We start from the raw sequence: 121,896 nt of genomic DNA, 5'->3' as shown, positions 1-121,896 counted from the left end.
GAGTCCTTAGAACAGAGAATGTCAGAGCTGGGAAGGTCCTTAGAACAAAGAATGTCAGAGCTGGGAGAGACCTTAGAACAGGGAATGTCAGAGCTGGGAAGGTCCTTAGAACAAAGAATGTCAGAGCTGGGAGAGACCTTAGAACAGGGAATGTCAGAGCTGGGAGAGCCCTTAGGACAGAGAATGTCAGAGCTGGGAGAGACCTTAGAATAGAGAATGTCAGAACTGGGAGAGTCCTTAGAACAAGGAATGTCAGAGCTGGGAGAGACCTTAGAACAGGGAATGTCAGAGCTGGGAGAGACCTTAGAATAGAGAATGTCAGAACTGGGAGAATCCTTAGAACAGGGAATGTCAGAGCTGGGAGAGTCCTTAGAACAAGGAATGTCAGAGCTGGGAGAGACCTTAGAACAGGGAATGTCAGAGCTGGGAGGACCCTTAGAACAGAGAATGTCAGAGCTGGGAGAGTCCTTAGAACAAGGAATGTCAGAGCTGGGAGAGACCTTAGAACAGGGAATGTCAGAGCTGGGAGAATCCTTAGAACAGGGAATGTCAGAGCTGGGAGAGACCTTAGAACAGAGAATGTCAGAGCTGGGAGAGACCTTAGAACAGAGAATGTCAGAGCTGGGAGGGAGCTTAGAACAGAGAATGTCAGAGCTGGGAGGGAGCTTAGAACAGAGAATGTCAGAGCTGGGAGGGAGCTTAGAACAGAGAATGTCAGAGCTGGGAGAGACCTTAGAACAGGGAATGTCAGAGCTGGGAGAATCCTTAGAACAGGGAATGTCAGAGCTGGGAGAGTCCTTAGAACAGGGAATGTCAGAGCTGGGAGAGTCCTTAGAACAGAGAATGTCAGAGCTGGGAGGGAGCTTAGAACAGAGAATGTCAGAGCTGGGAGAGTCCTTAGAACAGGGAATGTCAGAGCTGGGAGAGTCCTTAGAAGAGGGAATGTCAGATATCAGAGTAAGGAGAGACCTTAGGATACAATGTCAGGGCTAGGAAGGTCCATCCAGAATGTCAGAGCCAGAGAGATCCACTAAAGAGAACATAGAGCAATTGACTTGGAAGTCAGAGGTCTCTGGGTCTGACCGCCATTCATCCTCATGTGACCTAGGGGCAAGCCCCCTTCTGTCCCTGGGCCTTTCTTCCTCCGCAGAACAGGAGGGCCTCGTGGTCTCCAAAGTCCATCCTTCAGATTTGGGATTCTGAATACCCTGGAGGCCCCGCCCCATGAGGGGCAGAGGAAGACTGGCGCATGCTCAGCAGAGAAGGTGGAGGTCAGCACGCGGGGGTCACGTGAACTAGTTACACCCAACGGCCCCCATCCCCCACTGCTGTCGACGCTGTGTCCCCAGTGTCCCGAGGGTCTCCTAAGAGGCTGGATCTTCCTCGCTGCCCGGCCTTTGGGGAACTTTCCCAACTTGAGGGTGAGTCTGGCCCCGAGGGTAGAAACCAAAGCCTGGCCACTCCTCTCTAACTTCCCTAAGGGTAACCCCTCAGCTGACATGGCCCCCAAGGCAAGTTTCAGGGCCTCCCCCCCCTCTTCTGGGAAGCCGCCCTACCCCCCCCTCACCCCTTCTAGTATCAGGGAACCTCCGGACCCTGCCTCCAGGAAGCCTTCCTTGATTTATTCCCAGTATTCCAGGCTCTATCCTGCAGCTGTGGTGGGAGGACCCTGCCGAAGGAGAATAGCCTTAGGAGAATAGCCTTAGGCCAGTAACTTCGTCTCTTCCAGTCTAATTCCCTCATCTGTATAACAAACAAATGAGGGTCGGGAGAAAGCCCCACCGGCCTCCTGCTAGGTTCTGAGAATGCCCTCGGGGAAGGGGGAGAGGGCTAGTACTTGGAGATGGCTTACGCCAATCCGTGCCAGCTCTGACTTTTGGGAGCTGTGTTTGACAGAAGTCACTTCATGTCTCGAAGCCCCAGTTTTCCCCTTGTGAAATGAGAATAATAAGCCTTGCACCACCCACTGTCCTGGATAAACCTTTGGTTGTGATTCAGTCGTTTGAGCAGTGGCCCCATTTGGGTTTTTCTTGGCAAAGATACCAGACTAGGGGAAGTAAACTCCTGATCACGGTCCCTTAGTGGGGAAAAGAGAGACCCAAGCCCCATACCCGAGACCCCTTTCCCACCAGTTGCCAGTTTCCTATATAGGAAATGGAGAGCAAACCAGAAGTCCGAGTAAATAGATACATGAGACTGTGTAGCAGACCATACAGATTGAAGAAGCTCTCACTGAGAGCAAGATAGCTGGACTCCACCGGTGCTCCCTCAAAGGGGCATTCCACCAAAGTCTAAAGTAGCTAGCTGAGGATAGGGAGATGAATAACTACCGTCGATTCTCCTATAGGGCTGCCTCCCAGATTTTCTCTTTCTCTTCAATAGGAGAAACGTTAGAATGAGTGGCCATTTCCCCTCTTAAGACTGAAAGCCAGACGAATCCCAGAACACCCAAGGAGTGTGGGGCATTGGGTAATCATCAATCTCCACCATTGAGGGAGAGTCCTATTCCAATGGACAATGATTACAAATAAAATGAAGAGGTGGACTGCAGCAAGGGTTCTTAGCTAAGGGGCCCATGGGTAAGATTGGGCAGGAAAAAATTAATTTTAATTTTTTCTAACCTCTAAGAGAAGTTTACCTTTGTTCAATTATGAATGTAGGTAGATGGACTCAGGATACATAATGAAACATATTTTTTCAGACATGGCCCTTAGCAGAATTTGTTTGGCTACATTATATCTTGGTCTTGGTTTTTCATTTTTTCCACATTGGTGGGAGAGGAGAGAGAAAATCAATTTTGTTCATTGAAAAATGTAATTTAAGAAAGAAAATTATAGAAGAAACATGCATATAGTCAATAAATCTCAACAGTATTACTAATACCTGTGACTTTGTTACCAGTAGAAATCAGATATTTTCCTATCACATTAAAGTTATTGCACATGTATTGTTTATGCTTCTTATGATTATTAATAGACCCAGTGCTGGATATAGATCATATATTTTGAAAAATATTCTGATAATTGTATAGCAGTTAATTTTAGATTTTTCAACTTAATTTCCTTTGTAATTCTATGTATTTCATTTTATACAAAAACATTCTGAGAATGAATGAATCCATAGGCATCACTGGATTTTCCAGAGGGATCCAGGACACAATAAAGGTTAATAAGGACTCCTGGGCTCAGGATCTCCAATGTCCTTAACAATTCTAGTTTTATTATGCCAACCCCTGCTCTGACTTCTTCACTGAGCTGCTGCAAACACTCCGTAAAACACTATATGTAAATAGGAAATACTGTTTTAGATTAAAATCCAGGTGAAAGATTTTTTTGCTCCTTTTTATGCACAAAGAAATGGTTATCTGCCCCTTCCATGATTATAATTGGCAGAGATAGGTATCCTCACTGTTGTACTGTTTTTTCGGTTTCCCATAAAAACAATGCCTGCAAATTTTGATGTGCTCTTCTGAGAGATTAGTCCATTTGTAATGAACTGGCCATGTGAAAAGGAGCAAATGACCCTTTAGGGAAAACTCTGGCTTGGCAAAGCAGTTCTTGTCCTTAATATCAACCTAGTTTTTCTTTGGCTTAAGTCTCAAGAGTAACCAAAGGGCAAGTTTATTAATCAAAGATTTACTGACAGGTTTTCAAGCAAGATGCAAAACTTGAGCCTAATTAAATGAAACATACATGAATTCACTCACATACACAACACATATTCTTGTTTCTCAAGTATATATTAATGCTTAATTCAGCATTTCACTGAAGATACACTTGGTTATTATAAGGAAGCTCTTTATCATATATTCACTCCCAAATAAAATTTTTAAAAAAGGTTATCCCCAGCATATACACACACAGCATGACAATATAGCAATGAAGAGAATTGTCATTAATCACAAAAGAAAATGATTCTTGTTACTTTATTGAACATGTAATTGTTTAAAAATTAAAATCTTAAGTGTTAGAGCTAGAAAGGACGTTAGAGATCATCTAGCAAAACCATCACAATTGACAGATGAGGAAACTAAGGTACAGAGAAAGGAATTGATTTGTTTAAGGTCACATGATTTAAGGACAAGTACAGTATTGAAATCCAGAGCTCTTGATTCAGATCAAGGGGCCCTTTCCACTGTCTTGGCTACATTATTAGCTTTTTGCTTTCATGAATAAATTTACTCAACAAATACTTATTGAATATCTTCTCTACGTTGGGGACAAGAAGATTTTTTTAAATTTTACCTTAAAAAGATTTTTTTTATTTTTACATTTTTCCCCATGGTTACATGATTCTTCTTGTCACCCTTCCTTTTTCCCTCTCCCCTCCCAGAGTTGACAAGCAATTCTATTGGGTATACATATATTATCACCCAAAACCCATTTCCATATTATTCATTTTTGTAATAGAGCAATCTTTTAAAACCAAAACCCCAAATCATACACCCATATAAACAAGTGATAAATCATGTTTTCCTCTGGATTTCTGCTCCCGAGGTTCTTTTTCTAACTGTGGATAAGATTCTTTTTCATAAGTCCCTAAGAATTGTCCTGAATCATTACATTGTTTTTAGTAACAGTCAATCACATTTGATCATCCCACAATGTTTCAGTTACTGTACATAACATCTGATTCTGCTTATTTCACTCTGACTCAGTTCATGTAGATCATCCAGTTCTTACAGAAATCCATCAATTCATCATTCTTTATAGCATAATAGTACTCCATTACCACATCATATACCACAATTTGTTCAGCCATTCCCCCATCAATGGACATCCCCATATTTTCCCATTTTTTTGCCACCACAAAAAGTACAGCTATAAATATTTTTGTACAAACAGATCTTTTCCCTTTTTAAAAATCTCTTTGGAATACAAACCTAGAAGTGGTATTGCTGGATCAAAGGACATGTACTCTTTTAAAGCCTTTTGGACATTTTGCCTTCCGGAATTTTTTTGCCTCCAGGCATGGTTACCGGAATTGCCTTCCAGAATGGTTGGATCGATTTAAACCTCCACCAGAAATCCATTAGAGGGACTAGAAGATTTAGAAGAGCACCTGACCTGGAGCTTTGAATGTAATTAAGAGGAGGAATTCATAATGACATCCCTTAGTATCTCCCCTCACCAACCTATTCTTTATTCAACTTCCACAATAATCTCCTCCTGTAAGACTAATTCCTAAGCAATTTTACCCCCAAGGAGATGTGTGCTCCTTGAAGTCAGGGACTTCTCAGTCTTGCTGAGTCCCTAGAACTATTAGCAATAACTAACATTTTTATGGTACCTTCTGTGTACTAAAAGCTTTTACAAATATCCTACTTGATTCTCACAACAACCCTGGGAGGGAGGTGCTATTAATACCCCCATTTTACAAATGAAGAAATTGGGGCTGGGAGTTTGAGTGATTTGCCCAGGATCACTCAGCTTGTGTCTGAGGCTGGATTTGAATTCAGGTTTGACTTCAGGCCCAGAATTCTATCCATTGTGTCCCCCTAGCTGCCCTGTGCTTTAGACTTGGTAGGCACTTGAGAAACATGTTTTGAATTGCATTGAATTATAACATACCCAGAGCTGTAAAAGGTGCTATGTTCATTCAGAAAGGCAGTAAGTAGTATCAGGGAAGGCTCAATTTAGAAGGTAGCATCTTAGTTAGGCCTGGAGACCAACATGATGGGCAGTAGACAGGGAGAGGGGGTTTTCAGCAGTTTTGTTTGACCCAGGCAGAAAGTATATAAAGGTAAATGGTGGTGATGAGGCTAAACAGATAGCTAGTCATGTTTGGACCTTTGTAGGAGGACTTGAATCCCTAGGTGTGAAGATGTTAGGGTCTTTCTTTCTAGCCATTGTTTCATCCTCATTGTGTCAGAGAAAAAGCACCCCCAGTCTGGTTCTTACCTACCTTTTCAGTGTGATTTCACATTACTTCTGGGACACAACATTCTAATCTCCTGCCTCTTTGCCTTTGCATGTGATACTCCTCTATCCCTCCCTCCCAACATCTGAAATATATCACCCTGTTGCCTCTTGCCCTTGACTCTGAGCTCTTGCCTTTCTTCAAAGCAGAGCTCAGGTGCGACCTCCTTTCCCACTCGCCTCCAGTTTTTAGCACTCTTTTTCTTTTGAAATTACTTTGTGTATACTACCTTAAAACCCCCATAAACTTCTGTACTAGCAGCAATGCAATGACCCAGGACAATTCTGAGGGACTTATGAGAAAGAACACTATCCACATCCAGAGAAAGAACCGTGGGAGTAGAAACACAGAAGAAAAATAACTGCTTGATCACATAGGTCAATGGGGCTATAACTGGGGATGTAGACTCTAAACAATCACCCTGGTGCAAATATCAATAATATGGAAATTGGTCTTGATCAATGACACATGTAATGCAATGACCCAGTGGAATTGCTTGTTGGCTATGGGAGGGAAAGAATATGATTCATGTAACTGTGGAAAATATTCTAAATTAAATAAATAAACTTTTAAAAACCCCATAAATTTCCAGGAGGCAGGGATTATTGCGTCTTTATTTTTGTATCCCCAGTCCCTAGCACATAGGCGCTTACTCAGTGCTTGTTGTAGTCAATTTAATTTGATCTTCATTATAGTCATATAGTGTAGATAGTTGGGCCAATTTCATGAACAGGCCCCACTCAGTATAAGACGGATTCTGACAATAGGCTGCTCAGTGTTTTGCCAAAAGATACCATTTCTAGACAAAAAGAAATGCTCCGCAGCAAGATAGCTGTTTTGATGATGAGGTCCAAGCACTCTGCCTCTGCCAGAGAGAAATGTGAAATTCTTAATTGCTCAGGTTGAAGCCTTTGTCAGAGGTTTTGTGTAACAAGGCCATTGTTTAAAACTACTTTCAGTTTTTAGGGCACATCTGACTGATGTTGCTAAAAGCAATTATTTTCAGAGGAAATGGGAGCAAGCTCCCAACTTTATAGAGAAATCATTAAAATTGCCACATGTCTGCTTTTGAGATTTTGACAGGATTGTCACGGTCTAAGAACAGAGTCTGAGAAAGTTTTATTGGAGCTGGATACTTGAAAATGAACATTTGGGCTGCTCTCCTTGCCTTTGCTTTTTGTGAATTAATCCAACAGATGGAAGCATCTCTTCTCAGCTGCATTCCTAGAAAAACCATAAACTATCAAAGTAAGTGACCTACTTGGAACTCCTAACTGGCTTTATTGTAGAGTAATTGTTACTGAACTCAGGTAGGCAGGTGTCCTGCCTCCGGTTTATCCCAGCACTGTCCACTGGAGAAGGAAGACACCTCCAGCCATTGCCATTCATTGACTGCTCCTGTTGGAGATAAAGAATGTGGAACTTAATATGCAGACAACTTAGACCTTGAATCCAAAGACTTGTCCTTCACTCTGATGTTTACTAGGTGGTAGAATAGTAGAAAGAACTCTGAACTTGGAGTTAAACAACCTGTATCATTGGGTCCTGCCTTTCACGTGTTCCATGACCTCAAGCCCAACACTTCATCTCTCTGGACCTCAAAAATCTCAAAAAGCCAAGGATGAAGATGATGAAACACACTTCACTTGTTCAGATAGAAAGGTAGACAAAAAGCACTCTTGGGTGTAGTCATTGTGCCAGGAGGATTTGTTTTGGCTGGGGTTTTTTTGTTACCAAAAATTAGATTCATTTTATGTGGTAGAGGTTGAGGAATGGGATTGGGGGACATGGACACTAATATAAAAAGCAAAAAGCAGCAATAAAACTTTTTTAATGTTTATTTTTTGATAGCATTGAATTAAATGATCTCCAAGGTCAGTTTTGAAATCCTACGATCTTCTGAGTTTTGACATATCTTTCCATCTCAGTTTCCTTGAATGTAAAATTAAGGGCATTTGACTAAGTTGGTATCTTAAAATCTCTTCCATATCTCAAATCCTGTGATCTTAGTAGGCAAAGTAATCATTTTGATTCTTTGGACCTTAGTTCTTCTCATCTTTAAAATGGGGGCTTTGGATTTGATGTTCTATAATTTTGTACTGTTAAACAAGATATAAGGGAGTATATTTAAACTATTGAACAGATTTGAAGGATTATAACTATATTCAAGTGGCAATGCTAATCACAGATTAATCTCTTTTAATTAAAGTAAACCTGACAAAATGTCTTATTTAGAAATATTTTGTTAAGAATTAAAGTCAGTCTTCTTATGTAAAGATATAAAAACTCCTCTTCAAAAAACAATTCTGTAGGGGCAACCAGGTGGCTCAGTGGGCAGAGGTGGCCTAGAGATGGGAGATCTGGGGTTCAGATCTGGCTTCAGGCACTTCCTAGCTGTGTGATACTAAGCAAGTTAACTTAACCCCAGTTGCCTAGCCCTTACTGTTCTTCTGCCTTGTCAATTCTAAGACAGAAGATAAGGATTTTTTTTTAAATTCTGTTCTTAAAAATTTTCATTTTCCCCTACCTAGTTAATTCAAATTAGTAAAAGGAGGTATGTGTGTGTACATATGTATATGTATATATGTGTGTATAAATACACATATATACTTGCTTTACCTACAAATAGTGAAATTTGGTAAAGAATATTAGCCTTATTGTTGTAGCACTTCAACCTTACGAAGTGCTCTACTCACAGCAGCCTTGTGAGGTGGAGCGTGCAGGGATTGTGTTCATTTTCCAAAGGAAACTGAGCAATTTGCCCACTGTTATACAGAGAGTAAGACAAGCCAGACTTAAACCTGGTTCTCTCAACTTCTCACTCCAAGTCACATCTTTTAATAAAATAGGGAAGTTTAAATTTTCCTAGTGCTGCATTCTGTAATGATAATTGTAATGTAGGTATAATTATCTTAATTAAGAATAGAGTGTAAAATTAGATGTGAGGGTTATAAAAGTTTATGAAATTATCATTACAATTCTTTGGCAAAGTGAGTTATCCTCTAATATTTTTGTTTTATAAGTTTCAGTTTTTATATATGAGGTTTTCTTCAAAAGGATACACCTCTGTATCCCCTCCCTTTTCTAATCATCATACCTGTTGCTCAAGTAAACTGGCTTCAGAAGTGAGGGACGATTGGCCTTATACCAGTTTGCCTTACTTTGTATTGTAAAACTGTTCCTGATATAAAATGTGAATCAGATTTTTACAATTTGAATTCACCTTTTTCAGTGATATCTGTTTGACTTCTCTTGGCCTTAATTTCCCTGTCTGTCAAATGAAGAATTTGGATTAGATGATGTGGGGCCTAGAAGTAGATACGTAGCAAACTAAATGGAATGATGGCTTTGGAGTCAGAAAGTCCTGAGTTTAGAGGTGGTTTTGAACACTTACCATGTGGCACTGGTCACATAATCACTTAACCTCTAACTGCCTGTTTTCTTAATTATAAAATAAGGGTAAAAATAGACTCATCCTCACGTGGGTTGTTTTAAGGATCAGATGAGAGCTTAACACAGTACCAGGCACATAGTAGGTCCTTAATAAATGCTTGATCCCTTCCTTCCTACAGTTCTTTCAGCTATGATGTTCTGTGTTTTGTCGCCCTCCTATCACTAATTTGCTTTTTCTTTGTTTTATTAGATCCTGTCCAGCCCTGTTCATCCTTATTCTAAGGTCTTTCCTGCTCTGACATCCTTGGGATTTTTACATAATAAATTTGGGGATTATCTCGTTTCAAATTTATTTTCAATTGGTAGTAATAGCAGTTAATGTTTGTATAATGACACATGATTATACCCTGTAACAACACTGTGAGATATACAGCAGGTATTACTATCCCTGATTTATAGATTAAAAAACAAAACTGAGAAGCTAACCAAACCTTCTATTAGTCACCCAACTGGTAGGAGTCAAAAGCGGGATTTAGAACCAGGTCTTTCTAACTACAAGGGTAGTACTCTTTCCACTGGATTGAGTTGTCTTCTCTTACTAATGCCTTACACTTTGATATTAAATTGCTTTAACTTTCTCCCTCTTTGGGTCAAGTTATTTATAATTTTAAAACATGTTTAATTTCAGCAGAATAACTACTTAAGAAACTTATTTAGTAAGAAAAATAATTTTAAGACCATAATATAATTTGTTTTATATTTTCATATCAGTTTTCTTTAAATCAAAACATATCTATATTCATCAAGAAGAGAAAATCTTGAAAAGACAAAAAGTATATTTTAAAATGAGACTGATCCAGTAACAAAATATAGAAAATAGTAAAGACATGGCTAGAAATTGAAAAATGACGGCAGTCTATTTTTTTCAAATGACCAAATGCAATAAAAAGCTGAGGATGATATTTTCATTTTGAATTCATATTTCTTTTTTGGACTAAATTCATCACACACAGTCTTTCAAAATGTTACTATAGGGAAAGCATATTTGAGGTCTTCATGTCCATTTTTTACAACTCTGTTCTGCTTTGCTCTATAGTAATTTATCATGTTTTGGCAGGAATTTATTTTAAAAGTGAAGCTATCTACTATCAGTAATGATTTTCAGTTGCTGTCTGCAGACCTGGCAATAGAAGGCTCTGCCTTCCATCAGAAATGGATTTCCTAAGTGAATACTGATTTAGGAGAAAAAAATAACTCATTTTTTAAAATTTTCATCTCATTGGGGAATTTTTAAATGGAAACACCCTTTGAATTTTATTGTTTTAGATGGCAGCAAAGAATTTGGAAAATCAGGATTCTCCAATTTTTCAACATTCTTAGTGAATAAAGAAACTGAAACCTTATTTATCGGCGCCAGGGATGCTGTCTTTGCCGTTGACATGAATGACATCACTAGAGAAGTGGACCGTGTAAGTTAGTTATTTTTAACCTTATTTTTTTTCTAGGTGTTTCCACTTAGACTCCCTTTGTCTGAATTAAGTTGAACTTGTTTGGGGTGGGAGTAGGTTATACATTGGGTACAACAAAACCCTTTTAAAATACAACATATTACTAAACATTCAGATATATAAAACATTTCTGTACTACAAAAAGCTAAGCCTTTGTCAGTATGGGTATTCCCTCCAATAATGCAAATATTCTTCTTATACATATTAGTAGATAGTATTCTTGAGTTGCTTTAACCCCCAAAATCCCCTAAAGGCCAAGTGTCTGGTGACGATACTTTCTGAACTTAGCTAGGCTGGCTGTCTTCAGATGATAGGTGTACAGTCTGTTGTTCGGTCTAAACTTGATGCCTTTCTAGTATAATAGAACATTCTAGAGTTGATGTTGAACTGACAAGTATTCAAGCATATAGGTTCACACACAAAGAGCACAAGGAGGTACCCGAGGAGGTCTTTAGTGGATATCAGCTGGTCTTCATCAAAGGTCTCTGTTCACTGTTAACTGGAGTTAGCGCCCTCCTTATTCCCCCACTGTTTAGTAGTATTTTATTGTATTGAGCAGTTTACTCTTTCACTGTATGATTTTGGTCATGCCTCCTATCCTTCCTTTCCTTAACTCAAAACCAAAAAGATTTGAGGAGAAAGTTATCCAGGTCCTCTCCAGCTTTAAAGTTTGGCCCCCAGGGCTAGGCTGTTCCCATTTATGATAGTGTGGCCTTCATGAATGAGCCTTGAGTAAATGCTCATGGTGCTGGTACCTTGCACTATCTAAAGTACCAGTCATTCAAGTTAGCCAGATGCCCTTTGCACTTTCTGAGGCCATCCACCTCAGATTCATGTATGGAGCAGGCTGCAGTAGCTCTCTGATGAGCAGAAAGAGCTCAGAAAATTTTATCTGGTTGCTGATACCTCCTCTTTTGTATGACTGTGAGCCAACTGCATCATCTCCTTAGTTTCACCTTCCTCCTCATAACATGAAGAGGTTATGGATTTGAATGCTTACTTGTTGTCTCCCCCCATTAGAATATGAGCTTCTTGAGGGACCAGGGCCTTCTTTTTGCCTTTTTTTTTTAACTCCCCATTACTTAGCACAGGGTCCAGCATGGAGTAAGCATCTAATTAATGCTTGTTGATTGCACCAGGCAATCACAATAGTGATAATAATCCCCTACCAGAGACTTTCTTAGATGCACCACTGGGGTGTACTATTGCAAACTTCTTAGGATAAAAATGGCTTTATAAATGGAACATAAACTGTGGTAGGCCTTACCCAGTTGGAAAAACTTTAAATACACTTAGAGTGGTAAACTGACTTCTGTCAGAATACCAGCAGAGCCAAGTACAGTGAGGCTCATCCCTATAATGTTGACTACCAGTTGATTTTTTTCAGTTGCAGAAACTCACTAGGATTGAGGCATGGAAGAGGCTGCATTTGTGAAAAGAATTCTGATCACATCACTAAGTAATAATAATAGCTGTCATTTATATTGCATATTTAATCCTCAGTGATCTGGGAAAGTAGTTGCATAGATAATTTTTTTTCAGATGAGGAAACCAAGACACAGCAAGGTAAAGTGTTTTGTTAAGGCATCCTAGACAGTAAATAGTATAGCTAGGAAGGACAGGAAGAATATTTATACAGTGCCTACTGTATGTCAGGCAATGTGTTTAATACTTTACAAATATTATCTTATTTGATCCTCATAACAGCCCTGCCAGGTATATGCTATAATTGACCTATTTTACATTTGGGGAACCTGAAGTAAACAAAGATTTTTTTAAGTGACTTACCCAGAGTTACTTAGCTATTTAAGTGTGTGAGACAAGATTTGAACTCAGTTGTTTCTGTCTCCAAGCCCAGTGATCTTCCATTGCACTAACTTAGCTGAGATTCAAGTAGAGTCCTGGGACCATTTGAACAGTCAAATTTCTGACTACAAATCTAGTATTTCTACTGCTCTATCTCTAAGGGCCACTTTCACCATTATAGTTCATAATACTAATGACCAGAATCATAGTCCATTCTGAGTTATCCATGCCAAGGCAAGAAAATAGTGATAGGACATAACTAAATAGAAAGTAAATAAATTCTCAGAAATATATTATTTTTCCCACTACATTTATGCTTTACTTCACCTAGATCAGATGTTTGTGGTCCCTGTGTACACATACAAGATGAGAATTAGGTAAATTGGGTCAACGACTCAGGAGAATCAGGAATTCATGTGTGCTTTGAATTGGGCCTCTTCTGTAAATTTTTGTGGATGCCCAATCTCAAGGACTATGGGTTCTTGAAGGCCATTCCAAGGAGACACAAATTGTAAAGACTTCAGGAAGAGTTCTGGTGATAGATGGCATCTACTTCAAGAATCAGTCTAGCTTAAGTACAGAGTGAATCGGCCTCTCTAGACTGACCACTGCTTGAAGTGGTAGCCTGAAGACCCTGCTCCTGGCAATGGTGGTGGTAGCTTGAGTTTGAAGAGCTGAGTTCAAAAGGACTAAATCCAATTAGGTGTCCCTACTAAATCTGGCAATAATATAATGAGACTCCAGGAGTAGAGCCACAAATGCCTAAAGAGGGGCAAACCAGCCCTTCCTAAAAGGAGAATTAAAGCTTTCATGCTACTTAGAAATGGGATCTTGCCAGTGTTTATTTACTGTATTTCCACCCTGAACTAGATTGGGTGACTAAGGAATGGGATAGAGAACTGGTTAGGAATAAAGGACTTCCCTTATAGTGGTGAGAACCTAGTTATGATTAGATAACGTATCCTTGTTTATATTTGTTTTAGCTAGCTTTTTATTTGCCAATGCTTCCTGTGTCTTCAGGGACCTTCTTCGTAACTAAGGTGTTTCTGGTGTCAGAATTTCTGCTTTTATGTGTAAGATTAAGTGATGAAGACTATGGTACTTCTTGGTAAATTGGTTATTGTTTGTTATTGATATTGTACATATGTTGAATTCGCCACTATAGCCTCCATTTTGGGAGATTATCATCCTGTATAAAAGAACCAGCGATTAAATAGATGGTGTATATGACCCTTGTTTATAAACCATGGCATATAAAAGTAACTCTTTTTGTTTGTACTTTGAGTTAATTCCCATAACTACTTATAACCTCTAACTTTCCTATAAAAGTCTGACAACAATTTTTGTAACTTCTGCCCCTACTGTGCAGGACCCTCACCCCATTTCTTTTCCCACTTTAATATAACAGTAAGAAAGAAATCTTCAAGGTCATTCTCAGTATAATTATTAGCACTTGCACTGGGCTAGTTATTGACTAAGAAAAAACAGGATGAGATAATGTTTCATCTTTAAACTAATTGGTAGAAAGTATCAAGTACAAGCCCACATAACCCAGATAACAGCCTCTTGTGTCTGAAGCTGCTGAGGATTTGAATGTATGCCAAGGCTGAGATGTCCAAAAGAACAGTTATGAGCTAAGAAAGACTGTCCGTGAGTTCAGCCACCATAGGTTTGCATACAAGAGTTGCCAAAACGCTCCCTGATGAATCTGTAAAATTGGTATTTTGTGCCTCATTTTAAAAGATTGTATTTTAAGTAAAGTTTATAGTTAATTTAATAAGTTAACCTTAGTTTAGTTTTAGTTTCTTTATTTTATGAATAATAGTCCCCTTTATGACAGTGTTCAATAAATTCTTGCCTTTAAAAATAAATTAAAGTCCCTTGGTAAACACTAATGAAATATGCTGTTTATACCTATGTCAACTACATATACCTTACAGAGTCCACATTCTCCAAACCTTCAAAGACATCTCTAAGGTGAGACTCCACAGATAAACTCTGTCAGAATGGAAGCTTTTTCTCATTCTGAGATGGACTCACTCTCCGGACTTCTTCACCTCCTTACCAGTAGGTTTACCCTTCTTCTCTACAGCCCTTCTAACTCCTTTTTAGAGATTGCCTTCCCCAGGCCAAATGTAAGCTCTTTGGGGGTAGCAGCTATATTGTTTGCTCACATTTATATTCCCAGCTCATAGCATAATGCCCAAAAGATAAAAGTACTTACTTTTAAAGTAATAAATACTTTATCTATGCAACAAAAGCAGTCTAAGCCTCAAATTATACTGTTCACAAGAGAACGGTGACTTAATAAGATCATTACTGCTGAAGATTTATGACTTCTTACCCTCCAAACATATAAAGCTGCTGAGACAAGAGACTTTCTCTGGGGAGAGATTGTATCTTAGTACCTTTCTCTATCATCTTAGGGCCCAGGCAGCTGTATTACATCCCTCAGTAAACCCCATAAATCAATAATGCATTTGGTTCTTCTTTACCTTTTTAAAGAGTAGTTCAAGGGTAATATTTACTACACAACTGCCTTTTTAGAGACTGTTGACAAATGTTGAGAAATGATCAGGAGAGTCTTATCACCTCTTCAGTTTCTGAAATTAGCTTCTCAACTTAAGCCAAGAAACAAAATTAACCCATAAGTGCAAAAGCCAAGATCAATACGAAGTTAGAAGAAATTATAAAAATGAGACATGGAATACAGTTGAGATAGTTCCAACCCATCCTATTCAAATGAGCTGTGGATAGAGAGAAATGGATAAAGGAAAAGACATGTCATCATATCATATAAGAAAACTGCCACAAGGAACTGGACAGTAGAATCTATATTGCCTCCTCCAGCAAATGCATGACACCCTCAAAAGGTATTCAGGAACAACTTGTTTAGAACACAGATAAATTTGTGAAACAGTATGAATGAGGGTGGTGGGAGATTATGAGTAGAGAAGAAAACAAGGTTGCAGAAAGGTTAGTAGTAGACCAAGTTTGATCAGATCATCCCAATAGCATATGCAGTTGAAATGACTAGGAAGCTAATAAACCAGAAATGGAATTGAGGCAGCTTGGTTTAATAGATAAGAGGGTGGAAGGGAATAAGCAGTCATTAAATGCCTACTGTGGGCCAGACATCTTGCTGAGCACTTTACAATTATTATCTCATGCAATCCTCATGACAACCTTGGGAGGAAGGGGCTTATTATCCCCCATTTAATAGTTGAGAAAACCGAGACAGAAGTGAAGTGACTTCTCCAGGACCATACATCTAGAAAGCATCTGAATCTGGATTTGAATTCAGTTCTTCCTGATTATAGACCTAGTATTTTATCTATTGTGTCACCTAGCTGCCTCATAAGTAGAATGTGAGACTTGGTATCAGGAAGATCTGAATTTGAATTCTGCACCAGACTTAATGATTATGTGGCTTGGGTCCTCACTTCATTTGTATCTACTAACTATAATTTTTCTAAGATTTCATTCACTTCTCTTCTTATTTATTTTTTGGTTCAATTTATCTACTTCGGATAGAGAAAGGTTCAGGTCTCCCACTAGTATAGTTTTTCTATCTATTTCATCATTGAACTCCACTAGTTTCTCCTTTAAAAATTTGGATGCTCTGCCATTTGGTGCATACATGTTGAGTACTGATATTTCCTCATTGTCTATACTGCCTTTTATCAGGATGTAATTACCTTCCCTATCTCTTTTAACTAGATCTATTTTTACTTTGGCTTTGTCAGATATCATGATTGCAACTCCTGCCTTCTTTTTCTCAGTTGATGCCCAATAGATTTTGCGCCATTCACTTACTATTACCCTATGCGTATCTACCTACCTTTCTTGTAGACAACATATGGTAGTATTTTGGTTTCTAATCCATTCTGCTATTTGCTTCCACTTTATGGGTGAGTTCATCCCATTCACATTCAAAGTTATGATTACTATCAGTGTATTCCCCATCATTTTGATTTTCTCTCCTTGTCCTGCCCTTTCCTCTTTCATTATTTCCGTCTACACCAGTATTCTATTTTTAATCAGGCCCCCTAATCCCCACCATTATTTTACTTTCCTTTCTCCCCCTCCCTTCTTATTCCTCTCTTAATTTTCTTTTGGGGTATTTTTAAACTACCCCCCAGCCTCTCCCCCCTTGTATTGCTTCCCTCCCCACTCTCCCTTTCTGCCCCCTCCCTTTTTATTCCCCTTTTATCTTTTTAGAGTCTATTAAATTCACTTTCCCCTCTCTTTCCCTCCCCCCTTTTTTAAACTCTCCTTCCTACTCTCCCCCCCCCTTAGTTTTCCCCTTTCAGCTTCCCTGTAGGGTAAGATAGAGTTAAATACCCCAATAGATCTAGATACTCTTTCCTCTCGGAATTGATTCCACTGAGAATAAGGTTTGAGTATTACCTTTTAGCACTCTCTTCCTCTCCTTCTTATAGTTGTATTCTTCCCCTCCCACTCATATTTATATTCTTCCCCTCCCATTCCTGTGTGCCTTTTTGTGCAGTATGGATTATCCTAATTTTCTTATTCTTTCAAGTTTCTCTTGGTGCCCTTTTCTTCCCCCCCCCCCCGCTTTCTTCTTCTTTTTTAATATATGATTTTAAACCACTTAGTACCCCAATCTCTACCTATGGATAATTCTTCTAACTACTATAATAGTAAATATAATTTTTAACAGTTACAAATAACATTTTCCCATATAGGAATATAAACAATTTGGCCTTATTTGAGGCTCTTAGAGAACAGAAAATAAGATCCCTCTCTTTCTTATTTGCCTTTTCATGTTTCTCCTGTTTTTTTTATTTCAATGTCAAATTTTCTGTTTAGTTCTGGTCTTTTCTTTACAAATATTTGGAAGTCTTCTAGTTTGTTAAAGGCCCATACTCTCCCCTAGAAGTATAAAGTCAGTTTTGATGGGTAGGTGATCTTTGGTTATAGACCCAATTCTCTTGCCTTTCTGAATATCCTATTCCAAGCCTTGTGGTCTTTTAGTGTGGAGGCTGCCAGATCCTGTGTAATCCTGATTGATGCTCCTTGATATCTGAATTGTTTCTTTCTGGCTTCTTGTAATATTTTCTCCTTAGCTTAAAAGCTCTTGAATTTGGCAGTTACATTGCTGGCGGTTATCTTTTGAGGATTTAGTGTAGTGGGTGATCTATGGACTTTTTCAGTTTCAATTTTGCCTTCTTGTTGCAGAACCTCAGGGCAGTTTTCTTGGATAATTTATTGTAGAATTGTGTCAAGGTTTCTGTTTGTTTCCAGGTTTTCAGGTAGACCTATGATTCTCAAATTGTCTCTCCAAAATCTATTTTCAAGGTCAACCACCCTCTCAATGAGATATTTTGTGTTGCCTTCTAATCTGTCATTTTTTTGGCTTTGCTTTATTAATTCTTGCTGTCTTGTGAGATCGTTTGTCTTGTGAGATTGTTGACTTCTACTTGACCAATTTTAGTTTTTAATGACTGATTTTCAGCTAAGATCTTTTGATTTTCCTTTTCGGTTTGATCTATCATGATTTTCATGGCTTCCAGCAGGTCATTTCTGGTCTTCAATTTGCTTATTATTTCATTTTGTTTCTGGGCTTCAGTTTCCAAGTGGGAGATCCTGTCTTTTAAATTGTTATTTTCTTTTTGGACTGTTTCCCACTTTTCTTGCCACATCTCTTCCATTTTTCTGACAATCCCGGATTTAAAGTCTTCAAAAACTTGTGACCAATTTCCTTTTTTACTGAAGGTTTGAGTGTGTTTAATTGCTTGTCATCTTCTGCTGTTTCTTCTTTAGTCTGGGTTTTTTTCTGCATAAAAATTATCAAGGGTCAAAATTTTCTTCTTTTTTTTTTTGGTGTTTGTGGATTTTAATTCCTGGGAGTTGGTGGCCATTGCCATGTTCCTTCCCAGTCAGATGTCTAAATGAGGAATGTGGGTGATCTTTGTATTGGACTCTGAAGAGGTTTTTGCCCTGAGGATATTTTTCCCAGTCCTCAGCAGTGTCCAGCTGCTCTTAGTGACAGGTCTAGCCCCTAAGAACTTAAAGATTACTTGGAAGAGGTCTGGGTGTGGGATGTAGGGAGGTCTCTGTATTGAGCACTGGAGAGGTTTTGGTCAGAGGGCTTTTTAAGGTTCTCTGTAGCATTTTTCTGTGAGCACCCCCTCTCCCCAAGCTCTGCTGCACCTTATCTCCACATTTCCTCAGCCACCCAATGTTCTGTGTCTGTGGTAATTAAGTCTGTGTTGATCTTAGTCAGCCTCCTTTCTAGAACATATAAGTTTGTCCTGTGCTCACTCAGACTCTGGAAAGGTAGGTGAAGTGGGGGAGGGGTGATGAGCTCACCCCTTAGTGGGGGAAATTTCACTCTCTTTTAGCATGGAAATGCCCTAACTTTGCCTACCTTCTGTTCTGTGTCCTACTATGGAACTCCTTCACTTTGGAGCCATCTTGACCTGGGTCCCTCACTTCATTTATAAAAATAGGGGGATTGAACTTGATGATCTAGAAGTTCCCTTTCCAACATTAAGGCTGTAATCCTATTTATTTATAAATCTGTTAGCACTTCTACAAGAAACTTTTCAATGATAATGATGCCATATTTGAATTCTAACATGAATTCCTGTGATATTATATGAAGAAGTAGAAATGGCCAAGGAGACAGGGTTAGGTTAACTGGATCAGACAAAGTATATGCAAGACAAATTCATATTAAAGGCAACAAAATTTTGAAAGCACTAAGGGATAAATTTTTAATATATCTGAAAGTAAAAAAGATAACAGAATGATTAGAAAAATAGTCTTTCTGTTAAAAAATTGTTCAAGAGAGTATTGATAACTACCAACCCATATCCCTACTTTCTAGTTTCTACAAAATCTCTATAAGTATAATCTATTCATTGAAAATATTCTGTGTGAAATATGAGAAAAGAACAGAAAGATTTTTAGTAGATGATTTATTATAACATACTAACTTCAAATACAGTGTTCTCTTAACTTGAAGTATTTATCTTTAGTCAGCACATCATATCCTCATAGTCACATAGTTGACTGAGATAACAATACAAAAGCTTGCTATGTTCACTGTTTCTTTAATCCCCCCCCCAAAAAAAACAACTTTGATGCAGGAAAGCAAAGGAACCTTTAATGGTTCTCCCAGGTACCTCTTTCTTCTAAGTTTTTAGGACACCACTCTTTCCTGTTTTTCTTCCTAATATCTGACCCTTCTCCTTTACTGGATCCTCTTTTAGATCACACCTTCTAACCATAGGTGTTCTTTAGGATTTTGTCCTAGGCCCCCTTCTCTTTCCCTCTATACTTGTTGATCTCATTGTGAAGATTAAATTAACTCACCTGCCCATTTTTAGATTTAGTCACCAAAAATGTCAACATCCCACTTAATCATTGAGTGGGGGAGGTCTGTGACCCACATGTTCAATAGTGGGTGATGAATCAGAATCAAACTGAATGCCCCCTGGGCAGTCCTAAGCAAAACTTCAACTATAATTGGTAGACGTGAAAGTGGAGGAAGGCACAGGGAGTGATGCAAAAGAAAATGTCTTTAGAAGAGAGTTACAACTTCCTGGGAGAACTGGGACTTCTGGAGTTCTGAGTTTGAGTTTGAGGGTAGTGAAGAATCTGCTGACTAGATCTGAAACCCTGTACCTGGTGAGACTGTTCTTAAATCTCTCTCTTTGGACTGACATGCCCCTAACAGGAGGTAAGGTCCATTTTAGTAGTTGAAGTAAAATAAAAATTTAATCCCCCCCTCCCACATTTATAAAAATGTGAACGGATGGGACATCACAGTCTCATACCAAAGGAGCTGGGAAGTTAATCCCAGGGCATTGTACCCCTCTGGATGACTCTCCAAAGAGGAGCATCTCTCATTTATAACTCTTCAGCTCACTTTACCCAACATCAACAATACAGGGGTTTGAGTTTTTCCTAGACTCCTCTGCCATACTTTTGTAATGATATCTAGATTTCTTGATGATGTTCTAGACCCAAATGAGTTTTACTTTGCTTAAATATGTTTGCCAAGGTTGAAAGATTTTCTACACTTGAAAAACTTGTGACAAGTATCCATTTTTTTAAAATTGCCATACAGCAATTTATGTGAAATATGATAGTGGGTTTGTTTGCTATTGTAATTAACTGGGATATTGAGAATTTTGGGGATATTGATACCTATATATTTGTACTACTCTTCTTTATAAAAAAAAAACTGTTAACTTGTGAAATTCATTTGCTCATACTCACAGTGGATCATGGCCAGGTATGAAGAGGAAATGGACCTCATTTTTAGTGAGAAAGCCTTGTATTCTATATTTCCTTAGCTGACACGGTGTGTCAATGATTATAAGCTATATTTTTGAATTTTAAAACTCTTTTATTATATTTTTCTTGCATGTGCAATATACTATTTCAGTTTTTTATTTTTTCTCTCCTTTTTATATTTGAAGCACATGTCACCAGTATTAAGATTTTCTTTATTTTTTTATTTAGCAGTAATATAAGTTTAAAATATATTTGCTATAATGTCAATGCATGCCTCAAAAGCTTGAGACTATAAAAATGATGCCACTAATTGTTTAAAAAAATTATGGAACTTTGCTTAATGATTCTGTCTGATTCCAGGGCCAAAGAAGCACAAAGCTAAACCTGAATAGTGCCAAAAAGAGCACACAGGAAATATTAATGTGGACTCAAGGTTGCAACGCTTGACTTGTTAAGTCGAAGGCCTTCCTTGTATCCACACTCTGTGAAAATACTTACAGATGAGTATCTCAAATTTGGCTCCTACCTGGCTCCTATAATCTAGTCCCTTTTCTGTCTTTCATAGTGTGGCAACTTTCTGTAGTCCTGGCTACTGACTGGGTAAATGCTTACTTGCTTATATAATTTTAATTGGGCCATGATTCAAGGACATGTTATAGATTTATTTTTCCTTTACTTGGAATTTTTATACATAAGACTTTGATAGTCTATATTTCATCCAGAAATTATCTTTTTTATTTGGATTTTTAATGGTTTTTTAAATTTCTCTTACCAATTGATTCATATATCTCATAACTCAGTCATGCATCCCTAAGTGATCCCTGTGTTTTTCAATCACCTTCTTTGGGGGAAGGGGGGAATGTATAATTATTATTATCTTAAATTGCAAAGTTTAAATTCCTTGAGAGAGAAATTTTGGGTTAAGAAACATGATACCTCTCCAAATCCAGAAACTGAACTGTGTTACAGTTAAAAGAGTGGTTGTCATAAACTGTTACCGCAAAAATATGGTTTCAAATAAAAAATATAGTGGTTGCCATGGGAAAATTCCCAAATATTAAATATACCCAAGTCAGCTGGGTTTTATAGAGATTTTAATTAATATAAATTAAGGAATTAATGAAATGGAGAGAGAGAGAGTAAGAGTAAACAATGAGAAAAGGGCTAGGCTAGCCTAGGCCAGCCTAGGTTTAAGCCTTAAGAGAGAGATCAGTCAGTCTTTAATCCACTCACCACAAGGTTTGTCCCAAGCAAGATTGTAATGTTCAGAGACCCACCAGTTCAGCTCCTCAGCTCAACTAAGTTCAACCACCGAGCCCTCCAATTCAGCTTTGGCAAGCTGAACTCCTCAGAGGCCTTTCTGACCTCCTTTTAAAGAGAATTTTCTCCTATGTCACCTCCCCTAAGTTCTCACATCTACCAATCACAGTAGATGTTTTCACAGGACTGACCATTCTTAATTCACACCTGAGTAGACTAAACTTTTGAGTAATTCACACCTGAGTAGACTAAAACTTCACACCTCTTTTGTTAAGCTTGTCTCTTGCAAGTTTGCAAGTTGCCTGACTTTTTAGTGATTACTTTGACCTTTTATAGGTACTAAGCACCTTTTTGTATTAGATCTAAAAATAGACTTAGCTTAAGGGCTTTTGCCTCACTATAAGTATGAGTTAAGTACTTTTCCATTGTTCAGTAAGGAGTTCACAACTTTATCTTCCCCTAAAGTATGCCTAAGTATGGGTGGAGTAATTTTAGAGTTCTCACATTCCTGACCAAAGTCCCTTCATTGTTTTAAAATGGGGAATGGTCTTAACCAAATGTTCTAAGGTAGAGTCTGAGAATCTTTAACATTCACAAGTGTGAGAAATTTTAAGCTTCACAACTGTTTGGAGAAGACACCATAAAGATGCCTCCGCAGACCACAAGCTGCATGAGAAAGATCAAGAATGAACTTTGGGTGTGATTGATTGAACATTTAATTTGTATGTATACTCTTATGCCAAAGGCTCTTATGCTCCCTAACTGGCTTTTTGTCAATGCGCCTAGCAATCATTGGTTTTGTTCTCTTTTCCTCCTATCCTCAAACTATTGTAATCTTTAAGTTGATTATGTTTCCATTATCCTTTTGGGGAAACTGGTTTCCCAATGTGATCACAGGGGGGGTTATGTAAAATGGAGATTTGAACCCTGGACTTCAATCCCCAGAAGTCCTTGGTACTTCCCAGAATTCCTTATAATCTCACCTGACTGTGATAACACAATTTAGAATTTAAAGGGCTCTCTCTGCCTCCCAAGCTCTCTCTTCTTCCTCTTCTAAGCACATGCGTCTCTCTACTTGGCATGCAAGATGTAATAAGTGAATTGTGAATGGGCTAATCAGCCCTAGGCATGTGCTTTTCTTATTTTGTATTTTCTTATTTCTTTGATTTCTAATAATCTTTAATAAATCTCATAAAATATAATATTTTTATCAGTAGAGACTAATTTTTACACCATGAAATCATTAGTCTCTTCTTGTTTTTCTTTGTTGCCTTTTGAAACATGAACAGCAGTTTTTTTCAACTCAATGAGATCCATCTCAAGCCATATTGGGCAACGCATTTTTAAATGATTTCTGATCACTTTGAAAGAATTATGGACAAAGTGTCTTCTAATTTGTCTTATGCTTCAGGGTGGTGCTATCTTGGTCAAGGTGAGCTATCTTGGTCAAGAAGGTGCTAAGAGGCAATCAGAGATAGCAGAGATAGCAAGAGCAGGCAGCAGGAGCAGAGCTGATCAAGAGGTTTTTATGAAAATCCTTGGAGGAATGTGACTTAAAAAAAAATCTAGGCAGTAGCTATTAAAAGCTGAACTTAGTCATAGTAGAGAAAAGATTTAGGAAAGTTAAGAAGATTGAGGGTATTTCATCACAACCGACGTGGTCAGCCAAACTGTAAACATTAAATTAGTCTCAACCGATAAAAGTATTATATTTTATGAGGTTTATTAAAAATTATTAGAAATCAAGGAAATAAGAAAATACAAAATAAGAAAAGCATGTGCCTAGGACTGATTAGCCCATTCACAATTCACTTACTACATCTTGCATGCCGAGTAGAGAGATGCGTGTGCTTAGAAGGGGAAGAAGAGAGAACTTGGGAGGCAGAGAGCCCTTTAAATACTAAATGGTGTTCTCACACTCGGGTGAGGACTCAGGTGAGATTATAGGGAATTCTGGGAAGTATCAAGGACTTCTAGGGATTGAAGTCCAGGGTTCAAATCTCCATTTTACAATGGAAACAATTAGGAAGGAATTGAAATGTTTAAGAGATAGGATTGATAAACAAGAAAAAGGGCATGATACTCAACCAATGGCACTTGCCCCTCTCTGAGAATCTATCGATCCATTATCTGCCACTTCTCTGAGAAAGAAGACCACAAAATGATAAACTGTAGAAATTTATCCAAGGCAATAAAAAATAATATGCAGTTGAATGATAACTACAGAAATAATAACTATAGAAATAACTATAATAATGATTATAGGAATCACAATTTTAGGAATGATAACAAATCTAGGAATAGAAATTGGGAAAATGATAACTCAAACCAACTAACCCCTCAACAGTATAACTTATGTGGAACTCATCCACAAACTACTCAGGGTGCTACTGCCCCTCCATGTGGGGCAGGTGTTGCCCCTTAGACTCTTGTTTTTGTTGATTTAACCCTTTTCAGTTTTGTCTCCCCTCCAAATAGTATTAAAGAAGAAGAAATGGATTTTTTGAATACAATACCTCTATGATTGTGAAACATACACGTTTTTAACATTCTTGTTTTTCTTCCTACATGTGCCATACAGTATTTGAATTTTTCTCTCATTTTTTGCATTTGAAGCACCCATCACCAGTATTGAGATTTTCTTTTAACTATTTTTTTATTTTTTGCAATAGAATAAGCTAAGATGTCTATTTACCTAGCATATAAATGCATACCCAAAAGCTTTAGACTATGAAAACCTGCCATTTATTGATAAATGTTATGGGACTGTGATTAATGTTTGTTTCTGATTCTTTTTTAATCTTCACATCATCAACTTGCATGTATTTAATTATCATCTCTAAGCTAATGATTCACAAACTTACTTGTCCAGCCTTAACCTCTGTCCTGACTTTAGGCTTCTATCTCCAACTACCAAGTAAATATTACGAACTAGATGTCCAGGAGATATCTTAAATGCAAAATGTCCAAAGCTAAACTCATTCTCTTTTTCCTCCAAACTCTCTCCTTTTCCTAAATTCCCAGTAACTACTGAGGGCACCACTATCTCCTCAGTTCCCTTGGCTCACAACCTATGTGTTATCCTCAACTTCTCACTCACATCTCATATCTATTGTTCTGCCAAATCTTTGCTTTTACCTTCACAACATCTCTTGTATATGCCCCCTTTTCTCCTCTAAAACTGCCACACCCTGATACAAAACCTCATTGTATTATGCCTGGACCATTATATTTTGCTGGTGGGTCTGCCTGTTCCAGATCTCATTCCACTCCAGTTCATTTTCAACTCAGTTATCCAAGTTATCTTCCCAAGTTCAGGTCTGAACATGTCTCTTTCACACACAACCCTTCTTACCCCTCAACCCAGTAAATTAATTGACTATCAGCTCCAAGGTAAAATGTCATCTTCTGTTTGCCAAAAAAAATGCCTTTAGAACCTTCTACTCTCAAACCTGCCTACACTCCTTATATCTTATACCTCTGTCCTCCAATTAGGTTGCACAGTATTGGACCTAGAGTCAGAAAGTCTTGAATTCAGATATGATGTCAGACACTAGTTGTATGACTCCTACCATATTATTTGACCTCCATCTGCCTCAATTTCCAAAACTATAAAATTAATATAATGGTACTATCTACTAGGGTTATTGTGAGGATTGAGTGAGATGATGTTTTTGTAAACCCTTTACCTTCTCTTAGAATACACAGTATTGATTCTAAGGCAGAAGAGCAGGAAGGGTTAAGACACAGGAGTTAAAGGTCACACGACTAGGAAGCAGATGAAGTCACATTTGAACCCAGGACCTCTTATCTCCAGACTTGGTTCTCTATCCACTGAGTAATCTAGCTACCCACAATAATATTTGTAAAGTACTTAGCATAGTGCCTGGTAAATAGTAGGTGCTTAATAAATGTTTGTTGACTAACAATGTAAGATTATATGTGATTCATATTAAGATAATTTAAGAAACATAGATTTAGCCATAGAAACATTTTAAAATCTTCAGCAATCGAGGCAAAAAACAAGAAAACTATATTCTTTAAAATGAATGAGAAGAAAAGGAGATCAAGACTGATCATGTAGTGAGAATCAGTGATACCAGATTGAAAGAATATTGTTGTAGTGATGACTCATGAAATATTAAAAGACTTTCAGCATAGATTTGTGTAGCTGCATCACAGTCTGCACCTTTGAAAGTAGATTTAGAATTAGAAGGGATCTTGTAAGTCATCTAGTCCAATTCCCTCGTTTGACAGATAGGGAAATGGAACTTATTTTTTCCCCTTTTTTCTTTTTCATTTTTCTTTCCCCATGGTTACATGATTCTTGTTTTCTCCCTCCCCTCTTTCTTCCCCTCTCCTTGAGTTGACAAGCAATTCCACTGGGTTATAAATATATTATCACTCAAATCCTATTTCCTTTTTATTCATTTTTGTAATAATCTTTTAAAACCCAAACCCCAAATCATATACCCATATAAAAAGTGTTAAATCACATGTTTTCTTCTGGATTTCTACTCCCACAGTTCTTTCTAATCAGTTCCTCAGAGTTGTCCTGGATCACTGCATTACTTTTAGTGGCAATTTAGTAGCAAAGTCGATTACATTTGATCATCCTACAGTGTTTCAGTTACTGTGTACAATGTTCTCCTAATTCTGTTTATTTCACTCTGCCTCAGTTCATGGAGATCTTTCCAGTTCTTATAGGAATCAAGCAGTTCATCATTCCTTATAACACAATAGCATTCCATCATCATCATATACCACAATTTGTTTAGCCATTACCCAATCAAGAGGTTTCCCTTTATTTTCCAATTTTTTGACACCACAAAAAGCACAGCTATAAATATTTTCTTACAAACAGATCCTTTACTATTTTTTATCTCTTTGGGGTACAAACCTGGTAGTGGTATAGCTTGATCAAAGGGCAGGCATTCTTTTAAAGCCCTTTGGGCATAATTCCAAATTGCCTTCCAGAATGGTTGGATCAGTTCACAACTCTGCCAGCAACACATTAGTGACCCAATTTTGCCACATCCCCTCCAACCTTTATTATTTTCCTTTACTCTCATATTGGCCACTTTGCTAGGTATAAAGTGGTACCTCAGAGTTGTTTTGATTTGCAGGAAATGGGACTTATAACAAAGAATCCTATCTACCTCCAGAGAAAGAACTGTTGGAATCAGAATGCAGGCAAAAACATATGATATTTCAGTTGTTTATTTGGATATATGTTTTGAGATTATGGTTTTATAAGATTATTACTTATAAAAATGAACAATGTAGAAATATATTTAACATAATACATATATAACTCAGATCAAATTGCCTGCCAGCACTAGGAAGTGGAAGGAAAGGAAAGGAGAGAGATAAGTTCAGTCTTATAACTTAGGAAAACTTGTATGAAAATTTGTTATAATATGTAATTGGTAATAAGTAAATTTTAAAAAGATAATTACTAATGTAAAAGAATAAGAAACCTGGGCCAAAATCTGGGCTGAAAATTCAACTTTACTGTGGGCACAAAATAAGTTGGAGGCCTCACCATACCCAGATGTGTTAATACCCCATATAGATATTCAAAAGTATGTTTATAGGGTTTTTGATAGCTAATTAGAATAAGTTATTAACACAGAAGAAAGTACAGAGGCTGTTAAGAAATATGCAATGGTAATTGATAACAAGGGTTTGGAACATTTGCTACAAAGTCCTAAAAGTTCAGTACAGGATTGACTATCATACTATTATTTAGATCCAAGTAGCCTTTCTTGGCCACCATATTCTGGGAAGCCTATAGTGCTGTGGTGGGGAACCTGTGGCACATGTGCCAAAGATGACACACAGAGGCCTCTCCTTAGGCATGTGCAGGCCCCTGGCTTGGTTGGCTGGGAGGTTGGCCCTACCCCCAAATGCAGGGGGTGGGACATTCTAACCCCTCTCCACTGTTTCAAGGGCTGAGCAAGGTGAGGTTGAGCCCCAAGTGTGGCCGCTCCCCTCTAGCCCACTCCCAACCCTACCCTAAGGCTCCTGAGAGCTTTAGTAGAGGCTCCTCACTCCCCTCATATTGGCACTCATCATCCTGCAAAAGGTACAAAGTCCTTTTAGTCTTTGTGGACACCCTTACTGGGTGAATAGAACTGGTAACAGTCCTGCTTTTGTAAGCAAAGAATTGATTGGGTCCAGGCCCTTTGGATTGCACTGGCCCTAATTAAAATAACCCCCTGGGCAAATCTACAGCTGAGCCTCATTCACCAAGCCCTAAAGGAATTCCCCTGTCAGATCTCCCTAATCCTTCAAAGGAGGATGGAGACAAAATCACACACCCAGCCCAAATGGAGGGATCCAACCAGCTAATACCTCTAACACCTCAGTGGGAGGGTCCCCATTAAACCATCCTATCCACCCCCACCGTTTTAAAACTGGGAGGGCAGAATATATGGACTAATGTCTCTTGCATTAAACCCTTTATCCCCCAGAAAAAGGTGGCAGGTCTGCTCTGTCTTGGTGCCTTAAAGACCTACCAAATGCCTGAGGCTTCCAGGAAATTCACATCCATTTTGGTTCTAGCATCTGCCTTTCACTTTCACCAGGCCCACTGGTATAAGTGCTTTGATACTGGTTGGGTCACTGATCCTTTTCCTTTTTTTTTTAACCCTTACCTTCCTTGTTGGAGTCAATACTGTGTATTGGCTCCGTGTTGGAGTTAATACTGTGTATTCACGCCGAGGCAGAAGAGTGGTAAGGGCTAGGCAATGGGGGTCAAGTGACTTGCCCAAGGTCATACAGCTGGGAAGTGTGTGAGGTCCAATTTGAACCTAGGACCTCCCCTCTCTAGGCCTGGCTCTCCATCCACTGAGCTACCCAGCTGCCCCCTCCCTTTTCGTTTTAATATGACTCATGCAATGTGTAGAAATTGCATTGGGAACCCTGTCACTTCCAGGAAGAGAATGATGATATATTCCTCTGATGGCACATACTGGTATCCTTGGTGGCCATGTTCCTGCACACAGTCATGCAATTGGGGATGAGGCATGGCACACAATGGGGGGCAGGCACTGGTGTTAAAGAGATTTTCTTAATCTCTCCCTCGATCTCTTTAAGAGGAAAGAGTGAAGGATTTCTAAGTAAGAGAAGAGCTGACAGGAATTTGTGGGCCAGAGATTCCTTTACCCAAGAGATGAGGAAGTTAAGGAAGGGACAGCTGGCAGTTAGAGGTCTTTTGCCTCTGGACCTTGAGGGAGCAGGAAGTTGGTCTATCTTTGTCTCAAAACTTGACAGTTTTGACTACTGACAGTTGGGATAGAGAAACAGATTTAAGGAATTAGTGGGTGATGAATATCTGTTTAATTAGGATGATAAGTAGTTAGTGAATCAATTTTAGGTAGCATAGGTTAGATAGGCCTGGCCTGGCCAGGCAAGAAGCACCTGTTCTTGAAGACAGAGTAGGGTTTTTAGAAATTTTAGATAGTACTAGGAATTTAGGTATAGTCATAGGGTATTAGAATAATAATCTCTCTTTCCTCCTGTCTATTTTCTATGTAAGGGTAAGAATTGTAAGGGGCAAAAATAAAAGGGTTGGACTAAATTTATAAGAGTATGGTTGCCAAGAATTATTACTCAGTTCCAAATGATTTTTTATGACAGTTTATTTACAAAAGGAGAAAGAGCGAAAGTAAGAAAATCAGAGAGAATAGATATTTACTCTGGTTTGTGGGAACCAGGCAGGGTTAAGAGACCTGCAAAGGGGACCCAAAGGTAAATTAAATAAGGGTTTTAGCCATGAGGCCTCCTCTAAGACTAGGGGCCTCTCCAGAGGCTAGTACCTCCAGAACAAACCAGGTAAGGGAGTAGGTCTTTTTCACTCATCCACATGGTAGTTCTAAGGGAAAATAGGAAGGCAGTCCAAGGTCCTCAGCCAGAGCTCCTCCAGGGTCAAGTTGAAGGCAAAAGCCCTAGTCACAGGAAATTCTTGCCACTTTTAAAGACCATTCCTTTCATCACTTCCTGTGCCTTCCTTCCACTTTTACGTGGACCATTTACTGCTAAAACTTTGCTTAGGACTACCCAGGGGGCAGTCAGTGGGTTCTGATTCATCACCCACTTTCACACACATGAGTCACAGACCTCCCCCACTTAAGGAAAAGTGGGGTGTAAATAGGCTTCTGGTGATTAAAATGTAAAAATTGGGAGGGGAGAGTTAATTCCCTCTTCATTTCTATCTGTACTTCTTAAATTAAACTCAGTGTTTTATCAAACTGTTCTCACTTTTGTCAGACTCCTACCATTTAACCCTAATACTGGCATATAGTAGGGGGATGAGGCAGGAATAGCACAGGGTCCCCAAAAAGTCTCAAAAGGTTGTCTGTCACTGCTATAGTCTGCTTTAGTGGCATAAATCTTTAAAGGATAAAACAACACCTGAGCAGATCAAAGTTGTTTTCATATTAGCTTATCAGGCCAACTGTACACTCGCTACTCCCAGTGAACCCAGCTCTTCTGCATGGGTTTCAGCTTTCCTAGATAACTAAACAGACCTAAAGAATTATTCTTTAATATTATTCATTGCTATAATATTCTAATACATCAAGCTATATATTTTCTAATACTGTAATTAATATTGTATTACAAAAATTTATATATATAGTGTTAATAACTGAATCTAATTTTCCAAAAATTATAATTATAGTTACTTATTGAAAGGATTATATGTGATCATTTTGTTCATAATCAGTAATATAAAGGAAATAGAACAATTTTCCTTTCACCAATGGTCTTGGTTACCAATCTAATGGCCTCTTCTTAGTCCTCATCCTTCTTGAAATCCACAGCCTTTGATATTGTTGATCGTTTTCTTTTCAAATGAGATAACATTTGTAAAATATTTAGCACAGTTCCTGGCACATAGTAGACATTTAATAAATATTTTTTTTTTCTCCTTGATACTCCCTTGCTTCTAGGTTTCTGTGATACTACTCTCTCCTAGTTCTCTTCCTACTTAGTGGATAGCTCCTTCTCAATCTCCTTTGTAGGATCTTTTTCTAGGTCATTCCCATTAACTGTGGGTGTTCTCTTGGGCTCTATCCAGGACTCTATTCTCCCTCTAGACTATCTCATCTGGTCATTTCATCAGCTCCCATGGATTCAATTATCTCTATGCTGATGATTATCAAATATGCATATATGTGTGTATATATATATATATGTATGTATATATCTCCCCCTAATCTCTTTCCCAGCCTCCAATATCACATCTCCATCTGCCTATTATACATCTCAGATTGGATATCCTATAGATAACTTAAACTCAACATATCCAAAATTGAACTCTTCTTTCTGCCCCCAAACCTCCGTCCTTCCAAATTACCCTATCCCTGGGAGATTATAACTCTCCTCCCAGTCTTACAAACTTACAACATAGGTGTCATCCTCAACTCCTTACTCTCAATCCTCCATGTATAAGCTATTACTAAGTCCTGTCAATTTTAGTTTTATGACATCTCTTGAATACACTCTCTTCTCTCCTTTGACACTGCCACCACTCTGAACTATTGAAATATCCTGCTGGTGTGGCTGCCTGCTTCTTCTCACCCCATCCCAATCTATCCTTCATTCAGTCATCAAAGTGATTTTCCTAAAGTGTCATCCCCTACCAGACTCCTCTGGCTCCCTATCATATGTCAGAATCAAATATAAAATCCTCTATTTGGTGTACAAAGCCCTTTATAACCTCCCCTCTCCAGGCTCCTAAACGCCTTAAATTCCCTCTAACCTCTCCTATTCTTTGTATAGTGGCATTTGCCCCTTTGTTGTTCCTCACACAAGAAATTCTAGGTCCAGGAAACCTTCTTTGGTTTCCCCCACAATTCTGGAGTCAGTGAATGAAGCTAGTAATTGATACGTCTTGGGGCAACTAGATTCTCAGTGGTTAGAGAGCCAGGCCTAGAGACAGAAAGTCCTAGGTTCAAATCTGGTCTCACATACTTTTCTTTCTTTTTTTTTTTTTAATATATTTTATTTGATCATTTCCAAGCATTATTCGTTAAAGACATAGATCATTTTCTTTTCCTCCCCGCCCCATCCCCCATAGCCAACGCGTAAGTCCACTGGGCATTAGATCACATACTTTTTAATTGTATAATCTTAGGCAAGTCATTTAACCTCCTTAGCCCTTACTGTTTTTCTAACCTGCCTAGCCCTTACTGTTTTTCTGATTTGGAATCAGTACTTAATACTTACTTTGAAGGATTGTTGTGAAGATGAAACGAGGTAATATTATAAAGCACTTTGCAAACCTTAAAGAGTCATATAAGTCCTAGCTGTTATTTATCAACAACTGCTTATAAAGCTCTCTGCTAAGGAGAAAGAAAGGTTGGGAAGGAAGGACTAGTAGTGTACTTTGATGGAGGAAGAACTGCACTGTTAAGACATGGAACCTCAGTACTAAGTTATAAGTGCTCCTTAGTGAGTCACTTCTTGGTTTTGTGTTTAGAGATGGGAGCCTAAAAGTGTAATTGAGTATATTTTTGGATTTCAGGTGTATTGGTTTGCTACTGAAAATAGGCAGCTGGAGTGCATCCACAGGGGGAAAAACAAAGTAAGTTATTAGTATAAAAACTGAAATTAGTCATTTCCACATTGAACAGGCTTTTAAACTGCTTTAAAATTTTACTTAAACTTCTTAAGATATTTTTATTTCAATTCAAGCGTCTAGCACTGTTACACAATTCTTTCACACTAATCATTATCCTCTAAATTTTCAGAAACATACTTTTATACACTTAATTCACACTTTTATATGGTGCAGCTCTGCTAGATGGTATACTAAATATTTGTTTTTAAATTATTTTCTCCTCTGCTTTTGCTCACATTGTTTTCCATACCTGGAATGCTCTTTGCTCTTCTCTTCTTTATGGTTTTCTTAATCCTGTCCACCCTTTGAGATTTATCTTGAATTTCTTATCTATAGAGCCTTCCTAGCCATCTCTGGCCCACACTGATCCTCCTCTAAACTGTAGGACACGGCATTATAGATAGAACCCTGTAGCCAAGAGTCCAGTAGTAGCTCTGCCTCTAAGGTGGTTGTAGGACCTGGAACAACTGGTTTAACCCCTCTGGGTTGGTCTCCCTCTCTCCTTCCTTCCTTCCTTCCTTCCTTCCTTCCTTCCTTCCTTCCTTGCTTCCTTCCTTCCTTGTTTCCTTCCTTCCTTGCTTCCTTCCTTCCTTGCTTCCTTCCTTGCTTCCTTCCTTCCTTCCTTCCTTCCTTCCTTCCTTCCTTCCTTCCTTCCTTCCTTCCTTCCTTCCCTTCTTCCTTCCCTTCTTCCTCCCTCCCTTACCTTTTGACTTAGAATCAATACTAAGTATTGGTTCCAGGGCAGAAATGTGGTAAGGACTAGGCAATGGAGATTAAGTGACTTGCCCAAAGTCACACAGCTAGATGTATATGCGGCCACATTTGAATCCAGGACCTCCTGTCCCTAGGTCCATAGGTCTGATAGGCTCTCTATCCACTGAGCCACTTAGCCATCCTTTTTGTCTACTTTAAAATGAGGGAGCTGGACTTGTTCATCTATGAGGTCCCTCCTAGCTCTGATATCTTGTAATTCTATATTACCTTGGGTTACTTACTAGCTGTATTCTAATTTGCTTATAGTTTTGAGGCCTCTTGAAGACAGTGCTAGATTTGAGAGTCTAGTAAAGTATTTTACAAAGTTCAGATCATTCTCTACATGATAATTATTTATCTCATGGCTCTCTCCTTCAGCTTTTTTGGGATTTGTCAGTGTGGATATCCTTTCTACCACCAAAGAACATGGAATTTCTATAGTGGACAGCTCCCAAGAGTTGCTGTGGCTGAAAAATATGTCACCTGATGTCACCCTAGAACAAGATTTTCTAGACTTAGCTCAACAGGCCTGCAGAAAACTCCAGGACTATCTCAAAAGCCTAAAACTTCAATGTCACATCTTGGCATACAGGTTTTGGGGGCATGCGGAAGAGAGCAGAAGGAAATAGTATAATCTTAGAATATTCTTTAACATTTTGAGCAGTTTAGGCCTCATCTTTTCAGCTCAAATGTAAACTCCTCAAGAACAAAAACCCTGTTACACCATTGTGTTCTAGAGTACCTGTGCATAGGGAGCATTCGGTATTTATTAATCTCATCTGTTCTTAGTGAGCATAGGGTATATAACTCAGAGCACATAAAAACATCTCTAATTAGCTATATGGTTTGCCAGGTGAAATGAGTGAATTCATAAGAGGGTTAGTCCACAGTGGTAAAATGGCTCTAAATGGCATCATGAGAATTAGTTGGATAAGCATATAAATATTTTAGACAAGAATAGACTTTTTAAAGACTTAATAATCATCTTCAAATATTTGAAAGTCTATGCTATGAAAGAAAAATTACATTTACTCAGAGGCAGCAGCGAGGTGGTTCAGTGGATAGAGAGCCAGGCCGGGGTTCAAGTGTGGCCTCTAGCTTTGTAACACTGGGCAAGTTATTTGACATCCACTGTCTAGCCCTTACAGCTGCCTTGGAATCACTACTTGGTAGACAGAAGGTAAGGTTTTTTTTAAAAATTGAACTCACCCAGTTTGGCCCTAGAAGAGATTGTGAGGAAGTTGTACAGAATTAGATTTTGGCTCAATATAATGAAAAATCCCTTCTCGTGGAGAGCTGTTCAAAAGTAGAATGGGCTGTCTGATGAATTCTCCATAACTGTCAATCTGCAAGCAGAGAATCAGAGAGCCTTAGAACAGAAAGAAATCTTAGGGATCATCTAGTCCAACCCCCTCATTTTGAAGATGAAGAAATAGGCCGAGATTGAAAGTAATTTGCCTGTGGCCACAGTGACACAACTTTGATTTGAATTCAGGCCCTCTGACAGTAAATCCAATGTTCTTTCAATGATAGAAACTAGTCAACTCCTTGTTTGGGATGTTTTAGGAGAGATTCCTGTTCAGGTATGAATTGTACACAGTACATGGGGGGGGGGGGGAGGGCAGACGGGGAAGGTGCTGATATCCTTTCCATTACTGTGATTCTATGATTTTAAAAGATTTGAAAATATTGTGGATGTTCATTTTTTTTCTTCCCTGTTTTAGGTACAATGTCGAAATTATATCCTCCTTCTCCACAAGATAAATGAAACAACTTTTTATGTTTGTGGGACTAATGCATTTCATCCAATTTGTGACTCCATGGTAAGCATTTATATGAGCCAACTGTTGGTTGCTTGTTTAAGTTTCAGAAAGTGTTCATGCAGTTCATGACTTTTTGACATTACAATTAAATGTATATTGTCCTCATTTTAGTCTCTTACACCAAAGCCCCCAACTTCTCTTCCTATCTCATCAAAAGCAACTCCCCCTAGGGGGCAGCTGGGTAGCTCAGTGGATTGAGAGTCAGGCCTAGAGATGGGAGGTCCTGGGTTCAAATTTGACCTCAGACACTTCCCACCTGTGTGACCCTGGGCAAGTCACTTAACTAACCCCCATTGCCTAGCCCTTATCACTCTTCTGCCTTGGAACCAATACCTAGTATTGACTCCAAGACAGAAGATGAGGGTGTTTAAAAAAAAAAAAAGGAACTCCCCCGCTTCCCTTTATCTGCCCCTAGCGCCACCATTATCCCCAACACCCATACTAGAACACTTGGTCTCATCCTTGATTCATCCCAATCCTACATATCTTCACAGTTAACAAGTCCAGCTCATTGGTTCCTAGCATTGTTTCTTAGTTCAGTCCCTTTTACTTCTCATTACATCAAACCCATGTAACTGCAGTTTTCTTCTTCCAACTAGTTTCTGTGCCTCCAGGCTCTCTTCCTCCAGTCCAACCATTTCTACAAATTTAGCAAACAAGGAAGAACTTATAGTGTTGGCTGCTAAAGCAGATACAAAATCCTGGTATATCAATTATAGTCTACTAGTGGGGCAGAATATACAATTTTCAGGGACTTCCTGTTCCTGTTCCATGACTAGTTCTCTAAAATAAAATGCAAGGTCCTCAGTGTGGTTTTTTAGACTTTTACAATTTGACTCCCACCTTTCCAGTGTCATTTCATATTACATCCCTTTACATACTCTGTTTCAGTAAAACCGAATTGTTAGTTATTTTCTTTGTACAACATTGTATCTCCTGTCTCCATGCCTTTGTACAGAGGGTTCCCCATGTCAAGAATGTACTTCCTCCTCACCCCAACCTCAAAGACCCCCTCACTTCCCAGACATCTCAGTTGCTACCTGAGACACTGAGGACATTCTAGGTGTAGGGAACAATAAAAGCAAAGATTATCAAAGCTGGAAAGTGTGGGTCATGTTTGGTAATAAATATTTCTTGTAGAGTAGTCCACTTTGGCTGCAGCATAGATTGTGTGGAAGGGAGACATGATATAAGGCCCAAAAAGTATGGAGCAGCCAGTTGTGGAGTCCTTCAAATGTCAAGCTAAGGAGTTTGAACTTTATTTGGTAGGCATTGGGAAGTTACTCAGTCTCTTAATAAGTGCTTTATTTAGTTCTATATATCTTCTCTATGAGCTTTGCACTTGGTCATAGGAATACAGTTACAGGGAATGAAACAATTCCCCCAAAGAATGAAACACAAGGAGCTTATGTTCAAATGGAAGAGACAAGTACATATGGGGATTTAAAGTGAATAAATGCAATCAAATGCAAAATACAAGGCTGAGAGAGAGGGCACACTAGCAATTGAAAAGAGCAGGAAAGACTTCATGAAGATAGTGCTTGAGCTACATCTTGAAGAGAGTTACTCTCTGAGGTGGAGGTTATAGAGGGAGGGAATTCCAGGCCTGGGATATAGCTAGTGCAAAGTCCCAGAGATAGAAGATGGAATATCACGGAGTCTCACAGAGAACTCTAGTGTAATTGGATTGCAGAATGTTCTATGGGGAGTTGTGTACAATGAGATCAGAAAAATAGGTTGGAACTAGGTTGTAAAGGCCTTTTAAAAACTAAACAGAGGTTTTATTTTATCCTAAAGATTGATACAGAACCACTGAAATCGATTAAGTATAGAGGTGACATAGTCAGATTTTAAAGCTTCAGTGTACAATAGACCAAAGTAGGAAGAACCTTGAAATCAGTGTGACCTAATTAGGAAGTTGTCACAATAATCTAGGTGAGAGGTGAGAAGGGCCTAAATTAAGGTGCTAGCTATAGAGAGAAGGAATTGGGTTCAATATTGTAGAACTAGAAATAACAAGTTTTATCAACATTAGAATAACCTTTCTTAGATACTTTTCAGTAGATTTATTCATTGGGAAATGCTCTTGGGGCAGAGAGGTAGTACAGTCAATAGACTGCCAGGCCAGGAGTTAGAAGGACTGGGGTTCAAATCTGGCTTCAGATACTTCCTAGCTATGTGATCCTAAGCAAGTTACTTAACTCTGATAGCCCTGCTGCTCTTCTGTTGAATTGATCTACATGGTTTTCAGACCCCATTATGTCTCATCAATCTCACTACTTCCATCCAGTTAACGCAGTTCACAGTCATAGATTCATTCATGCCTTTGCTCATGATCTTCTACCCTCTTAGAATGCCTTCCCTCCCTGTAAAATATACTTTAACTGAACCCAGTTAGTCTTTTCTCTCTAAGAATCTTCCCTAGCTATGCTGGCTTCTGTTGTTCTCTTCCTTTCTAAATTTCTCTATACTTGCTGTGTCCACGATTTCATGTTGGCACTTCTGGGTAGAAAACACTACCATTCTTCTAATTTTCCTCATACCTCAGGTTTATCTTCAAGTCCTCATTCTTCCTCCTCCACATATCCAGTGAGATGTCAGATCCTGCCCTTTCTCTCTGCACATCTCTCACTTCTGATCCCTTCTCTACCCTCACACAGCTACCACTTAGATTCAGGCCCTCATCCCTTCTTGCATCCATTATTATATGTCTAATGATTGATTTCTGTACCTTAAATCTCTACCCACTCTGATCCATTATCAGCCCTGCTGCCAGAGTGATTTTCCTTAAACACAGGTCTGACCATGTTATTCCTTGACTCAGTCTACTTGAGTCGACTCCCTGTCAACTCCAGCCAGGCCCCTTCCTATCTCTTCAGCTTCATACCTTACTCTCCCTCCCACACTGCAGTCCAGCCAAACCTATATTGTGTCTGATCTTTACACAGGATACTCTATCACCCATCTGCATGACTTTTTCCTGGCTGTCATCTGTGCCTGGAAGGCCCTCTTCAATTTTGCCTCAGAGAATTCCTCTCTCCCTCAAGGTGGAGCTCAGACATTACCTTCTCCAGGAAATCTTCCCTGATTTCTTCAACTACTAGTGCCCACCCTGTCAAACTCCCCTCTTTAAACTATTGAGTATTTATTTGTAATTTGCTTTCTTTTTGTTTATTCTCTCTGTATTTATCAATGTAATTCTGTCCCTTTTAGAATGTACTTGTTCATCTCCACAGAATTTTAACACAGAGCCTGGCAACTTTGGTGTTTAATAAATATTTGTTTGGGGTTTTTTAAACCCTTACCTTCTGTCTTAGAATTGATACTAAATATTTATTTCAAGGCAGAAGTCTTTGGGCTAAGCAATTGAGGTTAAGTGACTTGCTCAGGTTACACAGTGTCAGAGGCCAGATTCAAACCTAGGACCTCCCATGTCTGGCTCTCTATGCATTGAGCCACCAACTTCCTCAGAAATATTTGTTGTTTGGTTGGTTATAATGTATGTGCCTTGTTTCCCCAGCTAAATTATAAACTTGTTATTTGTTTTTTCTTTCTTTTTTTAAAATTAAGTTTATTTAATTAATTAAGAATATTTTTCCATGGTTACATGATTCATGTTCTTTCCCTCCCCTCCTCCCAACCCCCCTCCCCAAGCCAATGAGCATTTCCACTGGGTTTTACATGTATCATTGATCAAGACCTATTTCCATATTATTAATATTTGTACTAGAATGATTGTTTCGAGTCTACATCTCCAATCATGTCCCCATCAACCCATGTGATCAAGCAGTTGTTTTTCTTCTGCGTTTCTGCTCCCACAATTCTTCCTCTGAATGTGGATAGTGTTCTTTCTCATAGATCCCTCTGAATTGTCCTGGGTCGTTGCATTGCTGCTAGTAGAAAAGTCCATTACATTCAATTGTGCCGCAGTGTACCAGCCTCTGTGTACAGTGTTCTCCTGGTTCTGCTCCTTTCACTCTGCATCAATTCCTGGAGGTCATTCTAGTTCACATGGAATTCCTCCAGTTTATTATTACTTTGTGCAGAATAGTATTCCATCACCAACATGTACCACAATTTGTTCAGCCATTCCCCAATCTAAAGGCATCCCCTCATTTTCCAATTTTTGGCCACCACAAAGAGCACAGCTATGAATATTCTTGTACAAGTCTTTTTCCTTATTATCTCTTTGGGGTATAAACCCAGCAGTGCTATGGCAGGGTCAAAAGGCAGACAGTCTTTTATCACCCTTTGGGCATAGTTCCAAATTGCCCTCCAGAATGGTTGGATCAATTCACAACTCCACCAGCAATGAATTAGTGTCCCTACTTTGCCACATCCCCTCCAGCATTCATTACTTTCCTTTGCTATCAAGTTAGCCAATCTGCTAGGTGTGAGGTGATACCTCAGAGTTGCTTTGATTTGCATTTCTCTGATTATAAGAGATTTAGAGCACTTCTTCATGTGCTTATTAATAGTTTTGATTTCTTTATCTGAAAATTGCCTATTTATGTCTCTTGCCCATTTATCAATTGGGGAATGGCTATAAGCTTTTTTTAGAGTAAGGACCTTATTATGTATTTCTGTTGTAGCCTTTCCCCCTGAAGAGTTGCTGAATGTTTACCATATAGGATTGAATTCAATGACCCCTCTGCTGTAAATCTAGGTTGGTTGCTTCCTACAGCTGTGTGGTTTAGTGGAAAGAATGTTAGATCTGCATCAGAATCTGTTTTGACATTTGACATTTATTATCTTTGTGACTTGGGGCAAGTCTCAGTCTTTTGAAGCCTCAGTTTTCTCATCTGTATAATGAAGAGGTAGAATTAAATTTACTCTAAAAGCCCTTCCTGGCCTAAATCTTATATTCTTGAGCCTTAATTACCTTATCTATAGAAAGGGGATGACTGCCCTTGCACTACCTCCTCCCTTAAGTTGCCAGGACCAAATGAGTGTATGTGAGGGGCCATGTACCTGTAAAGTTCTGTGGATATATCATTTGTATTTCAGACAGTGCCATAGTCCATTTCTGATGTTTAACCCAGGTTATCAACAATACAGAGATGCATCTAGAGGGAAAGGAAAAGGAGAGCAGAGGGGAATGTCCATTTGATCCCACTCTCAAGTATAGCTCCGTGTTTGTTGGTAGGTACTGTCCCAGAAACTAGAATCTCCAGTCTTAAATCCTTCTCTACTACTTTATTGTGACATAAATGTTGACTTCTGTAGAGAGCAGGCTCACACAAGTAACACCACTGCTCATCCAATTAATCAGAACTCTAAGGTATATAAGCCCAAATAAGGTTGATAATTAATGGCCAAATCAGGTTTCTTCTCTGAAATGTGGTTTTTATTATAGTAGAGGCTTAAAATATCAAAGTATTTCTAAAAGTAATAAAATAGTAAGATCTTAAATTAAATTATATGAGGCATTTAGGATATGTTGCAGCCTGCTCACTTATGCAGAATTCTCTTAATTCTGACTCTCACTTAAATCTCATGTTTATGAAGCTCCTACTAAATTTTCAGAAATTATCCCTGCTGTCCCTCTACCCTGCTTCAGAAAGTCTTACTATTGACATAGCTTAGAAATGTCTTATTTTAAAATGTTAAATTCATCCCTAGGCACTCCTTAAATGAATCTAATTGTTATCATAAGGCAAAGTTACAACTAAGAGTGAAAAAAGTTTCATAAGGGATGAGGAAATTGGAAAAATAAGTAGGAGAGAGAGAGTGAGTTCAGGGAAAGGGAAAGGAAATGGACATTTGATAGTAGAAAAGAATCCAATTTTTTATTCTTAAATTTAATAATTTAAATTATAATTTGATGCTTCTTTATTGCCTATAGGATAGTCTTAGGAAGGATATAATAGCTGTCTCCAAATATTGAAGTATTATCACCTAGGAGACAGGGATTATACTTACTCTATTTAAACTCAGAAAGAAGAATTAAGAATAATTGAGTGAGAAAAGAGTTGTTTGTGAGAGTAAGGTGGGAGGGGGATTATAGAAAGATAGATTTTGATGCTATTTATATAATGAAAAGCTTCATACATCCAGAAGTTTCATAAAATTAAATTTAATGCTAAATAAATTTAACTAATTAAATTTCATAAAATTAAAAGATTAAATTTAAATTAAATTACTTTCCAAAAAAAAAGTAAGTTACCTGTCTTTAGAGAGCTCCAGGAAAAGACTGGATGACCACTGTTTAGATATATGTTGAGGGAATTCCCATTTAGGTAGGGCTTGGGCTAAATAACTTCAAAGGTCCCTTCCTGTGCCAACTCTCTAGTATTAAAATCCAAACTCCTCAGCTTCCTAGATTTCATAGAAAGTTCTTCTGCCTCTGTAGTCTAGTTCTTTTGTCCCTCCCATTTCTGTTCCATGATTTATATTCTAAGGTTCTTTTTAGTGCCTACATTTGATGTTCTGGGTTTTAAGATCTTTCCTAATCTAATATATTATGACTTCTTTTCCTTGGAATTTTCCCTATTGAGTGTAGTTACTCGACTTACTTTTCTGGGGAATTTTGGCTATTTTTCTAATCATTTTAATAAATATTGTCTATACCTGTTTTTCTTCTGGTTTATTCACAGATGGTGCACTTTACTCTGCTACCTACAACAACTTTTTGGGTACTGAGCCTATTATATTTCGAGGATTAGAAAATCGTTTAAGGACAGAATTCAAAACATCTTGGTTGAATGGTAAAAGACATTTATTCAACTTAAATTCAACACTTAAAGTAATTCTATTCAAGGAAAGTAGAACTAAAGACAGAATTCAAGTCAGTTGAATATATATTTGTTTAAAAAAGCAATGCCTTAATTATTTTCACTTACTATGAGTTTTAGAATCTAATTATACTAGATAATCTTGAAGATCCCTTCCAAGTTCATCTTCTCTGTTCTGTGTTCTCAAGTCCCTAACTGAAATTTTTTATTCTGTCTAATGTTCCTTCCTGTTTTGATCTTCTGTGATCTAAGGTTGTTTCCAAGTCAATAAGTCAAATCAACAAGCGTTAATTAAGTTTTTACTATGTGCCTGGCTGCGTTAAATGCTGGGAATACAAAGGAAAGCCTCTCCCCTCAAGGAGCTAACATTCTGATCTTGGAGACAACTATGTACTTATAACTTTTACACAGTATAAATTGGAAATAATCTCAGCAGGAAGGTACCAGCATTTAGGAAAACCAGAATAGGCCTTGTTCAGAGGATGGTCTTTGAGGTGAGATGTGAACAAAGCCAAGAGGTGGGTTCAAAGAGGAAGAGCATTCCAGGCATTGCGTCTACCACAAATGAAAAGGCATAGAATCAGGAGATGAATATCCTCTGTGAAAAATAGCAAGAAGGCCATTATAACTTGGGAGTAAGGTATAAGAAGACTGGAAGGTAAGAAAGGGAACAGGTTATAAAAGGCTTAAAAAGAAAATAGGATTTTCTATTTGAATTCAAAGGTAATAGGTAGCCATTGGTGTTTATTGAGTTGGAGTTGAGGGGTGGCATGATCAGATCTCTTAGGAAGATTACTAGCGGCAGACTAGAAGATAGACTGAAGTGGAAAAATACTTAAGGGAAACAAATCAGAAAGCTATAACAGCTATCCATTCCACCTCTTGGGAGTTAAGAATGTAGGCCTCCTATGATCTAGAAAATCTATATAAAATTTTATGGCCCTCTCTTTATACCAAATGAAAATAATCTGATTTTTTTTCTTTTACAGAGTGTTTGCCTTATTACAAAATTAGGATTAGGTATTTGATCATAGACTCTTTAGTTTCTAAATTTTGTGTCATTTTATGGCTTTTATGTGTCATCTGTTGCTTCTGCAAAACTCCCTCTGAAATTCACATTTAGTTTCTTATGCCCACTCATGATATATCAAAACTGCAATGGGAAAAGTCATGATGTGGAAAGTATGCCTATACTGTAGTCTAGGCATGAGATGATAAGAGCCTACCCTAGAGTGACAGCTGTGTCAGAGGAAAGGAGGGAGTATATAGAAGAGATATGTCTTTGTTAAATTCAACAGTAGTTAACAACACATTGGATATGGGAGAATGAGAGAGAGAGAGCTAAGTTGTGAGCTAAAATGACTGTGAGAATGGTGATGTCCTCATAGTCAAAAAACAAAAAACTTTAGATGAGGGGAATTTAGAAATTTAGAAATGAGGAGGAGAGTAGCCAAGATGGAACAAGGTAGGCAACAACTCAGCTGACTCTTCATCAACTAAAATATTGCTTTAAATTGAATTTCAGAGTGACAGAGCAAAAAAAAAAAGAGGTTGGGGTAAGACATTTTTCCTTCACAAGAGAACTTGGGAGGTCAACGGGAAATATCTGTGACACCAGGGTGATGGTGGTTTTTGTGGAGTGCTAGTTCTAGTTGTAGATCCAGTGGCATTGTCTAGGTGTGTCAATTGTCAGAGTGAAAAGGAATATTAGTGCTTGAAGCCACAAGAATTCAGGGACCCTGGTCACAGTTCTAGGCAAGTGTTTGTGATTATTCACAAAGGAGTAGTGGCCCTGGTCTCAGTTCTGTGACAGAAAGGAACAGATAGCACTTGTGGCCACAGGAGAGCAGGGGACCATTTATTTTTAGGCCAAGAAGAACATTACCACTTGCAGCTATAGGAGGAAAAAGTCCCATCATAAACTAGGAAAGCAGTGACCACAACTTTCCTTGGATCATACCACCTTAGAAGCACAAACATTCAGATACCCAGAATTAGCTCTGAAAATAACAGTCTGAAAAACCCGAAGCTTGGGACAATGCCACCTGTTCCTCCAAAGCAGATGCTAACTTTAACATAAACTTGAAAGTCAAGAAATAGTCTAGGGAAATGGACAAGTGGCAAGAAAAAAGAAACAAAAAAAAAACAAAAACAAAAAAAACCCTGACCATAAAAATCTCCTATAGTGATAAACTCAAGACACAAACTCAGAAGAAGAAAATTGTCAAAAAAGCTATAGGCAAAGCCTCAAAGAATCAAAGAATAAATGTGAATTGGACATAAGCTCAGTTCATCTAGGAATTCCTAAAAGTGCTCAAAAAAGAGTTTTAAAATTAAATAAGAAGCAGAGAAAAAATTGAGAAGAGAAATGATACAAGAAATTTGTAAAAAGAAATTCCACAACTTGGTAAAAGAGGCACAAAAAATACTTTAGAAAATAGCATCTTTAAAAATAGAATTGGCCAAATGGTAAAAGAGGCACAAAAATCCTTTGAAGAGAAAAGTTTTTTAAAAACCAGAAATGGCCATATGGAAAGAGGTATAATAATTCACTGAAAAAAATAACATCTCAAAAAGTAGAATTGTTTGGGGCAGCTAGGTGCCTCAGTGGATTGAGAGCCAGATCTAGACAAAGGGTCCCGGGTCCAAATCTGGCCTTGAAATACTTCCTAGCTGTGTAACCCTGGGCAACACACTTAATCTCCATTGACTTGCTTTTACCACTCTTCTGCCTTGGAATCAATACCCAATATTGACTCTTAAGACCAGAGATAAGGGTTTTAAAAGAAAAGTAGAATTGTTCAAATGATACAAAAGCTACCTGAAGAAAATAATTCCTTGAAAATTTGTATTGGGCAAGTGGACACTAATTCAATATCAAGAAACTATAAAGGAAAGTCAAAAGAATAGGAGGGGGGAAATAGAAGAAAATGTGGAATATCTCATTGGAGGAAAAAACTGACCTGGAAAATGGATCAAGGAGAGATAATTTGAGAATTATTGAACTTCCTGAAGGCCATTATCAAAAAAAGAGGCTAGACAGCATATTTTTAAAAATTATCAAGAAAAACGCTCTGATCTCCTAGAACCAGCAAATAAAATATAAATTGAGAGAATCCATTGATGACTTCTGAAAGAGATACTAAAATGAAAACTCCTAGAAACATTATAGCCAAATTCCAGAGCTCCTACATTAAAGGCAAAAATATTGCAAGTAGCCAGAAAAAAACAATGTCTAGGAGCCATAGTTAGAAGCACACAAGATTTAGTGGCTTTCACATTAAAAGAGCAGAGGGTGTGGAATATGATATTCTAATTGCAACTAAGAATCACCTATGAGTATACACTCCTTCAGGGGAGAAAAATAGATATTTAATGAAAGAACTTTAAAGAATTTCTGATCAGGAGACCAGAGCTTAATAGAATATTTGACTTTAAAATACAAGATTCAAGAGAAGCATAAAAAGGTAAATAGAAAAGAGAAATCATAAGGGATTCAATAAAGTTAAACAGTTTACTTTCTTATATGGGAAAGATGATACTTCTAACTCCTGAGAACTTTATCATTAGTAAAGCAGTTAAGAGTATGTGTTGACAGAGGCATGGGTATGAGTTGATTAGGAAGGTAGGCTAGCAGTACAGATCATAAAAATCTCAAACGGTATAACAAAGCAGTAATCATCAAAACAATTGATAATGTCTAACAAATAGAATGGTGGTTCAGTGGCATTGTTTAGGTATGCAATACATAGTAGTAAATGACCATAGTAAAATCTAGTGTTTGATTAAACCCCAAAATCGAAACTTTTGGGTCAAAGAACTCATTATCTGACAAAAATTGCTGAGAAAACTGGCAAGCAGTTTGGCAGAAACTAGGTATTCACTATTTCACACTATATGCCAAGATAAGGTCAAAATGGATATATGATTTAAATATTAACAGTAATATCATAAGCAAATTAGAGGAACATGAAACATTTTGCCTATCATGTATAGATGAGAAAAGAATTTATGATCAAGCAAGAGATAGGATCTAGAGATGTAAAGTGGATGATTTTGATTATATTAAGTTAAAAGGTTTTTGCCCAAACAAAACCAACACAAGTTGTTAAATTTATTTGTGGTTGAACTCTAAATATATAATAAGTGGTTGCCAGGGATTTAAATTTCTAAATCCCAAATGAATTACTAAAGTAAAATGAATTTATTGTAGTTTATTTACAATAGAGGGAAGATATTAAGGAATGAGAAAGAGAAAACTCTGACTTCCTCTGAGCCAGTTAGAAAATTTAGCAGATTTCTTTTCCTGAAATTCTTCTCAAACAAAATTTTAAATATTGGATTTTTATTTATAAAAATACAATAGTCCCCCCTGAAGAGGGTGTTTATCAACAAGATCAGCTCAAAATGGTTGAGTTATGGGTGTATGAGTTAATTGTCAAAAGAAAAAATCAAAAACATAAAAGAAAAATAAATAAATAAATGGAAGAAAAAATTTAACTTTGAGAGAAAAACATCAAAAACTATATAAAATTTCTAAATAAAAAGAATAAATTCATAACAGGCCCTTGTATTAGGGTCCAATTAAAGTAATTTTTATCTCCTACAAATCTGTAGAAATGTTGTAGAAATGTTGTATTTACCCATTATGAGTCAGATCTACAGGAAGTTGCCATATCTTAAGAGAGAAACTAGATTTTCTTGTAAAAATGGAAGTGTCATTCCTTAGTCTGATCTTTTGTCATTTTTCAGGGATAGGGGAGCCAGAACAGTCAATTGTTAGGTACTTTCATAGAAAGTATTTTACGAGTGGAGTTCAATGAGTCCTGTGTCTTAACATGTCAAGTGCCACAACCTTGAGTCTCACACTAGGTTCAAGACCTTTCATATTGGTGTAGAAGTTCATCAGTCCCACATGGATTGGTTTCCTTTTGACCTGTGTGCTCTTTTGGCACTTTTCAGTTTAAATCTGTGCTTCTATGGCACTATGTAGATAAAATCTGTGCTCCATTTTTTTATCCCAATTTCTAGAATGAGACACAATCATAAATGACAGTCCCATAACATTTATCAATAAATGGAAAGTTTCCATGATCTAAAGCTTTTTGGGTATGAAATTTTATGCTAAACAAATGGTTATCTTAGCTTATTGCAAAAATCAAAAATAGTTAAAAGAAAATCTTTTCAATACAATTACATGTGCTTCAAATGCAAAAATTGAGAGAAAGAAAAGGAATAAAATACTGTATGGCACAAATAAAGTGCAATAAAATAGTATAGATCCATCAATAGGAAGTCTTATCATAATCAGTAGTTAAATACTATCAACCTAGTCAATTATTCATTATAAACAGAGGGTACTCATTTTATATGGCTACAATGAATCCATGAGTCCCTTTCCCCAATTTTAATAGTGTCGGTGTGAGTTAATAGGTCTTGGAATGATCCATCATAAGCAGGTTCAGTTGACCCAGTACATTTGAAATTCTTTATATACACCCTATCACCTGGGTTTAAATCATGAAGTGAGAAGTTTTATGGGGCCTGCTTGAACAGCAGCTCCAGAGTCATGGAGTTCTCGCAATTTTGTTTGTAATTGTCTGATATATGTAGCAATGGTTGTATTCCCTCCTAACAATGAGGTATAGGCAGGGGTAAATGGTTGTGCCTGAATAGGTGGATGTCCAAATAGCTTCTCAAATGGTGAGATGTGTAAATCACCTCTGAGTCTGCTTCTGAAATAAAATAGGGCCAGAGGTAGAATTTCAGGCCATTTTAAATGAGTCTCCATGCATAATTTTCCAATCATAGTTTTAAGTTCTTTATGCATTCGTTCAACATGGCCAGAGCTCTGAGGATGATATGGTGTATGAAATGTAGGAGTTAACCCCAAACATGAATAAATTTGTGATAAGACTAAATCAGTAAAATGTGTTCCTCTATCCAAGTCAATATGTGCTGGTAGGCCAAAACATGGAATAATTTCTTTTAAAAGGTCTTTGGCAACAAAAGCAGATGTGGGCCAAGCAGTAGGGAATGCTTCAGTCCACCTGGTCAGCTGATCAACTATGACCATACAAAATTTATACTGTCCAGCTTTTGACATAGAGATAAAATCAATTTGTAAATGTTCAAATGGTGTGTAGGTGAGAGGACATCCACCAAAGGCTTTTCCATGAAAGGCATGTTGATTAAAGGCCTGGCAGGTAGGTTAGGCTATACATACTTTAGAGGCTATAGTAGTTATACCAGGGGCTATCCATACTCTTTTAACAGAGTCCATGATGCCCTGGGTGCCAAAATGACCATTTTTATGAATAGATTGGCAAATTTTTTGATAAAAACCTTTAGGAAACAAGGGTTTTCTTTCAGATGACATCCATAATCCATTAATCTGTTTTGCTTTAAATTTTTGTTTCCATTTTTCCACTTCTTTTCATTATAGGAAAGTGATAAATTTAAGTCATCAGTGGTTGTTAATGTTAAAATTAATTCAGGCCCTTCTACAGCCGCTAGCTTTGCAGCAGTATCTGCCTGGTCATTTCTCCTAGAGACAGGGTCACTGCCACCTGTATGTGCAGAGCAATGAACTACAGCTATGGCTTCAGGGAGCTGGAGAGCAGAAAGAATTTCATTAATAATTTCTGCATTAGCTATAGATTCTCCAGCTGAGGTTAAAAGTCCTCTTTGGAGCCATAACATTCCAACAACATTACATATGCCAAAGGAGTCTGTATAAATTGTGACTCTTATCCTTTGCAATGATACAAGCATGTTCTAATGCTGTGAGTTCTGTACCTTGCACACTTACATTTGAGGGTAAAATACAGAGTTTCAAATTCATTAACTACTGCAGCTCCTGTATAGCTCACGCCATCTCTCATAAATGAAGACCCATCTGTAAATAATATTCAATCCAAATTATCCATTGGGGTGTCCAGTAAATCATTATGAGGTTTATCAACAATGGACACTAAAGATGTACAATCATGTAAAGGTTCTCCAGAAGTTGGCAAATCAGGAAGTAAGGTTGCAGGATTAAGTGCTTCACAGCATTTTAGTGTGATATGTTCATTGTTTAGTAGTGTTATTTCATACCTAGTAATCCTTTGGTCAGTAAATGCTTGTGTCTTATGTCTTAAAAACAATGCCTCAAACTCGTGTGCACACATTATGGTCAGAGGGCATCCCAATACCAGATCAGCTGATTTAGTTATTATTAAAGCTGTGGCAGCTACTCCTCTAAGGCATGATGGTGCTCTGGCAGCTACTGGATGTAGCTTGGCTGAATAATAGGCTACTGGGCATTTAGCAGGTCCCAAAAGTTGAGTTAGAACACCTAAAGCTACCCCTTTTTGTTCATGTATATATAGGGTAAATGGTTTATCATAATTTGGGATGCCTAGAGCAGGGGTAGACAAGATAGCCTGTTTTAAATTTGAAAGAGCTGTTAGGTGTTCCTTTTCTAATTTAAGTGGTTCAGGGACTGAGTTTTTTGTAAGTGAGACAACGGGCTTAGTGATTTCCCCATGGCAAGGGATCCACTGCGAACAAAATCCTGTTGCTCCAAGAATTGCCCTTAGTTGATTTTTAGTGGTAGGAGCACTTAATTTTTGAATGTTTTCTATGTGCTTAGGAGAAATTGCGCAGGCACCAGCAGTTAGAATAAATCCCAAGTATTCTACTTTTGGGAAACACCACTGAACCTTTTCCTTCAAAATCTTGTGTCCTCTTTTTTGTAGTTCTAGGAGGAGGTGCTTACTATCCTCTTGGCATGCTTCAGCATCTGTTGAAGCCAAGAGTAGATCATCTACATATTTTATTAATTTGCTTTTTTTTAATCTTATATTGTCAGTGTCGACTTAAAATTTGTGCAAAAATTCCTGGACTTTCCATGTAACCTTGAGGCAGACAAGTCTAAGTCCATTGAGAGCCCTTCCATGTGAAGGCAAAAATATGCCTGGAATTTTTTATTTATGCCTGGTATGGAAAAGAAGGCAGAGTACAAGTCTACTACTGAAAAGTATATAGCTGTGCTAGGAATGGAAGAAATAATAGTATTTGTGTTAGAAACTATAGGGTGTCTCTTTATAACATGATTGTTCACTGCTCTCAGGTCTTGTACAAATCTATAGAGGTGTTTGTCATCGGGCCCCAATTTTGTTTTTTTAACAGGCAAGATGGGCATATTGTATTCAGATTTACAGGGTATGCCCTGGTCAATTAATGAGTTTATTACTGGGGTAATACCCTCAATTGCCTCTTTTGAGAGGGGGTACTGAGGAATGGAAGGAGGTGAGCTAGATTTAGTTTTTATTTGGACAGGGATAGCTGATTTAAGTAAGCCTACATCAGAAGATGTGGCCCAAAGAGACTCTGGTATATCTGTAGGCATTGCAAAGGTGGGAGCCTTTTTCACCTCCTGGCTCGGTGAGAGAAGTAGAGGGAGTGAATTTAAAGATTCCTCAGGTATTTCCAATGATAAAGAGCTGTCTGGAGCACAGATTATTGTTGCCTGTAATTTGTATAGTAAATTCCTCCCCAGCAAGTTTGTGGGGCATCCAGGCATTAAAAGAAAAGAGTGCTCAATGGTTAGGAGTCCCACGCTATGAACCTTAAAAATTCTCAGACCCTACTTCATAAGGTTAGGATTGTAAACCTTAAAAAATTCCCAGACCCTACTTCATAAGGTTGGGTTAAGACCATTCCCCACTTTAAACAATGAAGTAACTTAGATCAGGAATGTGAGAACTCTACTTAGATCAGGAATGTGAGAACTCTACTTCACGATACTTAAGCATGCCTTAGGGGAAGATAAAGTTGTAAACTCTTTTCTGAACAATGAAAAGTACTTAAACCCATACTTATAGTAAGACAAAAAGCTTTTAAGCTATGCCTATTTTAGGACTAGTACAAAAGGATACTAAGCACCTATAAAGGTCAGGCAACTTGTGAACTTACAAGGAGCAAAGAGGTGAAAACTTACTCAGAGATTCTAGTCTACTCAGGTGTGAATTACTCAAAAGATTAGTCTACTCAGGTGTGAATTAAGAATGGTCTGTCCTTTGAAAAATGTCTACTGTGATTGGTAGATGTAAGAACTTAGGGGAGGTGACATAGGAGAAAAATTCCCTTTAAAAGGAGATGAAAAACTCTCTCTTGGGACAGTCAGCTGGGAAAGGCTGAATTGAAGGAGGCAGCTGGCCAAGGCTGCCTTGAAGGGTCTCTCTCAGGGACATTGAGATTCAGATTCAGGCATTGAGCTGGTGGAGGCAGCTGAGATGAAGTTGGCCTGGTGTCACTAGAATCCTTGCTTGGACAGATCTTGTGGTGAGTGATTAAGGACTGACTGATCTTTCTTTTAGGGCTTAGGCCTAGATTGGCCAGGGCTGCCCTGGGCCTGCCTATCCTTTTCTCATTATTTCCTTTTTCTCTCATCTCTCTTTCTTTAATTCCTCATTATATTAATTAATTAAAATTCTCTATAAAACCCAGTTGACTTGGGTATATTAATAATTGGGAATATTTCACTGGTAACCACCTTATATTTGATTTGAAACAAGACACTGCAGTGAAAACATATTTTCTGCGGTCACAATTTACTCATCCACTCTTTTATCTACAACAATTTAAGTCTTCCAACTATTTTAATCATCACAGTTTATGGCCTCAAACTATTTTAACTATTACAACGCATACCATGCAAGGAGAAAGTTTTGCAACCTTTTGAGGTGTTCCTGATACACCTACCGCATTTATAGAGCTAATAGACTCACATTTTGCATCTGGTTTGATTACCCAAAACCAACCTACAGGCTCCAGTGTCCAAAAGACAATCATAGTATGAATTCCCCACCTTTAAGGTGACATAAGGTTCCTTACTATGTGGGGGGAAATATACAGAAATAATTGGCATTAAAATATCAGGGTCTGTAAAATCAAAGGTTTCATTCTTTGATTCCAAGGCCCTTTCCCCCCCACACCCCATCACACCGTCAGAAAGATGCTTGGGCAGTTCTTTGGGATTCTCCACGCTGATGGGGATTTTCACCCTGGATATAGCATGGACGAGCTCCATTTTTTATATATTGTTTGGTATTTTATTGTGTATATTCTTTTGTCTCAGTTTGAGCGTTGTCATTTCCCCAATTTCTATTTCTATAATTTTGATTTCTAAAATTTTGATTCCTATAGTCATTATAGTTATTTCTATTGGTTCTAAAGTTGTGATTTCTATGATCATTATCATAGTCATTTCTATAGTTATTATTTTTAAAGTTGTTATTATTTCTTTTTTCCCATAGCCACTTCCTACAGACTATCATTACATGGCCTCTTTTTCCATAGTAAAGGCATGTTATTGATTTATCTGTGGATTCCTGAAAAGGCGTTATAATCTCTCCCTGATTTTTCTGTTATCTTTTTAACATTCCAATTTCTTTCTGTAAGTCTTCCACTGATTTACTATTTTCCTCACATCTTTTTGTAGGGCCCTTATAAACATAGATTGCTACTCTCCTCAATTCTTCAAGGTCCATAGAGTTCCAATTTGGACAACTAATTTTTTGGTTTTTTTTAAACCCTTACCTTCTGTCTTGGAGTCAATACTGTGTATTGGCTCCAAGGCAGAAGAGTGGTAAGGGCTAGGCAATGGGGGTGTGAGAATTAAAATGGTTGACGCCATAAACTGTAGTGATTAAAATAGTGGAAGATATAAATTGTGATAGATATAAGAGTGGATGAGTAAGTTGTGACCGCAGGAAATATGTTTTCACTACAGTGTTTTGTTTTTAAATCAAATATAAGGTGGTCACCATGGAAATATTCCCAATTACTCAAATATACCCAAGTCAGCTGGGTTTTATAGAGATTTTAATTCATACAAATGAGGAATTAAAGAAAAGAAGAGAAAGAGAGAAAAAGGGGAATAATGAGAAAAGGATAAGCTGGCCCTGGCCAGTCCTGGCCAACCCAGGCCTAAGCCCTAAGAGAAAAGATCAGTCAGTCTTTAATCACTCACCACAAGATCTGTCCAAGCAAGGATTCTAGTGACACCAGGCCAGCTCCATCTCAGCTGACTTCCACTAGCTCAATCTCCATCTGAATGTTTCAGAAAGTCCCTTGAGCTCCTATCTGAGCTCCTATTTAAAGGGCATTTTCTCCTATGTCACCTCCCCTAAGTCCTTACATCTACCAATCACAGTAGACATTTTTCAAAGGACAGAACATTCTTAGTTCACACCTGAGTAGACTAATCTTTTGAATAATTCACACCTGAGTAGACTAGGATCTCTGAGTAAGTTTTTTCCTCTTTGTTCCTTGAATGTTCACAAGTTGCCTGACCTTTATAGGTACTTAGCACCCCTTTGTATTAGTTCTAAAAATAGGCATGGCTTAAGAACTTTTTTGTCTTACTATAAGTATGGGTTTAAGTACTTTTCATTGTTCAGAAAAGAGTTTACAACTTTATCTTCCCCTAGGGCAGACTTAAGTAGGTGAAGTAGAGTTCTCACATTCCTGATCTAAGTAGAGTTCATTGCCCAAATGGGGAATGGTCTTAATCCAATTTTATGAAGTAGGGTCTGGGAATTTTTAAGGTTCACAGGGGTCAAGTGACTTACCCAGGGTCACACAGGACAACTAGTTTTAAAGTATTCTTTTACCACTGAACAACAATTCTTAACAAATTATCTACTTATTTGTCTAATGTCTCTTTTTCTGGATAGATCAAAGTCCATATGTATGTTCCCCACATCAATAAGTCTGTCCATAAACTGAGATGGAGTCTCTTCTATTTCTTGTTTGGTGCTTTCAAATTTAGATCATGAATCTGGTCTATCAGAGCACACTCCCATGGCTGTCAATAATGCTTCTCTGGTCTGGTTTAGTTTTGTATAATCTGATTCAACATTGGGGTTCCAATGTGGATTTTCAGTTGGCCAATAATTTCCTCTTTTTCCTTGCTTCTGATTAGCCAAAGAGATGACTTTATTTTTTCTGTTTGTCAGAAATTTTTCTAATAAATTTTCAACATCTATCCAAGTGGAGTCAAAAGTAGTAAGTTGGGTGTGGGAGGGGATGGTTTGTGAACTAGGAACCATATTGTCTAGAGCAGGGTGAGATAGAGATTCTGATAATGAGGAAGTATGGAGAGATAAGTCATTCCTATTTTTGGGATGTTATTGAGTCCCTTTTAATGCTTTTCATAAAAGCTATGAGCTCCCCCAAATTTTTCTCTATAAACTCAAGCTGAGTATTTAGTTCCGCATTTTGTTGAGTCGTAGAAGGAGCAATTGGTCGGTTTAACCAGGAAATGGGTTTTTCAAGGGGAGACTGATTCTCTAGATTATGTATGGCATTTTCCAGTTTTCTCTTAGAGAAAAATAGATACAATATTACAGCTCCAACAATTAAAATCCCAACCAGGAGCATTGCGGAGTATAGCCATTTCCATGCATTCTCTGGGATTATGAAATAGACAAAGAACAATGTTTGTCCAATTTTGGTTATTTTACTGAAAAGCGAGTTGTTAATTTGGCCGTATACTGGCTCTAACCACATGTTTTAAGGTGTTTGAGTGTGGACCTTTTTAAAAATGTTTAATCCAATTAACTTTTTTGTGTGAAAAGGTCAGAACAAGACAAGGCTAAAACTTAATACAATCACTCTCTCTAGCAGGGCTACTTTTCTAGGTTTTTCTAACAGATAATTAACACTTCAGTCAGTAAGTATTGTCAGTGAGAATTAGCTAATTGGGTTGTTTGTTCCCAGGCAAGGGAGATTTAGTAACAGCTCTCCCAGCTAGGACCTTAAAGCCCTATTGCTTAGATTAAAACAGCTGTGTTCTATCTAATTTAAGGAGAGAGAAGAAAAAAAAAACAAATTTACTTACCTCTACAGCTGATCAAAATAGGCTATTAAAAGCTGACTTAGAGATAGTCACAGTAAAGAAAAAGTTTAGGAAAGTTAAAAAGATTGAGGGTATTTTATCACAACCAACGTGGTCAGCCAAATAATGTTTAAGTTATGGTTGGAATCTGAATATATAATAGGTGGTCACCAGGTATTTAAGTTTCTAAATCCCAAATGAATTACTAAGTTAAAATGAATTTATGGTAGTTTATTTACAATAGAGGGAAGATATTAAGGAATAAAAGAGAGAGAAAATCTCTGGCTTCCTCTGAGCCAGTTAGATATTTCTAAGCCCCAGCCAGGAAAAGAGAGTCTCAAGAAGATGGACCTTTCCTGGAGGCTTCACACCTCCAGAAAGGCGAGGTCACTAAGTCAGCCTTTCACTCACCAACGATGACCATCTAAATGAAAAGAAGTCTGGGTGTCTATTTTCTGGTCACTCCTCAAGTGTCTGTCTCCAGTCTCTCCTCTGAGTCCAACTCTGAGTCAGAGATCCTTCATCCAACTTGAAACTTGAATCAAATATATCTCCTCTTCTGGCCTTTTGTTCTCTTTTTAAAGAATCTTTTTCTCTTGTGTTACCTCCCCTAAATTTAACGTCTACCAATCACAGCAGATGCTTTTCTCCAGGACTGCCCAGTATTTAGTTCTCACCTTCTTTGGTTAGATTACTTTGGGGTTACTAAACACCTTTTTTGGTAAGTTCACCTTTTGTAGTTAAGTAACACCTTTTTGTGGTTAAAATGGGTAGATGTACTTAAAATACTGAGTTATCACCTTTTTGTAGATTAAAATCTAAAAATAGATTATGGATTACAATTCTAGCTTCACTAGAAAAGGAAGAACTATAAGTACCTTCATTGTTACAATCAGGAGATGGCTAAATCCAATCGTCACAAAGTCAAGGTAAGAAGAAGCAGAAAGTGAGGAAGAAAAAAATTTATAGCATGTTTCTCTGATAAAGGCCTCATTTCTTAAATATGTAGAGAACTGGGCCAAATTTATAAGAATCATTCCTCAGTTGGTCAAAGGATATAAACAGGCAGTTTTCAGGAGAAGAAATCAAAGCTATCATCCTATGAAAAAATGCTCTAATCACTATTGACTAGAGAAATGCAAAATTTAAAATTAATATCCTATAACTCCAAGTATTATGTTTTATAAAGTTTATTAATAATCACTTGAAGTAGAAGAAATACAAGAACAAAAGTAAAAGCCTGCTTAAAGCCACATGAGAAAAATTCTCCTGCCTGGCACTCACCCCACTGCCACTGCTATGTTCCTAGAGAAGAGAGGGAGGGCAGAGCTACACAAAACTTATATCTTCCCTATGTTAGTTACATAACGTAGATACATAAATGGGATGCTGGGAGAGTGAGTCCTGGGGAGCAAACTTCTAATTACACAATCCCCCATGATTCCATTGGAAAATTAGCACATAGAAATCTCCCAGATTTACATGCCTAATTTCCCCCAATGATGCAGTGAGTGATTTCTGCAGGCTTCTCCATGGAGCCTTCTCCAAATAGTTCAAGGAGGCAGCAAGTTTCTTATCCTAAAAGTACTCTCAAAAGAATTTAAACTTTATATTATATGATAATAATACAATCCATCTTGCAGAGGGTGTTGACCAATACCTGGGACACCCCTGAATACATGGCTGGGTTATGAGCTATATGAATCAATTGTAAAAAGAAAATGAAAAACAAAAAAACAAAAGAGAAAAAAGTAACTTCTAGATGAAACATAAAATATCAAAGTCTCATGTGTAAAAATTCTAAGTAAGGAAAAATAAACCCATAACAGGGCCTTGAATCAGGACTCAATTAAAGTGATTTATGTCCCACAAGCCTATAGTAGCAATAATTATGCACTTACCCAATCAGCATCCAGGACTTCAGCAAATTGCCATACTATGGAAAAAAAGAAAAGGGACTAGATTTTGAAGCAAAAGGGAAATATCGTTTCCTGGTCTGATGTTTCCTTTTGCTCTCAGGATAGAAGAGCCAAAATGGCAGCCAAACTGAGGTACTTGGTAGAAGTCTGGACTTGGTAAGAGGGAATCCTGCATCTGACATTGTCAAACAGCCACTTCCTTGAACCCAAAAATAAGTTCAAATCCCCTGTTGTGAATCTTAAAATTTCTCAGACTTGTCAATGTTAAAAATTCTCAGACTCTACCTTAGAACATTTGGTTAAGACCATTCCCCATTTTAAACAATGCAGGTACTTGATCAGGAATATGAGAACTTTACATTACTCCACCCATACTTAGGCATACTTTAGGGAAAGATAAAGTTGTAAACTCCTTACTGAACAATGAAAAAGTACTTAACCCATACTTATAAGTGAGGCAAAAGCCCTTAAGCTAGGTCTGTTTTTAGATCTAATACAAAAGGGTGCCAACTACCTATAAAGGTCAAAATAATCAAAATAAAGGTCAGGCAACTTGCAAACTTGCAAGGGGCAAAGAGGTGTGAACTTACTCAGAAGTTTTAGTCTACCCAGAGAAGTTGAGAACTAAAGAAGATGTGAATTAAGAATGGTCAGTCCTGTGAAAACGTCTACTGTGATTGATAGATGTGAGAACTTAGGGGAGGTGACATAGGAGAAAATTCTCTTTAAAAGGAGGTCAGAAAGGCCTCTGAGGAGTTCAGCTTGCCAAAGCTGAATTGGAGGTCAGGAGTCAGAGGAGGCTGCTGGATCTCTCTCTCTCTCTCTCTCTCTCTCTCAACTTAGTTCAGCTCAGAAGCTAAACTGGAGGGTCTCTTTGAACACTAGAGTTTTTCTTGGAAAAGATCTTGTGGTGAGTGGATTAAAGACTGACTGGTTTCTCTTAGGGCTTAGGCCCAGGCCATGTTGGCCTAGGCCATTCATACTATATTTCTCTCTCTCTCTCTCTCTCTCTCTCTCTCTCTCTCTCTCTCTCTCTCTCTCTCTCTCTCTCTCTCTCTCTCTCTCTCTCTCTCTCTCTCCTTTTTCTTAATTCCTTTATTTGTATTAATTAAATCTCCATAAAACCCATGTGACTTGGGTATTTCATTTGGGAATTTTTCCCATGGCAACCACTTTATTTTTAATATAAAATCAAGACACTAAAAATTATCTTTATGCTTTTGGCTATTCAAAGTCTTGAAACCATATTTTCGTGGTCATAGTTTAAGGCAACCACTCTTTTAACAGTAACACTGTCTTGATGTAGAATGTTATCAATTGCTCTGCAATTGGTTGGTCTCTTTGACCTTGTGCTCCTTGGCACTGTACAGTGACTCTTTTGTGATCCCATCTCCTGGAATCAGACACAATCATTAATCAAAGTCCCATAATACTTAACAATCAATGGCTGGTTTTCATAGTCTAAAGCTTTTGGGTATGCATTGACATTAGGGCTAATGGACAATTTAAACTTATCCTAGTGCAAAATCAAAAAACCATTAATACAGGTAACATGCTTCAAGTACAAAAATGAGAGAAAAAACCCTCAAATTCCCTATTGCACATACAAGGAAAAACAACAATAAATTTTTTAATCAAAAATATATAGTTCATATTCCATGACAAGGAGTCAGCCAAGTAGAGGCACAATACAAAAGTTTCTAATCCAAAAATGAGATCTTTTTCTTTTTTAACTTGGCTATGATCCATAGTGTGAGTGCACATGTTTTCCTCGCCCAGGAACAGCTTTGTAAAACAATAGTACAGCAGCTAATGCACATTCAAAGAAGTACCAAAATCCCCAAAATCACAAGAGCCCATTTAATGACAAAGCAAACAAACCCACTATCATTTGAATTTAGGATTTACATGAGTTGCTATGTGACATTTAAAAAACATTTGAAGCTCATGAAAACTTGTCACAAGTTCTCCAGAATCTAGCCAATCTGTAAACCTTGGTGAAGATATTTCTAACAAAGTCTATTACTGCCATCATTCTAAAATGTAGTAGGAGAAACCCGAAAATGGCAAATGATCAGTCAGAGGTAGTGGTGCTACTGAATATCTAAAAATCACTTCTGAAGAACCCTTAAAATCAATTGATATTTTTTAGCTCATTAAATTCTCCAAAGGTTGTTTACAGGTTGTAACCAGTTTGATGGAGTCCATCCATCATCATCATCTATGTGACAATTAACAAAGGCAAAAAAGGAACAAAAGGCCATTAAAGCAATATGTGACCTCAGTTGATCTGGTGGCAAACCCAGAATCCATAAGGACCTATGATTTTGCCATGGAAAAGGGTTTGTCCAAGTTGTTTATGATCTTTTATAATGGTATTTTCTCCAGTCCAGTCATAGGGGGAGGGTACAAATAAAGAAAATGTTACAGAACATATAGCTAATGGCCAAAAAACAGTAGCTGAAATTGAAACCGTTAACATCAATAAGGCAAATGCAGTCTGAAAAGGCTTAAAATTCATCTGTAGACTCATTGAGATTCCTTCCCCTTTGGAGGATCAACATCCATCTAGATTCCTTTGGTTACACTTCTGGAGTTCCCCAGTGTGAGAGAGATTCCCACACTGAGCATAGTGTGGATGAACCCCATATTGGATGTGTTGCAGAGACTGGGCATACTTAGATAGTAAGGGGGATGATTCTCCCTTCTGAATCTTGAGATTACTCAAGCTAACAGCAAGGACAAGTACAACCAGGAATGGCAGAAAGAAAAGACATCCTAAAACTTTGAGCTGTGTGAGCTCAGTAATGCTCTCCAGGAGTAGGAGCTATTTGAGACAGACAGGAAACTGGGCCATACTTGCAATTCTACTTCCTGTCCATAAGTAGCACTACCCTAGTATGCACTGGCTAAAGTTAAGAGGTTTGGAAGAGTAACCTTCCTTCCCTTCCCCCCAGGTATAAAACCAGTGGCCCCATGACACCTCAGTCCCCACCCCCACAGCCAGGAGCATGGAAGCCCCCTGGGTTAGCCAGGCTGGTTTGGGGGTGGATAGTGTGGAAAGGTTGTTCGACTCTTTGTTCCCCTACTGAAAAGTGGCTGGCACAGGCTTGAGACCCATGTTGATTGTAGGGAGCGGTAGCCCAAGGGGATTTGGATCTCACCCTTCTGTCAGGAAAAAGAAAGTGCTTCCAAACAGCTCTCAAACCTTTGGGCAAACAGCAGTGTTAGGGAGGCTGTGGCGAGAGCTAGGGGTGTGATAAAGTGAATTGCAGTAGCTTGTGGACAGCAGAAATAGTGATTGGAAGAGAAAGAGCAGTGAGGGCAGCAGAGGCTTTTGAAACGAATATATCTTTTTGTCTATTAAAAAAATTGCTCTACCAACTTAGAGAGGAGCAAGGGCCCTAAATTCCAGACTTCTGGTTGCCAACAACATAAAATTTAAATTAACATCCAATAACTCAAAGTATTATATTTTATAAAGTTTATTAATAATCACTTGAAGTAGAAGAAATACAAGAACAAAAGTAAAAGTCTGCATAAAGTCATGTGAGAAAAATTCTCCTGCCTGGCACTCACCCCACTGCCACTGCCACATTCCTAGAGAAGAGAAAGAGGGCAGAGCTACACAAAACTTTTATCTTCCCTATGTTAGTTATGTAACATAGATACATAAATGGGATGCTGGGAGAATGAGTGCTAGGGAACAAAATTCTAATTATACAAAATTAAAACAACTACAATATACTACCCCATACCCATCAGATTGGCTAATATGACATTAAAGGAAGATGGCAGATGCTGGAGGGGATGTGGGAAAATTAGGACACTAATGTACTGTCGGTGGAGTTGTGAAATGATCCAGCCATTCTAGAGAGCAATTTAGAACTATGTCCAAAAAGGAGGCTATAAGATTGTGCATACCCTTTAACCCAAAAATACCACTACTAGATCTATATCCCGGAGAGATCAAAGAAAAAGGACCTGTGTGTACAAAAAATATTCATAATAACTCATGTAATGGCAAACAATTTGAAATTAAGGAGATGCCCATCAATTGGAGAATGACTGAAAAAATTGTGATATAAGATTGTGATGGAATCTATTGTGCTATAAGAAATAAGCAGGATGCTTTCCAAAAAACCTGGAAAGACTTATTCAAACTCATGAAAAGTGAAAGGAGTAGAACCAGGAGAACATTGTACATAGTAATAGCAATACTGTACAATGATCAATTGTGAATGACTTTTCTGTTCTTAATCAATATAATTATCCAAGATGTTTCTGAAAGATAATGAAATATACTATCCACTTCCAGAGAAAATAGAGATTGAAATTGAATGCAGACTGAAGCATAATTTGTTAACTTTATTTTTATTTTTCTTGTTTTTTAAATATTTTTATCAATTTACAAAATTTTACCAATTTACCAATTACATGTAATAACAAATTTCCACACAAGTTTTCCTAAGTTATATGATTTAACTTATCTCCCTCCCTTCCTTTACTCCTCCCAATGCTAGAAGGCAATTTGATTTGGATTATACATGCATTATCATATAAAACATTTCCATATTGTTCATTTTTGTGAGTGATCTTATAAAAATGAACACCCAAAAACATAAGCCCAAATAAACAATTGAAAAATTGTATGTTTTCATCTGCATTCTGACTCTTAACAATTTTTTCTCTGGAGGTGAATAGCATTCTTTGTCTTAAGTCCCTCAAAATTGTTCCAGATCATTGAATTGCCAATAATAGCTAAGTCTGTCACATTTGATCATTCCACAATATTACTGTTACTATGTACAATATTTCCTGATTTTGCTTATTTCATCCTACATCAGTCCATGAAGGTCTTCTAGGCTTTCTGAAATCATCCTGTTCATCATTCCTTACAGCACAATAGTATTTGATTCCCCAATTGATGGACATCCTTTCAATTTCCAATACTTTGCCATCACAAAAAGAGTAGCTACAAATATTTTTGTACCAGTAGGTCCTTTCTCCCCTTTTTTTTGTCTCTCTGGGATACAGACCTGGTGTGCATTGTTTTATAGCCCTTTGGTTGGGTCAGTTCACAACTCCATTACTATTGCATTAGCGTCTCCATTTTGCCATATCCCCTTCTACACTTATCATTTTCCTTTACTAGTCAATCTGAGAGGTGTGAGGTGGTACCTTAGGGTCATTCTAATTTGCATTTCTCTAATCAAGAGGGATCTAGGACATTTTTTCATATGATTACTGATAGGTTTGATTTCTTCATCTGAAAACTGTTTATTTATATCCTTTGACCATTTGTCAATTGGGTAATGGCTTATATTCTTATAAATTTGATTTAGTTCCTTATATATTTGAGAAATGAGAGCTTAATCAGAGAAATTTGTTATAAAATTTTCCCCCAGTTTGTTGTTTCCCTTCTAATCTTGGTTGCATTGGTTTTGTTTGTACAAAACCTTTTAAATTTAATGTAATCAAAATTATTCATTTTTATATCTTGTAATGTTCTCTAGCTCTTTTTTGGTCATAAATTCTACCCTTCTCTATTTTTGTTGCTTTTGTTGTTGCTTTTGGAACACAGATAATGTGGAAGTATATTTTGTATGATTTCACTTGTACAGTTGATATCACATTTTTTGCCTTTACAATAGGTTGGGGAGGAGGGAAGAAGAATTTGGAGAGAATTTGGAAGTTGTAAAGGTTAAAATTATGGTTGAGACTGAATGTAATAATTATTTTGGTCTCCAAGGATTTTATTTATAAAATCCTAATGAAACACCCAGGTCTGCTGGAAAGTTTATGTTGATTTAATTGATAGTGGAGGAGATTAAGGAGAAGGAAGAAGGAAAGGAGTAGGTTTTCTTCCCCCCGCCTGGCTAATATCAAGCAGGGAGATTAGGAGATAAGATTTTGGAGTATGAAGGAGGAAGGAGTCAGCTTGAACTCCAAAAAGGAAAGGGCTAAGCCAAGATGCCCGAACCTGAAATCAGCTCCAGGGCAAACTCACCGCCAAACCCAGACAAAATAACTGCCACCACTCCAAGATTGTTGGAACACCTAGCAAGCTGCCATCCAGAGTTGCCTCTCCAGGGAAAGAGGAAGAGAGAGGAAGTGACATGACTTATATAGACAGTTTTATGTCACTTTCCTGTGTCTATCTGTACCAGTGGTAGCTTAGCTTGACTTAGGACAGCCCAGGGATCTGCCTGCTTTTTCTGCACATGTCTGTTGAAGGCTATTTCCTCAGATAATTAAATCTTGAGTTTGGTGCAGACCTTCCTAATCTTGTTAAACTAAGGAGGGTGAAGAAATACAGGGTTCCCAAACCTGATTCTGTTAGTCCAAGTATCTCTATTGTTATTGAATAGGAAATAGCTAAATCAGATCTTCTAAAGTATGATCTGATTAGGATGGAATAGTTTTAAAATTCACAAAGTAGACATCTTAAAAATATGGATGTTAAAAATAAATAATAAATTTAAAAAGACTAATTTGTACCATTTTGGACATTTTAACTTTAAGATGTCTACAGGACATCCAGTTCAAACTATCCAATAAGCTGGATGTGTGACACTGAAGTTTGGGAGAGAGATTATGGCTGAATAAGTAGATTGAGAAACATTAGCACAGAGATGATAATTTAATCCATGGGAATTTATGAGATCATGAAGTGAAATAGCATAAGGGGAGAAGAAAAGGATGCATACAGAGCCCTGTGGAATATCTATGGTTATTGGACAATACCTGGATGAAGAGCCAAAAGGGACTTTAGGAGCAGTCAGGTAAGAGAACCAGGAAAGAACAGTGTTGTGAAAACCTAAAGAAGAGAGTATCAAAGAGGCCAAAGTGACAGTGTGAGGAGCTACAGAGAATTCAGTGAGGTTGAAGATTGAGAAAAATCAACTAGGTCTGGCAATTAAGAAATCTTTGGTAATGTTGAAAAGAGTAGTTATGGTTGAATGATGTCAGAAGATGGACTTTAGAGTTAAAAGAAGAGAAGAGGAAGAGAAAAGGAGGCAATGCTTATAGACAGTCTCTTCAAGGAGTGTAGCCATGAAAGGAAAGAGCCATAGGACAAAGTAAGGATGGGTGAAGCAAGTGAGGGATTTTTAAGTATGGAGGACATGAATGTTTATAGGCAGGAGGGAAGTAGCAAGTATATAGGGAGAGACTAAAGATTAGTAAAGAATAGAGATGCTAGGAGCAGTCTGCTGCAGAAGACTCAATAGATTTTACTTACTTGCATTTGCATAAGGGTTTACACTGATGAGAAGTTCCATCTCTTCATCTAAGGTGGGGTGGAGGAGGAAATAGGGACAGAAGGTATATCTGAATGATTTAAAATGAGGAGGAGGAAAGAAGCAGCTCTTTGCAAATGGTCTCAGTTTTCTTGATGAAGTATGAGGAAAAGGCCTAAGCTGAAAAGGTATAAAGGGGTGTTGTGGGAGGTTTGAGGAGGAATGGAAAGGTTTGGAAGAGTCTCTTTGATAACAAGGGAAGAGTCAATTCAGCATGATCCAGTTCTAGCATTTGATGTTCTGATCTTTAAATTTCCTTTTAGTTTTGATATCCTCTGCCCTAGAGTTACTCTTAATTCTAACATTTTACAGTTCAAGAGTTGTAAAATTTTCCATAGTTGTAAAATTTTAAAATTAGGGGAAGAGAAATCACTTATGCTCTTTGTTCCTGAAACAAAGGAAAAGACTTTGGGGCAAAGCAAAGCTCATTTTCAAGGAAAATGATGACCTTGTGATAGAGTGTATTTGTTAGGCAAGGGAGAACTACCTGATCATAATGAAAGAATGGTAATTGGAAAATGGGGTTTTTCTGGATCTCCTAATAAGTATAATCTCTCTCCAGAACTTAGTCCTTATCCAGAAGTGAGAGAACCAGGACAGAATACATGTGAAGACAAGTTTTTAATTGCTGCTAAATCTAGGCTAGGTAGATTTTTTCTCCCACAAACCATCTCCATAGTGCTCTCATTCTTCATCAGATTTTAGCCCATTTTTATAGGGTGGAGGGTAGGGTTCCTGTTGAAGTCAATTCCCACTTAATTCTGGATTAAATTGGTATGAGGAGGAAAAAAAAAACTTCAGGAACCTTGAAATCTCAGCATCAGTCTCTTTCATCCATGCATTTTCCTTTGAAGAAGAAAAGGGATGAAACTCAAGTATTATGTATTATATCCATCACACTCTCTTCAGACTAGCAAGGATTTTAGAAATTAATTTTCTGTCCAGATGATTTTTATCTTCAACAATGGGTGGGAGGAAGAGAAAATCAGTAAACAACGGAAAAAGAAGATAACAATTGAAAGCTTCTACAGGGATAAGGACCAAAAAACAGAACCAACAGGGAATGACGGGATCCTAGGAACATCAAGCAAAACCTCAAAACTAGAAATTGGACTTGGTCTCTGGAAGAGCTCAAAAAGGAATTCAAAAATCAAATAAGAGAGGTTGAAGAAAAATGGAAAAAAGAAAACAACAGCTTAAAAAGAAAAATAGGTCATCTGGAACAGGAGGCACATGAATCAAAGGAAGAAAACAGTATCTAAAAAGCTAGAATTGACTTACTAGAAAAAGAGTCAAAAAAAGTCAAATGAAGGAAAGAATGACTTGAAAAGAAGAATGGACCAAATGGAAAAGGAGAATCAAAAGGTCATGTAAGAAATTCAGCTTTTAAAAGTTAGAAGGAAAAATAGAAACTAATAACTTCATAAGACATCAAGAAACATTAAAACAAAATCAAAAGAGTGAAAAAATAGAAGAAAATATGAAATATCTCATTAAAAAACAACTGGACTGGAAAAATCAGAATCCTACCATACAATGTTTACAAGAAACACATTTGAGGAAGGGAGATACACCTTGAGTAAAGGTAAGGGGCTGGAGCAGAATTGATTGTGCACCATCTGAAATAAAAAAAAAAGCAGGAGTGGCAATCATGTTCACAGACAGCTAAAGCAAAAAAAAATCTAATTAAAAGAGATAAAGGAGGAAATTACATCTTGCTAAAAGGTATCATAGATATATATAAGCAATATCAATACTAAACATATATGTACCAAAGAGTATAGCCTCCATGTTTTTAAAGGAAAAATTAAATGAGCTTCAGGAGGAAATATACAGTAAAGCTTTACTAGTGGGGAACCTCAACCTCCCCCTTTCAGATCTAGATAAATTGAACCAAAAAAATAAACAAGAAATTAGAAAAGTTAAAACTAGTAGATCTCTAGAGAAAATTTAATGGAATAGAAAGGATGATAGCTTCTTCTCAGGAGCACATGACACATACACATAAATTGACCATGTATTATGGCATAAAAACTTCACAACCAAATGTAGTAAAGCAGAAATAATAGATGCATTCTTTTCGGATCATAACAATAAAAATTATAAGGATCCATGGAAAGACAAATTAATTGGAAACCAAACAATCTAATTCTAAAAAGGGAGTAGGTCAAAGAACAAATTAGAAACAATGAATTCATTAAGGAGAATGACAAAGAGACATGTCAAAATTTATGGGATAGAGTCAAAGCAGTACTTGGAAGAAATTTTATATTTTATATCTCCAAACACATCAATACAATAGAGAAAAAGCAAATCAATAAATTGGGCATGCAACTAAAAATCTAGGAAAAGAACAAATTTAAAGTCTCCAATTAAAGACAACTAGGAATCTAAAAATCAAAGGAGAAATTAATGAAATTGAAAGTAAGAGAATCATTGAATTAATAAATAAGACTAGGAATTGGTTTATGGGGGGAAAACAAAAGAGCATTATTTAATTTGATTCAAAAAAGAAGAAAATCAAATATCACCATTATTTAATATTGTGTTAGAAATGCTAGCTCTAGCAAGAAGAAAAGAAAAATAAATTGGAGGAATTAAAGTAGGCAATGAGAAAACTAAGCAATCACTCCTTGCAGATGATGCAATGGTATATTTAGAGGATTCTAGAGAATCAACTAAAAAACTAGTTGAAATAATTATAGCAAAGTTTCAGGATACAAAATAAATATAAATATATAAATTTTAAATTCACAAATCATCAGATTTTCTACATGTTAATTTACTTATTCAGTGCCATGCCAATCAAACTCACCAAATAATTATTTTATAGAACTTGAAAAAATAACAAAATCCATCTGGAAGAACAAAAGGTCAAAAATGTCAAGAGAATTAATGAAAAAAAAAATGGAAGGAAGGTGGCCTAGCAGTACCAGAACTCAAACTGTACTATAAAGCAATAATGCTCAAAACAGTCTGATACTATCTAAGAAATAGAATGGTGGATCAGTGGAATAGATGAGAGATATACAATATACAGAGGCAAATGACCTTAGCAACCTAGTGTTTGATAAACCCAAAGACTCCAGCTTTACAACTCTCTAATTAAACAGCTCTTTAATTATAACTCTAACAAAAATTGCTAGGAAAAAATGCAGAAATACTATGGCAGAAACTAGAGACAGACCAATATTTCACACCTTATACCAAAGACAAGACCAAAATGGATATGTGATTTAGTTATAAAGAATAAGTAAATTAGAGGAACACAGAATTGTTTATCTGGCAGATATATGGGGAAGGGGAGAATTTATGCCCAAACAAGAGATAGAGCATATTATAAGATGTAAAATGATAATTTTAATTATACTAAATTTGAAAACTTTTATACAAACATAACTCATGTAACCAAGATTAGAAGGGAAACAACAAACTGGGGGAAAATTTTTATAACAAATTTCTCTAATTAAGCTCTCATTTCTCAAATGTATAAAGAACTAAATCAAATTCATAAGAAGACAAGCCATTCATTAATTGACAAATGGTCAAAAGAGATGAATAAGCAGTTTTCAGATGAAAAATCAATACTCATATGTATTAATAATACATATATGACAATAATTGTATGAAATGAAATCATATGAAAAAATGTTCTAAATCCCTCTTGATTAGAGAAATGCAAATTAAAACAACTCCAAGGCACCACCTCACACCTATCAGATTGGCCAATATTACAATAAAGGAAAATGGCAAATGTTGGAGGGGATGTGACACAATGGGGACACTAATGCATTGTTGATGGAGTTGTGAACTAATCAACCATTCTGGAGGACAATTTGGAACTATGCCCAAAGGACTATAACACTGTGCATACCTTCTGATCCCGTGATACCACTGCTAGGTCTATATTCCAAAGAGATCATAAAAAATGCGAGAAAGACCTACTGGTAACAAAAAATATTTATAACGGCATATTTTGTCATGGCAAAGAATTGGAAATTGAGAGAATGTGCATTCATTGGGGAATGGCTGAACAAATTGTGGTACATGTTGGTGATGGAATACTATTGTGCTGTAGGAAATGATAAGCAAGGTGCTTTCAGAAAAATCTGGAAAAATCTGCAGGAGCTGATGCAGAGTGAAATAAGAAGAACTAGAAGAACCTTGTACACAGTAACAGTACACATTATACAGTAATCAACTGTGAAAGACTTAGCTACTGTCAGCAATGCAAAGATCTGGAACAATTCTGAACAATTCTTGTCAGAAAGAATGCTACCTAACTCCAGAGGAAGAACTGTTGGAGTCAGATGCAGATCAAAGCATACTGTCTTTCAGATTAGTTTATTTATGGTTTTATTTTTGGATTTTGGTTTTATATATGTATTTTCTTATAACAACCACCAATATGGAAATATGTTTTGCATGAAAATGCATGTATAACTCAGATCAAATTTCCTCTCATCTCTGAGAGGGGGGAAGGGAAGGAGGGAGGGAGAAAATTTGGATCTTATAATTTCAGAAACCATATGTTGAAAATTGTTATTACATGCAATTGGGAAAATAAAATATCTTTGAATTAAAAACAAATAAAATGGGGATCAAGGAATATTCCATAGAGAATTTGGCACTTGGGTTAGGCCTTAAAAGATTGGTAGGATTTCAAAAGCAAGAAATGATTGGGGGCATCCTCCAGGAATGGGTGGGAAACAGTAGAAACAAAAACACAGAGGCAAGAGAATGTGGAACACTATCAAAGAAAAGTAAATAGTCCTTCCATTTTGGCTTCGTTTCCCAGGCTTGTAATGAAATTTATGCAGTAACACGTGTGGCCTTTTTGTTCCAGAGCCCAGATTTATTCATATGGATTTCATACAAGAGAGCAAGGAAAATGCTGATGGAGATGATGATAAAATTTATGTATTCTTCACTGAAACAGCTATTGAATTTGAATTCTATGAGAAACCTCTAGTTTCAAGAATTGCTCGTGTCTGCAAAGTGAGTAATTGGTAGTGAAGCCATTTTGCTTATTTGTGCAGAGAACAAACTCTTGTGTATGAAACAAGCAAAGAAAATCCTAAACACAGAGCACATGCTCAGTTGATACATGATGATTCACTAACTGACCCTTAGACTAGTTCACAAAGAATATAGAGAAGCATACTCTCTCCTGATAGCATAGCTAAGACAGGATAACTAAAGTCTTGCCACAGTATCCCTCAAAACCTTTTTTCATGCCCTTCTGGAGAGTAAAGTAGAGGAGAAAGGATGGAAGGAGAAGGGAGGGGAAGATAAGACAGGAGTGAAAGGAGAAGAGAGATTAAACTAGAAATTCTTATCCACTTTTCTCCTTTCCATCTCTCTCCAGCATTATGCCAATAAAAATAACTCTACCCCTATTCTGTGTCATTAACAAAATTTTGTGATAACAATTAACATTGTTGTATCATTATATAAGCACAAAAAACTAAACTTTTTTCATCATTCCAGAAATTGAATTATTCATATTCAGGCTTCTGTAATGGAAAATGGGTGGAGATTCATCATCTATTCCTTGATGTTTTTGAGCACATCATCTGTGTCTGTAACACACCAGCAAGGGAATGGATCCATAGTTACTCATTTTTCCCATGAAGCTCAGTGTTCATTAAAGTCCTATAGTTTTCATTCTCATTCTTCAGCGTCTGTAGTCACTGGAAGGCCTTGTTAGGCACTCTAGTTCTAGTTTCACCACCAAACTTTTTTGGACCTCGTTTTCCCCTTATATAAAATGAAAAGGTTGAAGTAGATTATTTCTAAGGTGCTATCCTGTTCTAAAGCCCTATAATTCTAACCTAGCACTGTGTCTTTCCCCTGTCATCTTCGATTCTAACTCTTTTTTTTTTTGTCTTTTGGGTCATTCTTTATCTTAGTTCCAAAATATTGATTATCATTGGGTCAGGCAAATTTCTTCCTTCTACCTAGGAAATTTAAAATTGTACTAATCGCTGAGCCATTTTTAACCAGGAGGATAATACCACTGAATTTGTGTTTGTGTGTGGTTTTGTTTGCATTCCAAACATTTTATCATCTTCCATTGTTACTCAACAGTAGTCTGTGTTTTCTCTGAGTTGGGCCATTTTTCTTCCTATAGGGTGACCTCGGGGGAAAGCGACTATTACAGAAGAGATGGACGTCATTTTTAAAAGCCAGCCTCATCTGTTCTCTTCCAGAGTCAGATTTCTACTTTAACATTGTTCAGGATGTCTTTTTACTTAAGACAGGGAACTGGAGAGAAACTATCTTTTATGGGATTTTTATGCAACAGTGGTAAGATGTAGAACTTATTTTTGTGCCACTGAAAAGCTAAAATAGTTCAAGTTAGGTTGTTTATCTATGAGATAGGATTGTTTCCACAAGAATTACTTTAATTAAACTATAGCTCAGAAAACATTTTAAGAGATTAATTGATGTTTTGCCAGAGAATCCATAGAATACCAGAGTTTGAGGAATCTTAGAACACAGAGCATAGAATGTGAAAGCAAGGAGGAACCTCAGAAAATAGAACATCAGGATTTCAAGGAACCTTTTGCATATATCACAGAATCACAGAATCTGAGTTGAAATAGACTTTTAAGTCTAGTCTAATCCATAACTTCTCTTTTTAATTTTATTTTTAAATTTTCAGTTCCACATTCTCTCCCTCTACTTCAAAAGGCAAGAAATACAATGTCCACTATACATATCTAGTCATGCAAAACATACTAGAACATGTTAGCCATGTTCTGAAAAGAAAAAGACAAGAAAAGCTTAAAATGGAAAAAATGTTTCAGTCTCTACTCTGAACCTATCAGTTCTCTATCTTGAGGTAGATAGCATTGTGCATGAGTCCTTTGGAGTTGTGATGGATCATTGTATTGATCAGAGTAGCTAATTTTTCACAATTGATTTTCCTTAATAACATTGGTGTTCCTGTGTAGATTATTCTTCTGGTTCTGCTCATATCACTTCACATCAGTTCATCTAAGGCTTTCTAGGTTTCTCTGAAACCATCCTCTTCATCATTTCTTATAGCACAACAGTTTTTCATCATATCTGTGTTCAGCCATTCTTCAGTTGATAGACATTCCCTCAATTTCTGTTTCTTTGCTACCCCAAAAAGAGCTGCTCTAAATGTTTTTGTACATATGGGTCCTTTTTCTTTTTCTCTGGTCTCTTTTGGATATAGCCCTTTTAGGAATATTACTGGGTCAAAGAATATGCCCAGTTTTATAGCGCTGCAGGTATCTAACCCATAACTCAATGGAAATTCCTTCCACATCATTGCTAATAAGTAGTCATGTAGTCTCCAATTCATCTCTTAACAAGGAGGAACCCACTACCTCCTAAGGCAGCCCACTCTGCTTTTAGATAGCTCTTTTTGTTCATAAATTTTTCCTTAACACTTATACCTAATGTTTCCACATATTGCCACGAGTTCTGTACTCAAAGTCTAATGCCTTTTCCACAAGGCAAAGTGCTTGAAGAGAATTACTGGGTTCTCTTCCCTTTTCTCTTTTTCCCTTAAAAAAATATCTTTTTCCCCTTGCCCCCCCCATCTAACCATCCCTATTTCCCTGAATTAATCTTCATATAACATGCTTTTTAGTCCCTTCCCAATATGGCTAAGATCTGCTTCCTCTGGATGTGCCCTAGATTAATGATAGAGCATGTCAGCATTTTAAAGCTTTAAAAATGAATTTTGGTTCAACTCCCTCATTTTACAGATGTAGAAACTGAGGACCAGAGATGGGGAAATGACTGGTTCAAGATCATACTGGTAGCTAAGGTTCAAGTCCTGGGACCCCATACTATTCTTCAGTGCTATATAATTGCACTCCTTAAGACCCATCTGTCTTCCTGTGTAAGGATAGGATTCCCAAGTGCATAGTGGAGTGGCTGTGATTCACTTTTTCTCTCTACGGAAGAATAAAAGAAATGAGGCAGTTGAAGGAGATACCATTACAGGCAACTGACCTATAGAGTTCTATAGTCATAGTCACTGGGAATATGGGACTCTGGGGACTTAAAATAACATCACAATCCTTCTAAAAGACATTTCATGCCTTTTCCTTTGAATAAGATTATTTTTAGTAGAAGCTACAATGTCGCCAAAGAAAACAGGTAGCAATGTGCTCCTTGGAAGATTATTTCAGCTTTAACACACTTCCTTCCTGCAATGATACAAAAATTATAATTCAATCTATTTTCCTTTTTCTCCTCTGCATTTTCCTAGGGGGAAGTTGGATACCACTGCAGTTTGTGCTTACAGTATGAAAACAGTTCAAGATGTTTTCTCCAAGGGAAAATACAAAGCACTTATAACCCTGGAAAATTCTCATGTTAAATGGGTGATGTACAGAGGAGAAGTTCCTATCCCTCGACCTGGTGCCGTAAATATTCTTATATGTTCTTTAGGGAAGAAAACAGCATAGGAATCACCAATAAGACCATACTCACAAAACAGAATGGAAGGCATCTAAGCTAAAAGAGAACTGAGACCTTAGAGCATAGAGAATAGAGGATCAGCCTAGAAAGCTGCTTAGAACATAAAATATCAGAACTGAAAGCAACCTTAGAGATCATTTAGCCAGGTACCTTAGTGAACAAATTGAGGCTTAAATAACAGAACCAGGTGAAATGATTTGTTCAAGAACATATAGCAAGTTAGCAACAGAGATAGGATAGAATCCAAATCTTATGGCTCCCACTATAATTTGTGTGCTTTGGTCCATTTCACTTTAATCACATTTTTATGTGGTTGTTTTATATCCTGCTTCTATACTGAAACTATTGACTGATTCCAAAGGATTTTCTAAGGGAACTATTATGTCAGCAAATAGGGATGATGTCTCCTCTTTGCCTATTTTTACCCCTTTACTCTCTTCCTTTTGTCTTATTGTCGTTGCTAGTGTCTCTAGAATTGTGGTAGATAGCAGCAGAGAAAGAAGGCAGCCTTGTTTTATTCTTATATTTACTGGAAACACTTCCAGGCTTTCCCTCTAACATATAATGATAGCTTTTGGTTTTTAGATAACTTCTTATATTTTTTTAAATTTCCTGTTATGCCTGTGCTTGTGGGCTTGGGGTATTAGATAAAGACTTTATTAAGTGCTTCCTGAGATCTAATCTATATCCAGGTACTGTGCCAAGTGCTGGGTGGGACATGGTAGAAAAGTACAGAGATTCAGGAGTAGATCCAAGTTAGAAATGTACATCGTTGGCTTGGGCATTTTCTCAAATGAAGATTTGGCTTCAGAGGAGGGGACCACAGAAATGAAGGAATCTGCAGTATGAGAAAGTAGCTGGTATAGAAGTTTTTTTTAAAAGGCCAGGTAGTCAGATTGAGAAGAACATGTTAATGGAAGTGAGCCTGGCATCAGTTGAGTGTTGCCAATGACTTTTTTTTTCACCAGTTAAGAATATCATGTGCTTTTAGACACTTTTGATTTTAATATGGTCAGGTTCATTATTTTCCTAAAGTTGAACTATCCTTGTATCCCTGATTTGTCTACTTTGATGATCATGAATAATTTTTTAAATAAATTGCTATAGTCTTTTTGATAGGTTAAAATTTTTGAATCTGTATTCATTAATAATATTGGTCTATAGTTCTTTTTCCTTTATGTAGGTATTAAGATCACATTTTGTCACCTTTATAGATTAAAAGAATATGCTTTTACAGTCAGTATGCTTTGGAAATAGGGCTGAATCTAGTTTCTTCCACTGACTTACTCAGAATGAAAGGGACCATTTAAATTAATAGAACAGAAACCAATTTGAACAAGATCTTCCCTGGACTCCATTCAGAGGATTTACATTTACTGAAGTATATTCAAAGGATTTCTTTAAAAAGTGGTTTTGCATCTTAATTCAGTGCTCTCACAGAATAAAGAACATTGTATAGTTGCCTTTCACGTTATTTTTACTATTATTACTGTTGTTATTGCTCCCAGTTGTTTTTTTGTTTGTTTGTTTGTCATTAGTCAGGAAAAACTACAAAGAAGCCTTCATTTACTCTTAACCTTGGGAAGCATGCTCCTGAGAAATAAATAGCCCAACTATTTGGAACCAGTAATCCTGAGATGGCTTCTCTCCCTAAATCCCTTTTGGCTAAGGTCTTACCCCACTCCAAATGTGATCATGCTTTAGTGAAGAGGCATGTATAAATGCAGTTTCTTACCCTTCCTTCCTCTTTCTTCATTGTTTTACCTCCCACTGACCCCATTGCCCACTGCTTCCAAGATTTCTTGAACTTCAGATACACCCTTCCTGGTTCCCCAGACTCTTATAGTATGATAGATAGACCCACCTCCTGGGAATCATGGGGAGTGCTAAATGGATGGATGGAAGCATTCATAAATCTGTAGTATATCTTCAGAAAGATTTCAATAACCAGGGAATTATTTCAGCCTTTCCCATAAGCAGACTTACAATAGTGTCTCCTAGAATTGCTATCTTTCTATGGGGTGTCTAGATATCCTTCCCAGATTTTATTAATGGATATTCATTTTCACAGAATTCAGAATTGGAAAGGCCTTCAGAGGTGGGTTGGACTGGATGATCCCAAGGTCCTTTCAAAGTGAGGTTTTGAGATTCTTTGATGTTATTTCATTCAAAGAGAGTGATGTAAGGTTTCTCTCTGAGTATCCGAAGGGAGATGTATATGTTAAACTCTTCTTAAAATCCCTGGCTCCTGAATTGAAGACCATTAGAATGGGAAGATAATCATTCATCTTAGAGTTAAGTAAAGAGAAACTTTGAGGGATTAAGTGATTTGCTCAGGTTTATATGATAAATCAGTAAGAGATTTGGACTGTAACCTGTGTCCCTGGCTACCAGATATATGTGTTTGGATTTTTGTAATTCTTTCTTAAAGAGTTAAAAAAAAAAACCCTACACATTCTAACAACAGACTTGATATTTACAGGCCTAAAGAATAGCATTCTATCTACATTTATTTCAGTTCTCTTTTTGTGAGGCAATAAATGTTTGTAGACTAGGTTTCACTGAGAATTCCACATAACAAATGCAATTTTTTTCTAGAAGTTATGCCTTTCCAAATTTAGTACCGTGGAAACATCTTCTTTTAAGTAGTAGCAAAATAAGAAATGTATTATAATTATGCATCTCTTGTTTTGTTTCTAGTGCATTGACAATTTTGCTCGGAGCTTTGGATATAATACTTCTCTCGATTTGCCTGATAAAACCCTACAGTTTGTGAGAGATCACCCATTATTGGACACTGCCCTTCATCCAATTGGGGGTATACCTGTGTTACTGAAAAGAGGCTCAATTTATACTAGAATTGTTGTAGACAGAATATTTGGTCTGGATAAAAAAACCTATGATGTCTTTTTCCTAGTCACGGGTAAGTGGTTCTTTGGAAAAGGCTTAAAATGGGATAGGAATTCTTAATCTAAAGAGAGTATTCCCAGCCATGTAAAAAATGTTTTTGATGCTATTTTTCTTGATACAAAAAGAATTTTCGGCTTCTGGGGTTAAGATTCTTGATCAGTATAACTATGAAAGTAAAAAAGAGACTGATACTAGAGATTTTACATTCAACAAGGCTCAAAACAAGGGGGAATGGTTGAATAAACTGTGGCTTATGAGTGTAATGAATTATCATTGTGCTTTAATAAATGACAAATGTGAGAAATTCAGGAGAGGGAGACTTATGGTAACTGAGAGAGTAAAATAAAAAGCAAGTAGAACCAGGATGATATGTACAATGACTAAAGTGATTTTGCTTCCTTTTTTCTAAAATTTTACTTTAATGTTAAATGTTAACTTCAATAACAATAAGAACTCTAATACACTTAGTCCATATTTCGTATTTTTAATGCATTTGGTGTCATGTAGACCATGGCTATTTGCACAAAGCTCTCAACTGTGATGGGGATATGTTCATTGTGGAGGAGTTACAACTGTTCCAGACACCAGAATCTGTGCAATCCCTCAAACTGTCTGCAGAAAAAGTAAGTCTAGTTCCTACTTTAAAATGATGACTATACTGTGTACCATCACTGAACCTCTTGGTCACTTAATATTTGGTGCTTTTTATTCTAGTAATTGAAAACCTGTCTAGCTTAAGTAGATGATGTATAGTTTCTTTGCTTCTATGAGAAGAACACACTGATAAATGCCGTACTATTCTCTTGGCTTCTCCTAGGTTATATTTCTTGGATTTTTAAGTAACAAGATCATCTTTGTTAATCCTGAGAATACCTCGTATTTATTTAATAAGTGTTTTCGATGCTTAGCACATCATCTAGATTATTCCAGAGGGCAGTTACTTCCTCTAAGTTCTAAGGGATAACCCATTTAGCCACATTCTAAAACTAGCTCTCAAGCCTCCCCAGTACACTTCCCACTAGACTCCATTAGCTCTTAGCAAAGACATTTTTGAAGGTAACACAGTTTTTTTTTAAATTACAGAATATTTCTCTACAGAAACTTGGGGCACACTCTGCCAAAAAAACACAGTATCCATGGAAAGAGTGGACACAAACAGTATAGTAGAAGTGAGGCACATGTGGGGGAAACGTGTTAAGTCAACTCACAGCTTCAAAATTGCAGAGCCTAAAGGTCCTTTCTCTCTTAGAAATCTTTCTTGTGTCTCTCTGAACCCATTAATACAACTTCCTCCTAATCTCCTCAAATAGAACCCTTCTCTTGTACCAGATATGGATAGTCAAGCAAAACAAATCAACACATTGACTATATGGTAACTGTCTGATTCTGTATTTGATTCTTCATTAAATCAAGGTTTGGCATCCTTTTAGTAATCTCTTCATTTAATGGTCATAGTCATTGTGCATATCATCCTTCTGGTTCTACTTGTTTTTTATTTTTCTCTGTTTCAGTTAACATGTCTCCTCATGTTTCTCCGAGTTTCTCACATTCCATCATTTATTACAGCACAATGATAATCCATTATACTCATGCCATTGTTTATTCAACCATTCCCCTGCTGAGAATCCTTATTTAAAGCCTTCTTGAATGTAGCATCTCTAGTATCTGTCTTCGTTTTGCTCACACAACCACCACTCTGTCAAACTCATGCCCTCATCAGTTCTTACTTGAACTAATGTAATGGCCTCCCCATTGATCTTTTTTATTCTAGGCTCCTCCCTTTCCAATTCATTCTGCATGTCACTACCAACATCATCCTTCTAAGGCGTAAGCCTAACCATGTCACTAACCCATGCAAAGTGAAGTGAGTAGGACCAGAAGAACAAATAGCAATGCTATAAAGATAGCCAACTTTAAGTCTTAGTATTGGAGCATCTTTAGATAGACAGCTGATGACTCAATGCAGACTGAAACATATTTCCTTTTTCTTTCATTCCCTCTTCTCTTCTCCCTCCCTTCTTCCTTCCCTCCTCATGCTAATCTTTCCAGGGTTGCATCAGGATCCTTTTCTTTCCAAAGCCTTCCCTACATCCCATAGTTATTAATTCCTTTCACAAAATATATTCCGTTTATTCATTGGGGTACATATTGTGGATATGCCCAAAGATAATATAAGCCCCAGGAGTACAATGAATGTTTCAATTTTGGTTTAGGATCCACAGCTTTTGGTATAATGAATTTTACATTGTAGGTGTTTACTGTTTATTGAATTGAAATTCCTTTATTGTTGTTACTCAGGCATTTCCTAGACTGTATTCTATGGTTTCCTGGTGTTCCACACTATCTGAGATGGGATCTGTAGGGAAAACCTGCTAACAATGTTTCCCCTCTAAAATATTATGAAATGATGTATACATCTAAAGTATGACTCATGCTCAGGATTGTTTCAATATAAAAACAGATTTGTTTCTTCTCTTTTGCTCCAAAATTTGCTTAATGTCCCCTTATTCCTGGAAGGATCCATAGCCCTACAACTCCCAGACCAACATTTCTGGGTTCCAGCTATAGAATTCAAGCTTCCAAGCATTCCATGGTCTAGTGAATGCAGGAAATGTAGCAAGCAGAGATTCCTAACCTTTGTGGTTTTGAAAGCATAGACCTGTGCAGCACAAAACTACCCATAGACTGTTGAATCATAAGATAGAAGCAGGAGGAAAGAGGAGGAACCAAGAAGAGAGAAAACCAAGACAGACTAATTGACCATCCAGAGATCTTTTTGGAATGCTTGATACTATGCAGGGGCAGGGTGGGGGGGGGGGGGAGAGTGGAGTTTGGAATTAAATCAGATCCCACAACTTGCAATTTGATGGACATTTAACAAGTGCCTCAGTTTTGCAAGATGCTATGTTAGGTGCTGGAGAGATAAAGACAAAAAACAAAATGTCTCTGCCCTCAAGGAACTTATAGTCTCCTGGAAGAGTACCATATGGTGTAGCATATGGTGTCAAACTTGGAGTTTGAATGTCTGAATTTGAGACATGTCTCATATACTTGGGAGCACTGGAAGCCTGGAGAAATCACTCAGCCTCTAGTCCTTAGTTTCCTTATCTGTAGAATAGAAGGTTGGACTCAGTGACCTCCCAGGTTCTTTTTGTCTCTAAATGTATGGTCACTTGCTGATCTACAAGATCTAAAAGACATAGCTAGATGATGAGAACAAAATAGAAGCAAGGTGAGGGAACACTACCAACTTGGGGAATGAAAGTCCTCTAGTAAGTTCAGTGTGATGAATGGTGGGGAGAAGGCAGGACCAACAGTCACCATCAAGTTAGGGGGAAAGGAAGAGAGAGATGAGGAAAGGCAAAATCCCTGGCAATGACTTGGAGAAGCTAAAGAGTGTTGGGCCAGTGGAAGACAGTGTCTGGAATCATTTCCCTGGCCCAAGTGAGAAAGTATCCCCCGTCTTCAACACTGTAAAACATAAGCATCTTTTTCTGCTTTCGTTATGAAACATAAACTATAATAACTATGTATATCCGGCTGATCCATCCTCATGGAGGCATTGTATTTCAGTTGTTTTTCAGGTCACAGGGACAGATTTGTTCTGATTCATCCATATGTTGTCTCTTCACTCTCCTTTGTAACCATTAGTATGACTAGATGGTTGGTCCTCAGTGTGAGGTTGGGGTCTGAGCAGACTGTGGCTAAACTCAGCTCAGTTTCCCCTCTAAAATATTTTATTTGGTGATCATTGAGATAAATCTCCTGATCTAAGCCTTATTTTTTTTTTGGTTTGTCTCACTAGAGCATTGCACAAATCAGGCAGGTGCTTCCTAGAGATGCATTGAACTGATTTGGATGATTGTTATTAACACAATACTCTAACCAGCTAAATTCCTTGAATGCAAAGACCATATGGAAATAGTTTATTTAATTACTTTTAAGCCTGTTAAAATTAATTGTGGTTGGACTTTGAATATATTAATGAGGTGGTCACCAGGAATTTAATTTTTAAATCCCAAAATGAATTACTAAAGTAAATGGAATTTATGGTAGTTTATTTACAATATTTACAATAGAAGGAAGATATTAAGGAATGAGAGAGAGAGAGAGAAAAAAAACTCTGGCTTCTTTTGATACCAGTTAGAATCTCTAAGCCCCAGCCAGGGGAAGAGAGTCTCAAGAAGATGGGCCTTACCTGGAGGTTTCACACCTCCAGAAATGTGGGGTCACTAAGTCAGCTTTTCACTCACCAACTGTGACAGTCTAAAAGAAGTCTAGGTGTCTGCCTTCTGGTCGCTCCTCAAGGGTCTGTCTTCCAGTCGCTCCTCCAAGTCAGTGCCCGAATGAATGATCCTCCGAATATCTAAATCCAAATGTTTATCTTCCCTTCAGCTCTGAGTGACTGATCCTTCACCCCAAGCCCTGGTGACTGACCATTTTTCTTCAGTCTTTGTTTCCTCTATTTAAAGACCTTTTTCTCTTGTGTCACTTCCCCTAAATTTTCACATCTACCAATCACAGCAGATGCTTTTCTCCAGGACTTCCCATTCTTTAGTTCTCACCTTCTCTGGTTAGATTATATATTTTTGGGTTACTTAACACCTCTTTTGTTAAGTTCACCTTTTGTGGTTACTTAACACCTTTTTGTAGTTAAAATCTAAAAATAGATTGTAGCTTATAATTCTGGCTTCACTATAAAGGAAGAGCTAAGTACCTTCATTGTTACAATCAGGAGATTACAATTTTATCTTCTCAGTAAAGAAAGAGCTAAGTATCTTCATTGTTCCAATCAGGAGATAGCTATATCCAATCTTCACAAGCCCCTCCCATAGCAAAAAAAAAAAAGGAAAGAAAAACACAATCCTTTGCCACAAATGAGCACTGTTAAATGAAACACATCAACCATGCCCAGAAATTCTGCACTTTGATCCCATTATCTGTCTCTGGTAGGAGTGGGGGAGCAGACTTCAGCATCATATCACATTCATCAAAATTTTCAGTTATTTTTTCTTTATAGATTTATTCTCTTTTTGCTCACTTTGTTCTGCATCAATTCATATAAATCTCTTCCCTGGTTTCTCTGAAACTGTTTTTTCATCATTTCATATGGCACCATAATTTTCCATTACTTTCATATACCACTGTTATATTTTTAATGCAAACAGTAACCTATGTGTGCAAATTTTCATCAAAGGCCTTAATTAACACCCTCCATCCCCCTACCAAGAAAAGGCCTAACCTATTTATTTGTATTTTCAGGGCTTGTTGTATTTAGCATCATCTAGTCGTGTGATTCAAGTCCCTGTTGCTGTGTGTAGCCGATACCAACATTGCCTCGATTGCCTCTTAGCTCGAGATCCTTACTGTGCTTGGGCCCAGAACCGGAGCCAGTGTGTCTCTGTGGTGGACCACACTAATAACTCTGAGTAAGTCAGGGCACACCTGCCTGGAGCCCATAGCCAAGACTCAATAGCAACAGATGCCAGGCCTGGTACTAGTTGCCAAGGATACAGACACAAAATGAATCAACCCTTACCCTCGGGAAGCTTACATTTGACCATAAATGGGTTTTACTGCTCAACTCCATAGAATTGAAAAGGGGAGAAAAGAAAATAAGAATGCTAGTGAAAGATAAAGGAGAATCTTTTACTTAATAATAACAGCTTATATCCCTATAGCACTAAGTAGTTTACAGAGTGTTTCTGTACAACAGACTTGTGAATGGAGGAACTCCAAATGTTATGAATTCCATATCACAGTCAAGGAAACAGGCTAAGTGACTTGCCTGGGATCATGTGGCTAGTGAGAGTCAGATCAAGGCCTGAGATTTTTGAATCTTCCAATTCCCTATGCCACTGATAAAAATTGTATATGATAGCCATGGGCAGTTACTTGAGCTCTCCGATGTGAATGCAACATTTCTGCCTGTGATAATGCTGTTTTAAGTATGGCTTGTTTGTTAAATTCTCAAAGATAAAACTGAGTGTCTTTATTTTTAGAGTTTGTAAACTATTAGCATAGGAAACATATCCGTGTTTTGATGTGTAGTTCTAACCACTTGATTGTATCTTCCTAGATATCCAGTAGGTACTAAATTTTGTAACATAGTGTGATACATTGCATGGTTCCTATTGTTTCTTTGCATGTTTATCAATGAATTTATTATAAATTATTATTGTTTTGGTTTTGGTCGTTATTATTTTCACTTCTTACTTATCTTTTTTATGAGTTTCAACTAGATTCAATCCAGGAGCAAGTTACTATCTTACTATCCTGTTGTTATTATTACCAGAGAGAGTGGTATTCTTTAGGACAAGGGAAAGGAGAAGATCCAGGAGGAAGAATAATAGAAAATCAGCTTTTTCAATAGATGCAAAAAAACAAGGAAGATGAATATTGATACTTGTATTTTATCAGTATTCAATGGATTCAACAGTTATAAGAATGTTACTAATCTTGGAGAGAGTAGTTTCAGTCAAGAGGTTGGGGCCAGATTTTAAGGGGCTAAGAAGTGAATGGACAGTGATGTGTGAAGATGTAGAGTCAATGAGTGTAGGAGATTCCTTTTTAGGAGTTTGACAACAAAATGGAGAAGAGATATGACAGTCCCTTGAGAAGATCACAGATCAAGTGAAGGGTTTTTTTTTATTATTGTTCAGGGAGACCTGTGCAGGTTTTTAAGCAGCAGAAAAGGAGTCAGTAGATAGGCAAAGACTGAGAGGAGAAAAAGGTAGGTGGAGGATAATGAATGGTGCAGCCACCTGAAGGAGACAAGCAAATATGGAACTGAGGACACATATAGTGGGCTGACAATGGCAAAGAAAAGTCACACATCACACATCATCAAAGATTTTCTTCTGAAAAGAATAGAAGAAAGCAAAAAGGTGAAAAAAATGTAATGAAACAGACAACTTCTAATCATTCCTGATTGAAAAAGACCAAGGTTGTGGAGAAACAGAAGTTAAACATAAAGTAGTAAACACAAATGAAAACCCACAAGGGACCAAACAAGGATAAACGCTTTCCTGTTCACATATGAGAAGATGATCCATGTGTCCCCTCTGAACTTTATCATCATCATCAGGGATCTGATTAGGCAAGGAAGGGATTCTATGATGCCTTGATGGACTTAAGAAAAAAATAGAAAGAGAGGGAAAGTGGAATCTGCAGGGCCAAGGAAAAGAAGATGGAAAAGGAAGATCAAGGGAAATCATCTTCCGTGGTATACAAATAGAAGTCTACAAACAAAGGAGAAGCATGGTGACTTACTCTTGAACCTCCCTCTCATCAAAACAGAACAGAGGAGGGAAGAACACACATACGTGCATAGCTGAATACAGAAATGCATTTCAGTAAAAAGGGAAAGAAGGGAAAAGGAGAGAGAGAGAACAGATTAAGAAAGGGATTTGATTTAAGCAAAACAAACCCATGAGAATGACTGAAAATATAGCTCTTTTAAGGTGATAAAAAATGGGAATCTGAGGGGTTACATATAAACTGGGCAATGACTAAACAAGTTATGGTCTAAAAATGGGATGGAATTCTATGGTGCTGTAAGAAACAATGAAGGAGAAGATTTCAATCTCCTCGGAGGATTTACATTGAACTGATGCAAAGTAAAGGGAACAGAGCCAGAACATTTTATATATTGACAATAGTATAAAGACAAAAAAAACTTTGAAAGAATTAGGAACCTGGGAAGATTTAAATGAACTGATGCAAAGTAAAGTGAGAAAAATTGGGAGAATATTCAAACATCAACAACATGGAAATAGGTTCTGATCAAGGACACAAGTAATGCCCAATGAAATTGCATGTTGGCTGCAGGCAGGGTGGGAGGGAGAAGGGGAAATAATGTGATTCTTATAACTAAGGAACAATGTTCTAAATTGACTAAATAAATTAATTTAAATTTTAAAAACATTAGGCCAGTGGTTCTCAACCTTTCTAATGCCATGACCCCGCAATACAGTTCCTCATGTTGCAGTGACCCCAAACCAAAAAATTATTTTGGTGGCTACTTCAAAACTGTAATTTTGCTACAGTTATGATTCGGAATGTAAATACCTGATATGCATTATGTATTCTCATTGCTACAAATGGAGAGGTTGAGAACCACTGCATTAGGAGAATATTGTACAATGATCAACTATGAAGGACTTAGCTACTCCTAGCAATGAGCCAAGACAATTCCAAAGGACTCATGATGAAAAATACTAACCATCTCCAGAGAAAGAACTGATGGAGTCTGAACACAGATCAAAGCATTTTTTTTCTACTTTTTTTCTCTTGGGATTTTTTGCCTATGTTTTCTTTTGGAAGATGACTAACCATGATTCCAGAGGACTAATGATGCAACATGCTACCTACCTGATACAGGTGAAAGGTTTAAAGCGCAGAATGAGACATTTTTTGACATGATCAACATGGAAAGACGTTCTGGTTGACCATACATGTTTGTAACAGCTTTGTCTTTCTTTTGTTCTCAATTAGGTGTGAACAGTTAGAGGAGAAGGAATAGAAAACATATTTTTGTTGATAAAAAAAAGCAACATAATTTTAAAATTAAGAAAATAAATGATGCAAATTTTTAAAAAGAATGACTTTAAAGAAGAAATGCAAGAAGACATTCCTTATCCTACCTCTTTGCATAGGTGGGGGGTGCCTAAGAGTTATGCATTACATATATTTTCACTTTGTCAGAATATTAATCTGCAAAATATTATTTTTAAATGAGAGCTTTTTTAGGGAGAGAGGAAGAAATATTAGGGGAAACTATAGTTTGATTTTTTAAATCAGTAAAAACTTTACATTTTTTTAAAAGATTGCTATGCTATAGTAAGGGATCCACTCAAATCATATGAATTTGTAGTGGACTCAATAACACAGTTGTATGATTAGCAGTAACATTCAGCAGCAAAGTAGTAGGAGTGTGGGAGGAAGTGGTGGGCTAAGGGTTAAGGACTGGCAAGGCACAAACAACAGCAGAGTAAGGGAACCTAAGAGTCAAGGGTAGAGGACAATATTTAGTTGAATTGGTTAACTCTGAGATCAGCATTACAAAGGAAATCGGGATCATCCTCCCATGTGTGGAGATGATGAACATGATGTAAGAGGAGGACTGGAAGTTGTAGTGAAGATGAAGAACATATTTTTGAAACATAGAGAAAATGATAGCAGGCTAAGAGATGATGATCAGAGAAGGAAATTTCAGAGTTCAGAATCAGAAAAGTTAGGGTTCATAGTGAGAACTAGATGACAACTATCTCTAATTGAAGTGGAGTAAAAATGTAGTTCACAGGAATTGAAGACGTGCATAAACTGGAATGCTTGAAGCATCAGTGTGTGTATTAAAACCAGGTATGCAGGCAGACATTTGGGTGGAAACAAAGTCTGGAAATTATATACTAGTTTCCCCAATAAAGGAAGAATGAACTAGAAAATAGTCATTTATAGCACCAAGGATTTGAAATAGATGATAAAGATGGATATAGTAAACCTCAAAGAAGGAGAGAGGATTGGAAAGGAGTGATGGGAAGCAAGGAGTATGCCAACACCTCCTCTTGGCCCAGGCTTGTAGTGATAAAGGAGAAGGAGAAATCCACTCCAGACCAAAGACAGATCCCCAAGATTCAGTGCTGATCCATTGAGGACCACTCTTTGGGTCCAGCCATCCCAGACCTTCTGTCTTAAAATTGATACTAAGTATTGGTTCCAAGGCAAAAGAAGAGCTATACAGCTGGATGTTTTAAAATCCCTCTGGATTAGAAAAATACACATTAAAACAACTCTGAAGTACCACCTCACACCTATCAGATTGGTCAATATGACAGTAAAGGAAAATGACAAATGTTGGACAAGATGTGGCAAAACTGGGAAACTAATGCATTGCTGGTGGAATTGTGAACTGATCCAACCATTCTGGAGGACAGTTTGGAATTATGCCAAAAGGTCTATAAAACAGTGCATATCCTTTGATCCACTAATACCACTAGTGGTTCTGTATCCCAAAGAGATTATTTAAAATGGAGAAGGACCTACTTGTACAAAAATATTTATAGCTGCTTTTTTTGTGGTGACAAAGAATTGGAAACTAAAGAGATGTCCTTCAATTCGAGAATTTCTGAACAAATTGTGGTATATGATGGTGATGGAATACTACTGTGCTATAAGAAACGATGAACACAATTTCAGAAAGGTCTGGAAAGACCTTCATGGACTGATGCAGAGTGAAATAAGCAGAACCAGAAGCCTATTGTACATAGTAACAGCAATATTGTGAAATGATCAACTGTGAAAGATTTAGCTACTTTCAACAATACAATGATCCAGGACAATTCTGAAGGACTTAGGATAAAGAATGTTATCCACCTCCAGAGAAAGAACTGTTAAAGTAGGAATGCAGGTGAAGGCGTATGATTTTTCATTTATTTATTTGGGTATATGATTTGGGGGTTGTTTTTTTAAGATTATTCACTTATAAAAATGAACAATATGGGCATTAAAAAAAAGAGCTATGCAGTTGGGGTTAAATGACGTGCCCAGAGTCACATAGCTAGGAAATGTCAGAGTTCAGATTTGAGCCCAGGGCCTCCTGGAATTCTATCCACTGAGCTACCTAGCTGCCCCCTTTTTTATCTTTCATCCCTAAAATGAATCCTTAATTTAGCCAACCATACTATTGTAGCCCACATGTCTATGCTATACTGAAATCTAGATAAAAATCCCCCTAATGTCATTTTGGCAAACCTATGGCATTTATGCCACGGAGCTGCTCCCCTCCCTCTCTCCACATAAGCCTGAAGACATTGCTCACATCACCTACCCCTCTGCCCAGCAGCCCAATGGGAGTACTTCCTCCCTCCCCTGTCTGGGGTAAGGCAGAAGCTCGCATGTGGTATGAGGGTTGTAGTTTGGGCACTCAGTCTCTAAAAGATTCATCATTACTGCTCTAATGTATCAGTTTAGTAACACTATCTAAAAAGGAAATGAAATCAGTATGTCATGACCTCCTTTTCATGAAATTATGCTAAGTGTTTCTAATCACTGCTTTCTTTTTCAAAACTTAAGTATTCTTTTTTAATTGTGAGTTAACCTTGAACCCCCATTGTCTCCTATGTCTAGGGCCAGGATTTTTTCCATTACACTACACTGTCTTTCCTGTTTATAAAATGAAAGGGCATTATGCCAAGCCCTGAGATGGATAGAAAAATGAATGAATTAATTAATCATTTTATTCTGGTCTTTTTTTTAGGGTTTTAATTCAGAATATTAAAAATGGAGATGTTTCAGAGTGTCCCAAAGTGGGTAAGTAAAAACTAACTTGTACATGATATCAAAAGGTATACTCCAAGCATGCTGCTCTCCGTGTATAGTTCCTCTGTTTATAAACTGTTCAAATAACTATCCCCCTGGGTAATTTGAATTTTAAAAGTAGGTTTGACGAGTATGAGGCCAAGCACAGACTAGTTTAATCTAAAGCCTCGGGAGACATTGCTATTTCCCCATACCCTGGGCCTTTGTACTCTGGGGCTGCAAAGAGCCAGTTATAAAGCAGATGCCAAAATGTAACCCCTGGAGCTAACGTCATTACTTACCAAGGATGTCCTATGAGGGGTTTCCATTGACCCTTCCCCAAGGTTGCTGGTCACTGCTATTGAATCCATTGAGCAGGTGTAGTTCCCTGCCCACTGTGGGACAGTTTTTTTTTTTCATAAAAACCCTTACCTTCCATCTTGGAATCAATACTGTGTATCGGCTCCAAGGCAGAAGAGTGGTAAGGACTAGGCAAGGGGGGTTAAGTGACTTGCCCAGGGTCACACAGCTGGGAAGTATCTGAGGCCAGGTTTGAACCTAGGACCTCCCATCTCTAGGCCTGACTCTCAATCCACTGAGCTACCCAGCTGCCCCCCACTGTGGGACATTTTAAAAGAAAACTAAGCCCAGATTTAAACCTCCATCCCAATAAGTCACCTTCATATTTGAGCTATATTTCAAAGGAAAGTCTGATCAAGAGTTCTGAAAAAGAGACTGCTCACAGATACTTTAAACAAGTGAGCATCTGGGCCATAGTCACCCTGGGGCATCACTGAAAAACTGGCCAGGTTCTCTTTCCTCACCCCTTAGGCTCTTCTATCCCAAGTTCATTCCTCCTTTGGCCTTCCAACAGAAAACCAGTTTTCCTAAATTTGTGTTAAATGACTTCAGAATATCCATTTTATACTCTCACAATGGACTGGTAGAGCTTTCTAATGTACTTCTGTGTTTCTAAACCTCAAGGAATGCTATTATAAGATCTAGATTTCTGCCCCTCAGCTACTGGTTTCATGCATTTGGAATATAGACATTAGGGCATAGATGTCATTTTCCCTTTGTCCAAAGGATCTTCTTCAGTTCCCTGGACATCTCCCAGCGATCAGAACTCCACTTGTTGCAGGAATGCTTTTCAAGGTGAACCTGGGCTCATTAGGGGGAACTGGAACACTCCTAATCTAAGGAGATAGTCCCAGGCTGGATCTTCCAGCAAAAAGAATGATTGCAATCAGTTCAATCTTAATGAGATCCAAGTAGTAGATTCTTCATCCCTAGAGGTATACACTTGTAAAGTGGTCATATATGGTTGGTTGAGGGAATTTATTCATCTGCCAAGTATTTGAACTAGATGAATTCTATTTGGAGAGGGTTTTTTTAATTATGTAGGCCTTAGGGCAGCATTGGCAAAGACATGGCGAGGGTGCAGAGCCATCACTCAGGGAGCTGCTGGGTTCCCCCTCTTCCCCACCCCTCTGTCCAGCAGCCCAAAGCAAGCACTTTCTTCCTCAACTCTCTCTGGTAATTTGGGGGCTCACAGACAGCTTGAATTTGCCCTCTGGGCACTCGAACTCAGAAAAGATTCCCCTTTGAGGCCCTAAGGTTTGATTTGGTTTGGTTTCTTTTAATATTGAACCCTGGGAATTTCTTAGGAGTCTTAGCTTCAGTATTTCCTGGGATCTTTGGGGGAAAGGGATAAATAGTTACATAGTACCTACTATATGCCAACCATTGTGCTGAGCACTTTGCAAATATCTCACTTGAGGCTCACAACAATCCTTTGAGGTAGGTGCTATTATTATCCTCATTTTACAGATGAGGGAATTGAGGCAAACAGAGGTGAAGTGACTTGCCCAGGGTCATACATCTAGTAAGTATTTGAAACTGGATTTGAACTTAGGTCTTTTTGACTCCAGGCCAGCTGTTGTGCATTATAGCCCTTCCTAGCAGCCTTGAGGTCACTGCATCCAGAGCAGTAAGTAGGGCAGTGCCATCCAGGATTTGTCCCAGGCAGTGACATTCCTCCTCTCCATTGCTATTTATAGGCCACTATCCCTTTGCCTCACAGTACTTCAGTGACATGTGCGTGTGTCTTGCGTTCTAGCCTCGCCCCACTTCTAAGGTCTTATTATCACGGCATCCTTTCAACAGGGGCCAATGGTAGGGGTCTTTTGGAGAATGGACTGCCCTCATTCCTGGCTCTATTGCATTCTCAATTGGATTGTCCTTCCCCAAAACTGTCCTCTGTCCCACCGCTGCCGCCGCCCTATCCACTAGCAGCATGTGAGTTTCTAGTGAATAGCTTTCACTCTACTAAATTTCAATATGCCCCCAAACCCCGGGGACTTGTCCCATATTAGCCGATTGTTTTCAGCATTTGCATCTCTGATTAAGTCTTCCTTTCCTGCTACTCTTCCCTTCATAACTGTTTTCAGACAGGCCCATCCAAAATGTTACTGTCAGAGCTGGGGACAGCAGCCAACTGAGATGCTCCCCCCTGTCCAATCTGGCCTCCACACTGTGGCTATTCAATGGCAGACATCTTCAAGCAGAAGAAACCAAGTACCTCCTCTACCGTCAAGGACTGCTGGTGTTTAATGTAACGAAGGCTGATGCAGGACGCTATGATTGTCAGTCTGTGGAGAAGGTCAGTGGGAGAGAATTATTCATCACTGTGGAAAGCTATATCCTCACCCTTCTATCAGAGAGTTTGGGGAGCTTAGTGCAAGGCAGCTCCGAGTGGCCCCAAGTTGTGACGATTTCTCCACGCTTTCGATCAGATTCTAGCAAATATGGGCACCTTGGCCACGGGGGAGCCCAGAATGAGAAGATCCTCTCCAAAATATTCATCGTGTTGTTTGCCTTTCTCTTTTTCTCCTTACTCTCTTGGAATTTTACCAAAGGCCTTGCATGCCTGCAGTCTTGGTTTCTAGGAAAAAACAGAAATACAATAAAAATAGATAGCTTGGGAGAGTCTCCCTCAGAAACTCAGGAATCGGTTCCTCAAAAGCAGGTGAACAGCTTCTCCTCTCTGATGCCACTTGTCATCTCTTCTCCAGACGATCCCCCCAAGAATTCTAGTGCCAGCACAATAGGGCTGTGAAACACTCTTCATGCCACCCAGGTGCTCTAAAGGCCACTGTAGTGAATAACTGTTCCAAAGTGCAGAAACTGAAGGGGGCCAGCCTCATCACACCCCAAAAGGCAGAGCCAAGGAATGGAGACCAGATGTTTCTTCTGCATCGCCCTAGCAAACCTGGATTCCTTTTCTGACACATACCCTAAGCTTTAATTTAAAATATCTTTAGATTTGCCTCACCCCCCTGCAAAAAAAAAAGGAGAGACAGACAGACAGACAAAAGAGAGAAAGACATAAAGAGAATAAAAATGTTTTGGAAAACTGGTTCTCAATCCCTGATTTCTATAACTATGTCACTTAGTGTGGTTCCCTGGAAAGAATACTGGACTTTGAATAAGGAGGCGTAAGTTCTAATCCTGGCTCGAATACTTTGTGTGACACTAGGCTTCCAGAGACTTAGTTTCTCCACATGTAAAAATACAGAGGTTAACATTTGCAAGATCTTACTGAAAGGGTTGCTGTGAGGTAAGCACTCTATAAATCTTCAGGCAATAGAGGAAGGAGCTATTATGAGGGTGATGTTCTATGCCTCAATCCTCTTGAAAATAGTCAAGGATCTTAAAAGAACAAGTGCCAGGGCTATAGAAGAGAGAGATGTTTTCACTGGCTCCCCTCATTGAAGGCCTGTGACTTGTGTCTTGTTTCAACTTAGCCTTGAAAAGGGTTAAAGAATGCTCTGTTCTGTTTCCTGTACACACAGTTCACATTCTCCCATTTTTGAGCTGCTAGGGAAGCAGATGTTTCCGAGTCTGTTCAGTGCCTGGGATTTTGGGAAAGAAAAAAAAAAGGTGGGGCTGACTGCCAGGTCCCCAAACTTCTTGAAAGAAAGAAAGACAAAGGGAAAGGGGGAGAGGAAAAAGGAGGACTCCAGCTTTCCGCTGGTAGACCATTATGCACAGATTTCTTGCTTTGGAGGGAAATTGTGCTGCTTACTTTGTTTCTGAGTCACCCCAAATCAAACTCTTAGAACATTGTGGTACAGCACAAGCCAGGGCCTCTTGTGTACAATAACAAAGGCTGCCAAAATGGGAGCCCACCGACAAAACTTATTAAAAACAGCCATCAGTGCTCTCAGTTCCTTCCCCTTTTCCCTCCTGTTCACTGTTGCGCAGCTGTTCATTAACACATCCACAACAGAGGGGTGGGAGAAGAAAAGGGCAGGAAGACAAGGGAGCCCCGGCTGTTCCCTCCTCAGCCTCCCCACACAAACGAAGACAGTTTGGTGCAAATTGGGAAGATTGGAACATTGGAGCTATCTAGTTAGGTAACCTAAAAAAGTCTTCTAATAGTCTACCATTGCAGGGACTTCTCCAGAAATATGGGGCAGTTTCAGAAGAGATTGGCTCAAAGCCATAGTTAGTATTTCTGTGCCCAAAAAATGCCAAGCTGGCTGCCCATGGGACATTTGCTGAGAGACAGTCTATAGAGCCCCCCTTGAGCAGAAGTGCTGAGACCCCCAAGGGCAGGATTGGAATAGATTACAAAACTGGGCTTGTCAGATGGGTGGGAGGGTGGTAGCCCGTGTTTGGGTCCTTGGGAATGACCAAAGCATTCCATTTAATGTTGTCCCAACCATCCTGGAAGGAGAAAATCATGTGGGGGAGGTGAGTAGAAGAGGGTCTGAAGAAGAGAAAGCCAAGGTCCTTGGCCATGGGCCACCTACTGGATTAAGGCACAGAATTCACTGAGTACCTGCCATGTTCACTACAGAGCACTGCTTGGCAAAGAGAGAAATCCAAAGATAAAGCCCAGTCTGTCTTCAGAGAGCTTCCAGTTGGGAAGACAAGATACCAAGAACTTTGATAGACACTGTTACATGGTGGGTGGATTAGAGATAGGTGAAGAAAAGTGCTCAATGAAGTTCGAGAGGTAAGAAGTTCACTAGCCAAATCTGCAGATAACAGACAACTGGGAAAGTAGGCAACATTGGACGACCAAATTGGACTCCAGAATGATTTGTGCAGGCTAATAAGATAATCCCCATTTAATGAAATATTACTTGATAGGGGTAAATGTAGATTCTTATGCCTGGATAGTTTTAAAAAAAAGCACCTTGTTAACTTGGACAAACTCAGAAAACTAAAGTAGTTAGAAATCCCTACTCTTTAATCAGGAAAAAGGATAGGGCTTCAAGTGTTTGGTCATTACACAGTCAAATCTTAAAGACCATACAAAACCAAAGGCTCTGGGAACCACATCCCTGGGAGAAGGCACCAACCCTGGATGCCAAATCCAACCTGGGAGAAAACACACTAGAGGCTGTCTCCTTTGGGAGAAGGCACTCCAAAGAGATACTAGACCTGAGAGTCTCTTTATACCTTTGAGGAAGCCTGCAAAGACTAACCACTAACAAGTGTGTAACCCTCCTTGCAGTCAATAGCTACGGCATTAGGGAATGGTCAGCTCTAACAAAGGCAAAGGTCAAACTAAGAAACTGGGCTTCATGAGAGGAAAACTTTCATCCAATAGAGAAGCCTCCAAAACAAAAAGGTGCTTAACATTCAAACCAAAATAGGGGTACTGGGCACTGGGGTTTCTCAAAGGTAAGGGTAAACTGAGTCATCCAAAAATCTATGTTGACAACCTTTAGAAGTACAAGGAGTGAGGGCAGCTGGGTAGCTCAGTGGATGGAGAGCCAGGCCTAGAGACAGGAGGTCCTGGGTTCAAATCTGACATCAGACACTTCCCAGCTGTGTGACCCTGGGCAAGTCCCTTAACCCCCATTGTCTAGCCCTTACCACTCTTCTGCCTTGGAACCAATGCACAGTATTTATTCCAAGATGGAAGGTAAGGGTTTAAAAAAAAAAAGTACCAGGAGTATGGTTAGACAAATTCAGGGCAAAAAAGACCTGAGGATGTTCATGAACTATTGGCTCCTGTCCACTTGGGTGTGATGTGGTAGCTCAAAAAGCTAATTCAGGCTGATGTCACATTAATAGAAAAGGATCTAAAATCAAGTCCAGCATTCCTTAAACACCTATTATGGATCAGACATTTGGGATATATGGACAAAAATGAAACCGTTTCTGCTCTTAAGAAGTTTATAATCTTGTTTTCATGATAGTACATGATCAATCCCAGATCAAATCTCCTGCCAACAACAGGAAGCAGGAGAGAGGGAGATAAATTCAATCATATATAGCTTAGGAAAATGTGGAAATTTATTGCATGTAATTAGTGAAAAATCATTTTTTAAAAGTTTATTCTATCAGATGGAAATAACGTAATCAATACAAAGTAATTTGGGGAAGGATGAGTAAAAAAGGAAGGCGCTGATTGGACATTTTAAATATATTTTTCCAATTACATATAAAAATAAATTTTAACATTTATTTCTGAAAATTTTGAGTTCTAACTTTGATATGGGTTATATATTTCTAGTCATGCAAAACATTTCCATATTAGTCATGGAAAACAGTTTTGAAAAAACTGGCCTTTAAGGTGAGGCTCGAAGGATGCTAGAGGTTCTCTTGGCAGAGGTGAATAGAAAGAACATTCCAGGCACAGGAAACAGACCTTGCAAATGTATTGGGGACAAAGATAGGAACACTGGGTACAGGAACCCGTATCTAGGTTGGCTTAACTGGAACATAAGCTTCTTAAAAGGAAATAATATCAAATCAGCCTAGAAAGGGGTTGGAACCAGAGTATGAAGGCTTTACATGCAGTTTTATCCTAGGGGCAAGCTGGGAGTGACCCGGTCAGACGTGCCTTAGGGACATCAATTTAATGGCTATGTGGAGGATGGGTTGGATAGGGCCAAAGCTAGAAGAAAGGAGACAGATTTGGAGAATAGTGTATTGGTCCAGATGAGAGGAAATGAGTTCTGGAACAAAGGTGTTGAGTCAGCTGTGAGAAGGGAATGGATGAAAGAAATGGCGAGAAATAAAACTGACAAGATTTGGCAACTATTCATTTTTGGAGAAGTGAGGAAGAGGGAAGCGTTGAAGATGACTCCTGGCTTATAAACCGCGGACACTGAAAAAATGGTGCTGCTCTCAGTAGAAATAGGGAGTTAAGAAGGATGGGTTGGTTTAGGGAGAAAAGTGGTGATTTTTGTTTGGGACATGAATGAACTAGCATTTGTTCAATATTTACTATATACTGAGCACTGGGGACAAAAAAACAAGTAGCCCCTGCCATCAAGCAGCGCATATTCTAACAGGGGGCAACAATGGCTAAGAAACTGCTTGGCATTGGGAAGTCATGGGGTTGGGGCGGGGAGGGAATGGAGCAATAGAACAGCCAGTGAACGCATCACATCCAGAAGCAAGGGGAGTCTTGATTTAGGGTTCACAAGCAGTAGGGGTAGAAGAAAGGAGGCAGCCAAGGGGAAGAAACTTCTGGGCATGCTGACTTTGAAAAGCCTGTGGGGCATCCATATGGAAAGGGGTACCAGGCAGCCGGTAATGAAGATGAGCCAGAGGGCAGAAAATAGATGAGGGCTGGAGCTAGACAAATAGGGGGTGAGATATGGATAAAGATTCTGCAAGGAAAACCAGAAGAAAGTATCTCAGAGACCCAGAGAGGAAGGAATATTTGGGAAGAGCAGGTAAGCAAGCCTCAGACTACACAGATGTCTGAGAAATGGCCATTGGATTGAGCAGTTGAGAAGCTGGTAGTAAGAAAATTAATATAAGGGATTTGATCAGGATGGCCCTCTGGGCTGGGGTCAAGGATTTTGGTCCGTACTTTGGAAATAATGTCTCAGCAGAGGGTACCGCCCTTGGGCCACTCGAAGTTGAAAGTGGGCCACTAGGAGTCACAGATCACTAACTTCCCTCTTTTGACTTGCAAAGAGAGATTGTGAGCACTGGCCTTGAAAATTTGGAAGTGAGAGAGAATAAGGGCCAGTGGGGTAGACTCTGTCTGCCCCATGGTTTCCAAATGGAAATGCCAAGAAATCAGAGGCCCGAATAAAAGTAACAATGCCAACAATAGAACAAAGGCACAAACAGAAATGAGAACAGGACTGGACAGTAAGACACAAAGGTACCAAAACTATTCAACATTTCCAGAGGACAATATAACAATATAATGTCCTCCCCCTAAGTTCCCAAAAAGTGAATATCTTGATTTCCACTCTTGGAAATCCCTTGGCACGTCAGCCAGTGCTACCTTTCAGGCCTCACGGCCTCAGAGGACTCTAACCTCTGCTGCAGAGACCTCGTCTCTGTCCCAGGTCCCCAGGACTCTGGGTGAAGGGCCTCCTTTGTCAAGGATTGCATTAATTCTGTCCAGCTATGGTCCTTCACCAGCAATATCAAACTCTGGCTCCTACTGAATCCCCTTGTGAGGATTCAGTAGCATGAGGAAGATTCCTCATGCACAGCAGAAGAAGTAGGGAATGAAGGACCAGTCCTGGAACCTATTTTTTCCCTGACCCCATTGCCCCTAGAGCCCCTGCAGTCATACCCTAGAATGTGCCAGGAACTGATAAGGACCCCAACCCCAGGAGTTCCTGTCACACACACCCCCTTTCCAGGAACTGATAACAACCCTTAACCCTAAGGGCCTAACCCTACCCAGTATTCCGATAAGATATCCTCTTCTGCAACTCAAACCTACCCTATATAATCTTTCTCTCCCCTTAGTTCAGGGTCCCATCTGCCTTGGAGGTGGTGGGACCCAAGCTCAAGCTTGTAATAAAGCAGTACCTCTTGCTTTTACATTAAAAAAAGAAGCTGGTAGTAACCAGATGTAGTGGCTGCAACCTCTACCACCAGGGAGCTGGAGAGTGGTAGATTGCCAGCATTCAGGAGTTCTGAACAGCAGGAGGCAAAACTGATGAGCCATTGTGCCGAGGGGATCTTATCCCTTCCCCCTTCTGGGTTCCTGACCTGTCCATCCAGATTCTTTGCATGCTGGGGTTGCACCACAGTTTATAAAAGAAAGTAGTTGGGTCATACCTGGCCTTTTGGATGAGCTCAGGGACAGAGCGGGCAGGTAATGGGGGAGAGGAAGAAACTAGACTACATGTGATCACAGGGCCTAGAGTAAAGGATGAGATTTAAACTATGCTGATCTACCTTCCTATTAATAAACTATAAAATGAATAACTGGGTAGATGTATTACTTTTCACTTATTACACCATCCACACTAAGTCCAACACCAGTGTGTCGAGTCCCTTTGATCAGAGGCTGCCAGGCTAAGACAAAATTGGTCCCTCACAGATCAGAAACATTCTTAGTCCCCACAGTGACTTGGGGGATTGGGCCTATGACCACTGTGCTGCCAAACTGAGCTCAAAATAGAAAACTAGCCTGAAAAAAAAAGTGGTTATCACATAAAAGTAATAATCCTACTTTACTAGGCCCCATCATTTCATTCATTTGTGGGCTCAACATTTGGCAAAGAATATTGATAACCTGATGCTTACAGGGAAGAATCGGGAAGATGTAGATAGCAAGGAAATTGGGGATGTTTAACCTGGGGAGGACAAGATTTGATGGGGTTGATACAATTTCTGCTTTTGGAAAGGTTAATCATCTTCAAGTATTTGCTACAGTGGGGAGCTGAGTTTTTTGTTTCTTTTATAGTAGTGGGAAAATCCTAGGAAATAAAGTGATGAGGGGGAAGGGCTATCGTATGGAAAAGATAATGGACCTGTTCTGCATCCGAATTAGGAGCACTGGGAAAAGCTGAGTGACTTAATAGAAGGAGCCTCAGCCTAGAATCACTAGACGCCTGGTCTGGAATCTCACTATTGATGTTCACTGTTGTGTGGCCCTGAGGAAGTCACTTTTGAGAAATAAGGGGCCAAAGCAACTAGGTGTAGATAGAGAACCAGGCCAGGAGACCAGAGGTCCTGGGTAAAAAGCTGACCTCAGTTACTTCCTAACTGTGTGACCTGGGGCAAGACACTTGAACCCCAGTTACCTAGCTCTTGCCCCTCTTCTGCCTTGGAACTGCTTCTTTGAGTAATTGATGCAATTGAGGCCAAGACTTTTAGTTTCTTTTATTTGAGGAAGAAAACTTCAGTTATCCATAAAATGGAAATAATGCCCATAGCACTTACATGGCTATTGTGGAGATGAAATGAAATTATGTAAAGGGTTTTGGAAACTAAAGTTTCCACAAATGTCAGTTCATATTTCTAAAGGCAGATTTCTGCATAATAGAAGGAAGAACTTTCTAACCAAGCTGTCCACAAGTGGAATGCGCTTCCTTAAGAGCAGAAGTGAATTCTCCCCCATTAAGTGCCTCTTCAGGCAGAGGCTGATCACTCGCTGATAATGATGTAGAGAATGCTTCAAAGGATGATGGGAAGGGCAAGATGATTCCTGACGTCTCCCTCCAGCTCAGAGAATCCATAATTCTCCACGTATGTGAAAGGCCTGTAGGAGAGCGACAGTGAACAGTTCTCCATACCAAAAAAGAGAACACAAATAAGCTTAATGGATGTAGATTTGAGATCGAGAACCATGTTCTAACAAGTAGAGTTGCCTAAAAGTAGAATGGGCTACCTGGGAAAAACTGGCAGGTGTCCCCACGCTAAAAAATCTTAAGCAATGGCCAGATGAACCCTATTAGCGTTCTTGTTGAAATACAGATTGGACTAGCTAGTTATATTTATTCTATTCTATTCTATTATTATGTTTTGTTATATTATATCATATATTATGGTGTGTTGTTATATCATATCATGTTATGTTATGTTATATTAGTGGTAGTCTCTCAGTGACCGAGAATGACAATATAATATGTTATATTATATCATGTTATATCATATCATATCGTATCGTATCATATCATATCATATCATATTATATTATATTACATTATATTATATTATATTATATTATATTATATTATATTATATTATATTATATTATATTATATTATATTATATTATATTATATTATATTATAGTGCAGATTGATTCCCCTTCTGACCATCAAAATAAAAAGTATCTAATTCAGAGGCGATATCTGACACTAAACACATATCATATCATATTATATTATATTATATCACATCATACCATGTTATATTATACCATATCATATCACATCATATCATGTTATATTATACCATATCATATCATATCATATCACATCATATCATGTTATATTATACCATATCATATCATATTATATCACATCATATCATGTTATATTATACCATATCATATCATATTATATCACATCATATCATGTTATATTATACCATATTATATCATGCTATATTATATTATATCATGTTCTATTATATCATGTTCTATTATATCATATCATATTATATCATATCGTATCGTATCATATATCATGTTATATCATATCATAGCATAGCATAGCATATCATATCATATCATATCATATTATATTATATTATATTAAACTATAGTGCAGATTGATCTCCCTTCTGACCATCAAAATAAAAAGCATCTAATTCAGAGGCAATATCTGACGCTGAACACCATATTCTTGCTTCAACATAGACTTGTTCTTGGTGGTGTGTGTCCAGTAGTGGAGTGGAACTGCTGGAGTAAAAGGGGACAAAGAGCTTACTTTTCTAGCATGAATCTAAATGAAAACCAGAATAACTGGACCCCCCACAGCGGATCAGTCTGTCTGCCCTCTAGGCACAAAATAAAGCAGTCCGGCTCCCAAGGAGCTGACATTCCAGCAGGGGAGCTGACCCATGCCCAGATGCCCGTAGGCTAAATGCACGATCATTTCAGGACACCCGTAACTAGCAAACTGGTGGGGATCTTGGGAAAGGCTTCACGTAGAAGTGGTGCTTGAGCTGAATGTTGAAGGCACTGTAAGAGGCAGGAGGGAAAGAGGGCCTTCCGGGCACGGCGTGCCAAGTGGGAATAATGTTTCAATATGTCTGAAAATATCGATTGGGGTCCAGTTGTGAAGGGCTTTAAAAGCCTAAAGGGGGACATTAGATTTGATCACACGGGCGGGAGGGAGTCATTGAAGGAGGGAGAAGCAGGATCAGATGAAGGTCTTGGGGAAATTGGATTGGAAAGGGCAAAGACTCGAGACAGGAAGCCGCTACCACAGCATCCGCTATTCCCACTGGAAAATATCCTTTCCAATTTGCACAGAGTGAGAGAAAGCCTCTGAGGTCCCTTCTCCCTGAGAATGCTATCGGGAAAGCAAGTAGACTTCAGTGGTTCAGTTTGACCAGCATATTAAGCAGCTAGGTGAGGCCTAGTATTAGTGAATGCATCGTGTCCTGAGAGTCCTTGTGCCATTTTTAAGTTTTAATATCTTCATTAGTATAAATGCTACAAACTTACAAAAATAGCATGTAAAAGTTTAATTATGAACGTTTCACTTATTTTGTGACTTTGGAATCATTTTTAATTTGACCAAGATGAGCCCCCTCCTGCATGATCCTTTCTCAGACTGGCAATAGGGGACGTCCTCTTTCTTGGGCCTCTTGCTCATCAAATCTCTCTGCATTCGACTGTTTCTTGTGGGGCCTTGTCAAAACTATTGTGCATGCACCAAAACCCTATTCTTTAGATAATCTTAAGGTAAGGATTATAAATGCAACCTTTTCAGTCACTAAGCAGCTGCAGAAGAAAGGTTTTTTGTTTGTTTTTTTTGCCAAATTAAAAAAATTATAGCAATAAAGTGGCTCTGTGGATGAAGCACCAGGCCTGGAGGTGGGGGTCCTGGGTTCAAATTTGACCTCAGACACTTTCTAGGCTATATGACCCTGGGTAAGTCACTGAACCCCAATTGTCTAGCCGTTCTTGCTCTTCTAGCTTGGAACCAGTATTTAGTATTGATTCTGATAGAAGGTAAGAGCCTTAAAAAACGATTGCAATATATAGTACATAATGGTGGTAATGTTGAATTTTTAATTAAAAAAATCAGTATTTTAAAATTTTTAATGAATTGCTTTTTGTAAGTTTGTCGAGTTTATATTTCTGAAGTGATTGAAGCTTAAAACCGCACTAAGACTTTTAGGACACTCTATATAAGCTTAAAACAATGAGAAACCAAGGGTTATGGTGGAGCTCTCCATCCCTGGAGCTCTTATTTTTTTTAAACCCTTACCTTCTGTCTTGGTATCACTACTGTGTATTGGTTCTAAGGCAGAAGAGCGGTAAGGGCTAAGCAATGGGGATCAAGTGACTTGCCCAGGGTCACACAGCTGGGAAGTGTCTGAGGCTAGATTTGAACCCAGGACCTCTCATCTCTAGGTTTGGTTCTCAATCCACTGAGCTACCCAGATACCTCTGGTATAGCATTTTCTAAAGGTAAAAGACTGGTCTAAGGATCTCTCTAGGATTTCTAAATTTAAATGTGACCATCTCAAGAGTCCTGTTGCAAAGGGCCACCAAGCCCTCATTTCTGCTTGAGGAATACATCCTCTCAGTTAACAGGACTGAGGTGGGGGAAGGGGGGGGGGGATGCCCGGGAACTGACCAGGGTGCTGGGGGAGCAGCCACCCATAGGGTCTGAGAACAAATTCTGGAACTTCCAGGCCAAAGTGCTGAGTCTACAACTGAACACTGGGGAGTCAGTCAGGAGCAGAAGATGAGCCACTGGACTGAGGGGGGGTCAGAAGGGGCCACCCTGAGGGCTAAGTCAGGCAGGACAATGCACCCACCACCAAGGCATTTTCTCCTCCTGCCTTCTGGGCCACAGTTTAGCACGGTAGGAAAATACACATTATTGACTTGATCTGTGACCTTAAGTAAGTCACTGACCCTCTCAGGGTTATTTTAAGGTCTCTCCCAGCTCTGACATTCTCTGTTCTAAGCTCCCTCCCAGCTCTGGCATTCTCTGTTCTAAGCTCCCTCCCAGCTCTGACATTCTCTGTTCTAAGGTCTCTCCCAGCTCTGACATTCTCTGTTCTAAGCTCCCTCCCAGCTCTGACATTCTCTGTTCTAAGGTCTCTCCCAGCTCTGACATTCTCTGTTCTAAGCTCCCTCCCAGCTCTGACATTCTCTGTTCTAAGGTCTCTCCCAGCTCTGACATTCTCTCTTCCCAGGACTCTCCCAGCTCTGACATTCTCTGTTCTAAGCTCCCTCCCAGCTCTGACATCCTCTGTTCTAAGCTCCCTCCTAGCTCTGACATTCTCTGTTCTAAGGTCTCTCCCAGCTCTGACATTCTCTGTTCTAAGCTCCCTCCCAGCTCTGACATTCTCTGTTCTAAGCTCCCTCCCAGCTCTGACATCCTCTGTTCTAAGCTCCCTACCAGCTCTGACATTCTCTGTTCTAAGCTCCCTCCTAGCTCTGACATTCCCTGTTCTAAGCTCTCTCCCAGCTCTGCCATTCTCTGTTCTAAGCTCCCTCCCAGCTCTGACATTCTCTGTTCTAAGCTCCCTCCCAGCTCTGACATTCTCTGTTCTAAGCTCCCTCCCAGCTCTGACATTCTCTGTTCTAAGCTCCCTCCCAGCTCTGACATTCTCTGTTCTAAGCTCCCTCCCAGCTCTGACATTCTCTGTTCTAAGGTCTCTCCCAGCTCTGACATTCTCTGTTCTAAGCTCCCTCCCAGCTCTGACATTCTCTGTTCTAAGGTCTCTCCCAGCTCTGAGTTTTAGGGTTCTAAGGGGTCTCCCAATGCTGATGTTCTATGATTCATTTTGCCTGGGAATGGTTGTTAATGTTGTAAGAAAGTGTCAGGGGAGGGGGGAAGCTGGGTGACTCAGTGGATTGAGAGCCAGGCCTAGAGACAGGAGGTCCTGGCCCCAGATATTTCCTAGCTGTGTGACCCTGGACAAGACACTTAACCCCCATTGCCTAGCTCTCTTCTGCCTTAGAACCAATATTGGTTCTAAGGCAGAAGATAAGGGTTTTTTTTTAAGTGCATGGGGCCCCCAAAAGAGATATATGCTCTGTCCCAAAAGATTAGTTCCTCTCTGAGATATTTTATATTCATTTTTATTTTTAGTTATAATAATACTAATTTTTCCTATGTCTTTAGCAGTATAAGATGTAATTATTTAATACATTTTTTAAGGATTACAAAGCATTTTACATATATTATCTTATTTAGGCCTCACAACAAATCTGTAATATAGGTATTATCTCCATTTCACAGATAAGAAAATAGAGGTGATAAAAGGTAAATTATTTGCCCAGCCTCATAGTTAATAAGGTCTGATGTGGGATTTGAATTCAGATCTTCCCGAAACACTCTATCCATGATGCCTCAAAGCTCTTTCTTCATCCACAACAACCCTTGACTGTAAATGTTGATGAGCAGCATCTGTCTTGGCAGAGAGATCAAAAATGCCTCCTTGTCACGTATCCTGTGGTCATCTCTGAGGACAGTCAGGAAGTAGGCAAGGTCTTGGGGCTAGAACTGATGGAAAAGATCCCTCAGAAGGTTCTAAATTCTTGATTTTTAGTTCAGTTCCTGCAGATCTAATTACCCTAATTTACCAGGTAAAATAATTAGCCTCCAAGGTACACCAGAGATAGCCCTATATCGGCAAGTCGACGTGGAAGATACATGACCTATTTCCAAGGTGCTTTACATGCAGTTTATTTTCAGCTCCATGTCATTGATGGTGGCGATGCTGGGGACGTGAAGGACAAAGAAAATGGGGCAAGAGAAGTAAGACACCTTCACAAGTCCTGTTGTTGAGTTGTAAAGAAACTTTGAAAACTTCCCAGAGGACAATTGGAACACTGGGTTTTGATGTGAAAGTCAGACACCCATTATTTGTGTGACTTCCCCACTCTGTGCCTCAGTCTCCTTATCCGTAAAATGAGGGGGAAGAACCTGGATGGGATCTAAGGTCTTATCCAGTTCAAAGCCTATTATTTCATGAACTTAAAAAACTACAGGAGAAACACGTTATATGTGTGTGAGGAGAGAGAGGAAGAAGAGGATGTGTGATGTAGTGGATAGAAAAGTGTCCTCAAAACCAGGGAGACTCAAGTTCAAAGGAATGACCCTGGACAAGTCACTCTGCCTTACTGCATTCTGGGCAACCATCCAAAGTTGCAGAAACTATGATGGTAAACATTGATGAAGGAGCCTGAGATCTTGCCAAACCCCTGAAACAGCAAGTCCAGTTGAGTGGGGGGGGGGGGGGAGGAGAAAGAGAAAGAGAGAAAGGAAAGAGAGGGAGGGAGAAAGAGGAGAGAGGGAGGAAAGAGGGAGAGAAAGAAGGGGGAGAGAGAAGGGGAGAGGAGAGAGGAAGAGGGGAAGAGATAAAGGAGAGAGGGAGAGGGAGAAAGAAGAAAGGGAGAGAGAAAAGAGGGAGAGAGAAAGAAGAGAGGGAGTGAGAAAGGAGAGGGAAGGAGAGAGAAGGAAGAGAGGGAGGGAGAAATAGAGAAAGAAGGAGAGAGGGAGGGAGAGAGAAAGAAGAGAGGGAGAGAAAGGTGAGAGAGGGAGAGAGAGAGAAAAGGGAGAGAGAAAAGAGGGAGAGAAAGAAGAGAGGGAGGGAGAAAGGAAAGGGAGAGAGGGAGAAAGAAGAAAGGGAGAGAAAAGAGGGAGGGAGGGAGGAAGAGAGAGAGAAGGAAAGAGGGAGGGAGAAAGGAGTAGGAGGGAGAGGGAGAGAAAGAAGAAAGGGAGAGGGGGAGGGAGAGAGAGAGAGAGAGAGAGAGAGAGAGAGAGAGAGAAGAGGGAGCATCAAGGCAAACACAAGCCTTGTCTAAAAGCCATAGGATTTGTGATGGGAGCCAAAATGGACAGCTCTAGTTCTGGTCTAACCCTCTCCTTCTATAGATGAAGAAGCTGGAGCAAAGCCATCCAAGACCACATTCCTTCCAACTGCAGTGCCCCCTGAACCCTAATCCATTGCTTTTTCTCTGGAGAGCTTGTAAAAGCAGATTTAAGAGCCAGTTCCTTGGGAAGCCGTTGGATGAAGAGAATGGGGGGATGGTGGCTGTGGCCGCCATTTTTAATTTCTCTAAGTATTCTTGAGCTGATTTTGGAGCTGGGGCCAGAGGCTAAGGGAGCCCTCGCTGCCCTGCTTAGGTAGCTGAGACGAGGACCTGGGCTGTCTAACTCCCACTCCAATGCGCTCTGGCCTGTAGCACGCTGCTCCTTGCTGAGACCTGGCTTCTGGGCTCTCTCTGCTCCATTACTCTGCAGAGCCTCTCTGTAAACAGAGGATGGCCCTCATTGTCTAACTCCGGGCTGTGATGAAGGAAGCATTTCAGAAACGTCCATTGTTTTACTGCTTCAGTCGTTTTTGTTATTTAGCCGGGTGACCCGGACGAGCCTCTTTGCCCCCCTCTTAGCCAGGTTCTTCTCTTAAGCTGAGATTTGGACTAAACATTCTTTCAGCTCTCGAGTCCCGTGACCACGCGTGTGCAAGGCACTTGACAATGCATTGCCTCACAGCAGGGGCAATATCATAGGACGTTTCTTCAACAAGATTTACAAAATGTCTTCCTTAAAACAGTCCTGTGAGGTCAGCAGTGTAGGCATAACTATACCCATTTTATAGTTGTTTTTCGAACCCTCACCTTCCATCTTAGAATCAATACTGTGTATCGGTTCCAAGGCAGAAGAGCGGTAAGGGCTAGACAATGAGGGTCGAGTGACTTGCCCAGGGTCACACAGCTGGGAAGTGTCTGAGGCCAGATTTGAACCCAGGACTCTGAGCCTGACTCTCCATCCACTGAGTCACCCAGCTGCCCCCCACACACACTTTCTTACAACATTAACAACCATTCCGAGGCAAAATGAGTCCTTAGAACAGCAGCGTTGGGAGACCCCTTAGAACCCTAAATCTCAGATTTTTTTTAAAAACTGAGGAAGGCAGCTAGGTAGCTCAGTGGGTAAAGAGCCAGGCCTGGATACTTCCTGGCTGAGTGACCCTGGACAAATCACTTGACTCCATTCCCTGGCCCTTTCTGCTCTTCTGCCTTGGAACCAATATATAGTGTTGATTCTAAGATGGAAAGTGAGGGATGTTTTTTTTTAATAAATAAATACAGAAACTGAGGCTCAGGGAGGAGAAGCTTTCAACCAAGAGCCCTTACCACTCCCTCGTTGAGCCTGCCCCTCTCCATGTCAGCACCCCGGATCCAAAGGCCTTTCAGCCTGTCTTAGTTCTTTTTCTGTCTTCTGGCCAGTCCTGGTGACGACCGTCTCCCCCTTTAGCTTGACTGGGCTGTAAACAACAGAAACAGGGTCTCGCTTCCAGACCTTTATTAGAAGCCTGTCCATCTCGGAAGGACTGGCCAGAGCCTTCTTGGGCTCTGCTGGAATAGCCTCTAAGAACCCAGCGTTACTTTCCACAGCCCTACAGGAGAATGCCAGCAGCCAAGACACAAATCTGTCAGGAGCTAAATAATGCTGCGGCCTATTTAAATTACAGTTTAAGAAAACAATAGAAGAGATGTCTCAGGGTTCTGCATGATCAGGTATCAACAGAATCAGCCAGGGGCAGCTAGGTTAGCATGTCTAGCCTGGTAGACAGGACATTCTGCATTCAAATCTGGCCTCAGCCACTTCCTAACTGGGTGACCCTGGGCAAGTCATTTCACCCTCATTGCCACTCTTCTGTCTAAGAATCAATACACAGTGTTGATTCTAAGATGGGAGATAAGGGTTAAAAAAAAAAAAGATAATAAACCTCCAGAGAAAGCTTGGTATTTGAAATTTGGAGAATATTCATTTTGATTCTCAGGCTAGAGATAAGAATCAGACCTCTTGAAGCCTATAATGTGATGTATTATCATTATCTGTGTTGATGTCCATAGAGGGGGCTAGACTTAGAAACAGGGAACTCTAGGTTCAAATCCCAACTCAGACTTTTAAAAGACACAGGAGGAAAGTCACTTCAATTCTCTCAAAAACTCAGTTTATTCTTTTTTAAAATGGGGACAATCATAGCACCCATCTCTCAGATGTATTATAAGGACCAAATGAGATAACTTATGTAAAGTATTTTGCAAACCTTTAAATATAAAAAAAAGGTCAGCTTTTACTGATAACACTAGGGCACAATGGAACATTATGGACTTCTCTGCTGGCAGCAATGCAATGACCCAGGACAATTCAGAGGGACTTATGAGAAAGATGCTATCCACATCCAGAGGAAGAACTGTGGGAGCGGAAACAGAAAAAAAAACAAATGCTTGATCACACGGGTTGATGGGGATATGGTTGGGGATGTAGACTCTAGAGCAGGGATCCCTAAACTGCGGCCCCCTGAGGCCATTTATTCAGCCCCCACCACACTTCTGGAAGGGGCACCTCTTTCATTGGTGGTCAGTGAGAGGAACACTGTATGTGGTGCTGCTGCAAAGTGCAGTGGTGTTCACACACAGTACTACTTCCCATGACATAATCCTTTGCATGGTGCCTTGTTCTGAGAGTAACTGAAGGAGAACGAGGCGCCACACAAAGGATAATGTGACTGCACAATGGAAGATGTCAGCATGGTGAGTGCGCGCTCGCATGCGTGCGTGCGTGCGTACGTGCGTGTGTGTGTGTGTGTGTGTGTGTGTGTGTGTGTGTGTGTGTGTACTACATGAATTTAGGGTTAGGATTAGGGTTAGGTTTTTACAGTCTGGCCCTCCAACAGTCTGAGGGACAGTGAACTGGCTTCCTGTGTAAAATGTTTGGGGACCCCTGCTCTAGAGGATCACGCTATTGCAAAAATTAATAATATGGAAATAGGTCTTGATCAATGACACATGTAAACAAAAGTCAGCTTTTAATACAAGACTGTGGATTCTGTAAGGGCAGAGATTCCATCTTAGCTAAAACTTGTAACTTCTCCCAGGCCTAGCCCAGTGGTCAGCACATTATATGTGCTTATGGCCAAACAAATGTGGATGAAATGAACAGAAATTCCTTGAAGAAGGTAATCAACAAACCCTTATTAAGTGCTCACCATGTGCCAAGTACTGTGCTGGGGGCTGGGGATACGAATGGCCCCTGCCCCAGGGAGTTTACATTGTAACTGGAAAAAGAACCTGTTCATAGATAAGTATATACAAATGAGATATAAGGGGTGGGGTATCAAGAAAGACTGAATACAGGGCAGCTAGGAAGCATAGAGAGCCAGGCCTGGAGTCAGGAGGTCCTGGGTTCAAATTGGGCCTCAGACACTTCCTAGCTGTGTGACTCTGGGCAAGTCACTTGACCCCCATTGCCTAGCCCAGTATTGATTTCAAGACAGAAGGTAAGGGTTTACAAAAAAAAAAACAAACAAACAGGAAAAAGAGTCTAGACAACCATCTATCAGGAATTTGACAGTGCAGATTGCTTTTGGGGATAGGTTATACTAAACCGAGATCCATTCCAACTCTGAAATTCTGTGATTCATTTGGCAGGGAGAAACTGAAGCTAAAGGAGAGAGAAGGAGTTGCTGGGAGGGCACGTTTCTAGAGCAAGTAGGAGGGGAGGGGATGCAGTGGATGGGGAGACAGAACGACCTTGGCCACCTTTTCATCAGAGCCTGCAGCAGTATCCTTGCTTCCACGAATCAAAGAGATTGATGATGCCCCAGGGAAGAAGCCTTCTGTGGGTGACTTTGACAAGTTCACTTTTGATGCCACAATCAGGTTTATGGATGACGAGAAACTGGGAGGTCTAACAGATAAATGCTAGCTAATATTATTATTATTCTGTGTGACTGCAGAGAGTAAGGATAGAATCAATGGGGAGAAAGATTCTGACTCAATATGAGGGCAGACCTGCTAATAGTTTGTGGCGTCCAACAATAGAACATCTATAGATGATGAGCTTCCCATAAATGAAAAGGTTCAAGTAGTGGCTACTTGCTACTGAATAAGAACATTATAAAGGTAATTCTAGCCTGGAGTGGAAGGTTGGATTAGATGAACCAACCAATAAACATTTATTAAGCACCTACTATGTGCCAGGTACTGTGCTAAGTGCTGAGGACTCAAAAAGAGGCAAAAGATAGTCCTTGCCCTCAAGGAACTTAGAGTCTAATTTGAGGAGCAACATTCAAAAGTATTCAAGGGACTTATATTCTAATGGGAGGAACAACATATTAAAAAAAAAAACAAAGCAAGTTCTATACAGGATAAATAGGAAACACTTTTTAAAAGGAAGGAAGTAGAATTGATGGGTTGGGAAAGGCTTCCTGTTGGAGGGAAGATTTTTCTTGGGACTCAAAGGAAGCCAGAGAGATCAGTAGTGGGTACAGAGGAGGAAAAAAAAGTGTTCCAAGCATGGGGGATAGCCAGAAAAAATGGCCAGAGCCAGGGGCAGTGGCTCAGTGGATTGAAAGCCAGGCCTAGAGACAGGAGGTCCTGGGTTCAAAAGTGGCCTCAGAGACTTCCTAGCTGTGTGACCCTGGGCAAGTCATTTAACCCCAAATACCTAGCCCTTGCAACTCTTTTCTCTTAGAACTGGTAAGAGTTTGGGGAGGGGAGGAATAAAAGAAAAGCAACCTGTTCTTCTGTGGGACAGATGGTTGGGAAGTTCTTCTGTTCAATTCAACAAATATTGAAATCCCTGCTATGAACAGGTACCTTCTAGGTACTGAAGATTTGGCAAGGGAATCCAGAGCTGTGGCTTCATCTCTGAGAAATTCTCAGGATGGAGACCCTCCACCAATGCCCAGTGGCAACTTGTATGTAATCATTTTAGAGATACTAAGTGTCTGGGACACTTAAAGATCAATGGGATTAGGGGGCATCTGGGTGGCTCAGTGGATTGTGAGCTGAGTCTGGAGGACTTGGGATCAAGTTTGCCTTCAGACACTTCCTAGCTGTGTGACCCTGGACAAGTCACTTGACCCCCATTGCCTAGCCCTTACTGCTCTTCTGCCTGAGAGCCAATACACAGTATTGATTCTAAGGCAGAAGGTGAGGGTTGAAAAAAAAAAGATGAAAAAAAAAAGATTTGCCCTTGTTCACACAGCTAATACCTTCAGTAGTGTGGAAAGAGTACGGGATTTGGAGTCAGAGGACCCACATTCAGATTCTGGCTCTACAACTGGCATGACTTGAGCAATAACTTTGGGTCCAAGTTTCTTCATTGGTAAAATGAGGGGATTAGACTTCTCAGTCTTTAAGATTCTTTCTGGGTCCCAAGTCTATGATCCTTTTGTGGGGCAGGACTTGAAGCTGGGCCTTCCTGGCTCTATACCTGACTATACCTCTCAGGTGGCATGTTGGACAAAAAGGACAAAAATCAAACCGGGCCCTCTAAGAGATTGTGTTCTGTAGAACCTGAAATCTGCGTAATTGGACCAACTTCCAGGTAACATGACTTCTGGATGAAGTTAATTCATCTGGGACCCATTCCCCACCTTGACCCCTTTTCCAAGTGACAGTTGAGCACCAGGTTGAGATACAAGTGGATCCCTTAGCCTATTGCAAAACGTCGTTTCTCATAGAGGACTTTTTTCCTCTTTTTTTTGGTGTTAAGAAAAAGCACAGATGGTATTTTTCATTACCCACAATGTTCGGATGTTTCACTTTGGTGGCACCCAGGCCTGGATTGTCATCCAAGTTCTCTGTAAGCGCAGAATGCCATTTGGTCTACACTGGCTCTGTCTGCAGGCAGGAATGAGCTCCATATGATCTTGGGATATGGGAAGGAGGGACCCCAACTTTCTTCAGAGATTAGGAGACTGAGTCCCAGGACTGAAGTGCTTCCCTCATAAGAAGCCTAGACACTTGGATTCTTAAACAGAGTTCTCCTTGTTGATCCTCTGGCACACGTACAGTTACCAGAGGCTACCTGGCAAGTTCATTGGACAGTGATTTTGAGATATGAGCAGGAGACTAAGGTTCTTTAGGGTTAAAAGAGGCAGTTACTGGGCTCTCTGCTCTGCCTTACCCATTGGGCTGGTGGTTATCATAGGACAGAGTCACAGATCCTTGGAGTTGGAAGGGACTTTAAAATATAGAATGTCAGATCTGGAAGAGACCTCAGAATATAGAATGTCAGAGCTGGGAGGGCCCTTAGATCATAGAATGTCAGAGCTGATAGAAATTCCTCCTTCCCTCCCTTCTCCCCTTTCCCCTCTCATCACTCCCTCCCTTCCTTCTTACTTTCCCTTCTTTGCTTCCATCCTTCCTTCTCTCCCCTTCTCTTTCCTTTCCCTCTCTCTTACCTACTTTCCTTTCCTCTTTCCTTCCTTCATTCCTTCCTTTCTTTCCTTCCTTCTGGCCTTCCTTTCTCTCCTTCATTTCTTTCTTTCTTCCTTCCTTCTTTTCTACCTTCCTTCTTACCTTCTTCCCCTTCCTCTTTCTTTCTTTTCCTCCTTCCTTCCTTCTTGCCTTCCCTCCTCTCCTTCCTTCCTTTCTATTTTTCCAATCTCCTTCTCCTCCTTCCTTCCTTTTTACCTTCCTTCCAAACTTAATTATGTGCAGGCCTTGTGGCAATCATTGGGAACACAAAAGCAAACAAATATAAGTTCTCAGCCCTCAAGGGACTTATGTTCTGGAGCTGGCAGGACCATGTCCACTGAAAATAAACTCCTTGAGTGTATGGAATATTGTTTCATTTCATTCTTTGCTTTGTTATCCATGGAGCCCAGCATGGTGCCAAACACAGAGTAGGCTTTCAATAAATGCATGTTGATTGATTGATGCAATGAAAATTAAATACAAAAGATATACAAAGCAATTTCTCTTAGTGGGGAAGAGAGAAAGAACCATAGCCACCCAGAAGATTAGTTCAGGCTTCCTCTAGGATGGTGATGGTGAACCTATGCCACAAGTGCCAAAAAGGGCACACCGAGCCCTCTCTGTGGGCATGCCTGCAGTTGCCCACCAGAGTTCCTTACTAGAAAGCCATAGGGATTCGGGTGAAACTGTTCCCTTCCCCCTCTCTATGAGCCTCGTGACATTCCTCTCATCACCCACCCCTTTGCTCAGTAGCCCAATGGGAGCACTTCCTCTCTCTCCTGTCTGAGGTAAGGGAGAGTTAGGTGGGAAGTGAGAGGTGGAGCTTGGCACTCATTTGGGGGGGGGGCACAGCATTTGGTCTGGGGGGGTATGGTGGGGGCAGGGCCTGACACTCCATCTCTAAAAGGTTCACCACTACTGCTCTAGGAGGTGGTCCTTGAGCTGAGGCAGAGGCAGAGGTGAGGAGGGTATGGATCTCAAGCATGGCAGACAGCCTAAGCAAAGGCATGTGGATGAGAAATAAAATGTCAGGGACAATCGCTGGACAGGCAGGTAGGAGCTAGATTCTGAGGGATTTTAAGAGCCAGAGAGAGAAGTTTGTATTTAATGTTCTGGGTAGCTGGGAGCCCACAAGCTTCTTGAGCACAGCAGTGATCCAATCAGACCTGTGTTTAGGAATCTCGAGATGGGAGATAACTTAGAGAAGAGAGAGATTGGAAGCACAGCAATCCATTAGGACGCCTTGGAGCTACTCCTGGTGAGAGGTGATAAGAGCCTGAACTAGGGCAGAGACTGAGTGAGGAGGACAGATGGGAGAGGTCTCTTGTGGGAAGACTAGACAAAAATCAGCAACTGATTGGGAATGGAGGGAGAGAGGAAGAGGCAAGAGTTCAAGAGGACTCTGAGAATGTGAACCTGGGTGACTGGAAGGAAATGGGAAAATTAAGTATAGTGAAGTATTTGGGAGGAAAGACAATGAGCTCTCTTTTGGACATGTTGGATTTGAAGTGCTAGAGAGTTCCAGACTTGGAGTTAGCCAGGTCTAGGTTCCCTTCCCATCTCTGACTCTTGGAGCTGGTGACAAAATCGTGACATTTTCTGAGTTTGTTTCTCCTTTTGTAAAATGAGAGCATTGGACCAGAGAGCCTGTGAAGTCCCTTTTGGTGCTATTCTAGGTTATCTGATCCAGTTGGGTATGGCTAATCGGCTGTTGGTTAGTTCATTTTGGAGAAAGAATGGGCCTGGATAGAAAGACCTAGGAGGAGTCTTGGACATAAAGGTGAGAATTGGAGCCCAGGGGCTGTAGAAAGAGAAGACCCAGAGAAAGCTCTGCCATACACCTAAATGTAAGGGGGTGGATATAAGGATAATCCAGCAAATGGAAAGACTCATCTTCCCGAGTTCAAGCCCAGCCTCTGACATTCCCTAGCTATATGACCCTGGACAAGTCACATAACCCTGTCTGCATCAGTTTCCTCATATGTAAAATGATCTAGAGATGGAATTGGCAAACCACTTCAGTATCTCTGCCAAGAAAACAGCACATGGGGTTCCAAAGAGTCAGACATGACTGAAAATGGCTGAACAACAAAGAATATCCAAGAAGAAGAAAATGAGCTTTGTTTCTAATGAATAATGTTTGAAAATGACCAAATAAAATAATGTTCAAAAGGATAAAAAAAAGAATATCCAAGAGAAGATGGGCAGTCAATTCTGTTGCTGTAGGAAGATCAAGAAGGACGAGACTTAAAGAATAGCCATCAAATTCAATAAAGAAGCAATCATTAAGCGACTTTGGGTGGTTAGGTATTATAGGACTGAGTGCTCAATCTGGAATCAAAAAGACCTGAGTTCAAATCCAGCCTCAAACATTTAACTAGCTACATGACTCTGGGTGAGTCACTTAACCCTGTTTGCTGCAGTTTCCATCTCAAAGAGCTGGACATGCCTGAAACTAGTGAACCAGTGAGCTTAATGGACTGATAACTGTTAGAAGCCAGATTATAGAGGGCTAAGAAAGAAGTGGGAGGCAAGGAGTGGGGACTTTTTATGGAAGACAAGGATCAAGTGAAGATTATTATTTTTTTAAGGATTTAGGAGGTGAGTGGAACTGGGTCTAGAGTGTAACAAGTCAGATCTGGGTGGCAGAGGGGAGGTTTCAGAATACTCCTGGTGAGAGGTGATGAGACCCTGAACTAGGGCTGAATGAAGAGGACAGCTGGGATGTGTCTTGTGTGGAGAGACTAGACAAAAGTTAGCAGCTTTTGGGTTGGGTGTGGATTAGTTCTATTAGTATCAGAACCAGAAAGGACCCTAGAGATCCCTTATCCAATCTACCCATTCCACAGAGGAGCAAGCTGAAGGCCAGAGAAGGCCAGTGATTTACTCAAGCTCTTATGGAAGGAACCCCGACTAGAACCAGATTTCAGCAGTGTCACAATAAGACCCGGGAAGGCAGATTTAAAGTGATCCTTACAAAAAAGCCGCTGTCAAGAATTAAAAATACCCCCTTGTAAACAAACTAAAACTAGAGGCTTCTGTGAACCGTGGGCCTCCCTCAGTGCAATCACACAGCTCTGTAACCTCTGCCCACGGACCAGATTTCATCAAAACCCATTAAAAAATGATGAGAGGCTCTGCCCGGTAGAAACTTTGCTTGGAGATAGTGGCTAGCACTTTCCAGTGCCCACAACGAACACCAGATCTGCAACTTTTTTCACATTTCATCTTTTCACCTCAACCCTGTGAGAGGAGGGCAAACTGTCCCTTCATTTTACAGAAAAGGTAAACTGAGACCCAGAAGGGGAAATTTTTTTTTTCTATACTGATCTGGTCTATCATCTGATTGGATCTTCCCTGGGTAAAGGACCCAGCCCAATCCCTTCATGGGATAAAAAGATGAAGTGACCTGCCTTAGATCACCTGGGCAGTAAGTGGCAAACAGGATTTGAATCCAGAACCTGTAGATCCAAGTCAATTCTTCTTTGCAGTGCTCCCTACGTCTTTAAGTCTTCCTTATGGGTCCCTCCAGCAGCTCTTTTCCCCAAAGCACTTTGCTTGTCAGGAAAAGAAGGATGTTATTCATAATCCTTAAGTAGAAAACAAAACCAAACAATGTGTTTCTGGGGAGGAAAAAAACCCACCCACCAACCCAGAAATGTTTGAAGGAATGGGCTGGGGGCAGAGGCTCTTGGGAAACCTATTTGTTGGGCCAAAGTCCTGATAAGTCCCTTCTAGCCTAATAATAACTGGAGATCATACGCAGAGAGCCCTTCGGGGTTTGCATCGTCTCTTCTCAGCTCTGACCATCACGAATTGGGGGCTCGCACCTGGAGAGCCAGCTCAGTTAGCTCTCCTTTCTCCAGCCTATCCCTCCTTACCTGGGATTCTATTATCTCTCTCCTCTCAGGTTTCTCTTCCCTGTGAGGCTGGGAACCCCAAGACGGCGTGGCCCCGACTTGCATGTCCTAGTGGCTAAATGCATTTGTTAACAATTAAAGGAGCAAGGAAAAGAATTCAGCAGCAGCAGCCGAAGAAAGACCCCCCCCACCCCCCCATACAGAGAAGTCCCACCCACCCCAGCTCAGGCAGGTGGAAATCATTGCATCCGAGGACTTCCTGCTAAAAGGGACCTGGGGGTGCTCTCGGGCCAGTGCCTTCATTTTAGACATGGGAACCCAAGGGAGACTCAGGATTTGAATTCAGGTCCTCCAACTCCATGCTGAACGCTCCTAGGGGCTTTGTCCTACGGAACGTGCCGCCTGGGTGAGGGACTCGATACTGAGCGCGTACAGGAATCCGAGAGGGGACCCGGGGCTCAGTGCGGCGGAGGGCGGGAGCAGGGAGTGTCTGTTCTCCGTCCTGGTGAAGCTCAGGTAAAGGAGAGGGGCCATCACGGACCCCAGAGCCCAAAGACTTTCCCTCTTCCAATCCTTCCCCTCACGCGTTCTTATATGGCCTCGTGGGGGACGTAATGGGAGTCAGAAGGGGAAAAAGGGTCGTTTACACCGCCGTGTGATTGGAGGGAGGAGGGTCAGCAAGCCCACTTCGGTGGTGGCTCTGCCGTCTGAGGGTATCCATGGTGATGCCCCGGGCCCCCCGCGGGGCGCGGGGCCGTGCTGAGTCTGAGCCTCTCTGGGAAACAGCACCAAGTACGACTGAAGGGTACCCAAGGGCGCCCACGCCCGCCTCTTCCTCACGAGTTCCCGGCAGGTAGCAAGAGCTTTAATGTCGGGACTGACAGTAAAGGCTGGAGTAAAGCCTTTCTCTTCTTAAGCGCCTACTACGTGTCAGGCACTGTGTAAAAGTGTCTTGTTTCTCTGCGGGTCTCTTGGTTCACTATCTCTTTTGGGGTAGGCGGCCCGAGGCGCCTCCTCCTCCTCCTCTTCCTCCTCGTGCTCGCCGCCACGCTGCGCGGAGCTAGCCTTGACCACGCGGTGACCGGTCGGGAGGCGGGCGGAGCGCGGGCATCCGGCAGGTGGCGCCGCTGAGCGGGCCCGAGAGCAGGCAGATAAAGTCGGGGGGGCAGCGCGGGGCCGGGACCGCTATGGGGCTGGCGGTGGCGGCGGCTGCGGGCGGAGGCAGAGGCGGAGGCGGCGGGGCGCTGGCGCTGGAGCGGGAGCTGGGGCGGGCACTCCGGGAAGACAAAGGCTGCGGGGCGGCGACGGAGGCGGCAGCGGCGGCGGCGCGGGGCAGGGCGCGGCGCTGAGGCCGCGCGCCGCGGGCGCAGCGCGCACGGAGCCCCGGCCCGAAGTTGGAGCGACGCGGCACCGGGGAGCGCAAAGAGCCCGGGCCGGCGGCGGAGCCCACGGACGGGCAGGGGCAGCCGGTGAGCCAGTCTGCGGGGCGCCCTCGGGGCTCCCCAAAGTTTGCTGTTTTGCGCCGCGGGACGGGGCGCGAAGGGCAAACCCCGTCCGGAGGCGAAGCGGGGACGCCGGGCGCGGGGCACTGCCCTCTCCGGGGAGCAGCTGGACCTTCTCAGCCCTGCCCCGCGTGGATGCAGAGGTGGGGCAGCCCTCCTGAAAGCCGGGAAGCCGGGAGAGGCTTGGGGAGACCAAGGACGGAGAAGGGGAAGGGACCCTGGCAGAGTCAAGGTCCCCAGCCGGCGGGGGCCTTGGGAAGAGTGAGGATTAAAGCTGAAGGAAAAATGGGGGGGGGGGGGGGGAAGCAGGCAGGCAGAGGAAGGAACCCAGCCACGGAAGAGATGAGGAAGAAGATAGGAGGAACCTAGGCAGAGCCAAGGTCCCCAGGCACAGGGCTTGGAGATGAGGGGGAAAATAGGGGGGCCTTCAGAAGAGTGACGGTTCCCAGCCCTAGGATTAAAGATGGGGGTCTGGGGACAGGCAGAAAGGTCCCCAATCCTAGGGCTAGAGATAGGAGGAAAACCTTAGGAATGTGAAGCAAGGGGAGCCCCCCCACCCCAGTTACAGGACTGTAGGGGAGACTAAAGCAGCTTGAGGCCCCTAGTCTGAGGGTTCTCTTGACCCTCAGAGTCACAGTTTACCCAAACCTGGGCACATTGGATTGGGGGTGACTCAGGGTGGGGGTACTTTGAGAAGCAGCCTCACCTCCCCCATCTTTGAGAACGCCTCTGCCCAGGGCTAGTTGTATGCCCCAACTTGCCAACTCAACGAAGCAGCTGCTTCTCTCTGTGGGCACCACCCCCTCGGTGCCCAGCCCAAGTGGCAGCACAGGAGGGGGCTGGGTGCCCAAGTATCCAGGACCTTGGGGCCCTGAGCCTTGAGAAAAGGGGTTTCAGTCCCGGGGCTCCTGGAAGCGGTGACCTTGGTTCCGGCTCAGGGTAATTTGATCTCCTAGCACTACTCCCCCTCAGGCCTGGGCTGGGGGCTCTTGGGGGATTCTCATCCCTGACCCCCTGGTCCAGTCTAGAGTCACTAAACCCTCAATCGAACCCCCTGCCCACCCTCCTCAGGGGCTGGAGGCGTCCAACTTCAGACTGCCCGATCTGCAAGGGATTCTCATCTCATCCAGCACCATTATTTTACCGAAGGGGAAACTGAGGCCCAGAGAGAGGAAGGGACGTGCCCAAAGCCATACAACAAGTCGCTGGGAGGGCTCGCCCTAGAAACTAGGTCCCTTGATTTCTGGCCCCCAGTTTTTCTATCCTAGCGCAGCCGGCCTAGCCTCTGACCCCAAAGAACTCTGTCAAAACAACAGAACAGCTTGGCAGAGCCCCCTGGGAAGTGGCTCAGGGCCAGCCGGGAGAAGGAGGCAGAGTCTGCCGCCCTCAGGGATGGCCCCCTCGTCTCAGCAGCCCAGCCGGGGAGAGGGGGCGTGGGGAACCCCCGGGGGACGAACCTGTCTTTCTTTGGAACCCCAGGGACGGGAGACCTCCGAGGGAGCCTGGAGGAAGCGGCCGTAGTCTAGGCAGAGGGTCTCCGGTCACTATTTCCTTCTGGAAAACCTTGACAGGAAGCAGAGACCAGGAAGCGGTGGGGGTTGGAGGTGGCAGCCTACAAGGATGGGGGTTGGCTGCCCCCCAGGGTGGGGGCGGAAGGGGGGTCCGGTTTCAGGCCGTGCCCATGTGACCAGCACAGCTGCGGAGGGAGGCCTGAGGGGGGTGGGAAGGAGGGCAGAGGGAGTTCTCACCCAGTCTGAAGTACCCCCGAGCTCCCTTGGGATCACCCCCTTCCCAGGACCCGCAGGCCAAAGGGGCTGCAGCCAATTTAGCCCCCCCCCCTCCCCCGGACCCTGGTGGCAGCAGGTTTGTGTGTGGTTTGTGGGGGGGGGGTGCCGGCGGGTGGGAGAAAAGTGGGTAATAAGGAAAATGCTGGATTCGGGGTCGGGAGCGGCTGAATTCCCGGTGTGTGCCTGACCGCCTGGTGACCTTCTCTGTAAAACGAGGGGCTTGAGCGAGACAGTGAAGTTTTCAGCCCTGAAGTCTGTAGTCCCGGTTCAAGGCCCCCCTCAGCTTGTGGAGAAGGTCGGGGCTCTGTTTTTAAGTGCTGAGTGAGTACGATTCCCCGGCTGTGTTTACTGCCTTACCAGGCCCCACGGCCCCCCAGAGCTTCGGGCTGTCCCCCAGGCTCTGCTCACTTTCCCTCACTCCCCTGCCAGCCGGTGGGGAAGATCCATGAAGAGCCCCAGCTCAGGGTTGGGAGGAGGCTGGGGAACTCTCTCCCAGGCCAGCCCCCTGGGTCCCGGGCTCTGACCTGAGCCTCTCTGAGGCTCTCTGATCCTGACCTGGGGGCTCCGAGTTATAACGGCATCCACTGGTTGGAAGGAGCCATCTTACAGAGGAAGACACTGAGGCAGGGGAGGCAGCATTCAAATTCAGGTCTGCTGTGTCTCTCCAGGGAGTGGTTTGGGGTCTTGAAAGGGCCTCTGGGGCTGGACAAAGGAGGGCAACAACAGGAAAAGGCTTAGAGCAGGGGCCCAGGGCCGACCAGTGGTTACATTTTCAGGAAGAACATTTATTGCTAAGAAAGTGACAAATGCTATAAACCGGGGCTCAATTGATTATGATGTTCCTGATTGTCTATATTTAAAGTGATGGAGATAATGAAAATAACGCAGACTTGATTTAAAAGTGGGTTGTGTAGCTCAGTGGATTGAGAGTTCAAATCTGACCTCAGACACTTCCTAGCTGTGTGACCCTGGGCAAGTCACTTGACCCCCATTGCCTAGCCCTTACCACTCTTCTGTCTTGGAGCCAATACACAGTACTGATTCCAAGATGGAAGGTAAGGGTTTAAAAAAAATAGATCAATAAACCTGACCTGAGACACTTCCCAGCTGTGTGACCCTGGGCAAGTCATTTGACCCTAATTGCCTAGCCCTACCACTCTGCTGTCTTACAGGGATCCTAAATGAATACTGATTTTAAGACAGAAGGGAGGGTTTAAAAAATAAGAATTTGTGGTGAATCCTTCTCCCCAGTCCCCGGAGACATCTTTGCCAGCTTACCGAGCCATCTAGAAGTCAGTCGCAGGCACCTAGAAATAGTGGGGACTAAAGACATGCGGGCCGCTGGCTGGGCTGCTGCTTGTGGAGGAGCAGAGGCTGGGTAGAGGAGGCGGCTGTCTTGGAGGATATGAGAGACGTTCGTAGGGTCGCTTTCCCGGGCACCAAACTGGGCGCAGCGAGTGGGCTCTGCGGAGGGAGATTTGGGAAAGTAAAAATTTCCAAACCATTCAGGCTGTCTCTGGACCAGGCACGGGCTCCTTCCTGCTTCTTCGGGTGGGGCCTGATGCTTTGGGAGATTCCTTCCGGACGAGGCTCTCTAGATTCACACGGACTCTTCTCCCTAGCAGGGACTGACCCCCAGGGCCCAGAAGCCAGCTGTCACCCCGACTCCCCGGGCCCTTCTCTCAGCTCCCCTGCCGCAGCCTGACCAATGACCACGAGGTGAGTCAAGACCCCCGACTGTCCCTCCCCATTCCGGCTCAGAGGTGTCCCTGATGGGGACCCCCCCTGCCCCAGCCACCTCCCCAGGGCTGAGCCGGCTTCTTCCGCAGGGAGCAGCCCCTCTTCAGCACCCGGGCCCATGTCTTCCAAATCGACCCAGCCACCAAACGGAATTGGATCCCCGCGGGCAAGCACGCCCTCACGGTCTCCTACTTCTATGATGCCACCCGGAACGTGTACCGGATCATCAGCGTGGGGGGGACCAAGGTCTGTGACTCGGGGGGCCCTCAGGTTCCTCATCTGGAGAGGGAGGGAGCCCCCTCGAGCTCAAAGCCTATGAAATGGCTTTCTTCCTGCACCCCTAACCTTTGTTCATATCGCCCACTTGGACATGGGTGTCTCCCTTCCCCAGGCTGTTGGAATCTGAAGGTAGACAGCTGTGTGGACACATAGAGACACAGACACCCCTGGGAACCCTAAGAACCATCCCTTACGGCCTCCCCCCCACCCCGTCTGTTTCCCCCCCCCCCCCCAGGCCATCATCAACAGCACAGTCACCCCCAACATGACCTTTACCAAGACTTCCCAAAAGTTCGGGCAGTGGGCGGACAGTCGGGCCAACACCGTCTACGGGCTGGGCTTTGCTTCCGAGCAGCATCTGTCCCAGGTCTGGCTTCCAGGAAACTTCTCAGGGTGGATGTGGGAAGGGAGAAGGGGCCGTGGCTGTTGGGTGAGCTCGGGAGGAGATCCACGGAGGGGCTTAGCTACATCAGATCTGGGCTACGACTCCCAGCCGTGGCACCGACTGCTTTCTCTTGGCCCTTCCTACGTCTATCTAGTTTGCAGAGAAATTCCAGGAGGTGAAGGAGGCCGCCCGGCTGGCCCGGGAGAAGTCTCAGGATGGCGGAGAGCTCACCACCCCGGCCCTTGGCCTCTCCTCCCACCAGGTCAGGCCTTTACTTTGAGGGAACAGGGTGGGGAGGAGAGGGAGGGACTAAGTTGTGGCTCCCCTTCCTGGGAGCGGGAGAGCCAGTGCTGTAGGAGAGCCACGCAGTGTTCCTGCTCTCCCCCTCATCAGTCTTCCCTCCTGCCTGAGAGCCTCCCCACAGCCGTTCTGCTTTCATCTCTTCTTTGTCCAAGTTCAGAATGACCCGATAAAGTTTCCCCTCAGAGGGCTTGGTCTTGGGCTGAGGTCTGTGAGAGAGAAAAGGGACCCAGCCGTAGTTCTGTTCTTGGTCTGGTTGGAGTAGGAAAATTCATACCCAGTAATAGAAGAGCAAGAGCAACTCTAGCCCTAAAAAGTGCCCATCATGTGCTTAGAAAGTCAGAGCTGGGAGAGATCTTAGAACAGAGGATGTCAGAGCTGGGAAGGAGCTTAGAACAGAGAATGTCAGAACTGGGAGAGATCTTAGAACAGAGAATGTCAGAGCTGGGAGGGAGATTAGAACAGAGAATGTCAGAGCTGAGAGAGTCCTTAGAACAGAGAATGTCAGAGCTGGGAGGGAGCTTAGAACAGAGGATGTCAGAGCTGGGAGGGAGCTTAGAACAGAGAATGTCAGAGCTGGGAGAGACCTTAGAACAGAGAATGTCAGAGCTGGGAGAGACCTTAGAACAGAGGATGTCAGAGCTGGGAGAGTCCTTAGAACAGAGAATGTCAGAACTGGGAGAGACCTTAGAACAGAGAATGTCAGAGCTGGGAGGGAGCTTAGAACAGAGAATGTCAGAGCTGAGAGAGTCCTTAGAACAGAGAATGTCAGAGCTGGGAGGGAGCTTAGAACAGAGAATGTCAGAGCTGGGAGGGAGCTTAGAACAGGGAATGTCAGAACTGGGAGGGAGCTTAGAACAGAGAATGTCAGAACTGGGAGAGACCTTAGAACAGAGAATATCAGAGCTGGGAGAGACCTTAGAACAGAGAATGTCAGAGCTGGGAGGGAGCTTAGAACAGAGAATGTCAGAACTGGAAGAGACCTTAGAACAGAGAATATCAGAGCTGGGAGGGAGCTTAGAACAGGGAATGTCAGAACTGGGAGAGACCTTAGAACAGAGAATGTCAGAGCTGGAAGGGAGCTTAGAACAGGGAATGTCAGAGCTGGGAGAGTCCTTAGAACAGAGAATGTCAGAGCTGGGAGGGAGCTTAGAACAGGGAATGTCAGAGCTGGGAGAGTCCTTAGAACAGAGAATGTCAGAGCTGGGAGGGAGCTTAGAACACAGAATGTCAGAGCTGAGAGAGACCTTAGAACAGAGAATGTCAGAGCTGAGAGAGACCTTAGAACAGAGGATGTCAGAGCTAGGAGGACTCTTAGAACAGAGAATGTCAGAGCTGGGAGGGAGCTTAGAACAGAGAATGTCAGAGCTGGGAGGGAGCTTAGAACAGGGAATGTCAGAGCTGGGAGAGACCTTAGAACAGAGAATGTCAGAGCTGGGAGAGAGCTTAGAACAGGGAATGTCAGAGCTGGGAGGGAGCTTAGAACAGGGAATGTCAGAGCTGGGAAAGACCTTAGAACAGAGAATGTCAGAGCTGGGAGGGAGCTTAGAACAGAGAATGTCAGAGCTGGGAGGACCCTTAGAACAGAGAATGTCAGAGCTGGGAGAGACCTTAGAACAGAGAATGTCAGACCTGGGAGGGAGCTTAGAAAAGAGAATGTCAGAGCTGAGAGAGACCTTAGAACAGAGAATGTCAGAGCTGAGAGAGACCTTAGAACAGAGGATGTCAGAGCTAGGAGGACTCTTAGAACAGAGAATGTCAGAGCTGGGAGGGAGCTTAGAACAGAGAATGTCAGAGCTGGGAGAGACCTTAGAACAGAGAATGTCAGAGCTGGGAGGGAGCTTAGAACAGAGAATGTCAGAGCTGGGAGGGAGCTTAGAACAGGGAATGTCAGAGCTGGGAAAGACCTTAGAACAGAGAATGTCAGAGCTGGGAGGGAGCTTAGAACAGAGAATGTCAGAGCTGGGAGGACCCTTAGAACAGAGAATGTCAGAGCTGGGAGAGACCTT

The 121,896-nt window shown here is 40.2% G+C and overlaps 2 protein-coding genes across 10 annotated transcripts in view; both read left to right on the top strand.

Annotated features, from left to right (window-relative positions):
* Positions 1-1,295: 1,295 nt before the first annotated feature.
* Positions 1,296-90,382, top strand: LOC103099055 (semaphorin-4D-like). Its single transcript, XM_056822159.1, has 14 exons — positions 1,296-1,421; positions 10,639-10,781; positions 32,692-32,751; positions 35,265-35,363; positions 40,406-40,505; positions 41,960-42,070; positions 69,053-69,204; positions 70,340-70,515; positions 72,461-72,617; positions 75,373-75,595; positions 76,090-76,205; positions 80,845-81,011; positions 86,840-86,892; positions 89,331-90,382. Exons 2-14 carry the CDS (start codon positions 10,752-10,754, stop codon positions 89,996-89,998), a joined length of 2,112 nt encoding a protein of 703 aa, XP_056678137.1. The 5' UTR covers positions 1,296-1,421; positions 10,639-10,751; the 3' UTR covers positions 89,999-90,382.
* Positions 90,383-113,860: 23,478 nt separating this feature from the next.
* HOMER3 (homer scaffold protein 3) overlaps positions 113,861-121,896 on the top strand; it is a 10,960-nt gene continuing 2,924 nt past the window's right edge. Inside the window, exons 1-5 of one of the 9 annotated variants that reach the window (XM_056822158.1) lie at positions 113,861-114,410; positions 118,809-118,902; positions 119,013-119,169; positions 119,438-119,569; positions 119,742-119,849. In XM_056822158.1, coding sequence (XP_056678136.1) covers positions 118,892-118,902; positions 119,013-119,169; positions 119,438-119,569; positions 119,742-119,849 — 408 coding nt within the window. In that variant the 5' untranslated portion in view covers positions 113,861-114,410; positions 118,809-118,891. Of the gene's footprint in view, positions 114,411-115,224; positions 115,364-115,400; positions 115,540-117,093; positions 117,260-118,805; positions 118,903-119,012; positions 119,170-119,437; positions 119,570-119,741; positions 119,850-121,896 lie in introns of those variants that run through there. The other 8 variants (XM_056822156.1, XM_056822157.1, XM_007489264.3 and 5 more) reach the window with 8 other exon arrangements.

The sequence above is a fragment of the Monodelphis domestica genome, chromosome 3, assembly GCF_027887165.1.
Source record: "Monodelphis domestica isolate mMonDom1 chromosome 3, mMonDom1.pri, whole genome shotgun sequence".
Classification (NCBI taxonomy): Eukaryota; Metazoa; Chordata; class Mammalia; order Didelphimorphia; family Didelphidae; genus Monodelphis; species Monodelphis domestica.
Note: the sequence above shows the minus strand (reverse complement) of the source record. Positions and strands in the feature narration are given on the sequence as shown.

Excerpts from the sequence above, each read along its gene's own strand:
- LOC103099055 (XM_056822159.1), top strand. The coding sequence starts at position 10,752 with ATGAATGACATCACTAGAGAAGTGGACCGT. Across the intron at positions 42,071-69,052 it reads CAAAACATCTTGGTTGAATG|AGCCCAGATTTATTCATATG; the intron begins GTAAAAGACATT and ends TTTTTGTTCCAG. Across the intron at positions 70,516-72,460 it reads GGGATTTTTATGCAACAGTG|GGGGAAGTTGGATACCACTG; the intron begins GTAAGATGTAGA and ends GCATTTTCCTAG.